At 39.1% G+C, this 144179-nt stretch overlaps 1 protein-coding gene across 3 annotated transcripts; it reads right to left on the bottom strand.

Moving 5' to 3' along the window:
- Nucleotides 1-46912: 46912 nt before the first annotated feature.
- On the bottom strand, nt 46913-118696 carry LOC148029318 (uncharacterized). 3 transcript variants are annotated; one of them, XM_087688095.1, is made up of 6 exons: nt 118443-118694; nt 101294-101370; nt 101095-101202; nt 100783-100884; nt 62312-62358; nt 46913-47203 (listed from the first exon to the last, which is right to left on the bottom strand). In XM_087688095.1, exons 1-5 carry the CDS (start codon nt 118525-118527, stop codon nt 62314-62316), a joined length of 417 nt encoding a protein of 138 aa, XP_087544221.1. In that variant the 5' UTR covers nt 118528-118694; the 3' UTR covers nt 46913-47203; nt 62312-62313. The 3 variants fall into 3 exon arrangements, with proteins under 3 accessions (XP_087544221.1, XP_087544219.1, XP_087544220.1); XM_087688093.1 differs by lacking the exon at nt 62312-62358 and having other exon boundaries at nt 118443-118696; XM_087688094.1 differs by lacking the exon at nt 46913-47203 and having other exon boundaries at nt 62189-62358; nt 118443-118692.
- Nucleotides 118697-144179: the final 25483 nt, after the last annotated feature.

Genomic DNA, 144179 nt, shown 5'->3' with positions numbered 1-144179 from the left:
TCAAAACAAGTGGGCTCAACATCCTCAACGACCTTCACCATATAAGCATATTGGTGAGTTGCATAACCTTCAAAACCAAATCTTGTAATGGGGTATCTAACCTTACTAGACATGCATACCACCAGATCACTTAGTGGAGCCTTTACATTACCATGTGCTCTCTCTATACACCTAGTGTCCTAATTGAAGGATACGAAGTTCATCATCTAAAATCTCTAAACCAATGGAATCTCCATTAAACCCTAAATGACTAACAAATGCATCATTACCATCTAACACTTTTTCTTTCCTTTGTCTTTACCTGCAACACTTGTAGATACACCTAAAGATATGGGGCTACTCCTTAGTCTCCCAAACCAAGGGCTAACTATAGATGTAGTACCAAATAATGTTTCTAGTCCACTAAAGCTCCATAATACCAAAATTGCTAGAACCTCTATTCTACCATCCACCTCTTCCTCTAAAACTCTCCTTGCCTCAAAACTTTCCATGGCCTCTTGAAACCTGTATTTCATCAAGTTGTTGATTTAGCTTGTGTTGCTGGTTATCACTAGCATGTCTCATACCATGGCCTCTTGAAGAGGATATGCCATCCCCTTCCAAACCTTGAGTAAAATACTTGGACATATTCATCACTTCTTTCAAAATATTCACTCTCCATGTTAATCTCTTCAACGAGCATGAGAGAGACCAACTCATCAAAATTTAAAAATAGCTTCTCTACATACACAGAAATGACAAATAATTTTCAAGCCTTCTCATTATTAAAGCTACCAAAGGTAGATAAAACCAAATCATCATCATTGGGCATTGTATCAATAGTTGCTAAGGCATCTACAAATCTTCCTACCTTTAAAACATATACATTTATAAACATATTTCCTTTCTTCAATGTATTCAACTCTTGCTCAAGTTGAATCTTCTATGCCTTTGTATTTATTGAAAATATATTCTTGAAGATTATCCAAGCTACATGTGAAGTTTTTGTATTTGTGATATGCCCCAAAAAAGTACTATCATGATTTCAAATATCCAATATATTATCTTTTTGTCTTTTGCATTTCATTGTTTCCACACCTTTAATTCCTCTACAATTGTAGGATTACTTAGCTCTGGCTCCTTTTCTTCACCTGAACTTGTAAAGGCCTTTTTCAATAAGAAAGTTTGTCACACAAAACTTCAATTATGGGTAATTGTTCTTATCAAGTTTCTCAATGATGGGGTTTCCAGTGCTCTATGCTATTATCACAAAATTGATACAAAATAACAAGCAAGTCTTATGCAACATTTCACAACAAGTACATAGCAACATACCAAGTGACCTTTTTTAATTAATTATTCAATAGTTAGCATATTAAATTTGTGTTTACTTTGAAAAAAAAACCTAAGAACTTATACATTTAAAATATGTGACATGTGCACTCTCTTTCAGTCAATGACACAATCAAAATCACAATATACCCTAAAATTATTGTTCATAATCTTGCAATTCTAACTTGTACACTAAATCTCATAGTAATCTAAGATTTTTACTTTGCCCTACTTCTAGTGCTTTCACATGCACTATCCAAGAGAAAGAGTGGAAGAATGGAATAGCTTTTTACCCATTGCTTACTTGATCCAATCCTTTCTTCTTCTTCTTCACTTCAGCCTTCAAAGCCAGCCTCTCTCGTTGGTACTACTCTAATACTATGTCATGAATCACATGGTGGGGGGACTTGCTTGAGCTACTGCACCAAATGCATACTGTGCACACAAAATAAAGCTCACTCAAGAACACGAGAAGAGATATGGAGAACCAAAAGTTTTCATGTTGGTTTCTTCTTCTTCTTTTGTACACAATACAATACATACAAAGTATAGATAAGATACAATATAAAGAAAAGTGGCCTACTAAGTCAAATAGTGCATAACTGACTATACTAATCAATTAAGTACTATAACTATACTAGTTGTAGATAGGTGCAACAAACCAAATATGATAAGTGATAAGTCAATGGCCATATGAGGATCATAATAACCACCAATGTGCTAAATATAGATGCATGGACCCATCTAAATAGGTGGTCCATCATCAATGTCTACACATCTTGAGGTTGCCATCTCAACATGTCATAATGATAGACTTTGTTGAGCCACTTACATGTGAGGAAGCTATACATAGAGGTGATTTTCATTCTTGGAAGAAAGTTATGTAGTTTGAGTTTGATTTTCTATAGAAGAACTATATATGAGACTTAGTTTTCTTTCTCGATGGGAAATGTGCATTGCCATGTAAGTGGATGTACAAGTTGAAGAGTACTCCTAGTCACCCTAAGCCAACATATAAGGCTAGGTTTGTTGCAAAGAGTTTCAAACAAAAGCATCGTGTTCAATTCAATGAAGTACTTCAATTGGATATGGGACATGCCTCACACATACTTAGTATACACATTATATGTAATCACTCTCAACAACTTCTTTATTTATCTTAAAAGGAGTACATAAACATAGTACTTGAGTGATTCCATATGTAGAATGGTAAGCTTATTGGCTACCCTTCACCTTCTCATATGAAGGTTAGTTAGGCCAATTGTCTGCAGTCATGTCTGCAATTAGATTATCAGAGAGCCAATATGACCAAGTTTCTATATCATCTGTAGTGGACAATTTGAAGTATGCCATGATAGCCACTTGTCCTAACATAGCATTTATAGTGGGAGTTGTGGCACATTACATGGCTACACCTGGTAGGTGATATTGGAACATCATGAAGGGCATCATGAGGTACTTGAAAGGCACTCAAATATGTGTATTGTTATAGTGCCTAGGATACTACAGTTGTGGGTCACACTGACTTTGACTATGCAGGACATGCAAATAGTAGGGAGTCCACCACCTCTAGGTATGCCTTCTTTTTTTTTTGAAGCGTTGTTTCTTAGATATTCAAAATGTAAAAATACATAGCCTGATCTACTATTGACTAGTTAGGGGTCATCTAGTACAGATGATATAGAAACTAGATGGTACTCATAAAGTCGGGAGTATATGACTCTATGAGTACTTTCTAGTTGGCCCCTAATCCAATTTGCCATGCAAAGACTAAGAACATTAAGGTGTGCTATCACTTAATCAAAGAGGTCATAGAGAACAAGTTTGTTAAGCTTGTCAATATCTCAATGAATGATGAGAATCCTGCAAATCTACTCATCACTAAAAGTCTCTCAGTGGAATGTATTGCCTTTCTTAACAAGATGATGGGCATAGGATGAAGAGATCTACTCATCACTAAAAGTCTCTCAGTTGAATGTATTGCCTTCCTTAGCAAGATGATGGGCATAGGATGAAGAGATTTTTTTTCATCTTGTTATACTCTATGTACATGTTGTACTTTTTCTCTTTTTCTTTCACTTCTCATCACTGACTCACATTCACCTTTAAGTGGGAGGTTGTTGGAGATAAACGCCCTTACTATCCAGTTGCCCACATTTACTCATTGTACATTGTACCCACACACCTATACACTATAGCTGGTAGGCACCCATCACTGTCCCTTTATTCTTTATTCTTTTAGTGACAAATAGAATAAGGAAAGGTGGGTCACACATTATGACTATTGGAGCTCCCACATATGGTGCATCTCTCTATTGCTCCATCCACCATAGCTCTTACTTTGCTCTTACTTCAACTTGTAGTTACCTGGCGATCTGGTTGTGGTGTAGGCTACTTAGTCAAGCCTCATCCATGTAGGTTGGTGAAACACAAGCCAAGATAGTTTTTGGTCTAGAAGTCACCTAGCCTACAAGACAAGTAGGTAGGTGCCTAACTACTTCCAACACTAGAAGTCAATGGATACTATGAAACAGAACATTAGTTATGTAGCATTCAACTACCTAGTGAGTGCTGAATAGATATTGCATGATTTTATTGGATAGCAACACCAAATGTTATTCTATTTTTTGAGTTGGTGTTTGCACATACTTTTTTGGATGACCAATAGAAAATAGGCATGTGGTTTCTTATAAGCATGATAGTGTATATACACTTTTTAATCCCCAAACATGAACACGTACATTATACTAACTACCAATAAATCATCATATTCATTTGCTTCAGGAAGTGAAGATGATACTTATGGAGATCATGGCTATCGCATTTTGCAAAAATAATAGAATACAACAAACCAATTAAAAATCATGTATCCAATCACTTGGAAATTTCAATCAATAACATAGTCAAGGCTTACTTGAGACATCTCAAGATGGTGAACTAGATGTTTTATGTATGATTATTCCAATACACTTTTTGCATACATCCTTCTTGTTTAGAGAGACTTGTGCTTTTGTAGCACAATATTGGAAAACTAAATCCTTTACTTCATTGGTGATGATACTTGTTTGACCTTTTCTTTTGCATATATCCCAATGAAGATTTCCATCATCCATGGCTGCCAACCTTTTTCTTGCTCCATAAATATTCATGTGGTGTATATTTAGAGCTCAAGATGGTGCTTGAATACTTAGAGGAGGCCTTTTGGTATCATTTGAAGGTGCACTCATTAGCATTAGCATGCTAGACCTTTCAACAAATAGTTCACTTGAACACCTAGGTTGCTTTACAAGGTACACCACATTCTCAAAACAAGTACCTCATTTTCTTTCATCTCTAATCCATGAATATGCCAACGTGCAAATTTTTTGACTAATGGAAGAAGGAAAAAGTGGCTAAAAATATCCTTCACTACTACTTCATCCATACCAAAAGCCTCTTTGGCAAAGAACCTGCTCACATTTCCAACCATCCTCCTCCTCTCCTCTTCATTGACCTCACAAAAACCTATTGGAGTCATCTCTCTTGTATCTTTTGTTAGTATTCTCTTTGCTTTATATTGTCTTATCCAAGCATGCTCTAACATTTGGTGATTTCCACATCTGTGCTTTGTTGTGAGTAGTGCCTCTTGATCAGCATCAACAAATGAATTTGTGCTAAGCGTGCCCCTTGAATTCATTTGCTATGTGCCAAGATTATCCACTTCATATTGTATTATCCAAGCATGCTCTAACATTTGGCTATTTCCACATCTCTACTCTACTTTAAGTAGTGCCTCTTTATGAACATCAACAGATGCATCTATGACAATAGGTTCCCTTAAATTCATCTACTCTATACCAAGCTGATGCACTCCTAGCAAGGCTCAAGTTGAACTCCCTCTTTTGTTGATTATTAGGCACTAGTGATCATAGAGAGAGATGAATCATTCCCATTGTCTTTCCAAGTAAATACATAGAAGAGAGAGAACTACAAGCAAGATACACAAAGAGAGAGGGTAGCTCAAAGTCATTATTGGGCCACTACTAAATTGTTTTATGAAAAGAATCACTAATAAGTGGACTCATGAAAATTTTTAATTTCCAAGGTATCAAAGCTTTATTCCTTATCCTTATAGCCATTAACCTATCTACAACTAGTATCACCTTTTTCTAGTCATGTCTTGGACAACCTATTTTGGTACCACCTTACTATGCTTTCACCCAATAGGGTCATAAAAAGGATAGGTGACTTGGTTTATTGCCTAGAAATCCCCTCCTCAACTAAGATTCACAATGTGTTTCATGTCAAATAGTTGGACCCCTTCATTGGAATCTCTATGGAGTATATGAAAGAGTTGCATCCCATAGATGAAGAAGGCATCATTCAGTAATCCCTAAGGCAATCATTGGGCAGTTTGAAAATTAGCTAAGATCTAGATCTATCAAAGAATACCTCATTAAATGGCAAGTTCTATCCTTGGAAGAAGCCTCGTGGCCACTAGCATCCATCTGAGAGGAGTTACCCTATCTACAATATGCTAATTTGGCTTAACATTGGCTAGACATGGCCCAATTTTGCCAATAGATGGCCTACAAATGATACTTTTCTTTAGAACAATTTTGACCTTGCATTAATTACAGTAAGGTTCATCCTACCTAAACTAGAAGTAATGGCAAAGAGCTTTGATTTGACATGTGATATGCCCCATTTAGAGCATCCCATAGAAAGCTATTGCAAATTTTGTACAATAGATCTATGGTATCCACAATCTTCAAGAGTCCACTTATTAAGAATTGGTGGCTAAGCTTAGAATTTAACAATATCCATTAATGTACACATCACACACATGACTATACATCCCAACTCCACTTAGATTTGAGATTATCCACACATTTTTGTCTCATTGTAATGCTTAACAGAGTAGTAATCTACATTCCCACTACTATACCACAACAATAAGTCCTCTTTTTATTTTCAAGGAAAAAAATCTTTGTGGTCGGGATGGAAATTTGTAAAAGAGACAAATAGTAGGAGAAACATGAAAAATACTTAGTCACACTTAAGGGGTATAAAAGGTATAAAGAGACTCAGTTAGGGCATCCAAAAAAGTAATGAACTAAGTCTCTTCACCTTCATCATAGCTTCCATGGCTTCCCTTCCTTCTCTCTCTCTTCCTTTCTTCCTCTCTCCTTCTCTAGTATTTTCTTCTCTCTATATTGCAGTCTTCTCTCTCTTCTCATCTCTCTCACTCAGTCCTCTTCCTTTACTGTCACAAGAAAATTGGAAATACTAGAGTAGAACAAGTTACGAAAGGTTTGAATACTAAATATCCTAGTGCGTCATCCTAGATCTAGACCAATGTCATTTTTAATGTCCCCATTACTTACTTTATTTTAATGTGCATATACATTCCAAAGAAAATTGATTTATGTTGCACATTTAAAAAAAAAACTAGCTCTAATTATAAAACTGACTCTCATTATAAAGATAATAATTATTATTAATGAGTTATTATATGCCAGTTCATGTGGAAGAAAGACTTGGGAGACCCTCCCAAGACTAGCTTATTAAAACTATGTTTGTAGTATAGAACAATAAAAAGAACTAGCTTAGTGGATAGTCACTTGGCAGTTAAGTGCACTTGGGAGACGACACTGCCGGGATGGGTGACCTCTCGAGAAGATTTTCTAACAAGCTAGTGGGGGCTTCTCACGCATAGCCAATGGCACCAACAAAGCCTTCATAGCCCGTTGCCAAGTATGCCAAGGCCAAGATGCCAAGGCCTATGCCTTGGTCGCCGCCTTAGTCACTGCCTCAGTCGTAAGCTGTGATGAGTGACGGCCGTCTGAGGATGCGCCACGCAATGCTCGCCCATAGATTCATAAATTTTTATCTTCGCGCTACAAAAATAGAGCTCCCTCTCTAACATCATCAATGATGTCATCAAAAGTGCTAAAAGAAAGTGCTCTCTTTGTCATCGAAAAACACTAAAAAGCAAGTAAGCTGTGATGAGTGCCTGAGGACGCGCCATGGAGTGCTCACCCATAGATTCGTAAATTTTTATTTTCACGCTACAAAAATAGAGCTCCCTCTTTGACGTCATCAATGATATCATAAGATTGAGCTTCCAAAATCAAGGGACTCAAATATCTCTTTCAAATCAACCCATAGAAGTAGAATGCCTTCAATGCCTTGAAATCTCAAAGCATTAGAGTCATGCATGCACTACTACCATAGGTGATTCCCATGAGTCTCTAGGCCATGCCCATGCCTTACTTCAAGAATTGGAAAGCTCATGAGAAGCTTTCATGGCTACCATGAAGAATCCTTTGAAACTTGAGCTAAAGCCTTCAATCTTGAGAAAATATTGATTAAGAGTTGTTGTAGATAGTCCTTGGGGATGAGATATGAAGCTCTCTTGAAGATTTGAAAGCTTGGAGCTATGTGGCAATTAATGCCCTTATGCGATCCATAGTAGGGTTTCTTCAAGAGGAAAGAGAATGCCAAGAAATGAGGAGAAAGGGTTCAATGATGACCATTGCAAGTGCCAATTCTTGGGGGAGACCCTAGAATGAGAGTGGAGTGATAGAGTAGCTAGAATGAAGCAAGAGGATCAACAAAATTTGCACCACAAATTTCAAGGTTGATCCTAGGAATCAAGATGGGCAAGAACTACTACAAGATGATTATGTTGCTACTCTAAATCATTTGTAGAATGCTCATCTGGTGTCTCTTGCACATGGAGAGTCGAGATCAAGGGAGGAGAGTAAGGGTTCTCCCTACATCTCCATGAGAACTTGAAAGGAAGAAGAGAGAGAAGGACTTCTTGAAAAAGTGGTAGTGGTTTTATCCTTCTCTAACTCTTGTAGTGATTTTCTTTACCAAGAACCCCTAAAATTTTCATAAAACTTAGTGATGACTTTCTTAGATAGCTTTTTTACCTCCAATATATCCATAGCTCTTACCCTCCCGAATGTGTCCTTTGAGAAAGTTGCTAGCTACCTATGGGGGTCTATTAACTAGGGTTTCTTGCTTTGAAAAGGGAATTAGATAACAAGAAAAGTAAGAAAGAAAGGACCAATGCTTGTTTCTCTGATACCAATTGTAAAGAAGAGGACTAAGGAAAGAGAATGAAAGAGAGAGAAGATTGCAAAAAGGAGACAGAAAGACTGAAGGAGAGACAAAGACATAAAGAGAGTGAGAGAGAGAGAGAGAGAGAGAGAGAGAGAGAGAGAGAGAGAGAGAGAGAGAGAGAGAGAGAGAGAGAGAGAGAGAGAGAGAGAGAGAGAGAGAGAGAGAGAGAGAGAGAGAGAGAAGGAAGGGAAGCCATGGAAGCTATGAGAAAGGTGACAAGACTTAGTTCATTAATTTTTTGGATATCCTAATTGAGTCCCTTTACATCTTTTATACCCATCAGTGTGACCGAATATTTCATGTGTTTCCTATACTATCCCACTCTTTTACATTGCTATAGAAAAGATACATAAGATATAACCACCCACTTCCCTCAGGGAGTAGTTTTAGTTTTCTAATTATCCTCACACATTTTAGTTAGAAATATAATGCCAACTTCATTAGGGAGTCCATTAAACAATGTTTCTTCATGTAAGTTAAGCACAAACACAAATACAAGAAAAAATAATACTTTTGAAAAATAAATTATATATTTCAAATTTATTATATTTGTTCTTCTAAGCCATGATCTTACAAGCATAGGCTTTACTTCACTTGATTTAAGTAATGGTTTTTTATCTTCGATCTTAGGCTTTGTCAATGAGAAGCCTTTCACATTGGTCTATTTCATTTCCAATCTAAGTAATAAGAATGAGATGTCACTTTTATTTCAAGCATTGAAGGTCTTAGTTTTTGACAAATCCAAAAATAACTAAGTTATCTATTTGTTTCAATTTCATGGTCTTAAATCGAGATTTATTTCCTATTCAAGAATGAATTTCTCATCAAGATATTTCGCTAGAATTTTTTTAAGCAAAGAGTCAGTCTGTTTTTCTTATCCATGCTAGCTTGAGAGAGATTATTAATCTCTCTCTCTCTCTCTCTCTCTCTCTCTCTCTCTCTCTCTCTCTCTCTCTCTCTCTCTCTCTCTCTCTCTCTCCTACTTAAATTTATGAGATAAATTAGGAATAGTATCTAACCATTGCCCATAGTTATTTTAACTTCCTTGAGCTTTTAAACAAATAAAATTTTCCTTTCAAAAGATGGAAGCTAAATTTGATTTTAAAGAAATTTTTTGAATCAATCGTTTCATATCACAATATAAGCATCCAATCATTTAGAAAGTTCTAAGCATGGACTAGGTACCATCACATGAGGAATTTCCTCATACACACCTATGTTTTTTGTCCATATACTTGATTCTTAGGGTGTTCACAAGGATCCTCAGGAATCGAGTAGCTATATCCTATTTTTTTATCGTCTTCTGATTAATATTTTTATTTTTATTATATTAAAAATGCTTTTTCAACATAGAAGGGAGATAGTTGGGTTGGGTTGGTATGACTAGAACATTGCTTATATGTGCTATTTCTCATCAAACTCTAGTAGTCCATTTTGGAGTGATCTTGTGCATGCAAATTCCCTATCATATTCCTCATCTCACTTCTACTCTATATCTTTGCCAGTTCTTTTATTATTTGTGCATGTTTGGGTTAAGGCTTTGATAAGGCAAAAGGATAAGGTCTTAGGAAAATATAGAGTTTGGTTGAGCAAGGAGAAAATCTCATATTATGAGGAGTGAGCTTCTATAGTAAGATAGAGGAGGAGATATAATGCTCCTAGATGCAATATTTGGAGATCTTTTATGTGTTCTTGGGTGGGTTCAGGCTAGAGAGTAGGAGATGCAATAGGGGTAAAGACAATAGTTGGATAGAATAATGGTAGGAATGAGAGGGGGATTGGTATAGATAGTTGGAAAATTAGAGGAACAATTTGGGAGGAGAATATTGGAGCAAAGTGATTTGTGGAGGTGAGGAGATCTGCAAGTATCTTGGTCCTCTAGGAGTTGTGGACATGACACTCATCTCCTTCAATCTCTCTCTCTCTCTCTCCCCTTTCTTGCTCCCCCTATTTATCTCCCTTCTCTCTCTATCTCTCTCTCTTCCTCTGTATCTTCTCTCTGTCTCTCCCTCTCTACCTCTCTCACCCTCCCTCTATCTTTACACACACACATACGTGTGCGGGCACACACACACACACACACACACACTCTCTCTCTCTCTCTCTCTCTCTCTCTCTCTCTCTCTCTCTCTCTCTCTCTCTCTCTCTCTCTCTCTCTCTCTCTCTCTCTCTCTCTCTCTCTCTCTCTCTCTCTCTCTCTCTCTCTCTCTCTCTCTCTCTCTCTCTCTCTCTCTCTCTCTCTCTCTCTAGCCCCCTTCCCCTTCTATCTCTCTCACACTTTGACCAGCGTAATGAAAATTTCAAGTAGCTTCTAAGACTTATGGCTTAAGGATTTATATAGCCTCATTGGTGCTGCTTTATAGGCTCTCTATCAACTCACTTTTAGGCCATCATGTCCATGCTTTACAAGTTGGATTGATCCTTGGTTCCTTCCTTTTGTACATCACACTTTTACTGCAATTTTTGACATCAATGATGAGGCCCTTCATGATGGTGTAGATGATGATGATGCAAATGATAATGGTGGCTGAAACAAAGGGTTTCTAATATTTTCTATTAAATTTTATGACTAAGATCATAATTCTAATGCTATTATAGTTAAATTGTTGTCATAACTAATAGTAATGTGCAAGTCCACTAGGCATAACAATGGCACTAGCGGTAATCATGACTACAATACAAATGATAATCTAATTAGACATGCAAGCAATACATCTAACCCAAATCCAATTCTACCTTGTGCAAGTGCCATCAAAGAATATGTGTAATACAACTACCTTAGAGTTCAATTTGACATAAGTTATCTTTAGAGCTGAAGTCAAAACTTAGGTTAATTATCATCTTGGTAGTTGATTTGGTCATAACTAATGGTAGGCTATAGCTCCACTAGCTATAGAAGTGGTGCTACATGTGCTCCAATTAGACATGACTAAAACATGGATGATGATCTTGTTAGTCTTGCAAGAAAAACATCCAATCCAAATCCAATTCTTCCTTGTGCATGTGCCATCAAAGGATATGTGTAATACAACCATCTAAAGTTGCAAGTTGGGATAAGTGATCTTTAGAGTTGAAGCCAAAACTTATGATAAGCATCATCTTGGTAGTTGAATTGTGGTGTCAAGTGATATCTCACACCCAAAACACATATCCTTTACCCACTTCCAAAAAGTGAAGATTTCATTTAATGAGACTTGAACCATGACCAATAAGGTTGAGAGACAAGTGAATTGGCCAATGGGCCAGCACTCGCGTGGGTCATGCACGTGAGCTCAAGGATTGAATTGTGGTGGATCAAAAATGTGTTAAATGTGATGAGTTATTTTCCTCATTTCATGGATAGGTAGCTAGTTATCAAGGCATGCAATGACCCAAAACAAGTGCAAGTAGATCTTGAACTATATGCCAATATTTTATAGATAGCTAGTCATATTGTAGCTAGTCAATCCCTTTTTTTGACAATTTTTTACATACAAAAAGGTATCCTTTAATGGGGATATTCATATGTTGAATTGAAATAGAAAATAAAGAATCCCATAATCAAATCCTTGTCCTCATTTTTAAAGTCAAATGCATTGGGTCACACAAGTATAGCTAGCGCAGATGTGAAGATATGTGTATGCATAATTGAGCTCACATGTTGAAATCCTTCCATTTGAGTGGTTTTGACCTTGATGTTTTGTTGAGATGCTTGGAATTGGTGTTTTATTTCTCTTAGATGTATGAGCACATCAAATATTTTCTAACATATCATGAGAATGCATTAATATTCTTTTCTTTCAATGTTTCACAAATCTTGCAAGAATATGAATCAACCATCCTAGTCCCTTTATATGCCAACCAATACTATGCCTGATAGGATAACATGTTGTATGTTTTATCATTAATAGTTGTGATGATTGGCCATGTTATTGGTAATCAATTACTTTCATTTTTCTAGCGTATTCTACATGCCTGCATCAAATTATCGTGGAGAAAAGAAACATCACTTTGTTTCTCTAAACCTGCTAACAATATTGACTCTCCATAGGGGTGTTATAAGTACTACCATTGAACAACTAAAATTGCCATCACAAGTACACTTCAACTAGCATTAGCTCAAGTTAAAGTGCAACTACAAATGTACCTCAGTAACACTTTTAGAATCTCTATCTATTCATGTTATATTAGAACTTTGATTTTACTTTAGATTGGTCACAACATTCCTCTATAGTTATTAAAGTATCTTTATTGAATTCCTTTGAACTAGATCTTTGTTTTTTTCTTTTGTTTTGCCACAATATTTATGCAATCCACATTCGCATTCACATGATATCTCAATATAGTTGAGCTATTGTCAATTTATTTCCTTTGTAGCTATTAAATCCCGTTTATTGTTTTCCTTTGAACTAGATGTTTCTTTTTTGCTTTTGTTTTGCCACAATGTTTATGCAATCCACATTCACATTCACATTATGTCTCAATATAAGTAAGCAATTGTCCATTTATTTCTAGGAAACATGGGACAACCTATCCACAAGTGACTTTGAATGAAAGTATAAGTTGTGACTCCTAAGACAACTCGCAATCTTAAGCATTACAAATAATTAAGCCAAGAGTTAGTTAGGTTTATATCGGAGTATATTGGGGATGCATTGAGAGTTGATTTTATTTATACACATAATAAACATAAATTATATAAAAGGATACATTCCAATATATAAACCATATGATACACTCATATGTTTTCTTAAAACCCCTCATAAATTTGCAATGGTTGAAGGTCCCATTTTATAGGATATCAAATCAAGTATCTTTTGTACCGCTCTATTTCACAAGATTAAACTCTAATATTTCTTGTGTAGAAGAAGGTTATCACAAAGGGACAAGGTATGAAAATGTTGCTATCCACTAAATACTCTCGCATACCCTCCACTAATTATCGCCTTGCCCCACATTCGTAGTTTGTTGGGGGTAAAGGCGCTTGTGCCTAGTTGGCCACATTTACTCACTGTACACTATACCTACACACTTGTACACTATAGCTTGCAAGTGCCCATCACTGTCACTTTATTAATTATTCTTTTAGTGATTATTGGAATAAGGGACATATGAAAAGAGCAATGGTAACATTGTCATTCTATTATTACTTGCATTTTCTAAAGTTAGAAATACTTTATAGTTTCTTAATAAAACCACGTGTGGTGATGCCTATAAGTACACTCTTGCTTGTTTGTTCACCAATTTTTGCTTGCCATTTGGAAACCCCCCTCATTGCCAATGTAATGCCTCTGGGGCTTGGCATTGATGCCCAAATGTTATGGTAATTCCTTGATATGCTTATTAGATCGATTTGAGCTGAAATACCTCAATGTTTGTAGGGTTTTCTTGCTGTGATATAGTTTATACAAGTATTTAACTAGAAATGTTGTGCATGTTGAGGTTTGATGCCATTTGAGTATACTATTACAATATCAAGCTCCTATTATTCTCCTGTCAATTTGTATGACCAACATTAGCTGTGTCCAGCTGTATCAGCAAGTGTGGGACATTAAATAAGTCGGTGGTCTTAGACCCAGCGTGAATGGTCCTATGGACCTTAGTACTATTGTATACACCTATGCTATGTGTGTGGTCTATTACATAATGAAAGAAGAAAGAGAGAGCACTTAGCTCTTTACTCTTGTCTCTGTCTCTGAATCTCAACATGGTATCAGAGCACCCATGACAGTGGGCTCTGTGGAAAGCATTTGTGAAGAAGACTGGAAAATTGAAGCTTTACGTTTCTTGAGAAGAAGGGCTAACTGCTCCTGCTCCTGTAGAGGTATGCATCTACTCATTGTGAGTTCTATGATTGATATAAGTACTTGAGTCCTATATGGAGCCTATGGGGAGCTCTATTGAGCATGACTAAAGTGCTCATTACCATCATTATCATCAATATAGGCTGCTGAATACATCAGCAGATCTACGTGAACTGTGCCAGTCCAGAATGTGGACTCAAATGCTTGCAAATCATGATCATGACTGATTGGTAAAGAGATTGTGTGAACCCTTTGAAGGGTGATTGAAGGCTTGGAACCATTCTTGTTTGTTGTGAGCTCATCTGGGAGCTGAAATCACTGATTGCAGGTTTGGGATTTTTCACTATTTGCTGTACATAGGGTATATACAGCATGAATGCATGGTTAACATGAGTCTGGAGCTCTCAAACATGTCCAAAACAACCACTGGAGCATGGGTACATGCAAAAAAGACATATAAACTAGATGTTATGCATTGAAGCTAAAATTTCTTACTGAAAATACACAGATCTGGAAGCCTAAAGTAGGCTGAAAATTTGTCAAAAAGTGTGGGTAGCAAGCATTGGTCCTTCTTGAAGCATTACATGTCTTTGGCTGACTCTTGTGGTGAGAGGAGTGACTTGACATATATGTGTCAAATGTTTTGAGCATTGAGAAGGGAGTTGGATGCAAATGTTTGGAGCTAAAGCAAGTGGCTTGACACGGTTTTGAATGTCAATGAACTGTGGATGAACTGTGAATGTCTTTTTTGCTACTGTGTCTTGATGACGGGACAATCTTGGAAGCTGTCAGGTTCATGGATTGGTTCCCATGTATGGTGGCATATGTCTGTGACACTTTGAGGGGTTTGGTGGAGTGAAATATATTTTCATTGACTATTTTGCTTGGCTGGAATTTACAGCAAGTGTACCTTGCTCTTGTACTTGTAGTTCATGATGTATTCAGTGTCAGATTGATATGTTTTGAACCCCATATGCAAAGATATAACTCTGAACTGCTGTAAGTGATCTTGGGGCACGTACCCTCTGTGTTGAGCTAAAAAAGGAACTGATGTTTACCATCATTTTCAGCCTACAGACTCCTTGTTTGTACATGAACAGGTTTCCCAAATACATGCTGTTTTTGCATTGAATGCAATCCGTACATGCAGGCTGCAATACCTAGGTGATTGCCAAGTGTCAAGAGATGTATGTACCATTGCTTTCAGGCTGAAATGCTGACTCTCTGAGCACATAGAGTGCTGAAAACTGTCATAAACAGTTGCAGGCTGAAATTGAATTGTCATGAAGATTTTGGCTTGCAGGTAGTCAGACAGAGCATACGACATGGCTAATGCAGAGAGGACTGACTACATAACCCAGATAGTGGGGGAAAAGCTTGACAGTAACAATTATGCCATATGGAAGTTCCACATGGAGAACTTCTTAATAGGGAAAGGCTATTGGGAGTTGGTGACTGGAGCGGAAGCTGAACCTGAGCTCCCAGATCGACCTATGGCTGATCAGAGACGATTACACCGAGCTTGGATAGAAAGAGCTCGTAGAGTCTTGCACTGGCTTTCTTTATGTATCTCAGATGCCATGGTAATGCAGATAATGAACTGTAGCTCTCCTAAGAATGCATGGGACATTTTGGTCAAGTACTATGGCACAACCACAAGTGCCAGGAAGATACAGTTGAAGCAGAAGTTCAACAACATGGAGAGAAAGAGCAAATCTATACAAGATTATGTCACGGAGGGTAAGACCATTGCGGATCAGCTGGCATCTGTTGGTTCACAGGTTGAAGATGAAGACATGGTTGCTGTGACTTTGAATGGCTTGGGGCCTGACTATAATTCTTTTGACACTTCTGTGTCTGTGAGGGTTGAAATGCCTGATTTTAATGAGATGGTTGCATTGCTTATACATGAGGAGGTTAAACTTGGCTTGGCTATAGGTTCAAGCAGTTCTAAAAATAAGGATGCAGTTTTTTATTCGAATCAGCGCGGCCATGGCAGCCGAGGTAGAGGCTATGGATCTGGCAGAGGAGGCCAGCAGAATGCATCCTATGGCAATAACAACCAGCAGAGCAGGTATTGAATGCAAGAGGTGGTGGAAACTTTAGAGCAGGGGGAGATCTAGCCCTAGAGGCAAAGGCTCCTGGCAATAGCAGCGTCCATCTGACAATCTGAATAAGGATAAGGATTGTCATTACTGTGAGAAGTATGGGCATATTGCCAAGGACTGCTGGAAGAAGCAGGGCAATCAGAAAGGCAAACAACATGGACATTTTGCTACGTCTAGTCAGGCAGATGATACTTCAGGAGATAGATTGTTTGCCATGTAGTATGTAAAAGACAGAGTTGCTGAAAAAAGCACTGATGATGCAGTTTGGTACGTTGATTCAGGGGCATCGAACCACATGACTCCTCACGGTGATTGGTTCACTGATATGGTGGCTGAAAAACATGGCTATGTCTGTACAGGTGATGACACGCAGCATAGCATTGAGCATAAAGGCAAAGTGCCTCTTGTGGTTCATGATGGCAAAAAGAAAAATTTGCATGATGTATTGCATGTTCCTTCGATTACGAAGAATTTATTGTCTGTCGGTCAGATGACAAAGCAGAACTTGCAGGTTAGATTCAACAAGCATGGTTGCTTTATTGAAGAGTTTGGCAATGGATGCAAGTTGATAGCTCGCGGTCACAGGAATGGCAGAATGTTTACTCTTGATGCTACCTTGCCAGAGCTGAATTCAACTATGTTTGCCCATGGTTCTGGCACTATCAAAGATTTGGAAATTTGGCACAAGAGAGTGGAGCATGTGAATTTGCAAAGGCTGCAAATTATGCAGAAAAAACAGCTAGTTACAGGTTTACCAAAGTTCCAGGCTTGTTACAGGTTTACCAAAGTTCCAGGCTGCCGAGAGCTTGGCATGCTAGGATCAATAACTACTTACACAGGTTGGGATTTACTGTTGGTAGGGCTGATCACAGCCTATTTACAAAGAAGACTAACAGTGGTTTGGTAGTGCTGGTCATATATGTTGATGATTTGATAATCACTGGTGATGATGACTTGGGCATACAGCATGTAATGAAGATGCTGAAATCTGAATTTGATATGAAAGATCTCGGTGAATTGAAGTACTTTTTGGGTATTGATGTAATCAAGGATGAAAATGGTTTATGGCTGATGCAGAAACATTATGCCATGGAAATGCTGAAAAAGTATGGCATGGCTGAATGCAAACCATTGGATACACCCCTTGATCAGAATGTCAAGCTGGACATTAGCACTGGAGCTGAAATTCAGGATGTGACTATGTACAGGAGGCAAATGGTTGGAAGTCTGATCTATTTGACCATCACTAGGCCAGATTTGAGTTATGCAGTTGGGCTCATAAGTCAGTTTATGCAAAAGCCCAGGAAGCCACATTTGGATGCTGTTAGGCGGATTATGAGATATGTTAAGTCCACTGTAGATTATGGGCTATTCTATATGAGAGATAAGCCCTTGAAATTGGTTGGATACATAGATGCGGATTGGGCAGGATGCTCATATGATCGCAGATCTACGAGTGGTTATGCTTTTGGCTTTGGAAGTGGCATGATCAGCTGGAGCAGCAAGAAGCAACCAACGGTTACATTGTCTAGTACTGAGGCAGAGTACAAGGGTGCTGCATTGGCAACATGCGAGATTTCATAGCTGCTCAAGCTTATGGCTGATTTGGATATTCAGGTGGATGCTCCAGTGACCTTATTATGCGACAATCTCAGTAGTGTACTCCTGGCAACGAATCCAGTATACCATGCCAGGACAAAACACATAGAGATACACTACCATTTTATCAGAGAGATGGTTCTTGCAGCGAGAGTAGATCTTATGCATGTGAAGACTAATGAACAGGTTGCAGATATCTTTACCAAGTCTTTGGGTAAAGATAAGTTTAGTAATTTTAGAAAGCTACTTGGAGTTCATCAAGTGATTTGAGCTTGAGGGGGAGTGTTAGAATATCAAGCTCCTATTATTCTCCTGTCAGTTTGTATGGCCGACATTAGCTGTGTCCAGCTGTATCAGCAAGTGTGGGACATTAAATAAGTCGGTGGTCTTAGACCCAGTGTGAATGGTCCTACGGACCTTAGTACTATTGTATACACTTATGTTATGTGTGTGGTCTATTACATAATGAAAGAAGAAAGAGAGAGCACTTAGCTCTTTACTCTTGTCTCTGTCTCTGAATCTCAACATATACAACTTGGATATGTTGAAGTTTAGCATTGATGCTTGGACACAAATATGATTATTGATGTTGAGGTTTGATGCCATTTGAGTATACAACTTGGATGTGCTGATGTTTAGCATCGATGCTTGGACACAAATATGACTGTGGAATGCTTTGGCACTCGGGTTTGAGCTACATTTGATGTCTTGGAGCTTTGGCTATATGCTTTACTTGCTTCAATGATCGTCGCTTACATGTTTGAAGATTGACTAGGTTTTATGCTCTTGATGTATTGGTTGATGTCTTTGGGCACCTAGATATTATGTACTTGATGTATTGAGCCTTGTATTTTTATTTTACACTCTAAATATGCTTCAATGGATACGATCTGAGATATTTGCATTTACTTGGATACTTTGCATTATAGCTTTGGATATTCTATGTAGTTGAGCTCATTTACTAGATAGTTACACTTGGCAGTGTAACTAGATAGTCCACTAGCAATTACACTTGCTAGTGGACTTATTTGATTTTACATGCTTTGGGCATTGGCCCTTATCTATGTTAGTACAATGCTAGTGATGTTACATGCTTCTTGGCTATGTATTGAGATTCATTACTCTTTGCTCAAATGGTTGTGTATTTGATGGATCTTTGCACTTGATCTTGAGATATCTTACGTACATGATATCTATGCCTATGGGATGTATTGGTTACTGATACCTTGAGTTTATGATAAAGTTTAGTACTTGCTATATGCCTATTCATCGCTAGTTTCTTTTATATATCTTGATTGTTACCTACAGATTCCCGACAGTGGGAGCTTGGTATTTTTTTATTATTTGCCTACATTACTCTTGTATCATGTTGTTGCATTTATTACTATGATGTTGTAACTAAAGTTTTCAACATTATTTTGGAGAGAATACCTTTTCCTTTGTCACTCTTTTGATTGCAGTTTTGTTGAAGCTCTAGTCTCATTTTTTCCCACCCTTTTGCCAGTCCTTTTGCATTAGTTTTGGGGATGTTTTGCTGAATTTATAGTAGCTCATACTCTTGACATTTGTAGTCATCTTGGTAGGTTCATTAGCCAATAGTGCTATTTTCAATATTGAAAAGCTTGATGGCAATAATTGCCAAAATTGGAAGATGTAGATATGGCAATTCTTGGTGCATAAGAGGCAGGTTAAACCATTGAAGTTAGAGGGCATAAAGCATGAGATTTATGATACTAATATAGAGGATTGGATAGAATGTGATGAGCTATGCAAATCAACTATCATTCTATCATTATCAAATCATGTGTATTTTAATGACTGATATTGAGGGTGGTGATCTTTATGACAAATAAAGTCCTCCATCTTAGTTATACTAGTTGAAGAAACTTGTGAACCTTCACACAAAGGAGGATATGGCTATGTTTACTCATTTGAATGAGTTTTATTCCATTTTCAACCAGCTTGTATCATGTGGCATTCACTTTGAAGATAATATCAAGTCTTTGTTCTTTCTTGTTATACTGCTTGAGTCATGGGACACCTTTCATACTACAATGAGTGCTCAACCCCCTAAGGATGGTATTAAATGTAGTGATGTAGAGAGTGCTCTATTGACAAAATAAGTAAACAAAAAAAAATTTTGATGCAACCCACACTTCTCATGCATTGACTATTAGAGATAGAAATGCCAATAATGGCACTAATAACTGTGGTAGAGACTCCCAACCCAACAAGGGAAAGTTTCAATCATGTGGGTAATCTTGCAATAAGTCCTATAGACACAAGTCCTCTTTGACATATCATTATTGTGGGAAGTAGGGTCATATTAGCCTACTGCGCTATAAAATGCACAATGATAGGTGCAATGATAAAGGCAAGGGGAAAGTGTAAGATAGGGTCATATTAGGCTACTATGCTATAAAATGCACAATTTTAGGTGCAATGACAAAGGCAACGGGAAAGTGTAAGATAATGCAAAGTCTGGTGATCATAGCATTGTCCCTAGTAAGTAAATCATAAAGATTGAAGAGATAAATGTAGTGCATACTAATATTAATGGTGGCTATATATTAGCTTCTTCAGCTCTTGATACTACTCAATCAATTGATGCTTCCTCTACCTATTCTCAGTATTGGTTTCTTGATTAAAGGGATTATTTCCATATTACCCCATATCAGGATTGGTTTTATATCTATCGTAGCATTACAAGATTTGCGAGATTGGAAAATGATACTACATTGGATATAATTGGTATTGGGGATGTTAGACTACAATTTGCTTCATGTAACTATTTTGTTTTGCATAATATACATCATATACCAACTTTGACCAAAAGCCTACTCTCTGCTTTGCAGAAGACAATTAGACGATGTAGGTTCTCTTTCGGTGATTTTGCATGGAAGATTACCTGTAGTTGCCTTGTTTTGCTTGAGATGCCAAGGCTGGAAGCCTCTATTCTTTGTTTTTATCTAGGTCTATTGACCATGTATTGGTGGATATGATTAATTTATCATATGTATCTTTATAGCATCGTTGCCTTGGGCACATGCCTTTGAAAGAAATGAAAGTCTTGACTCATTTGTAGTATCTTCTACCTCTTAATTACTCGTATTTTGATTCATGTGATCATTATCTTTATGGCAAGTAGACTCACAACTTGCATAAGAAGTCTAGTTCTACGCACATGGGTGAGCCTCTAGCTCTTGTGCATTCATATGAATGTGGTCCCATGCCCTATCTATCATTTGGTAGTGGAAGTCCTTTGTAATATTTATTGATGATTATTCACATAAGATCTAGGCTTATTGTCATGAATTGCATGGTAGAGGGACTTGTTTGAGCTATTGTACCGACCGCACACTATATACACAAGAGGAAGCTCATTCAAGAACATAAGAAGAAAGATGGAGGCCAAAATGTTTTCTTGCTAGTTTTTTTTCTTCTTTATCTCAAAATAGAATGTACATAAAGTATATGTAACATACAATATAAGAAAAAATATCCTACTGAGTCAAATAATGAATAACTAACTATATTAATTGATTGGTGCTATAATTATACCAGTTTTAGGTAGGTATAACAAAACAAATGAAATAAGTAATAAATCAATGGCCATATGAGGGTCATAATGATCACCAACTTTGCTAAATGCAGATTTGGAGACCTATCTAACCAATCGGTTCATCATTAATGCCTACACGTGTTGAACTTGCCATCTCAACACACTCACCCTTAAGCTCAATTGCATCTCTGCTACTCCAAATAAGCTTTAAAATGTTTAAAGCTTCTCTACATCCAATACCTTTTTGAAAATGTTAGCTATTTGATCTTGTATGTTGTGTCAATCTCTCCCACATATACCTTCTCTCTCATAAAATGATAATGCACCTCAATGTGTTTTGTCATGGCATGAAATACTAGGTTCCTAGTTATTTGTATGTTGCTCATGTTGTCACAGTGAATGACAATTGGACCATCACCTTGCATATCCAAATCACCCAATATTTTTTATAGCCATACCACTCGGTGGATTTCAATAGAGCTTCTGCACACATGTGGAGATGAGGGAAGAAATTCAATGGATTTTGATAGATTTTCCATGCATATGGAAAAAAGAGAGGAGAAGCATAATGGATTTCCATAGAGCTTCCATACATGTGTGGAGAAGAGAGCAAAATATAGATGGATTTTGATAGAGTTGCCATACACATGTGGAGAAGAGGAGAGAATCCTAGTAGATTATGATGGAGCTTTTGCACAATCATTGACGAGAGGGAGAGAGCTAAGTGAGAGATCTTATCTCTAACTTCACTTGCATCCACAAAGTAGTGCCTCCTCCAAGAGAGTTGTGTCTTTATATGGTATCCTCCATCCCTTTATATACTAGTTGGGAAGATGGGGAGAGCTTTTAGCGTTTACAACTTACATAATCTATGATCAACATAAAAGCTACCTAATTTGATTATTTTTGAGATTTTTTCCTTAAATTTGAAAGTATCCACATTTTTACAAAATTAGGAGTCCAAAAAAGCAAAAACATGGCCCTTTCAAACTCGTGTGTAGCTCGTGCAATACAGTGGGAAAAACTTAAAATGGCCATAACTTTTGATTCAAAACTAAAAATTTTATCCATTTAAATCTTTGTAATTGCGATGATAAGCTCTATAATTCTATCACTTCATTTAATATTTTTGAGAAGTAAAAATATGAAAAATCAATCTTCATTATTTTTTATCAGTGATCCCTACTAATTAAAAAATCTGCAACAAAACACACATATTTAATTATTTTTATCGTTAAAATTTTCTTAATATCTAAGATATGAAGGTATCAATATTACACACATGAAAAACATATATATAAGAAGCCACTATTAGCTTAAGTTAATACATTTTGATGTGTGGGGTCCTACAAAGACCACAACTATGAGTGGTTGTAAGTATTATGTCTTCTTCAATGGTGATCATACTTAAAATGTATGGGTTTATTTTATACATGAGAAAAGTGAGGTGTTCACTCACTTTAAAAGTTTTAAGGCTTTGGTTGAGAAGGAGATAGGGTTATGTATTAAATACCTAAGGTCTGATTGAGGGGAGAGTACTTCTCCAATGATTTTTTTTATTTTTGTAGAAAAATGATATTCAAAGGCAGTTTACATGTAGGTATACTCTATAGAAAAATGGAGTTATTGAGCAAAAAAACAAGCACATTATAGAGATGGCTTGAGCATTGATGAACTGAAAGAGACTTGCCTCATTACTATTAGGCTAAAGCAGTTGCTACTATTGTATACATTATGTATAGCACATTTAGAGCTATTGTACACACATGGTACATTCATGTTTATGTATGGATTTCAACCTCAATCACTAGTTATGGTGGGATTACTCAATGAGAAGATCCAACATGTCAATGACTTTCTTCAAGATTTTTTCAATATGCTAGAAGTAGCATGCTTGAATGTTAAGCAAGCTCGTGGCCATAATAAGAAATATGCAAATGAATGTAGACATATGATCACTTTTGAAAACATGTTAAAAGCCAATTCTATCCCATTTGAAAGTATTTGGATATATTTCTTATGTAAATATTCCAACTAATTGTATAGTAAATTGGATTCTAAAGTAGAAAAATGTATTCGGATATATTTCTTATGTAAATATTCCAACTAATTGTATAGTAAATTGGATTCTAAAGTAGAAAAATGTATTCGGATATATTTCTTATGTAAATATTCCAACTAATTGTATAGTAAATTGGATTCTAAAGTAGAAAAATGTATCTCTATGGGATATTCTCTTGAGAAAAAGGAATACATATGTTATAAACATGTTACACGTGAGTTGATAAAATTAGTAGTTCGTATAGTAATGTATAGGATATAGTTGGGCCTGAGGAGTTGCATAGTAAATTGGACCCCAAAGTAGTTAGGGCTACTATAAGGGCTGTCATAGTAGGGGCTACATCAAAGGGTTGGATCATGTATCAAATGGATGTTAAAAACGCTTTCTTACATAGGGAACTGCAAGAAGAAGTTTACGTTGAGCAACCACCTTGTGTTGAGGATGACAATTATCCTAATTATGTATGTAAGATTTGTAAGGCCTTGTACTAAAGTAAGCACATAGGGCATGGTGTGGCAAGATTACACAATATCTTGTTAGCATTGGATTTTGCAAAGTGCAGACTGACCACTCACTCTATGTGTCTAAGAGTGATGTGGTGATTGTGGTAAGCACACAGGGCATGGCATGGCAAGATTACACAACATCTTGTTAGCATTGGATTTTGTAGGGTGCAGGCTGATCACTCACTCTATGTGTCTAAGAGTGATGTGGTTGTTGTGATCATTACTATATGTGTATATGACTTGATTATTGTGGTGACAATGATATAGAAATTGATCATGTGAAGCGTCTTCTCAAGGCTGAGTTTGAGATGAAGGATTTGGAAGAGCTACTCTATTCTCTTGGTACATAGATAATCAAAACTGTAGATGGCATATGGTTTTCATAGAGTTAGTACGGATATGCTAAAAAAAGTATGGTATAGATGATTGTAAGCCAATTATGATACCTCTAGATATCAATGCTAAGCTTAATGTATATGAGGGTGATATGATTAAGGATATCATTATCTATAAAAAGATTGTGGGAAGCATTTTTCTTTAACATTCACTAGGGCAAATCTTAACTATGCAATTGGTTTGGAGAGTGAGTTTATGTAGCTTCCACTTGAAGCCACATTTGGATGGAGTGTGGCATATATTGTGCTATGTTAAATCGACACTTGATTGTATGGTATTCTATGCTGTAGATGTACCCTTAGACTTGCATGGTTAAAAATTGTAGATTGAGTAGTAGTATTTTAAAAAGGAGGTCCACCAATGGGTTTATGTTTTTATTTGGGAGTGGTGTTGTTACTTGGAGTAAGAACTAGCCTACAATTGTATTATCTAATATTGAGGCAAAGCACATGGTCATTGTAGTTAAAACATGTGAGATATCTTGATTACACAAGCTACTAGTGATTTGGGGCTATAAGGGGACAAGAATACTATCATCTACTATGATAACCTTAGTAGCATTAAGCTAGCCAAGAACTTTGAAACTTTCCAACATATAAATGTATATATGTTTCTTTCTATGTGGCATGTTCATGTTAAGTAAAGAGAGCCTGAAAGATGGCTATGTCCATCATCATGATAAACTTAGGAATATAAAGAAAACTATAACAAAACCTACCTACTTCATAATCTATGGTAGAGCTAAGTTAAAGAGATCAATGTGGAACATGCAAGGGTATTGATGCTTAAATCACTATACTTAGATTGCACCTCATATGGCCATAATTTCATCATAGAGCTCTTGTGGCTATTATTTTTCTCACTTTATGAAATGCATGTCTTGCTTGAATCTATGTTTATGTGGGAGACATGCTTTGTCTCATTATTGAAACTAAAAGCTTTGTACTCATGACTAGCTAAGACTCTTTCCACTATTTTCATTGAGGAGAGAGGTAAAAATCTAGGAGCCTCTAAAAGGGCAAGGACTTTTGCTAGCCCTAATTGCTTTGTATCACATGGGAAACTTCTACCCATGCATTTGGTTCTTTTTTCCATAGTGATGTTCAATTAAGCATGATCACACCAAATCAACATTGCAAACCAACACATAAAATCATTGTCACAAATAATAGTGCTAATTTCCCTTTTCATTCTAGTACCTGGTGATCCATCCTTTTGTCATTGCAGGTATTTCAACGTTGCATCCCTCTTTTACACAAAACCCACTGATATCTAGAATTATACTGAGAAAAGGGGGTAGTATTGATACCTGCACTTGAGAATGAAGATGCCCACAACATGTGTTGATTTTGACAATGCAACATATTTCTGAACACGTGGATGGTCCTATCCTGGTCTACAATATGTGGCCTAGAGAAGAGGGTGAACCTCTTCCCCTTCTTCACATCAGTGATCATGTGGTTGACAAAGTCCATGTGGACCTATCCTTCCTTAAAAGCGACCTCAAACTTGTCAAGTGAATAAATTAAAGAGGATCAAACTCACAAAAACAAAACATCATACAAGCCCACTACCAAACATAATTCAACCTATGACATGAAAACAGTCTACTACAAAACATTATTCGACCTATAATATTGCAAAATATCTACGATCAAAAATCATCCATGTAAAACCAACATAGCTACTAGCACTACCAAAAATCCCAAATAACATCCAAGAAATACCAAAATCGCTACCAGGTAGTACCAAACTACCAATCTACCTACTAGACCTAGGTAGTTCTAAGTAGTATACACATTGCCAAAAGTTAGAAACTGATAGTATCATCCACTACCAAAGAAAGTCAAAGGCAGGATTAAGAATCACCAAATTAAAGAGCACTAAATGTACCAAAGGGTACTAGAACTACCAAAAAATACCAATAATAGCTAAAGACAATACTTAAAACAGCTAGAGATAGTACTAATTGCACCAAAGGTACCAAAAGGCACTGAATGTACCAAAGTTCACTAAATGCTTCAAATACTAGAAAGCTCAAATTGTACTAAAGAAGACAAAAACCACCAAAAAGTCAAAGATAATACCAAGAAGCACTAAATATACCAAAAAAACACTAAATGTACCAAAAGATATTAATAACAGCTAGACTTAATACCAAAAATAGCTAAAGGTAGTACTAAAATGCACCAAAGGTACCAAAGAGAACTAGGAAAAAACTTAGTACCAAAGTCTACTAAATGCTTCAAATAGGAAGCAAAGGTACTCAAAATAGGAACCAAAGATACCAAAGAGAACTAGAAAATAACTTAGTAACAAATATATCAAAGTCCACCAAATGCTTCAAATACCAAAGAGCTCAAAGGTTGTGAGTTGGGTCTCTATTCTAATGCGTGTTTTCCCTTCGCTATCTTTATATTCCTGGACTCATTATTGCTTTTGGCATTGTAATAATTAACCATTGGTGACTAATGAGAAATTTCTAATCATAGAGCTACTGAATGATGTAATTGCTAATGGTAGATGACTAATAATATTTTATGTCAATGGTCCATTGTCATAGACCTACATGGAACCACCACCAAAGTTGGATATTTCATTGTAGGTTGAATGCAAACCACATGCAATGTGTGCCAACCAAATAGTTGTACTACTAATGAGGCATAATGCAGAGCAAGTGCTCATCTCTTCAAGCTAGAGAGCAAATATTAGGGCGTGGTCTTGTTGTTGAAAGCAAAAGCTTGTACAAATTTTGCAAAAGTTATTTCCCAATTGTTTCTTTAAAGTACAAATGTCTAAAGATATAACTTTGTGCAATGTTCTAGCCTCATGTTATTTACAAATATAGTGACATGATGAGTGCTCTAACCTATATCATTTTTACACACGTATATAGCTAGGAGGACTATGAGAAATGGCTACCTTCTATTTACGACATCCCGAACATGCCAAATGCGATAAAAAATAAGCTTGTGTTCCTAAATTCCACAACTAAAAATTCTGTTATGCTACTTATCATTCTATGCTCTCTTTGTCTTGTATATGGCTTTGGTGCATTTCAAAATCTAACATCCTTGGTGGCCTCGGCTACCTTCACTGCAAAGTTGTCCTCAATGGACAACATATCACACAACGTCTAAGGATTTCCCTCGTATGTTGGTAGGTTAATGTCTTGACTCGTTGCCACAATATTCATACTCTTATGATTCTCCCCATACCCTTCCTCTTCCTTTCTCTTTGCATTGTTTAGCTCTTGCAATGGTACAATGGATAAATATTTCCATTCTTCCATGTATTTCCTATTCTTACATCTCCTCCATTGCCAACTCACATGGATCACGAAAGCATGAGAGTGTCCAAAGACATGCATCACATACGTTTTTTGTTCAATTTCCATCAACTCAATGGATTGTACAAGAGCCCTAAACCTTCTTAAAATCCTAATGGAGAGCTTGCTACACATCATCCTACAAAACCAACCAAAAAACTCTTTGTGTATTACACCTATGTGGTTGTCTATTGTGAACAAATGTTGCATTCAAAAAATCAACCACATCACCTACAAACTTCATAGGTGCTACATTCGGTTTCAACTCCTGTGTGTGAGTTTTCTCTTGATGATAGCCCTAGCACCATTGTGCTCTCCTTTTCCATGTCTTGATGTAGAGAAGTTATGCATCATGTTCAAGCCAATACCTTGCAACAAAGGTACCTTATAACAAAGTAAAATGGTCACCATGCCTTGAATTAAAATACAACACCATCTTGACCACAGTCAATAATATCGCAAGAAATGACCTTGCTATTTTAGCCACTTTTCATGAAGCAAAAAGAAATGCTGTAAAAATAATGTATCATGCGGCTTGTTATCAAATATGTAAAAATGTAGTGCCTTTTCAACATCACCCACCAAGTCTCTCACCTATGTGATGTGCACAAGAATTGTTACTTGGGTTGACCACCAGTGCATGGATTGAATCTTATTCTACATTTCAAATTAGTAATTCTTTATGAAATCAATAACCAATACAACAACATCATTAGAAAACTAAAGCACGCAATCTTTGAGCTATTGTGCCTAGCATTGAAAAATGAAGTTATGCTTAATGAAACTTTTAAGCTAATCTAAAAACAGGTCACAAAAGGCAGTACTTTTCATTCTTTGTAGAACCAAGTGCTTTCTCTTCTTCTCACTTCTAGTGACTTCAAATTGAGCATGAACATCCATGAAAACCTTAATAGACACCTCCTTGCTATCCATTGAAACCTCATCTAGGTAGAATGTCAAATCTATTATACCACAATGGGAACAATCTCCAAACAAGAATATATTTGCATGGTAGTCGCTACTATTAAGAGGCTTCATGCACAATATGGATTCCCATAAAGTATTGATGTGCTAGCATACTAGTTAGCTTGTATAGATTCAAGTGTAGTGACTCATAACATCTCGATGACACCCGATGCAACACCGGTCAAGCAGCAACCATATCCAATGAATCCTAAATACGCTCATGCTCTCAAGGAGGAAAATGATAAGCTATTGAGAGTAGGATTCATTTATGAAATTGAGCACACGGACTGGGTATCACCCATAGTGATTGTAATGAAGAAGAATGGAAAGATCAGAGTGTGCGTCAATTACAAGAAAGTCAACGCTGCCATGAAGAGAGACAATTATCCACTGCCATACACTAAGCATATGCTCGAGAGGGTGGCTAGTAAAGAGGCCTACAATTTCCTAGACGTCTTCTCTAGATACAATCAAGTGCAAGTGCATCCAGATGATAGGCACAAGACCGAATTTGCTATCGAGTGGGGCATCTTTGCCTACGTAGTCATGCCCTTTGGGTTGACAAACACACCAAGCACATTTCAAAGGCTCATGTGTGCCATTTTCAAAGACATGCTTAGGCAAGAGTTAGAGGTATTTGTTGACGATTTATGTGTCCACTCTAATTGGAAGGCACACCTAGGCAAAGCTCCAAGCAATCTTTGAAAGATGTAGATTGTATCGTCTCTCGTTGAACCCCTTGAAGTGCCAATTCTAGGTAAAGCACAGATGCATCCTAGGGCATTGCTACCAACTTCTCGGTTATCATCGACCTTCCACCACCAACCAATTACAAGGGAGTTCAGTGCTTTCTTGGCCATACTAGGTACTATCGACAATTTATGTTAAACTATGCATTAATCACTAGGCCTCTATACAAATTGTTGTTGGTGATATTTGAATGGATTGAGGAATGCCAATGCGCATAGTGAAGGGTTGAAGAAGGCTCTAACCAATGCGCCAATCCTACGATCCCTAAACTGGACTATAACCTTCCACATTCACATTGATGCCTCTAAGATTGCCATGGGAGATGTGTTGTGCCACCTGAGTGGACACAATTTAGACTATCTAGTGAGCTTTTCTAGCAGATAACTCACAGATATTGAGATGAACTACTCCACCATGGAGAGGGAAGGGTTAGCCATGGTGTTTGTTGTAAGGAAATTTCAGCATTACCTTTTGGCCACACCTTTTGTCTTCTTTGTTGACCATCAAGCCTTGCTTTATCTTGTTAACAAACCCTGCACAACGAGAGGCGTTGCTCGATGGTTGCTTCTACTTCTCGATTTCAACTTCTCTATGGTTGTATGCAAAGGGAAGAAGCACTACATGATTGACCATATGTCTCGCATACCCACAGGAGAAGTCGAGGCATCATCGACAACTTGCCGGACGCGCATCTATTTAACCTGTCTAGTGAAAGGGACTTGCTTAGAGCTGACTTAACACCATACTGGGGTAGATGACATAGTCCAAGTTCTTGAGCATGGAATACCTGAAAGACCCATCGAGAAGGCTGACTTAAGTGACTCATCCTTAAATACAACCCTATTAGTTGATAGCGGGACAACTCTATAGGTTAGGGCACGATGGCTTGCCGTGTAGATGTGTATGCAAACATGAGATGCATGATGCACTTGCAGAAGCACATGGTGGAATCGTAGGAGGGCACTTCAACGAAGGCACGATGGCCCGCAAGGTGCTACAATCTCAACCGTTATGGCCTACTCTTTTTCAAGATGCAACACGATTTATAAAGCACTGCAATGAGTGCCAATGGACCAAGGTACCCATCCGCAAAGGACAAAATGGAGCTAAACCCAATCATTGCAAGACAACCATTAGAGAAATGGGGAATTTACTTCATTGGGCTGATTAGTCCCATGGCACAGTACTCACAGGCCAAGTACATCATCGTTGCTATAGACTATCTCAAAAAGTGGGCAGAAGCGTGAGCCACAAGGAAAAACGATACTGCTAAGTTTCTTTGGGAGCAGGTGATCTCACGATTTGGCTGCCCCATCGAACTAGTAAGTGATCAAGGCATGCACTTCATTAATGAAGTGATTGCTCACCTCCTATCGACCTTTCTAATCATCCATCGAAAATCCTCACCCTACTACCCTCAAGTTAACGGCTAGGCTGAGTCTACTAATAAGATCTTAGTAAACGTCGTGACCAAAGTGGTCTCTGCCTCACGCAGTGACTGGGACAACAAACTGATGGCAGCCTTATGAGCCTATCAAACAGCCTATAAAATAGCAATAGGACAAACTCCCTTCAAGTTAACCTATGGGACTAAAGCCATTATACTTGCCCCCCATGCATTGATTTGTGAAAAGGCACACTACAAGAGTTGGTTTAGTAAGCACGTCCAGCAGGGAGAATTCGAATAGCATGACTCGATGTTGTTGTACTCAATAAAAGGTCAAAAACAGAAGATGAAGTTTAGAGGATTAGGGCCTTTTCGGGTCATTACTATTAGTCAAACCTGGCAATGTAGATCTCGAGAACCTAGATGGAGAGGGCATATACTTCTTCAACAGGAGCCGCATAAAGAAGTACTACCCTCCCATGCATCCATTGCACGAGCCTCCCATGCTATGATCCCATGTGAAAGTCCAAGTTGCAACATAATAGAAATTGAGAAGGAAGATGAAGAGGCAGTAGCACCTACTTACATGTGCACAACAATCACCGCCCAATAGATAGATACCTTCGATGCATTAATTGATGAGGGAGCCAATTTTAATATCTTAACTCACGATCATTGGACTCAAATTGGCTGCCCACAACTACAACCTACCAACACCAAACTTAGCCCACCATTCGGGGGCCGATCGTATGCCCTCTTAGGAAAGTGCAAAGTCGCATCCTCTATTGAGACTAAAAGCATATCCATAATCTTTTATGTACTTCCGAACACAAAGGATGCCGATTAGGAGAATTGTTGTTAGGACACTCATTTAAAAAGCAAGCACATTGTAATGTCAACTACGAGTCACAGCATATTCACCTTGCTATCGGCAATGTATGGATAGTCACAGCTTTTAGCAAGGGCAGTGTAGCTCCATCAAAGCTCGTGAGGCCACCGATAGAGAGACCCACCACCAAGTGTAAGGAGGGGGGTTGAGACTCGTCACAACCCACCACGCCACACTGTCAGCACACCACTGAGATCAAAGCTAAGGCCCCTAAACCACAGTTCAAGTGGGTGCCTAAACATCAAGGACTACCGCCTAGGAGCATGCAACCACAACATCGCAAACCTAGAAACTCATGCGCGAAACCTAAGAGGCAACGAAGAAACTATAGACACTGATGAATAGTCAAGACGAGATGGGTCTACAAAGCCAAGGTGGGCAGAACTGCACACTTTGGAGCAACCACAACCACCCGCAACCACAGACACTAAGCTATCCAGTCCAATCAAACCCCAATCCTCCAGTAGGCCTTAAACCTTCTTACGAACAATGATAGATCCTTGCCTTAGCTGCAAATTTAGCTCAAAATATAGGGGATGACTTAGTTGGTTGCCTTTGGTGTTTAGAGGCCACGTTTACCACACTTGCTAAAAGCTATGACCAATTAGACATAAGTCTCTTAGACGAGCCTTTAGCAACGGAGGTACGCACGCTTCCTTGCTCATGGAAAGAGTTAGAATTTGTATTCATTAAGGCTCCCTAGGTAGCTGAGAAACTCATAGACACCAAGATTTCACACAAACAAGCACGTAAGCAGCACCTCATTACATCTTACACTAAGGGTATGATCCTTGCCACCAACCAAGAAATTACGAAGCTAAAATAGTTGGTTGCTAATGCCTCCTCTTTCTTGCGACTATGGTATACTCTCAAGCTTCAATGGGAGCAAGAGGGCTACCAAATCATGACCAATGCTAAGAAAGATGTGCAATCAAGTCCTCAAAATACGACCCAACTTATGTAGCTCCAACCTCCTATAGAGTGTTGACCATCATCTCCAGTTGGCCCCTCGAAGAGCACATCATGACTCACCCCTACTTAGATTGCGTGTTGACCAAGGAGGAGCTACACATTGCTAGCCGCATGGACTCCCATGATTTCCTCACGGATGTCCTCACTTACCTTACCCCACGTAAGCATCCCACCTGTTGACATGGACCATTATGCTCAAATGGAGTACAACTTGAATTTCTACGCTTGGCTCATATGAAGGTGAAACACAGTGAGCATGTGTTGAATGGTCTCCACCCTTCAACCTCTAATCCTAGGCATGATTCTTCTCATCTCTAAGGGGGAGGATGTGAATGGTATGAAGCATAAAGGAACATAAAATGTGAGGAACATAAAAACAAACCCTAAAACCTTATTCAACATTCAAAAATGAAAAACAATGCGTAAAAATCAACTCATGATTGAGTAAAAGTGTCAAAAATTTTTGTGAAATGCATGGTTGTGTTTTTTAAAAAATTGTATTTCTATATTTAAGCATTTCAGTTTCCATAAGCATTTCTTCCATCTCCTACGTGTCTTTTCCCAAAAATGATTTGAAGAATACTGATGGTGAGCTATGGCTTCATGACAGGCACCTACAATGGCAGGACAGGAGAAAACCAACAAGCTACCGTTCTCGGAGGAAAAGCAGGCAAAGTACGGCCTCTCAGGAGACAAGGGCCTAGAACCAATTCAAATTTAGGCACATCCTGAATTTGGAAGACATAGTCATGGAGGAGCTAGCCATCAAGCAAATCATGAAGCAATGCAAGCTACAGAAGTATGTGGAGAAGGTGGGCCAATCCATGGACTACGAGAAGTGCATGGAATTCCTTCGAACTTTCAATAAGAACCGCGGTACGGTCACAATGCGACAAAAGAATGAAACCCGCCTAGTGGAAATCAAGCTGAGTCCCGAATTGGTGCACAGAGCACTGGGCCTGCCCAACAAAGTTGAAAGATGGCAAAAAAGGGACATGTACAGCATGTTGGGAATGGACAAAGTGATGGTCCACACCAATGATGGCATCGGCTTAGCTGACATCCCCAACCTCGAATTCCAACTATAGACCAAAATGGTGCACGTCTTGTTCTCCAATCAAAGGTACAATGCATTGATGAGCAAAATCAACGTGCCAATGCTAGAGAGCATCACTACTGCCAAGTCCTTCGATGAGGTAAACCTGAATGGCTTCGTGTAGAAGATGATAGAAGCATCGATGAAAGCATTGGCCACAAGTGGAAGACCCACAGGGTGAGAATCCCTAGTCTCCAAAGCCAGGAAGAAGTCATCGTCGAAGGCCTCTACCATTGGGTTCGGAGGGGTCTTGACTACCATCATCAAAGAGACCTTGGGGGAAGCGCAAGAAGACAAGGAAGTTGGCGAGACACCTGACAGTCTCGTCCCTACCAAGAGTAGGAGCAATCTAGCAAAAGGACACAGAGTGACAAGCAAGAGAGCAGGAAGAAGGAGAGAACAGACCTGCAAAGAGCCCGAAGAGAGTCCAAAAATGTCGAGGACAGAAGGAAGAGAAAAGAAAAGGAGGAGGTGAAAAGAATAAAAGAGGAATCTAGGAAAGCTAAAGAGGAGAGGAGGAGGAAAGTAGAGCAAGAAGTCGAGGAGTTGAGGAAGGAAGAAGACATAGCCTTGGCCATCCACCTCTCAGTGGAGCAGCCCTCAAGAGAAGAAGAGCTAATTGCCATGATCCCTCACGAAGAATGCCCAAGCACAAGCTCCCAAGCACCCAAAAGCATGCCACCCCCATTAGCAGAGGGCAAGGGCAAGGGTCTACTTAACCCATCCCACCTCTCCTAATGCCACCCCCCAGTCTCTGCACCCACCCAAGCCTCTTCTACCACAGTGAATAACCTTGTGGCATGGGTGTAGTTTCTGGTTAGCAAAGAAATAGTTCAAAGGTGGAAGTGAAGGGACCCCAGTGTGACTGAAACAAAAAAATTGGCAGCTGTGGATGTGGAGTCCAGACAATACCCCAAAGGCAAAAGATAGAAGCATCCACAACAACGACTACTCCTACAGCACTATCATTGTCTACAAACTATGTCGACTATGTTTAGGAACTCCTGTCACAACTGGAGATGGCAAAAAAAGAAAAGAAAATAGCTATTTTTGAGCTCAAGGTTGAAAAGGAGACTATGGTAGCCTCTCAATTAGAAACAACCCGCCAAGTGGCCATGTATCAAAGAGAAATAAATGAGCTAAAGGAGGAGCTCAAGGCCGAGGGAGGAGAAGAAGCTCGCTACAAAAACACAAAACCTCATGAGCCTACAACGCCATTATGACGAGCTAGTACTATTGTATCAAGTCCTACAAAAGGAGAAAAAAAATATCCAAGGCACCACGGAGTAGCTAGTAGCAACAGCAAAAGAGAGAAGCCAAAGGCACCAAAAGCACGTAGAAGATTTGGAAAAGAGGGTAGCCTTGGAGCTAAAAGAGCATAAATACCTAGAAACAAAAATTGGACATGAGAGGAGGCTAAGGGAATTAGCCCAAAGATATAATGAGAGCTTGGAGGAAATGAAGAAAAGAGCAAATGAATAGGTGGACAAGAGTGAAGGAAGGGTGAGAGACTTGGCAAGCCAACTAGCCCTTGCACAAGGTGACAAGGTGTTAGCAGAAAGCAAGGCAGCAGAGGCCGCACAAATAAGTCTAGAATCCCAACATTGTGCCTTCCTCAACAGTCTCTTAGACGCCATGCAATCTGGCAAGGAGGACGCTATTGAATCATTAAAGGAAAAACAGGAAACCGCTCGCGGGGCCTTAAGACATGGACTGCACATCCAAGTACAGGCAGCAGGACCACAGGAGCACAGAAGAGAGGAAATGCAAAGGCCAGCTAAAGAGACAGGGCCAAGCCTAGAAATGGGACAACAAGAGGAGGAGCTAGTCCCACAACATCCTTCCCCACGACCAAGAGAGCAACAGTAGGTGGACACCCCTCTGCTAGAAAAGCCGAGCTCAAAAGAAGAGGAAGAAAATGCTTGAGCATGCTCAAATAAGGCTAAATACTCAAGCGGTAGTAATGCCAGCAATGCCCATCCCACCGAGAGAATATTGCTTCCTAGTAAACTTTAACGTTGAACTCATATTCTAGGAGCAGAGAGAGAATAACTATGAGCCATTCGACTTCGATTTTCAATTCCCCACTACATTGAGCAAGGTATTATCAACCAAGGTGGTGGAAGAGGTGATCGATATCGAAAGGAGGCTAAGAGATAGGCGGACCTTTGAGAGAGAGAGAAATCCTACCCAATGGGGAACAGAGGCTCCAGACTACTAGAAAAACAAAGTCTATGAAGTGCCTAAAACAGTCAAGGGCTATGAATGCCAACCGAAGTGGAGGAGGCACATCTGGGAAGGTAACGCTGACGCCTGGATGTCATTTTGCAACACCCTACTCTTTGAAAGAAATAACCCCATGCTATATCCAAGAAGGGTAGGAGTGGATTACAATCCCAACATCCACGGTCAATATGACTTCCCCAAAGCATACAATGTCAATGCTACCAAGCCTGAGGAAGCCCTCACTTTTATGCTACAAGATCTATACGACTCCGTAGCCCACTTCCTCAACAAATTCACTTCATGCCCAGACCCAGCCTTCCTAACTACATGTAATTACCTTAGATTACTTAGGGTACTATTAAAGCAAGATCCTACATCGCAAGAGTACCACCTACCACCACTCTTTTTTGATCCAAATAGCATAGATAGTTGCGCTATGACTAGACTAATGATGCGGGCAACCCTCCTCCCCTCTTTTTGCTTAGCCCTCTTAGAAGATATGAATGATATCCACTTCACTCATTGTAATCATCCATTTCTTTCCACCACTCCTCTCCAAGCAGGAATGAACCTCAAAGGATACATGCAAAGCTGGAGATTCATTAACAAATCTCTCAAGCCCCTAACTCCTCCCTCTCATGACTCTGATGAACGAAGACTAGATTTTCGTCTATTTGAAAAACAACAAGCAATGAAAGAAAACAAAATAAGAGATCACTAGAAGGAAATCATAAGGGAAGCATCCAAATAATCTCATTACATGTAGGGCACAGTCACTACACCTAGGGGTCATCAAGTTAGGAACATCTGGTGGCTTCGATCAACTGGCTTTGTCTCTAAACCCCTAGCCCATTCTGATTCCCCACATCACGCTTAGGGCACATCAAGGGGGGAAGGGACATACCTAGGGAGGTTACCCTCGCCGATGGTTAGACATGTCTCCCTAAGCCACATGCCCTTAAGCAAAAACTAGGTCCTCAGGTGTGGGACAACACCCAAACCGACCCAACTCTCAGCTCTACTAGCATGAGCATAATGCATCACATAGTAAGGTAGACACACCCCCAAGCACTGCACCTTCTTTTCTTTACAAGTAAGGGTAAAAGAGATGGAGAAGGAAAAGGAGAGGAGGAAAGAGAAAAAGAAGAGAGGGAGAAAGGAAGGAATAGATAGAGAAGGATAGAGGGGAAAGAGAGAAAAGAAAGAGGAGGACATCCCTGATTGAAAGAGGAGCACCACTCCGGTCCGTGAGTATTTCAACACAAATACTTCCTCTCCTAGTGAAGTCTCAATCCTGTAAGGAGCCACCAAATTGTCTAAAGTTCAAGACCGCCATCAGAGCTTGGAGCTAGACTTCTTGCAATGGCTGTAGAGAGGAGATATTTTGGAGCGAGGAGTGCAGGAGCTACCAATGTACTCACAAATTTGGTCGACATGCCATCACACGCAACACAAGACGAGGTTCCTTCCCAAATTAATGCTCATTCGATACACAACTAGAAATGTAACAATAGGAAAACTGAATATTATTAAATTAAAATTATATAATTCAAAGTTAGGATAAATTACATAACATTGCATTGAGCAAATTATCTTAAGTTTCGTATAAACAAACAGTTTCATTAAGAATACTTTTCTTTTTGCATTTATAAATCATGTAAATGTGAGAAAGATGAAAGTTGCATTAAGAATAAAATCTTTTAGCATTTATAAATCATGTAAAAGTTGAAAAGGTGGAAGTTGCATTTAAAATTTTTTCTTTTTGTATTTATAAATCATATAAACATTGAAAAGGTGGAAGTTGAATTAAGAATAATTGTTTTTGCATTTATAAATTACGTGAATGTAAAGGATGGTGAAAATTGTGTCAAGGATATTTCCCTTTGCGCTTATAAAATCCTTAAATAACAAGAAATATTCCCTTAGTACTTATAAACATAGGAAAAATAGCTTTATCTTGGTACTTAAGCAAATTAGAATAAATAAAAATAGATGATCAAGATTATTGATTAGGGGTACTTCTTAAGGGAGAAGAATCCCTCTATAAATTTTTCAAAATCCAATAATTTGTTCCAAAATAGGATCATCTCTAGATTTTTAGTGAAGTCAATGACCAATCCTTGACAAGGATTATGAACGAAAGATCATAAACAAAGACTAATGACAACTAAGGAAATGGCCTAAGAGATAAAGATTAATCAAAGTTTAAAATGAAAAAAAAAATCAAATCCAAAGGGAAATCAGGAAAAACCCAAGAATTAGAAGAGAACTGAGTTTAAAGTGGTTCTCTCCAAGTTAAGATCTAACTCAATTATCTTTTTATTTGTTAATAATAGTGCTTGAAAGAAATTGCTTGTGCTTGTAGCCATGCATACAAGTTTGACTTGATGCACTTAGAAATTGATTGAATAATAAAAAATCCTACTATACTAAATCTACAATGGGATAAAAGAAAAGTACACTAGACCTCTCCCAAGGCTAGTTGTAGATCCCTTTCCAGGGGGGCAAGAGATTGCCACCTCTTGGAGAGTCTTTGGACCGACCTTGATGGTGAGAGGTCACTTCATAAGGAAGTCCTTGGGTAAGAGGAGTTGAGGGTGCCATGGGCGGCTCTAGCAGTAAACTCTTAAGCTCCTACGAATCACCCACAAACTCCTATGTAACTCAAGATGGATTTCTTAAGGTCCTAAGGGTGGAAATCTTGGAGAAATAATGGCCGTTGTGCCATTCTTTCATGGGTGAAAGGTGATAACTTGTATAAGAAATTTTATTACATAAAGAACTTGTCTTTCAAAGGGTTTGTTTTCATTGTTTGTGTGTTGTGATTTTAAATTAGGTAAAAGAACACTATGATTCAAAGGATTAATTAAGGAAGCTGATTTTTTATGTGTATAACTTAAATGTGTTAGATAAGTAGATAATTGTAGTGGGAGCTCACACCACTCATCTACCAAGACCCACGGACCCCTTATTGCTTCAAGCCTTTCAAGCGAGCAAAAATGGCTATCTCTCACCTAGCCAATGCACCTTCGATCTTATGGGGGTGTATTGAGCTTACCTTGATGCCGGAATGAGTAGCCTCCTCCCTCAAGTTAACCGGTAGCAAGATCCCTCGCCCTCACACTCTCACACTCCCTCTCTCAAGCACACACAAGCAAGCAAGAAGGAGAGAAGAGGAGAAGAAGAAGAGACCACTTTTTCCATACACCAAAGAATGAGCTCCTCATTCACTTTTTAGGTTTATATACAAGCCATAAATCCCTTGGGCACCTGTCCCCTTTTTTACATGACTGGGAAACTTGCTAAGGTCCTCTTTCCCTATTCCCTTCTAGTTGCCTTATGCCTTCACCTATGTCCATTTAGACTTTACAACCTGCACAGGAGGGAGCTTGGCGCTCTTATAAAATGAATTACATTGTGCCCTCTGTGCTTTCCTTGCTAAAGCCTTTGGAGGCTCTCCTTCATCCTTGAGAGAGCACCATGCTTGAATCTTCGGTGCTTTCCTTCATCCTTGAGAGCGCCTTGCTAGAATCTTCAGTGCTCTCCAACATTTTTTTTTAGCTTACCTTCTCCTCCACTTTTCTTGCCTCGGCAGAATGAGCTTCTCCATTCACTTTTTCACTTGGGCTTCCTTGGTCTTCATTTGCTTCTTTTTGGCTTCATGGTCCATGTCCTGACATGTTTTGTAATACTACCCCCCCCTAGACGAGTGCCAGTCCCATGGCACTTGCGGGTTTGAGCTAATGAAGATTCGATGATTTGAAAGCCAGTCATGTGAGTCGATGATGATGAGCCTCCAAAGTTGGTGGCTTGCATTGTTTGGAGTCTCTCCTTTTCTCTTCTCCTCCACCTCTTCTCTTTTCCTCTCTCCTCCTCTTCTCTTCTCCTTCACCTCTTCTGTTCTTCTCCTCCTCCTCTCTCTTCACTTCACCTCTTCTATTCTCTCTCTCTCTCTCTCTCTCTCTCTCTCTCTCTCTCTCTCTCTCTCTCTCTCTCTCTCTCTCTCTCTCTCTCTCTCTCTCTCTCTCTCTCTCTCTCTCTCTCTCTCTCTCTCTCTCTCTCTCTCTCTCTCTCTCTCTCTCTCTCTCTCTCTCTCTCTCTCTGTCAATGACTGGCAGGTTCAGTAAGTAGCCTTAGCCTAATTTAAGGCTAAGGACCTAACGTAGAGAGGAAGCAAGCGCTAGAAGCTGGCCTAACGCTGAGCGAGCTTGTTATCAAGTGACTCATAAACAATACAACCGCCGAGCAAAGTACAGCATCACTTGTGACCTCATTGCTCACAAGGCTAGGAGTCATCTAGGGCTCCAAGAGCCAGTCCCTCCAAGATCCATGCAATAGACAAGCAGTTGGACAAGTACCAACCTAAAAACGATCCGGATAGTTTTCTAGAGCAATTCGAGCATGTTTATGAGGCCAATGGTCTCATGGACCTTGCCCGATGCTCTCAAGCATTCGGGCTTTGCTTAGGTGACAAGACTCGTGTAGAGATGAAGCGGACTGGCATATCAGTGCATGGACCCAGCAATCTAGACGTAGCCTAGATAGGGAAAAAAGAGCCGTAGGCGAAGAAAGAAGAGGACGAAGGCCAAGGTCATGCTTAAAACGGAAAGTGCTACAACATTGCCCACAAGAAAGAAAGTCATTGACACAAATGCAATGACATCTGCTCTAAAGACGACAGAGAAGGGGAGTGGCAAGGTAGGGCAGTACCCCAACCCAAAACACCATATCAAAGCCATAGAGAAGCTCAAGGAGTGGGTGAAGGAGGCCCAAGAATACTTGAAAGATGATGAGCCCATCCTAGAGGATGAAATCGGTGAGCTCTCTAGTGTGAGCACACCGGTTTCACCTACAAGGGTAAAATTGAGAGACGTATCGGCACCACAAGTGGTACTACAGAGACAGAGTTTAGAAGCTATGGGTCAGCAAACTAGCCACAGCCAATGGCCAAGTAGAGCTGAATTAGGAGAGATGCATGCAACTAATAACCTCCTCACTACATTAGTGACAACCGCTATGACTTTACCATTGGGAGATCTTGGAGACTTGCAGGAGAGCTTAAATTGGTTGATGGGGCGGTTAATTCCTTATTTGGAACACCCATGTCTCGAGCAAAGGATATATATACTTTTAGGAATTGTTAATGGATATTGGGCATATTGACGATGCCTTGTCTCACTGGTAGTTCGCATAAGTTCATTGGAATTTACGTGTAGTTGATGATTTCTTCATCGTACATTTGATTAGTTGATGGCATGTGTTTAATGATGACGATGGCGGTTGCTCAATTTGTCAATAGATCATCGATTGATTCTTCTTTTTCTATTCATTAAAAAAATTTTACTAAGGTTTTTAAACTTTAAAGTCCACTCCCCCCCATACTAATCCACATGGAAGGGGGTAGGAGAAAGAACATTCCAAGAGCAAACTTGGTGGGATTTTTTGCCTTCGAGTAGAAAGATAATATGGATTAGAACAATTATTTTTATAATAATAAAAACAATAAAATTTATTATCTGAAAGGACTACTTTTCCTTGTATTCATATTTGTGCTTAACTTATGTGAAGGAACATTGTCTAATGGGCTAAATAACAAATCTCACTTTCCATATTGAGCTAAAATATGTTATGATAATAAAAAAACTAAAACTACTCCTTGAGGGAAGTAGGTGGTTAGATTCCAATAGATCTTTCATATGGCAAGATGGTCTCAATTAGGTGAGAAGCTTCCAAAAGAAAATTTGAAACTCTAGATTAGGATATGTTAAGAAGGGCCGAATGTTGAATATCTTAGTGTGTTATCCTAGATCTTGACCATTGCCATTTTAGGGGGGCTAGAGTCGAGACTATACCTTATGGGTGGAGGGTTTGATGTATATCACTCTATCCCTTATTTTCACTCTCTTTGAGCCAAGTGCAACAATGGTTTGCTTTAGTTTGAGGCATAATAGCAAAGGGATCACCTCAAAGCTGACAGTAGATAATGCTAATAGGAGACCATAATAATTATTTAGTCCTTGCTTGAAGTTTATCCTTGTGGATTTGAGGTGGAGCTTCCCCTACAAGAATGTCGGCCCAAGCATTTCTAATTTGTAGAGTTCAATTATTCCAAGGGATTTATGAATAAAAGTTACCTTGATCACTTCATGAGTTTTACCTTTAGCTCTAAAGATCGTTTATGCCCAATAGGGTCTCTCATATATGTATGTGTGTATCACATGGATTCACCATACACCATTTTTCAAATACCTATTTTTGACTTTTTTTTCATATACAAGGGTGCCATACAAAGGGGCTATTTACAAATTGAATAGAAAAAGGTCATGTTTTATACAAGAAAAACTCATAGATGTGGGTAGTTGAAGATAGGCCTTGAATACACATGATATAGATGATATACATATAGTGAATCCCCCCGAGCACTTATGTCAATTTAGAACTCTAGATGGCTCTATTACACATATTCTTTGATGTCACATGCACAATCAAATATTTGATTTGGGTTGGATGTTTTGCTTACAAGTTTAATTGGACTATCATTTATGTTGTAGCCATGTCTTATTGAAGTACACCTAGTGCCATTGCTATGGCTACTGAAGCTATAGCATGTTGTAAATTATGAACACAATTCATTTGCCAAAGTGAACCTAATTTTTGACTTCAACTCTAAAGATCAGTTATGTCTAACTAGAACTCTAGGTGATTGTATCACACATCTTCTTTGATGGCAAGCACAAGGCAGAATTGGATTTGGGGTAGATGTTTTACTCATGATGAAGACCAGTACATATGCCTAAAGACCCTAGTGAAGTAGATCAGAGTGAGAAAATACTTAGTGGAGGAAGATAGAATGAGACAAGAAAATTGGGACTAATTGGATATAGGGGGGCTATCACCTCATTGCCAATTAGATCCTCAACATCAAATTGGTAGCCTTGGTCTAGCTGCTATTCAAGGACAAGGACATGTCACATGGCCCACCTGATCATCACCCTATGTGGAACTAACTATAAAGGATCTGAGTATGAGGTCATATTGTATGTGCTAGATATGAATATGAGGTGTCATAAAGTCTCCCAATGCACATGACCAATAGCTTTCTCAAAGCAAGTAGACTCAACTGATTTCATAACCTTCACCATATAAAGAATATATTATATTTGGGTTGGATGTTTTGCTTGCAATTCTAATTAGATTATCATTCATGTTGTAGCCATGTCTAATTGGAGTATACCTTGTGCCACTTCTATGGCTAATGGATCTACAACCTACTCTTAGTTATGACCAATGAAACTACCAAGATGATGTCTAACTTGAGTTTTTACTTCACCTCTAAAGATCACTTATGTCAAATTAGAACTCCAAGGTTGTTGTATTACACGTGTTCCTTGATGGCACATGCACAAGCTAGAATTGGATTTGGGTTGGATGTGTTGCTTGCTATCTAATGGGATTATCATTTGTATCGTAGCCATGTCTAATTAGAGTAGAACTAGTGCCACCACTATGCCTAATGAAGCTACGACCTATTGTTAGTTATTGACCACAATTCAAGATTATACTTAACCTGACTTCTACCTTCAACTATAAATATCACTTTATGTAAAATTAAAACACTAGATGGTTCTATTACATATATTATTTGATGGCACATGCACAAGGAAAAGTTAAATTTGGGTTGGATGTCTTGCTTACAAGTGTAGTTAGATTATCTATGTTGAGTTATACTTTTTCTCTAAGTGAATATTTTCAAGTGAGCCCAAAAAATCAAGAAGCACCAAAAAAAATATCATTGTTGGGATCTTCATTTTTATGCCTCTATCATCAAATAATAATTGATTGGAGTTCCATTTTGAGTTTTTTTTTTTCTTATTGGTTAGAAGCATAATCGAAGATGTGTGTGTGTGTGTGTGCGTGCGCGTGCGCGTGCGCGTGCGTGCGTGCGTGCGTGCGTGCATGCATGTGTGTGTGTGGGGGGGGGGGGGGGGTGCTGCATCCTCATTTTAGGGGAGTATGCCCTCACTCCCTTGAATGAGGGCATAGCACCATAGGAGAAATAAGGGAATGTCTTAAATGAGCATGTGATGCCATGCCCTCATTTAGAAGAGTTTAACAACTCCCCTAAACAATTTAGGATATTAAAGAAACTCCCTTAAATGAAGATGTGATGCCATGCCCTCATTTATGAGTTTAAAAACTCCCTAAATCATTTAAGGGAGTAAACAAACTCCCTTAAATGAGGGCACGGTGTCACACCGTTATACAAGTGAGATAGAAAACTCCCTAGAATAATAGAGTACCAAGGTTATGTATCCTTGATATACTTCTTTCTCACATCAACAATAAATAATTTGTCTCTATTAGGCAAATCTCACAAATCCAAGTCCAACTTGCATCAAAATATTGGCACAAGTTATTATCTCATCTTGCAAGCTAGTTGCCACAAGAATATGAGCATTTAAGCTATGCTACAAAATGAAAAGGATGCCGCTAAAAAGAAAAACTGTCTCATCTATCTATAGAATGCTACAACCTACAAGACATTGAAACATTAAGATTCTCTAGGCAAAAAGGAATCTTCTAGGTATCTATCTAGTTATCCCTTCTCCAAACCCCGACATGCTATACTCAATGGATAGCTTTTGAAGGGTGGAATCTTAACATGTGCTAACAAGTTGAAAGTTCATGTGCAAAATTATTAGTATAAGTGCCCCTCTAGAAATTCATTCGTTTGCTAGCATGAAAGGAGCTATCTCGAGCATTCTTGTGGAATCAATAACACAAAACATTGTAAAGGTTTTCTCTCATCTCTAAGAACCTCTTGTTGATTGCAGCTTTCCAAGTCGTAGTCTTGTTGTTATCCTCCTACACATATAACATGTGCCTAGATAGAACAAGGAGCCTCTATTTTGCATGGAGTTTCTCAAACTCATTTTTTCATCCCGTGCCATTTAGAATTATTATTCATCTCATACTATAAAGTATCCTTGTCATTATTGATTTACCCATTGACCCATGTCTCCTCTCCACAAATGGTCTAGATACTAAAACAATAAAGCCACCCTTCTCTTGTAAGCATCCCTCTTTCCGAAAAGCTATATTCCATCCCAAAAAATTAACATTATACCTCTTACCTTGGATGAGGGATGAATTTGCATAATGGAATGGGTGGAAAATAAAAAATGCTAAATAATCTAGTCTTGTATAATATATTCTCCCCTCTACCTCAATAGAGCATGGAACCTTAGGCTGCATTATGTAAGCGACAAGCGTACAAGCCTCTTAGTGTGCTCATGAGCTATCCATCTTATCTCTAAACCTCCTCGTGCTAAGGGTTGAATTCCATATCATTCATCTTTGTCTATGTAACCATATTTACTTCATTGATAGTAAATGCTTACTTAGATCAAAACCTTGATGTCATGTTTGGCTCATTTTGCTCATCTAAAAGAGGAACCATATGCTAGAATGGAAGCAATATTATACATCCACACACAAAATGCACATAACATTCTCATAACTACACACACACACACAAGCTTGCGTGTGCGCACACACACACATGCACGTACACGTATAGACTTCATGTGTCTATCTAACATGCACTAACATATACTACATTTACATATTGTTACACGCATAGCTTGCACATGGATACATCATTCTTAATCATGGTAGCATGATTAGAATAAACAATGACAATATTATATAAAATAATGATAATATAATGATCATTGATATTTGTGGCTTGATTTTCTCTGTTTTTTCTCAATTCATTCATCATTATATGTCATTATCCTCATTGTTTGCTTTTCCTACATGGTTCCATAGTGGTGTCTATATCTCACTAATATAGTTCTTTATACAATCATATAGTTTTTTCTATAATACTTCCATCACTAATGTAGCCCTTTCTTTTATTTTGGATTAGGATTAGGGCTATAACATGTATCATGAAAAACCCCCAAGAATCCACCTTCTAGAACATGTAAGATACCGCCTAAGTTCAAAGGACATTGTATTCTACTTAGTAAAATTTATAAAAAAATTATTTACAAATAGAAATTTTTAATTATAATTTTAAAAAACACACAAGTTTAGTAAAGTAAAATGTGTCATTTTATGGCCTCGTAGCATGTAAAGAAATGGTATTTCTTAATACCCTTTGAACCCACATTATATAGATGATTTTTTATAGGTGTATCCCCTGCCGATGAGAAACATGTGTCGATGAGAAACATGTGTAGACTAAAAAGCTACTTCATTTGGTGTTACATGTGACTGTGCATCAATGAAAACATGCAAAAGTATCATAAATATCCTATGAGTATATGCATGTTCTTTTGTACATGAAAGTAAAGGTTGAACAACTCACAAAGACAATATCATGGCTGAACAAAATACACTGGATGATATAACATATAATCTTTTTTTTAAATATTGTATTCCACAAAAATGCATTTTACAACCTTATCATCAAACTTCTTAGATTGTCATAATTGTACAATATAAAGGCCAAGCAACTAAAAATATACAAGTGAGTAACATATGGCTTTTTGTCATGCCAGAGACCACAACACCTTAGTCAAACACCTATTAAGTACATATGTTGTAATATTTTTAAGTCACAAACTATATACCAAAGCTTAACTTTTAATCATACATCATGGCATCTTCATGAGGGATTTGTTCTTTCTCTCAATTAAACCATTTGGCTATGGTGCATGTTATACTGTACATTGATATTTTATCTTATGTGCATCCATATATATATTAAATTTCTTAGATATATACTCACCCCCTCGATTTGAACAAAGAGTTTCTACTTTACAACCTATCAAATTTTCAAGCCATATTAAGAAACTATTTGAAGCACAAAAACACTTTGGACTTAGCCTTCAAGTCATATACCCATGTGTGTTTAAAGTAATCATCGATGAAAGTCATGAAGTATAGGTAGTAGCCAAAAGAGGGTGTTTACATTGGACCATAAACATCCTTGTGTACAAGTTAGAGTTTGCGAGTGAACATCTCTCACTGAACTATCTTTTGGGAAGGAAGCACGATACATTTTACCCAATATGCAGCTCTAACAAATGTCTTTTGTAGGTGCCTCAAGAGTAGGCAATGATGACAGCATATCAAATTTCTGCAAGTGCAACAAACAAGCAAAAATTAGATGTCTCAAGTATACATACAAATGTTTGACATTTGAAATAGATTGCAGATCTAAAATTGCATATACCATGTCTTTCACACACTTACAATAGTTATGGAGCTTGTACTACCCATCACATAGTAAACCACATGAAAAGCATGTAGTAAATTATAAGGGAGAGTATAAGGACTCATACATGTAGAATTAATTATTTTTAAAAATTCTATACAAATGGACAAAATAGCCCTCTATATTGGTAGTAGTGCAAATGGAGGCCAAAATGAACCTATATCAAAAAACAAATGACATCAAGCCCATGCAAGTTCACATAAAATATTTATTGACCTACGAACACTCATCAAATCTCATCCCAATATAAAAATATCGAGTAGAGAGTGTTAATGACTCTATCCAAGAGATCGAAGCTTGTTGATGACTCTATCCAAGAATTTTAAGAGAGCACAACTCAGAGTGTATTGATAGGTATTGATAGCAAACATTTATAAGACTAAGTATACCCTAAAACATATAAGGTCAAGGGAGAAAACCTCCCAAAGAGAGAACAAAGTATGTTGGCATTCGTAAGTATGTTCACATCACTACCTAAGTATGGTAACACAACATAATGCCATTAATACAAAAGGGACATTGAACAAATAACTTACCAAGAGGTTGATATTTTCTTCGAATTGGTTCATTATGCCCAAGTTCTTCTTTAGCCTGAGGATTAACATCATCATGAAATAGAGTGGAAAATACTTGAACCTTGTATCCATAGAGAGCCTCAAAATGAGACATCCCGATTCTCATGTGATAGGTATTGTTGGAACAAAATTCAGCAAGGTGAAGCCAATGGTCCCAACACGATTTTGTATCCTGACAATAATGCCTCAAATAAATTTTAAGCTATGTATTCACTCTCTCTATTTGACCATCGGTTTGAGAATGGTATGCGGTGCTAAGAGTTAGGACAATGCCCATAGAGCTAAATAAACTCTTCAAAAAGCTACCCATAAATTCTAAATCCCAATCGCAGACAATCTTCATTGGCATTCCATGCAATTTAATGGTTGCAACAATCCATTGGGTAGAAGAAAAGAATCTTTGTTTTGTTGGCAGAATAGGCATTGGGAAACAAATTCTTTTAGATCTTTCCATAACCCTTTCCAATAAAAGCTCTTATGAACCTTGTCAAAACTCTTGAAAAGGGCCCAAATGCCCCACCATTGGAGAGGAATGCATGCATCTCTAAGAGCATTTTTGGCTTAAATTTGGATAAAGCAATTAAGTATGCCCAACCTTTGAACCACAAGGGACCAATGTGCCACTTTTAATTTGGAAATTCAGCATCATTAGCTTGCTATAATTTTTGTATAATCATCGAAGCATGCTGATCCAACAAGTACACTTCTTGGATATCATTGATCAAATCCTTATATATAGCGGAGATGGTTGATACCAAACAAGCCCACATGTAGAAATTTTCAAAATCAATGCTTTAAAGTGTGAAAATGGGATGCGAAAGGAAGTGCTTCAAAATTTGATGATCATTTTTAACCTTGAAGTGGCTACCATAAATGTAAAGCTGACATTTCTTGATAGCATGGAGTATTACTAACATTCCTTGTTCATAAACATAAAGACTTCTTGCATTCTCATCAAGTTTTCTACTCTCATATGCAATCACTCCATGATCACTTACATTTGTGCAATTGTGAACTCTTAAGTGAAATCTAGGTAAACCAATATACATACTGAAACAAGCAGTATTTTCAACTCATCAAAGCTCTTCTCCACTATAGCATCCCAAAAGAATCTCTTTCTCTAACCAATCGATAAAGGGTGCTGCCACATGCACATAATTCTTGATTAACCGATGGTAGAAAGATAAGAGTCCAAGAAATCCCCTCAAGGAAGTTGTGTTGGTTTGAGTAGGCCAATCCTCCACACATTGAACCTTCTTTGTATCCATGGTAATACCTTGCTCACGTACAATATGACCTAGATACTCCAACTCTTTTGCCATGAAGGTACAGTTGAACTCCTTTGCAAATAACTCATGATGCCTTAAGAGCTCAAACACTTCTCTTACATACTGCAAATGGTCTTCTTTATTCTTACTATAGATCAAAATATCATTAAAAAATGCGACCGTTTTGTAGAGAAAATGTTGAATTATTTTGTTCATTAAGGATTGGAAAGTGATGGGAGTATTGGATAACCCAAAAGGTATCGCTAAGAAATGATAAAGACCTCTCTCTGTGTGAAAGATTGTTTTTATTCATCCACTTCCTTTATTCAAATTTGATGATAGCCCAAAGGAAGATCAATCTTTGTAAACACATTGGCATCTTTAAGCTCATCCAAGAGGTCATCTATGCGAGGGATGGGGTATAAGTTCTTAATTATGCTCTTATTGCGATCTCTATAATCAATACACGTGCAAAACGATCCTTCCTTCTTCTTAACTAAAAGCACAAATGAAGCGAAAGGGGACTGACTTAGATTAGTAAACCTCATTTTCAACAACTCTTTCATCCTTTTTTCACATTTTTCTCCCTTTCATACTTTAACAATCTATATGGTGGCTTATTGGTAGGTTTAGTGTTGGGAGCTAAATCAATAGGATGATCCACTTCACACTTCAGTGGTAGAGAGTAAGGAGGCTAAAAAACATCTCTATATTCTTCCAATATTTTGCAAAGCCAAGAATCCATCTCCTTGAAAGAGTTAGGAGACTATTTTTCATCCACTTTCAACAAGAAAAGTGTAAAAATATATGACTTAACATGAATCTCCTTCCGAATCTTCTTGGGCTACTTAGCTCCACTCTTATATTTTCAAACCCATGTAATACTACTTGCTATCCTTTTCACCAAATTTCCATTTTATTTGGAATTCACAAAACTATGAGTGCTCCTCATATCTACAAGAATGTGAGTAATTCTTCCATTTATAAATCCCTAGAGTCAAAGTGTATTATCTTGTTTGCATCACATCCATGCATCATGTGAAATGGAGCACAACTTTGGAGAATATTGATCAATCCAAAAATAATATATATAATAGCCACCATGGTCAAAAGGGAACCCATGCATGGGAACATTGAACTCTCCATTGTTGTCCACCTCATTTGGACCCGCTTATTCACAAATAGGATCATCCTCTAATTGAAATGCAATGATACCATGTGTCTCTTCATCCAAATCTTCTTCGATTATTGTACTTACCCTAGCGTTCTATAAAGAAAGGGAAATATAAGTACCCAAGGAAAATAGGGAAAAATATCGGCATGTATATAAGATGTATGGGGTTTCATTTTTGCACCATCAATTAATATGAATACCCTTTCATCTTCACCTTCAACTTTCATGGCTTCCTCTCCCTTTTCTCTCTTCTTGGCATTCTCTCTCTCCTTCCTATCTCTCTCTCTTCTCCTAGTATTTCTCTCTCCTCTTCTTCCTATCTTTCTCTCTCTTCTCCTCATTCTCTCTCTCCTCTTAGCTTCCTTCATAACAATTGGTATCATAGCCTTAGTCTTTGATTCCTTCTTCTTTTTCTTTCCTCACATCCACTTACATTTTAGGGGCAACAAAGGGGGGGGGGGGGATTGAACCCTAGTCATACATGTACAACAAGGACAAGAGCTGTAAGGAGCAGTGATGGAGTACTAGAAGTTGTTGGCATCCTTTCTTGGATATCTAATAGGAGCCATGGCCAAGTTGGAGGTACTCAAGTCAAATTTAGCAGCTCATTTTCAACTTTGAGATAAAATTTTTAGGGTTCTTGGTTGAAGGAGGCTCACACAACTTGGAGAGAGTTTTGACTACATTTACTTTTCAAAAGAGAGATTTTATTCTTCATTTTTTAGGAGCTCCCATGGATTCTGGGCAAAAAACCTCCATCTCTCTTCTTTGTCTTCACTTCTCCTGGATCAAGAACCCTACATGAGCCTCCCTCAACCATCTTGGAGCATTTTAAGGACCATTATCAAGTGCTACAAGTCAATAGGAGTTTGAGACAACACAACATTGTCAATCTATTTGCATTGTCTTCATTTTCCTTGCTGTCCTAAAGAGGTGCTACCGCAAAAGGAGACAAGAGACCTAAATTCAATGTGTCTTGAGGAAATAAGATCATGCTAAAAGTAGCCTGCAAGGGTAGAGAAGAAGCTAGAACTCACCTTGTTTGGGACATTTGGAAAGGGGCGGCCTGCATCAGTCTACATCATACAAATGAGGGGGCAGCATGGATCAACAGCAAGAGAAGCAATGCTACCACTCCTTGAAACCTATTAGAATTTCATAGACATGGCACTTGTCTAGAGCCCTTCTAGAAGCTTAGGTTTCAATATTGCACTTTAATTGCAAGTCTGTGATTGTTGTACAAAGACCTAGTCTCAAATTTGAGAGAGAAAATAGTACTCCTCTCGAATACCTATGAGCGGTTGGTGAAGTCCCAACCAAGTTACACCTCTCCTCCTCAAGCCGAATCATTGAGCCAAGTAAGCCTGCAAGGCATACGGAAATTAAGGCCGGCTCAATGAGCTTGAATGCAGCTCTATCATGAGCAAGAGCTGCTTCTTCAATAGTGACGAAAGTGCAGGAGCCAAGATTCAAGCCATTTGCAATCGCAACTATGCATTAAACTCCCCAATCTCCCCTAGTGTTGTGCATGTTGGAGAGGGTAGACCCTTACTAAATCAGGTGTGCTTCTACAATGAAGCCCGATGCTAATTTGTTGGAAGCAGAGTTTCTTACTTTGTCTTCCAATTATCCCTTTAGGGTCTAGTAATCAACAACAGGGTCTGGCAACAAGATCTGTGGTCCAATCACAGGGGAGGACTACCAATTGGGATTAAGTCTGTTTGCTTAGGCTACGCTTGACCAACTCAAATTTTGGATCTGTCAAGTGACTATTCTGGGCCTTATGGGGAAGATGTGATATTTGTTGCTCATGATTGGCACACTACTAACCTCCTCTCCAACTTCACTCCCTTCTGGATCATGCACTATGCTCTTACTATGCTTTGAGTTTGCAATGATGTTAGTGGTTATATGAGCGTAACTTGGTCAATCTCCCCTATTTATGGACTCAACACTATAGAAAGAGGATGGGACCATTTTTGAAACAAGAGAGCAGCTCTGGAGGAGTGTGCATAAGTGCTATTTGATGTTGCTGCTACAGGAGGTGTGTGGCATGGCTCTAAGCTGATGCAATGCAAGATCGTAAAACACTTTCTATCCCATTGCAGGGGAGGTTGTCTATTGATCTACTATTATCTTATGCCTACAATGGTCGAGCTATGGCAAGATTCAGGCTTCAGTCATCATGAATTCTTGGATGAGATCTACTCCTTAAGGGTGAAGTCAGCAATCATTGGAAATGTGGCTACATTGGTTTGGAACTTGCAGTAGCTTTGATCATGGATAAGATTAGCATCAGTAGAAGCAGCAGCTAGCAGTAGTGACCTCTTTACCTATGTATGTATAGCTCTTGAATCTCAACTTTGAACATTGAATCTGCTTTCTGAGGGAACTTTCTCTTGTCCTTGAAGCAACATCTTCCATAGATGAAGGATTGGCATCCTTACTATCTAAGGGAGATTACTAATGCAAATTATCTGATTTGGAACTAAGGATTAATATGCATGATCATAGTTGCCAGAAACGGCATTTCTGGTGCCCAGAAACGGGACGGCCATTTTTTATCGTTTTCGTTTCTAGGAAACGGCGTTTCTGCCCCAGATAGGGGACAGGCAGGGTAAAACCCCCAAAACAGGCTGTGTTTCTTAGTTGCCTACATATTTCATCTCTCCCCTACTCGTTTTGGACTCTCCTACTACTGCACTTGCTCGAACTGAAGCAATCGTGCCTGAACTGCTGCACGTCAGTCCGTGGTCACTCTGTAACGCTGAAAGCTCTCTTCTGGAAAGGTAACCTTCGGCTATGAACATTCAGCTTGTTTTTCTGTATATTTCAAACCTGAATGTCTGCAATTTTCAACCAAGATATATGAAATTTTTTGTCCTGCCAGTTATGTGTGCACTATTTCAGCCTTGTGTGTCATTTGTTTGTGAACATTCAGCCTGTTTCATGCAGATCTCAAACCTGAATGTCTGCAATAATTAATTTTCAGCCAAGATATATGAATTTTTTTGTCCTGCCAGTTGTGTGCACACTATTTCAACCTTGTGTCATTTATTTTTGAGCATTCAGTCTGTTTCATGCAGATTTCAAACCTGAATGTCTGTAATAATCAATTTTCAGCCAAGATATATGAAATTTTTTGTCTTGCCAGTTGTGTGCACACATTTCAACCTTGTTATTTTTTTGTGAACAGTCGGCATGTTTTCATGGCACATGTAGATTTCACAACTGAATTTTTGAAATTTTCAGCCAAGATATAAGAAAAATTTTGTCTTACCAGCCATATGCACATTATTTCAGCCTTATGTGTTATTTGTTTGATGTTTGGAAAGCTTGCAACCAAGAAAATACCATGGCTCGTGATCCTAATTGGCACCATGTTACTCTCATAACCTCATATAAGGGGTCAAGTGGATCTAAAAAGTGGAAATGTATTTATTGTGGCATGGTGAAAACAGGGAGTGTCACTAGGGACAAAGACCATCTTGCTCATGTGCCAAGAAGAGACACAGCTCCATGTGCAAATGTGCCAAGAGATGTGAAGCTTTCTCTTGATTTATGGAGGAGGCAATGGCTTGGTCTTCCGACAGTTGGACAGCTCAACAACAAGAGGGTAGCACAAGCGTGGTTGGACCGTCAAAGAGTAGGGATGCATCAAATCCTATTGCAAGTGCATCCGCTTCAGCCTCGGTCTCTGATTCACGTGCGACGAGGACTCCTTTGCCTCAGCCTAATGTTTCAGGTGCTCCTAGAGGTTCATTACAAAGGGCTAGCATACATAATGTTATGCAAAAGCAAGCCATAGCTGAGGCAACTCGAGAGTTGATGAGATTGTTCATCAGATGTGCTATTCCCTTCCATGTGGCTAAAACAAAGTAATGGAGGCGAACCATAAAAGCCATCAGCCGCATTGGATGTGAATGGAAGGGCCCATCCTCAGAGACACTATGCACACGGGAGCTCAAGAAGGAAAATGCATGCATTGAGGTTCAATTAGAGCCATTGAAAGATACATGGAAGAAGTATGGGTACACCGTTTTGTGTGATGGATAGTCTAACACCCGTAGGAGAAATGTGTATAATGTCATGGTCTCATGCTGTAAGGGCACTATGTTTATGGAGGCCATTGATGCCTCTTTACCAGGCCTTGTAGTGGCAGGTGCATTTATATGGCAACATTTGCGGGACATATATACCATGCTCTACCAGGAGATAATAGCCCCAAGCCGTACCACGCGCAGCAGGACTACTTCACAACGTCAGAGAGCCATAGATGGAGCTAGCACTTCAGCTGCTCTAGCAGATTCTCTAGTAGATTCAAGGGCTTTTGATAGTTCTGGCTCATCAACTGCTGTGGATAGCAATGAGCCAAAGGAGGATCAGGATGACATCACCTCTATTGACTTAGATGATGTTGCTACAGATGCTTGAGCCTTGAGCCTTGATTTTATCGTTGATGTTGAGCATTGTTGACAGTTGACAATTGTCAGTTGCTTATGTTTTTTTCCATGGCTAGCTAGTGGCCATTGTTTGAACTTTGAAGTTATCAGTTCTTTGAGATCTCATAGATCTATTATCTTACTTTGATATTTGACTCTTGAGACATGTCACGACTCACATGATACATCATATGATCATTGCTATAGCTTGTAGTCTTGACTCTTGATCTTTAAATTAGCTTTTGTTGATGTTCGATGTATCTAGATTCTAGAATCTATCTTGCCTTCTTTTGAAATTTGAATGATGAATGATGAATCTTGATGTATCATGTATCTACTTAGTACTATGATTTGTCACCGATGACTACTCGTATTATCATAAGTGACGAGTGATGAGTCTCGTGAATGATGAACTTGACTTTTAACTTTTAAGTTCTGATCATGATTCTTAGATGACAGATGTTATGATGCTAGTATGTTACACTTTTGTTTCAAAATATTGTAAGTTATTTTGGGTGATTTAAGATTTCTTCAATCTTGTGATTTGCAACTTGTGAAATTGATAACTATGTGAAATTGCTGCGCAATGTGATTTGTGAAATTTAAATCATGGGTCTTGGAAGTTGGATTATTGTGCTAAAAGCTAAGATTGTTCAGTCACCAGTGACTCTAGTATCTAGTATAATTAGTATGTGTATATATATGTACATTTAATCATAATTTATTGGTTTCTCCGAAACGCTGTTTCCACCAAAATTTCAAATGGCCAAATCTCCGAAACTCTGAAACTCTGTTTCTTCCAGTTTTCGAAACTCCCATTTTCGAAATGCATGGAAACTATGTGCATGATGTGGATCTAACCTAGTAGATCATGAACCTGCAAACCATACATCCACTGGGAATACATAAGGAGTACCCAAGGAGCTTAGTTTTTGATGTTCAAAATGATTCCATCAAGCCTCTGCACAATTGACTTGAGAGGGTACGGCAAAATCTGAGTTAACAATAAGAAGCAAGAACATGTAGACATTTAAGCAAGCTGTCATGAAGTAATCAAGCAAGCTTTCATGAATTAAGGTAACAATAAGAACCAGAAACATGCAACCTTTGAAGCACGTTATCATGAGTATTTGAGAGGTCCATTGAGTAGTGTACAATAGTGAGCAACTGCTCGATAAACCCAATCATGGCTTCTGGATCTAGCTCATTTTCTCACTCTTCACATCCCAAAATGAATACATTGAATGCTACTCTATGGCGGTGTAAGTTCTTCGAGTTCAGAAACACAACCGACTAATTGAGCAACACATTCAATTAATGTCTAAGATGGACCGAGTGATCTCAACCATCTCAGTCACCAACACTCAAGCCAAGGCAACCAATGACAAACTTGAAACCCTTACAACTCAAGTTACTCAAATGGTTACACTTAAAAGGATGGATCAGTGTGATTATGAGCAGCAACATGGGCATTCTCATGGAAAAATTGAGTACCATGACCATTGGCATGGTTCCAATGAGTAAAAGCAACAACATGTGCTTAGTTATGGTCAACATTCATATGATGATTATGCATATTATGAGCAGTAGCACGCATCTGAGAACGATGCATATTCTTATGCATTGCATTATGGTCATGAGCATGGACAACCATTTCAACAACCTTATATACATGGGCAGCATCATGCAAAGGTGTATGAGTATATACTTGGAAAGCAGCATCACTATCAGCAATGGAGTGATCAATATCATTAGCCACTTAATCATTACTATGAGCAGCATGAGCATCCTTATGAGCAACATGATGCTTCTCTCAAACAATGCCATGATGAGAGCATCTCACTGCAACTTCATGAAATGGAGACCCTTCATTCCAAGGCTCTTAACTTTGAACGCCCAATAGTAGCCAAGAATGTAGGGATCATGGACGTGCAACACCTAGGGGTTGATGTAGTGAATGCATGATGATTGCAACCTCTTCTACTTGATCCCTACATCGCACAATGGTTCCTAATGAGTTTATGGAAGAACTAGTGCATGCTACCGTGAGGGTCATCAAGGATCTTGTGTCACAATCATTGCTTGAGGATAACACCATGGATCACTTCTATGATACAATGGATGTATTGGATTACAATTATCCTTTTGACCTTGGTGGTTGTGCAAAGATCCACACTTGTATGGATGACCCTTATTCTTATGATGCTTACCATGCATGTTATCCATTTGATCCCAAGAAAATATAGTATTTTGTCAATCCCACGGTTTAGCCCTGTAATAAGTCTTGATTTTGGTTTTTAAGGATAAAATTATTTTAGGTAGGGATGAAATGTAAATAAGGAAAAATATAAGTGCCCGAGAAAAGTATTCTACCAAGTGAAGCCTAATAGTGGATTTGGCTAATGCATTAAGCTCTAACCAATAATCTTCAAATATGTTTGCTAGTTTTGTATCTATACCTCTAATGGGCCTTATTTGCTTGTTCTAAATAAGGACATCTTGGATCTACTACTTCCACAAGTTAAAGGTAGCACCATCAAACTTCCCAATGTTATCTAGTTCCCTATACATTGCAAATGATTAAGCCATTTGTATAAAACAATAACTAACTATCAAGTGGTAACAACTAGAATCAACAAACTGCACCACGAAATTGAAAAACTTTATATAATACCTGCTCAACATAATCAGAGCTGAGAGAGAAAATAAACCACTTTTCAATAATAATGCATATATCACTATCCAAACATTGTGAAAATCATTGCATATAGTTAGAACATAGTATTACAACATCAATGCCTCCTCATTGATGTAACTATATAACAACATCTAGCTGTTAAGAAGTACATATACAATATGATAATATGCATATCCCCAGAATCACTACATCATATACATCAAAGTCTCTTCTCAGGTGACATTAGTTGTTTACAATAACAACCAACAACAAACTTCAAAACCGTGAAATTTGCAATTTGCAACATGCGTCAAACAACTTGCATCTTGAAACTACTTGTTTCTAACAATTTATCATTGGTTACCAATGTTTATTAACATGTATACAACATCTCTACAATGGACATTATAAGCCTTGACCCCTTTTGTAGTTTCTAGATAACTTGTACAAGATTGCATAAAAAAGATGGAACAAGCTATGCAACACTTACAAATCAAAAACGAAGTCCGAAATAGTTAAATAGAAAAACATAACAGATTGAGCCATTAGAAACTCTCCACAAGAATTTATCGACCTCTTTATGCACATCAAATCTCGCCTAATCAAAGATTGTGATGATTTTTGTTAGCGGCACTAGTTGGAAACTCATGCCTGCTCTAATACTAGTTCTTAGAGCTACAAGGAAAATGGAGATTACAAAGAGATGGAGAGAGAGAGATATATATATATACACACACACACACAAAGAGAAAGAGAAGAGAAGATGCTGTGTTTGTGGTTCCTCAAATAGCTCCCTTGTGAGCAGCACCTTATTGTCTTATCATTTAAATAATAAAGAATGAGTGTATACACTATAGTTAGGGTTAGTGAATAAGATAGCTGGCCAGCCAAACATATTAGCTTTTACCCCAAAAAAAGGACTCTCATGGCCATTATCTATGGTAAAGTTAATAAAAATAACACAACCAACAAGTATTTTTCCCTTACCTGTTTACTTCATCTCTGTCTCAATGAAGAAGCCTAGTGTTGATACTACTCTTCTTAGATGTAAGGTCTTCAAGTAACAAAAGTGAAACTTCTACGACTATGTTTATTAAATATAGATCTATCATTCCACAATGATTTCTCCAACTTCACTCATCTTGAAGAGTATTAACCACAATGCATTATATGCTTGGAAACATGTGCCCATTCCCCAAGCTTCAAAGGTGGGGAATGCCATATATCCACCCTAAAGCTCTATCTCAGAAATATATCCCATGTGCAAAATATTATTAGTCATTATGGATTTTTTTTAAGGAAGTTGTAGTACAATGTGGTAAGATGAAAAAGTCAACCATGATGACATAGTAGTTCTTGAGATTTTATGACATAGTACTTGAAATATTTTGTATATATAATAGGGTAGATATTTGAGATAAACTATTTGTATCCACAAGTGGTTCACCTATTGTAACCACCTTCATTTTTATCTCCTTGTATATACACATTCTCTATCAACACAATACATAGAACTCTCTCTCTCTCTCTCTCTCTCTCTCTCTCTCTCTCTCTCTCTCTCTCTCTCTCTCTCTCTCTCTCTCTCTCTCTCTCTCTCTCTCTCTCTCTCTCTCTCTCTCATATTGACCACAAAGCCAAGAAGCTAGGGGTCCTTCGTTAGCCATTATCCTTAACAGTTGCAAAGTAAGAAGGGATTATGTCCCATCTTCCGGATACAAAGAGTGGTGCATGTTGTGGCTTTCCGAAGTTCTTATGGCATTCATGTTTCAAGTGGTTTACACTTCCAATGAGCAATTTTTGGTCAAGCACAATGAGTTACTCTCCTCACTGTTTCTACTTTATCCTTAACAACTTGAGTGCACTCACTACTTTTCGGGACCATTTTTCCATGTTAATTTAGAGGACTATAATTTATTATTGTCTTAAAAGATTATCACACTTTTTGCTTTTCTTTATTGGTCCTTTAGTTTCTCTCTAGGAGATTTTCCTTTAGCTTCACAACCTCATGAAGAATTTTCTAGTTCTTTTGTAATTCAAGGGTTTACTATGATCACTTCAAAAATCATAGTGTATTGGATTCCATCCACATGAGCTTTCAAGATAGCATTCTCCAATCAAAAAATCTTCCCCACTAGGATTGTTGAGGAATTGGATAGCCAATCTATTGTTGTACCTCAATGGCACACACCATTTGATAACTTGAAGAATTACAATATAATCCAAAGATATTGAAAAAAATGTGGTGTAATGCATTGGCCATGCTTGTTAAGCAAAGCACAAGGGCCCCATATTATAAAAGGACACTATTTGTATCCCATGTCATACACATTCCTAATGTTGCCAAATTATTTTGTATGGTTGTGGTAATGTGATTAAATCCCTTTTTGGTATTCAAAAAATCAAGGCTTTTGCTTTTTCTTATCACATTAATTACCTTGCATATTTGTTGCCAACTTCCAAAGAAACAACTTGATTGTGTTCTTACTAGTCCTAGGTACTCCAAAGTCATGCTTGAGTATTTGGAATCATTCATAATTGAGGAAAAACTTTCTTAAGCATTGAATCTCTTGAAAATAAGTGAGTAAGGTTGGTCTAAATTTGATCACGTGTATGCTTTGACATCATACTCCAAGAACATTTCATGCATTTAAGATTTCTTCAAGATAATCCTTTTGTGTCTACGTAAGACAAGAGGCTAGAGACAAATTGAAGTTTAAAAGAAGATTCAAGTTTGGGTTGGCACTAGACAAGTGTTCCAAGTCACATAAGGTGAAAACATGTATATCAAATAAAATTGAGGTCTTCATTGAGTTCAAGCTCTTCTCAAGTAATGCCTATCTATTTTACTCTTCCCAAGCTTAAATAATGAGAAAAAAGGATTAGTATAAGGAAAGAGGAGAAGAAACACACCTCAATAAATCCTTCTTACCCTAGCTAACTCTCACTCAAGCTCTAAGACATGACATAATAAGAAAGATCTATTCAACATTTTACAAAAATCAAAGGTTTGGCAAATGCAAAAATTATAGACATGTCAAAATCAATGCATATTTATAGGCCCAAACCCCATGCATATGACTTAAAGGGTCTTTTGCACCCATTAACCTCCCCAACAAGAGCTTGTGATGATTGGGATGGGATATTCTAATTTTATATTTTTGTTGAGTTAGCTAACCCCTCATAGTTGTGTAGTATGAAAGAAACGTGCATATTGTGTGAAATATGCACATAGACAAATATTACAAGATATTTTGAGACACTAATTGTTTAATTATTATTCCCAACTACCTTCATTATTGCCTAGAGTACAAGGACATGGCAATACATCATCATAAATGTGCTATATTAGAAGGAAACTATCAAGTTGCGAGAAATATAAGGGATGGTATACATGTTCAAGCATTATGGATTTCAAATGACTCACACAACATAGAACATAAGGGCTATTCTTCTCATGAACCTAAATTTAACTTTTAGAAAGCCTATATAAACAACATTGTCATACCTACAAACCTTTGGGATGCAAATACCTTGCAATGCAAAACAAATAGTACGAGCAACAAACCAATAACGATACCTTGCTTTATCCTTCGCACACAACATAAAAAAGCATATGCTTGAGACACCCCTTTCATCCTTTTAATACCACTTACGAAATAGCCCCGCACTGCAATCTCTCGTTCATCTCATTACCATCATATACATCACAATGATCATGGTGAGTCTTTGTAGGTGCGTTTGGATGAGACAAGCACTGTGATATTAAACATGCATTGGTATTTGATTTGACAGATAGCTTAGGTTATATGAATTAGAGAGAACGCATATGTTTAATGCAAGTGGTAAACTTATAGAGGCTTAGTAAAGATAGTACCAATGTTTGACACAAGTGTAGCTCCATTGGATGTTGATGAGAGTCCTAGAGAGACAATTCCAATATTGTTTGATCTAGGGAATGAATTTGTATAACTACCTTACTGTGTATCCAAAATGTTTAATCATGTGCCAAACTACATGTGATGTATACATGCTCATGTTTTTCTTGGGACCAAGTAAGCACATGCCATTTGTTTCATGGTGGCCCATAATGGGCCTTTCAATCGGCCACCTTAGGAGCATGATCTCTTTTTCATTAACTTGTTTTGAATGCTTTTACCCATCACTTTTTCTATCATAAATATCAATTAACAAATTCTTTGAGTAGGTATGATTTGTAGCAAACCAAGTCCAAAGGACCTCTAGATGGACCTAAGAGTTTCTATAAAAGGGAGAGAGCCTTTAGGATAGTGGGTGTTGGGTGTATTCTATCTAAATTAGACCTACAAATATTGGAGGTAGGTATTCTTCCATGGAGTAGGCTATGGACATAGGGCTTGTGCTAGAGCTAGGCAACACCCCTCACACGATGGGCTATTCCTCTTCCATGGTGAAGGCCAATATTAGTACAAGGAAAAAAGCTAAAATGTTCACATACATGCATGTGTATACAAAAAGGAATATGTACATACATAAGCACACACAGATGCGCGCATATATGGACATATGCATGCATCTATGCATCCTTATAAATTCCCAATGTGGTATAGGAATGATTCCTCGAAAAGGCATTCATCCAATTGACGATATCTACCCTATTAGGACACTTTTCATAGATCATAAGTCCACCATGATAGATTATAAAGAACTACTTACTCAAAGCTTGCTTCATATATATCACAAGTCAACTTATTAATGAAAAGAATATAAAGAGATGGATAATGAATTTACGTGTAAGCATAGCATCAAAGTGGTAATCCTCAGCATATAAATGTAAAAAAGATGGGACTCTACATACATCTATTTTGGTACAAGTGACACCAATAAGCTCCATATCGTCAAGACCTAAACACCACATTTACCAAGGTAAGAACTTTAACAAACAAATGTTTAGATATACATTTCTTTATCGTGCTTCATGATATTGTTTAAGAGCTTCCAAAAACCTACGATTCCCAAGTGGTGAGTAAATGTAAAGGGACATAGACTCAAGTTAACCTATTCAAAAAATATCACATCACCTATATTAATACTTAAACCACCTATGTATGGTTTCAAGACTATAATCAATTTAAGTTAGCAAAAGGATTAAGTTGTTGTCACTTGAGAAACGACTATAATCTCAAGTAATGGTTGTACTTCAATCTGATCCATAACATAACAAAGCACATCCTCAAAACTATGGATATAAATGTGTGTGTGCGTGTGTGTGTGTGTGTGTGTGTGTGTGTGTGTGTGTGTGTGTGTGTGTGTGTGTGTGTGTGTGTGTGTGTGTGTGTGTGTGTGTGCACGCCCGCGCACGTGCACTCTTTAGCCATTTCATTTGGCACTATTATCCATTTTTGCAAAAACTAAAACTAAAGACCCTTTAAGTCTCGACACATGGGGTAGCATCTGTGTTTATTTTCTTGTGGTGTTGGTTGCTTTGAGTTTTCATAGTCTAGAAACTTTGGTCATGAGTTAGACTAGGTTTATTTGCTATCATTTTGTTTGTTAATTACACACTTGATGTTTCATTGGTCAAGAATATGTCTCTTGTCAAGAAATGTTGAGCTTTCTTCACAGCTAATTTTCTTTGCCTTTGACTTGCACGTCACTAGACATTGGATTCATGTGCACATCCTAAGCACATCTATCAATTCACTATACATGGGGCTCATCTCCCTAGAGTTCATTTAGTTCCATGCCAAGGCTTTGGGAATACACACATTTGTACCATCATTGAGCACTTGCAAAACATGAGAACCCCTACAACTATATGTGATTTGATACACATGCATACTCAAGAGAGAATTTGTCATCGTGCACGCACACCTTTTTTGCACACCTTATGGGATATTTTGCCACTCATTAGGAATTCTCGGTGTGGAGGGTCGTAAAGGATGTTAGCATTTGTGAGACTAAGTTTCCCTTACGATCATCATCACATGACCATTTCTTCATAAGATCATTTGTGAGTTCTGGGAGGGCAGAGAGAACATTCATTCTTCTTCCAATGAGAGGCAAGAGTGAGAGTGTGAAGGATTCTAATTCTAATCAAGAACCTTGGTATATTGTATCCTTGCATTGAAGCATTGCTCTATCCTTGTTCTCTATGTTGTAGTTGACTTTGGTGGCATGTTTCGTTGAAATTCTCCTTGAGTTTGTTTGATTTGCTAGAATCATCATCCCTACTAGGACTCTTTGTCTTTCGACTATAGGTTGTGGATTGTGTTTGCATAAGTCACCACTCACTTGTGAATACTTCTTGCATGGGACGTGAAATTTGAATGCTTTGCTTAGCATTTGATTAAGTGGTTCGTCGAATGTGTAAATGCGAACTGTACATGTGATATTAAAGTTACTTATATCACAATGATGGGCCGAGGACCCAGAGAAAATGAGTGCTTATAAACACTCACGAATACTTGGTTTGATTATTGGTTGGTATAGTTAATTTTTTGAGCAGCAATTAATAATAAATTAACTTTCACAATTAATATTTTTAACTTTAATTTAATTAAACTAAAAATTGCTGAAAAATACATTCAAAAGGCTACTAATTGGCAAAATGTACCCATGCGATTCAGGAAAATGCTATTAGAGGCTGTGGAATCTCATTCCAACATCGTAGAGGTTGGGAGAGAAGGAGAGAGCTACTGCTGCAAACTACCAACCATTGGTGATCAACCCAACAATTGGAGACTCAAAGAGTTGATGCTAATTGATCGGGAGGCCATTGGAGGCAAGTGACAATCCTCATAGGCTATCAACAAGCAAGTGACTGCAATTTTGGGCCCACAAGGGCAAATGATTGCATGTGGGGCTATATTATGTCAGAAAATGCACTAGCTATGGAGGACAAAGAAACGAGATAGTGACAGTGAGTGAGCTGAAGCAAGAGAATAGAGTGTCATTGCTGAACTTAAAAGATAGAGTGAAGATACAACCTAAGTTAGGTCAATGGTTGACCTAACTATCCCTCACTAACTAACTAGAGTTAGGCTAACTCACTATAGTAGAACCTTTGGGCATAGCTAGAGTGGGGGAAGATTGGTTCGATCATGCTGAAAAGCATTGCCCTAGGGTTACAGCATATATGGATGGAATATTAGTGGAGCACGCTATCATGGACACTGGATCCTCCGTCAATATCATAAGTTCAGACTTGATGGAGAGGTTAGGTCAAGATCCAAAAAGACGGCTCCACACTTCTTAGGATGGCTAAAGATAATCTAAGACAACCAAAAGGTTGCATTACTAAGGTCCACGTTACATGATCATGCCATGCTGATTTTGGGTACACTAAATCCCCAAATATCTTAGATACCAAATGCATGTTTCAATTTATCCTTGAAATCTACAATTTTATCCTCTTTAGGTCCACTGAGCAACATATCATCCACGTAATGAATGATAGTCAGCAAGTCCCTCCCCCCTTTAATTCAAATATATGAAGGGATAGCAATTGGACTATTGTTGAACCCTTTGTTACAATATGCATCAATTTTAGAGTACCATGCACGAGATGCCTGTTTGAGACCATAAATAGCCTTATGCAACTTGTAAACCATGTGCTCTTTTCCCTTAATCACAAACCCTAAAGGTTCTAACACATAAATATCCTCATGAAAATCTCCATTCAAAAATGCAGTCTTCATGTCCAACTAATGTACTTCCCAGTCATAATTTACAACCATAGCAATCACACAGCTCATTGTACTCATCTCTGAAGTAGGAGCAAAGGTTTTCTGCACATAGCCTTTTGATACCAACAATACTTTGTATCTGTCAATAGTGCTATCAGCCATGAGTTTGAGTTTAAAAACCCATTTCGTGTCAATGGCCTTCTTATCAAGTGGTAAATCCACAAGATCCCATGCACTGTTAGTGGCAATAGAGTCTAACTCATCTTGCATGGCCTACATCCAATGTACATCTTACTAAGCTTCATCCAAGGGAGTATGCTCATCATCATCTAGCAGTGAGCTTATAAACGCATGCTCATCACAATCATCTACTTTTGTACAATCAACCAAATGGGTTCCCCCCCCCCCCCCCCCCGCATCATGTGTAGCATTCCTAGAAGCCCTTCTAGGGCAGTCAGGTAAGGGAGCATCCATCCTACTCTCCTAGAGAGTGTTGCTATTACAGCTATCTTGGGACTGTTTTGGCTCCATTTAAAACAGCCCTTTTATATTGTACTGCATCTTCTACTGCATGAGGCAAACCATCATCATAATCCTGCTATTCAAAGCATGTGGTGCAGCAATAGCTTGTTGTATTATGCCTATCTATCCATTTACACTAGGCACAAACTCCAAAGAAATTGGCAAAAGACCCTCAAAGACATCATCAATCTCATGGGTGGCTCGCATCTAAAACTGGTCATTTAAAAATGTAGCATATTCAGCAAATATGACAACTCTACTGACAAAAACTTTCTTCATGCTTGCATCATAAAAGCAATATCCCTTGATCTCCGAATTATGTTCAATAAATATGCATTTTACAACCTCGTCATTGAGCTTTCCACGAAGCTTCTTGGAAGCATGTGCATATACTATGCATCCAAAGACCTGAAAGTAGTTAACTTTGTTTTTCTTGTCATCCCAAGCTTCAAACAGTGTGATCATCTTCAATGCCATAGTGGGTGCACAATTTAGAACATGATTCACACATTGAAGATCTTCTATCCAAAACTTAAAAGACAGCCTCTTACTTTTCAGCATACAACTAGTCATCTCCATAAGTATCCGATTTTTCCTTTCAACAACTCCATTTTGTTGAGGTGTCATCCTAACAATGGCTTGATGTGTAATGCAATGGTCAAGCAAATATGTCTCAAATGCACGAGACATGTACTCCCTGCCTCTATCCATGCGAAGTGTTTGTACTTTCAAGCCAGTTTCAGCCTCAATCTTTGCAATAAGATGTTTGAAATGCATAAACACATCAAATTTTGCTTTTAGCCCATATACCCATGTATACCAAGAGTAGTCATCAATAAAGGCGGCAAAATAAAGATGATCCCCAAGTGTATGTGGCCTCATGGGACCAAAAACATCAGAGTAAATAAGCTGCATTTTCCAAACAACACGTGTTGCACCATCTTTATTGAAAGCAAACCTATACATTTTGCCCAAACTACATCCCTCACATGTATGAGGTGGGGTCTCCACTAGAGATGATGCATCTACCATCTAACACCTCTGAAGGGTCGTCAACTTACCAAAACTCACATGTCCACATGCCATAGCTTTGCATTCTACATTGCACGCAAAAGAGTGGTAATTGGTAGAGCATCATGAGACTATCTATCATATGTATCCAACAAGAAGAGACCCCTTATATAGGGTGTCGGATAGCGTGAGTGCATAATCCATCTCTCTGTCTTTAATAATGCATTTGTCATCCTCAAAGATGATATGAAATCCATTCTTATTAAAAGCAAATATAGACAATAAATTCTTTACAATGCCAAGCACAAATAAAACATCCAAAAACACGAAATCGAAACCATCTACAATACTATTATTCACACATGTAACACACTTCCCAATAGGGGCTAAATGCAAAGAGGTAAACAAAATACTTCCTACAAGTAATATGAAAATAGTGGGATTACGGAGGAGAAAAAGGAAAAGAGTAAGGACATCTCTGACAAGTCATCATCTTCCTCAAACTCAAACTCCAACTATAGCCAAGTGGTGAAGGCTACCCTAGCCTCTTTAGCATTCTATCCCTAGCAGTGCTAGTGTCCCTCATGACTCTCCAATGACAAAGAGGAAGTATGAGAGAGTAGTAGTGATGGGCTATCCACGCCTCATCCATGTGAGTTGTGGTGAACTTAGATTGCAGATTTCCACAATGAAGTCTAGTTGATTCAAATTCTAGAGCTGGTTTGCCTTTCAAGTTCATGATGATACGTTTAGCAAAGAGCGGTCTTTGCTCGTAGGTTGGTCTCACATGAGGGGACACTTTCACAATTTGACCGAAGGCGAGAATAATCCTCATGAGATGCTTTCTACGGAGCAAGTTCATGATAGGCATCGAGATTCAGCTATTTCTACTTTTGTGATCAACGCTTGAATCAAAAAAATGCACTATAAATTTATTAACTCTTAATTACAGCCCCAAAGCTCAATGTTACCCAACTTTCACTGATAAAAACACAATCCTAGAGAGTGTCTATGCTCCATATACCAAAACCTAATTTGGGAGGGCCCATCCATCTCTAAATATATAGACTTCCCACCACTCAATCTTAATTAATCTTGTTTTGCAAATTGTTGGTGCTTGTCTCTACTATCCACATCCCATTCATGGAGGATATCTCAATTCGAGCCACTATTCATTGTTGCCCATCATTAAGCGCTTACTACCCATCCTCTTCCACCTACTTGCAACGATTTCTAGCTTGTTGCCATTGCTTGGACTGCTGCATTTACTGTTGATCTTGTTGTTCCACCCTGTGTTTGGACCTACAAAGCTACCGGCAACTATTGATGCCATCAGCCTGTTAGTGTTTTGCTGCTGCTAACAGTCACGTGTGCTGCCACATGTCATTACTCTTGTGTTTTGCCATCTACAGCCATCACTAGCCTCTCACATCATCGCTACAGGCTGTGAGATGATTTGCTAGATAAAACTGAGATTTTTCTGGGGCAATTTGTTCATAAATAAAGTGACTTGATTGTCAACTGACTTGCATATGCCAATCACAGCGAATTCAGTGAGGAGACACTGATGCTCAGCCAACTTGATACTCAAAACATCTCTCTCAATGATTTTCAACCCTTGGAGTTCATGATCAAGCTCGATACGTCTGACACGATTGTGAGCCACATAGTGGTCAACTAGATGTGCCCAACACTCAAATGTGAGGTCAAAGTGTTGAAGTTGTAAGTGAAATGCGGACATAATATCTTGCATCAACTCGACAATAGCTATGGCATTTCTGCTTTTCCAAGAGCAAACTAACTCGTATGAGAACCAACGGAGACTTGGCTTGGGTTCCTGTCCCAAAACAAGTTTCCACAAGCCTTAGGCATCTAAGACATACCACATCAAATTAGATCAAGTTGTAAAGTTAGACCCATTGAAACAAGTCTTATCCATAAATGCATGCTTGATTGATACAAATGCATGGATAGCTATGTGATCTAGGGGATAAGTGAATAGCATGGGAGAGAATTTATGTGACTAGGTGTTGCATGTCGCATCAAAGTATCTTGCATGGTAACTCTAGATGTGTTCCCCAAAGAAGGTGATTGTCATATTTGTGATCCATATACCCAAAGGTTATAGGTTGGGCCACTTAGTAGTAACGTGTTGGCAAATTGTGTGACTACTTGAAACCAGCCTTCCTCCTCGGAGAGAGTGGTAATAACCTGCTTAATCAATCTTTACTATAAGTAAGCAAAACATATAAACTCAAATGCACAATTTACCACTTAAATATTGGACAATGGGCAACCTGTTGGCCCCAAAACTTGCATCCCTTGTGGTATTTCTTTAACTTGAATTGCAACTGGATAAAGTACACTTCAGATTCTTTTGAGAGCCTTCATTATCCAATAGTCCCTTACGATCACAAATGACAAGCAAGCCTTCAAACCAATTTGCCCCTTGGTTTGCTTAATGATTGGCATTCACCCTGCTCCTTTAGAAACAAATTCACCCCAAATTCAATATTAGCTAGCAAGTCTCTTGAATCTCCCCAATACCCTTTAATTTCAGCTCTGCCGAAATTCAAGTAATATGCCCTTATTTTGAGCACACTTCTCAAGGTGGCTGTAAAACCCTAATTTCTGTTGTAAATTAGGGTTTACATAAGAGATTAGTCAAAATCTCCACCTCTAGTAGCTCAAATGGCTGGAATTTGCTGAGGAAACTTGAGAAATAACTGGAGGATGAGAGAAAATGTTGTAGAGAGAGAGAGAGAGATTTCAAAGTTTCACCGTGAAAAGAGGCTGGAATCTAATGCTACCCTTTTCCAAACAGCCGTGGAAGCTATTGCCCATAGTTAGGGGCCTTCCAAAATGTTGTTGTCCCCTCCCGAACGCTGTCACTTGCCTTTGGGGGCCTTGGGCTACTATCACCTGGTCCTGGGACTGGTTTTGGTGGCTGCAAATGGCCCTGTCACCTGATCAGTTGGCGACTTGCTCCCTATGCTCTCCTTTAGTTGGCGCACTTTAGAATGACTCTCTCCCAACACTTACATGGGCAAGTTTTGCCAAGTGATAGCCTTACTAATCTATTTTTAAACAATTTTCAATCAGATCAAATTAATTTTCAGAATATTAATTCTAAAATTTAATTAAATAATTATTTCTTGCTCAGAAAAGTAATTCCACCAACCAACAATTAAATTGGCTAGGCCAAAATCTTTGCACATCACGTTCACGAGCACTTCACATTGCACTCACAGGTCATCTCTTGATTTCCTTCAATTACTTCTATGCCATGGGTTGGACAAATGCACGCATTGCACCATTGTCGAGCACTAGCAAGCATGATGCCTGCTACAACTATGTATAGTAAATCCTAAATGCACGTGTACTTGAGATAGCACCTTCTATTATGCACGCACTATTGTTTGCATGCATGAGAGTTAGGATTTTCATCACTAAATTAGGAACTTCAGGCTGAGACGAAAGGTGGTTGGGTGAGTTTGAGGGTCGTAAAGGACTTCTCTAATTGTGAGATGGGTTTTCACCTCTGTCAAAATCATGAGGACCATTATTTTCCTCGGGGGTTTTACCACACACACACACACACACACACACACACACACACACACACACACATATATATATATGACACGTGCGTTCAAGGCCTCATTATTACATCTCCACCTTGCCTACACAACCAGTGTCTAGGGAGCCATCATTTGATGATGATGGTAACCTCATCAGTGAGGATGAGTATGAGAGTGTCTCATCATCCAATGCCAAGGATTCATCTTTAAACTCTCTTGATGAGCACTCAGGTGGTTTTGATGATGATGATGATAGTAATACCTTATCATAGTCTATAGATTCATACGTCTCTCTCTTTTTTGTATCTACTATCATTGTATCCACATGCCACTGTGATCGATTATCATAAGGATGAGTATGATAGTGTCTCACCATCCAATGCCAAGGATTCATCTTTAAACTCTCTTGATGAGCACTCAGATGGTTTTGATGATGATGATGATGATAGTAATACCTTATCATAGTCTATAGATTCATAGGTCTCTCTCTTTTTTGTATCTACTATCATTGTATCCACATGCCACTATGATCCATTATCCATGTATGTACTAGACTCTAGTTGTATCGTATGCTGCGCGCAGCGCATGTGACTGCAAGGGCCACCCTCATGAATTCGTCTTATTTTGTAATGAAATGGATATTTCCACTTTACACACATGTTCTATCATTTAATGATTTATGGTTTTTTTTAATCAAGTTTTTTTTGTACTAATATCATACCATAACTTATTAAATTATAAGGTACCATTTAGTACCATATTTTATCATAGTGTACCGTATAGTACCTTTCATACCCGATAACTATGATCAAATGCTAAGCAAAGCATCAAAATTTTGACATCCTGCAAACAAATCACCCCCTTGAAATCCTTGTGATCATGCTCAACTACACTGCACTCGAATTTTCCAAAAGGCATCATAGTCAAAACAACATTGGCCATTGTTATTTAACCATGCTGTTGAAAATTTCCAACCATAAGACTTATCTGCCAAAATCCATAGAATGCATCTCTCAACAACATATCTCAACTATTTTGGCCAAACAACCATTAAAAAGCATAAATCATGGTTGAACTATCAATGGCATTCATAAAACGCAATGATATCCACAAAACTAGTTGAATACCAATGATAACTAATGATCATACACATTGATGCATACTAATGCAAATGTATAGTTTTAGAGCTGCACGTGAAAAACATATCGTATGTATACTAAATTGCAGTGACTAATACACTAAATAGTGACCTTATAGCAGATATACTGCCAGTATAGTATCTCGAATGCATACTAAATACATCCAAGATCCACTATATACGAGAGTTTTCCATCACTGGAGGAGTGGAGGTGCTATTTTTCCCTTGAGCACTAGGCAATGCAATGAATCCTGTTTCTACTATACTTGACTAAGCCCGGATCCAAGGTCGGCTCTAACTAAAAAACGTCGAGATAAAGCTGCAACAATTAAGGATGGTCTGATAAGTCATCCTCTTCCATTCACTTAGCATCCATTGGTTAATAATTGTGAAACTTCACCAAATACCTTTTGAAAACTTTACCTTTGATCTCTCTCTCTTTATGTGTGAAAATCTGCTCGTGTACCAATATCTCATACAACTCCTCAACCTTTGGCTGAATTTCAATAGATATATCCTCAAGCACATCACTATAAAAAGGTCTCAACAAGCTCACATGAAAGGTATTGTGCATCTGTCAATGGGGAGGCAATTTCAGCCTATAAGCAATATTGCTAATTTTTTTCGACACCTAAAAGGACCCACAATATCTCGTACTAAGCTTTGGATACAATCGCTCTCTACCTTCCATCTTTTTCAGCCATGCCTTTTCAAAATGCAACAACACATAGTTACCCTCTGCAAACTACAAAACACATCCATGGAGATCAGTTGATTTCTTTTGCTTCTCTTGAAACTTCTCAAGAGCATAGTTAACCTTTGCATATATTGCATCCATGTTTTCTACATACCGATCAACCTCAAAGATCTTGTCTTTTGTGTGCAAAATAGGGGGCACTTTATTGCTACCTTCCACAATCTCAAATGGAGCTTTGCCAATGGAGCTATACACTATATTATTATATGCAAACTCTATCAAAGGCAAATACTACTCCCACTATGACTTATGCTAAGATATATAGCATCCCAAGAGATTAAGCACCACAGAACTTGCCTCTTTTGACTGACTATCTATTTGCAGATGGTAAGAACAAAGAAAATTTCAATATGGTACCCATATTTTCAAACAACCCCTTCCAAAACAAACTGGCCATCTGAGATTCTCGATCACTGATAATCGACTCTGGTATACCATGATACTTAAAACATGCTACAAAAATAAGTGTGCCATATGATCAACCTTCATCTTCTTCCTCACAAGAATGATCAAAACAGCTTCTATGTCATTCCTACTCACATCGCACTAAACAACAAATGACTTCCTTAGATTAGACAACAAAGCACAAGATCTGAAGTCACTTGTTCCTTTTGCTTCTAAAATGTTGAAATTTCTACTGTTATCCACTTAAAAGGCACACACTTCTTCTACAAAGTATACAGTGGAGATGCAATTTCAGCAAAACTGCACATATACTTCCTATAATAGGAATATAGATCCAAGAAGCTACGAATCTCGTACACATTCTTCAAACGTAGCCATGAGTAAATTACCTCGACCTTGGCAAGGTCCATACGAACACCATCAACGTGATACATATGTCCCAAAAAGTGAATCTCATGTAAGAAAATTTCACTCTTTTTGTTATTTATAACCAACCTATGCTTATGCAACTCATTGAACACAATGTCCAAATGCTTTCTATGCTTTGCCTCATTCTTTGAGCAGACAATCACATCACTAAAGAAAGTGTCCACAAATCCCCTTTGTGGCCTAGAGATACAGCCCATCATCCGATTAAATATAACAAGAGTTTTCATAAATCCAAAAGGCGTGACAAGAAACTCATATAACCCAAAAGATATCATGAAAGCTGCCTTATGAACATCTTCTAGTCTAACACGAATCTGATGATACCCACTTTCCAAATCTATACGATTGAATATGGGTACCACCTGCAATCTATCCATAGCATCATCAATCCAAGGGTTTAGAAACAGATTATTTATCATGGAGATAAAGTTGTTTTGTGCCTCATTATCAAAGAAGATTAATGCATACTGATTTTTTATTTCACCCCATGCTTTGTATAACTCAAGTAGCATCATCATTGGACTAAACATCTAGCACCAAACCAATACATATTTTAGGCTTCTTTCTCTTTGAATCTCCCTAATTTTCTAATTTTCCAGCTTGCTACCTATTGGGCCAGTCCTTAGTCATTTGACCTTCTTGTTCACAAACAAATCATTTATTTACAGTCCTTAATTCCAAACATTGTACAATTGTTTTCCAGCCCACTCCTTGTTGTTTTGACCTCTTTTTAGCTTGATTTTCAGATCTGCCCCTTTTCTCAGCCTTTGAAAACTTCTTATTTGACTTCTCACCACTGACTTCAAAATCCGAATCTTTCCCTTCCACCAAAGCATCAACTATAGTAGCTATTTCTCTGAGATGAGATATGCTAGACACTGGATTTAATGCTAAAATCCCTCATTCATTTTGGCAACCCAAATACACACTTTTTCACTTGCTCATAAAGAGGAACCGGATGATAAAAAGTCACTCATAAGGCATCCCAAAAAAAAATTTATATTGTTTCAAATTCTTACATTATATTGCATCAAGCTTATTCCAAGTTGTCATAATGTTCACCTCAAATGTACTAGTCAACCAATTCGAAGCAAACATTTGCTTGAATTGTACCCATGTTCACAGTGCTCTACCTTGCATTAAGAGCATGGACAACCACTGCAATGCATTCCCCCATCAAGAAAGTAGTTATCTTCTAAATCTTTGAGGATTCGGTGAAGTTGCTTCTTGCATAGACTGCATTAAAGTATTGAATAAAAGTCAAAGCTTGCAACCTATCTTGTGCCCCACCGAAGGACTCAAACTTCATCCCTTCACCTTTATCATAGTATTTTGCTACCGCTTTGGAAATCAAGTTATCATACACTCGCTGCAACAAAAAGCATACATTTGCTATATTTGTATCATGACCAGCACCATATGAAGCATTTGCATGACCAGCAATCATTCCTTGAGCCCCAAGAAGTACACATGCATTACCATGCATGCCACTTTGTGTCCTAGACATCATATCAATCCTTCCATACATGGCGTTATGCATATTATCAGCCATACCCAGATACATTGGGACTTGCATGCTATGTATTCGTTGTTGCATACCATGAGGAGTTGTGCCATACATACCTAAATGCGGTCCCTGATCCACCATAGCATAAAAAATGGTGCCAATACCAAAGTATCCTAGCTGCCCCATACTTGCATGCATATGTAACTGTCCATTGGATTGGCACTGCCAAGATGGCCTTGCATTTGTGTATCCAATCCCATTGGTACCATTTGTTTTTTGTTCATTAACAATCTTAGGTGCATCTTTAGACTGCAGTGGCTATCCCTTGGGAGTTTCTTGCTAGCTAAATGCCTTTAAAGATGACTTTTGCTTCTTGTCCTTGATATTCTTTTTAGGAGAATTCAAAAATCTCTCAGTTTGAGGATCTTTGGCTAGTTAAACAACGATGTCAACAATTGCTTTCAACTGAGTCTTAAACTAATCATCATATTCTTCACCTCCTTGTTGGGCATTAGCATCTTGTAGCCTAGAAGGACCCACTTCTTGATTAACAACCGCATTTTCTCCCTGTTGTCCATGTTGTAAGTCTGTTCCAAGATAAGGCATTGCATTTTCCCCTTCATTATGTGAATTTTCAAAATGAGAAGTATCATCACTGTTTGATTCCGTCTCACTCTAAAAAGATATGTTTGTTGTAATTGATCAACAAAACAGAATTTCAGCAAGAAATTGAAATTTCTAACATTCAATCAGGTGCCTTATGCCCACCAAGTTAAGGGATTTGATGGTGTCCTGGCAACGGAACCATGAAACCAACCTTCCTCCTCAGAGAGGGTGGTAATAACCTAATTAATCAATATTTACCACAAGTGAGAAAAACACATAAATTGAAATGAATAATTTACCACTTAACTCTTGAACAATGGGCAACCTCTTGGCCCCAAAATTGGCGCCCCTTGTGGTATTTCTTTAACTTGAATTGCAATTGGATGGGGTACACTTAGGATTCCTTCCATCTCCTTTGTTATCTAGTAGCCGCTTCCTATCACAAATGATCAGCAAGCCTTCAAACCAATTTGCCTTCACAGTGCTCCTTCATGGTTTGCTTGGGGATTGGCCTTCACAGTGCTCGTGTCAAAGTATTTTAAAAGCATCTTCTTCAACCTCAAAGAGAATTGATGGCCAAGAAACTAGTGATTCATAACAAAGCTAACCATTTGAGCTTTTTGCTCTATGATAAGTACAATCCATGATAGGTTGTCAATATCCTTCAGTAGGTTATTCAAGCAATGAACCATACAATAAGAAATTGTGATATGCAAATAGTATCCCTTGATGATAGAACCTACTGCCTTGTTTGCAGACTCTCTATCTACAATAAATCCAACAACATACTCTAGGCCAATAAGCTCAATAATTGTAAAGCACTCTGTTGCAGGTACATCTACCGACTTTCTTGTCTCTAATGCATGATGTGAAGATATAAAATACATCTCTCCACAAGAATAAGTGACCATGCCATGAATGGATCACCTTCATGTATCACTCCAACCATCAACAATCAATGAAACTCCACTTTTAGCCCACACACTCTTTCTAGTCACTGCTTCTTGCTCAATGAGACGCTTCTCCTTGTCGAGCAAAGTGGTGCATAAGGTCTCTGATGATGAAGGCACATACAAGGGGCCATACTCTCCAATCTTCTTACACATCAATTTAAAATACTCTGATCTGACTGCATGAAATTGAATGTGGTCATGATAGAAAAAGCGAGCCACTGATGTATCCACCTCTTCCTTTTTCTTTGGATCCCAACTAGCATCAAGCATGCTCTATTTACGTGCAACATGTGGCAATGTTGATGCCATGGCCGATGCAAAACCTGCAATAGGTGTGGACATATCTGATGGGGGGGAGGGGGGGTTGTCACAAAAGTTGTAAGGTTAATTACAACACGTCATGGTCTAGACGTAAAATAAGCAGGAGAACTTAGAAGAGAAAAGGAAGAAGGAGAGATGAAAGAAGGAAAATTGGGAGAAGTGAGAAAGAGAGAAGAGGAGAAGAATGGAAAAGAGAAGTGAAAGAAAAAGGAACAGAGTGTAGTTGGGTTGTTGGCAACTAAAGCCTAGTAAGCAACATGACGTTGTGGAGTCGTGGACCTACAGGGGCGGGCGGGTGTGAAGAAATGCTCTAAACGCAAAAGCACAAAACCAATCGTATGACAAAGCTCAGACTGATAAACTCAGAACACAGGGTTAGGGTAACTTAGAGACAGTGAACACAATAAATAATAAAGTGAATGAATAATGAATATACAGTGTTCATGCAACAAACACACTATGCAATGAATACTGAACCTTGAACTCTCGTATCTCTGGGACCAACGCAGAATTATGAGTTGTAGAGTGTGTCATACTCTCGAACAGATCTCGAATCACAACAAAGGCAGCCTTCGAGTATTGAACACCAGCAAACGCAACCAAGCTTGGATTTGATGCAGATAGTAGTGCAAGAGAGAGAAATACTAAAAATGCAAGTACCTAAGAAGAGAGAGAATCTGCACAACAATTGTTTAGATACAACCGCAGCAGACATAGGTGAGAGAATGTCAGGGTAACAACCAGATGTTGTGAAGGTATGGTCGGGAGCTAAGATGAGAGTGCAGTGAGTTGAGAGCAGTAGAGTGAGAGAGAGAGTGAGCACGACACAATGGGGATTCGGTACAATGACTAGTGTTCCACATTTTAGGTTTTGAATATATATAAAGTACAAAGTGTAAGGGTGCGTTCACACCCGAACACACTAAAAGGCACGTAAATCCTTTATTCCCAACAACCTTCCACCTAAAGGCAACGTGCCTGAAGGTAGAGAAAAGAATCAGCTTAGTGAATGTATGTACAAAGTTGAAAGACACATATACTATCCAACCCCCATCATCTGGCGGCAATGAGTAAACCGCTCGGCTGGGAGACCTTTCATGAGAAGTAGGATTATCATCTGTATGTACCTTAACAAGCTCAATGCCTTTGCTATCAAGTGCATCCCTAATGAAGTGATACTTCACCTATATGTGCTTTGTCTTTGCATGAAAGAAAAGATTCCGTGCTAGTATGATAGCACTTTGACTATCACAGTAGAAGATAGGAACCTCTGTAATCCCAAGCTCTCTCACTAGATGTGAAAGCCATAAAGCCTCTTTGCATGCCTCTGTGGCAGCCACATATTCTACCTCTATAGTAGACAACGCAACACACTTTTGCAGTCTAGATATCCAAGAGATTACTCCTCCTGTGAACATAAATACATATCCTGAAGTAGACTTTCTCCAATCAGGATGGCCAGCATAGTCTGTAACAGATGACTCAGAAGAAGACTATGAAGCCAGAAGAAAACAGTCCGAATGGGTGAGCACGAGTGATTCCTTTCACCTCCCAGCCTTGCCTAGTATATTGCTGGCCAGACCATCGTGATCCGATTACCAGCCGTCAAACCTTGGCGAGTCCTACTATTCTTCGACTCTCTTTATTTCTAGGCTCCCCTTAACCCCGTTCGGGCGCCCAAGAGCCCGAACGGTCATCCTCGTGCGTGTTCCCCTTGATTTACCTTAATGTCACATTAAGTGTCACTTTAATGTCAAATTCAATGTTTGTGACCTTAATGTCACATTAAATATCACTTTAATGTCACATTAATGTCACATTTCCTTCCCCTTAAGAATCGGTTTCGTCCTCGAAAACTATACTTTGAAGGTCTAACTGTAAATCGGGAAACCTTTTCTTTAAAGTACTTACTCGCTCCCATGTTGAGCTTTCTTCTGAACAATCTTTCCACTTAACCAAACATTCTTGATAAATAGTATTCCTTGTTCGTCTATTACGAACATTTAATATTCTTTCTGGTTCATGTGGATTAGATTGGTCATTGAATAGCTCCTCAATGTCATCATTTAAGATTAGATTATCCAAATCACCCAACTTCTTCCTTAATTTACTTACATGAAAAACTCGATGTATTTTACTACCAGCAGGTAGTTGGAGCTTGTAAGCCAATTCTCCCACCTTTTTAAGTATTATGAAAGGACCACAATACCTTGGTGAAAGCTTTGGACATTGTCCCTTTTTCATAGTTTTAGTTTGTTCAGGCACCTTAATATAGACCAATTCTCCTTCTTCAAAGGAGATGTCTCTTCGGTGAGGATCTGCATATGCTCTAGCTCGATTTTGAGCCTTTTTAATATTTTCTTGAGCAAACTTTAACATACTATTCATATCCTCCAAAAAATCTTTAGCTGCATGAACCTTTTCCTTATGCAGTCCTACTGCAAAAGAAGCTCTGGGCTGAAACCATACATTAACATAAATGACTATATCCAGTGGAAGAGAGCTTGGCACTGTTATATGCAAACTCTGCTATCGGTAAATACTCTTCCCAATTAGTTTGTCTTTTACTTACATATGCCTTAAGCATATCTTCAAGAATTTGGTTAACCCTTTCAGTTTGCCCATCTGTTTGCGGATGATCCACCGTACTCATGCTAAGTTTAGTATCCAATTTCCTAAATACCGCACGCCAAAATTGGCTATCAAATTTTCTATCCCGATCAAAACTATATTTGCCGGAAGGCCATACAATCGGTATATGTTCTCTACGAACAATCTAGCCAATTCTGGTGTTTTAACATCAGTTGAAGTTGGAATGAACCTAGCCATTTTAGTTAACCTATCCACAATCACCCACACAGAGTCGTGCCCCCTCTGTGTTCTGGGTAAAGCAACAATAAAGTCCATGGAGATACTCTCCCATTTTCCCGAAGGAATCTCTAGTGGATGGAGAAGTCCTCTCATTTTCAATCTTTCAGCTTTATTAACCTGGCATTTATTACATTTGACCACATAGTCAAGGACGTCCTTATTCATTCCAGGCCAATAGAACTGCCTTTTAATAAGACTATAAGTCTTATTAACTCCTGGATGTCCCGCGCTAGGGGTATCATGACACTCAAAGAGTATCTGGCGCCTTATTTCTGTATCTTTCGGGACACACACTCTACCCTTGTAGAGTAAATAACCATTATCAATGGTAAAATTCTTCCACTTGAATCGAGTTTGAGCAACCCCTGATGCTCCATTTCCTTGTTGAACATCCTCAGATATTCCTTCCTCAGTAGAAGCACTTTCATTTGGATCCCCATTTTTTATTGCTTCCCATATGTTGGAATATGCCGGATCAACTTGGCATTTCCCTTTTAAAGATTCAAGCAAGTTGGAAGTGAACTGAGTAAAACTCAATTCATTAATGATGGGCATTCTGCTAAGTGCATTAGCTACTATATTATACTTTCCTTTTCTATATCTTATCTCATAGTCGAACACTTGGAGGAGTTCGGCCCATCTGGCTTTACGCCCATGTAAATCCGGTTGATCATTAAGCCACTTAATGCTTTCATGATCCGATAAAATCAAAAGTTTGGCACCGTACACATAGTGCCTCCATTTCTTCATTGCATGTACTATTGCATACAGCTCCCTCTCATAAACAGAATAATTCTGTTTTGCACGGTCTAATTTCTTGCTTTCAAAAGCAACTGGTCGACCTTCTTGTAATAAGACCGCGCCTATCGCCTTATCACTGGCATCAGCTTCAACCACAAATGGTTTATTGGGATCCACAATTAATAATACTGGAGCTGTAGCAATAGCTACCTTAAGTTTTTGAAAACTTTCATTTTGGTCTATTCCCCAATTAAAACTTTGTCCTTTCCTTTTAAGTTGGTCTGTCATTGGAACAGCTATTTTGGCATAATCTCGAATGAATCTACGATAAAATCCAGATAAACCTAGGAAGATCCGCAGCTCTTCCAGGTTCCTTGGAGGTGGCCATTCAATAATTGCCCTTACTTTTTCTGGATCCATGTTGATTCCCTCTTTCGAGATAATATGCCCCAAATATTTGACCTCTTGTGCAAAGAATTCACATTTAGTTTTCTTCGCATAAAGGGAATGTGTTCTTAACAGTTGGAATACTAATTGTAAGTGTTCCAAATGTTCTTCTCTTGATTTACTAAAGATCAAGATATCATCCAAGAAGACTACTACAAAATGTCCTAGATAGGGCCGTAAAACACTATTCATCAGCTTCATAAAGGTAGCTGGTGCATTAGTGAGGCCAAAAGGCATCACCAAAAAATCATAATGCCCGTATCTAGTACGAAATGCTGTCTTGGAAACATCTTGTGCCTTAATTCTTACTTGGTGATAACCTGATCTTAAATCTATCTTTGTGAAGAATTTTGCCCCTTGTAATTGATCAAAAAGATCTTCCATTCTGGGCATAGGAAATTTATTCTTCGCTGTTATTTTCTTAAGTGCTCTATAGTCAACACAAAGTCGCATAGAACCATCTTTTTTCTTTACCAATAAAATTGGTAAAGCCCAAGGTGAATTACTGGGTTGAATAAACCCTTTATCAAGGTAATCCTTAATTTGTCTTTCAACTTCTTGGTGCTGTGTTTCACTTAACCTATACGGTGGTTTAGAAATAGGGTGTGTATCCTTATTCATGTCAATTGGGTGATTTATATCACCCCTATCTGGTGGAAGGCCACTTGGTAAATCAGAAGGAAACACATCTTTAAAATTATCTAACAAACTACTTAATTCATTATTAACATTCAACTCACAAACATAAGAAAATTGTTGCTTTATATTACAGAAAGTAAAAGTATTCTGTACAGGAAGAGACCATAACATATATACCTCACAAACTTCCTTCTTTATAAGCTTCTGAACTTCAGTAGAACACAGCAAAGGATTATCAGCTACTTCATGTTCACCTTGAATGACAAAAGTCTTACCATCCCTTTCAAATTCCAGTGTATTATGATGGTAACTACGTTTTAAGGATGGTTCCAATCCCCATAGCCACTCCCTCCCTAGAGCAATATCAGCTCTTTCCATGTTCATAATTTGGAAATCAAGTTTATCTTTATATCCTTGAATCTCAATTTCCAAATTGGATACCATTGTATCCCATATTTTATTGTCTTGGCCTTGCATCATACGAACAACATATTGATGCCCACTCTTTTGTTGGGGAAGTTTCAATTTTTTGACAAGTGCATAATTAATAAAATTATGTGTGGCAGAGTCATCAATCATGACTCTAACCCTCTTTCCAGCTATCAATCCATGTACTCTAAGTAAATCATGTGGCCCAAAAGTAGGCTGCCACATAGAAGTTGACATACAACACTTGTGTTGTACATCCATGTGCAAGACCTCCAAAGATTTCTACTTTTCATGCCCCTTTAATTCTAAGGTCTGCACTACATGGATTTGTTTTTCTTTTCCCTTGCCCTTGTCCTTATCCTTTGCTTTGTCTTCCCCCTTTTTCTTTTGAGGGCAATTCCAAGCAGCATGGTTAGGGGATAGGCAATTGAAACACAACTTTTCTTTTTTGGCCTTATCAAAGTCATCAGGACTTAACTTTGGCCTCACATATGGTTTCTTTTCAAAAGGTTGTTTTTTACCCTTAAAGAATGGCATTTTCCTTTTAAATTTGCTCACAAATTTTGAGGTTTCCAATTCCTTAGACTTGGGCTCCGTATCAGTGAGACTAGTGAGTGTACCTGGACGCACATTATCTTCATTGATTAATGCAAATTTAATTGCCTCTTCCAACGTCTTAGGTGAACTCCTTTTTACTTCCTTTTTACAGGCTTTATCTAGTCCCCTAATGAATCCTCTTGTTTTTTGACATTCATCTATTCCTTCCAATTTGAGGATTATCTCACGATATTCCTCCAGATATGTCAGCAGGGGTCTTCCCTTTTGTCTGACATAATCCCAATCTTCCCAATTTCTTTCCATTTCATTTTCAAGAAGGAATTCTTTCAAAAAGACGGATTCAATTTGAGCCCAAGTTTCAGGTATTTTATTTGCCTCCTTTAAAGTTCGCCACCACTTATATGCTTTGGGCCCCAAAGTTAAACTAGCCTCCAGTGCTTGGAGATGTGGTGGGGTATTTTTAAGTTTATGTAAATCTTCCCATTTTTGGAGGAAATTAAAGATTGTATCTTTATTTCTATCTTTTTCTTCCCCGTGAAACTGAGGTGGTTTCATATCCTTTAGAACTGGATTATCCCTCAATTTATGGTGGGGTTCCTTAGGATCTCGCATAGTCACATCTAAATCTTTCGATGAAGATGGGACATCCGAGGTTTCTATCTTATTTTTATCTCTTTCTAACAATAAAGTTATTTGAGATTTTATTTCAGTGAGTGTTTGGGTTAAAAATTCCATTTGAACCCCCTGAGCTTGCACACGAGCAGTAAGATCATCAAATTGCTCTCGTGTAGCAAAAAATTCTTCCCACTGTTCTTCTTGCATTTCTGGTTCATGGGGATCTACCATAGGGTGGTCCCCAGAACTAGAACCTTCCATTACTCTCTCTTTCCCTTTTTCTGCCATTAATACACTGGAATTGGAAAGCAAAGATAAGAAATTTGCATACAAAATAAAGTACTTCCCTGGTTTTAATAGCAGGGCAGCTGCTGCTGGATTTATTAGTAAGCCCGAAGAGTGAGGAATAATCCTTATCTTCCCGGACTAGACCAGTCACGCTGAAAATGAAGTTCTTCAGCAAAAAACGGGACGATCACTTGGGCCACAAATATGTCTTTTATATGTGTGACAAATCTGGCTGATTTCAGTCCGTCGGTGGCGATTCAAATGCTGGCTCAGTTGGGAGGAAACAATATTACTGCAAAATTGCTCCTTGAAGACAGCTGTGTGAGATATATAGCCTAAATGCTATCTGGTACTTATCATCACGACTACAGCAGTCGTCTTTATGTTTCGCCTCACAGCTTCTTCATGTTTCGCCTCACAGCTGATGCAACTGACGCCTTTTGCACATTTCGCCTTTCGTTGACCACAAACGGATCCCATTTCGCCTCACACCGGGTCGTTTTTCCTCACGCCTGCGCCGGGTCGTTTTTTCTCACACCTGGTCGTTTCGCCACACGCCGGGTCGTTTTGCAAAGTGTCGCTTACGTGACGTGGCACACCACAAGTGACTACTTCGAAAGAAACTTCGATGACTAACGAATGGCGGGCAACCCTCAGTCAACTGGTAACCTGGAGGGCGACGCGTGACCTGACGGATGACGGACGTCCTAGCGAGTAACAGACGACCTGGCGGATGACGGATCATGTCCGTTGATCCATAGGCTCTAATACCAATAACAGATGACTCAGAAGAAGACTATGAAGCCAGAAGAAAACAGTCCGAATGGGTGAGCACGAGTGATTCCTTTCACCTCCCAGCCTTGCCTAGTATATTGCTGGCCAGACCATCGTGATCCGATTGCCAGCCGTCAAACCTTGGTGAGTCCTACTATTCTTGGACTCTCTTTATTTCTAGGCTTCCCTTAACCCCGTTCGGGCGCCCAAGAGCCCGAACGGTCATCCTCGTACGTGTTCCCCTTGATTTACCTTAATGTCACATTAAATGTCACTTTAATGTCACATTCAATGTTTGTGACCTTAATGTCACATTAAATATCACTTTAATGTCACATTAATGCACAGTCTGCATCCGTGAAACTAACAACAAATGACTTATGCTTACCAAAGCAGATACACAAATACTCTTCACTACTTCCCAATGCTTTTTCCCAAGATATGCCATGTATTTACTAACTACTCCCACCGCAAATGCAATATCAGGACGTGTAGCAACCATAGCATACATCAAGCTACCAACAGCTGAAGCATAAGGTATCTTGGCCATTTCAACCTTACCATCATCTAATGTAGGGCTGTCGTCTACACTAAGTTTCACGTATGGAGGCAATAATACATTAATAGCTTTCTCCCCCTCCATATTGAAACGTTGCAGAACTTTGATAATATACTCCAGCTATGACAGATAAAGAAGACGATTTGATTTGTCTCAGAGTATACACATGCCAAGAATGTGATTTGCCTCACCGAGATCTTTCGTATCAAAGCTATTGTGCAAACTTTGCTTCAAGGAGTCCAAGGCATGAACATCCTTGCCTGCAATTAGCATGTCATCCACATACAATACCAAGAGAATAAGGCTGTCATCTGCTATCTTCTTATTATATAAGCAGTGATCAACTTGAGAATGATGAAATCCCTGAGAATGCATAAATGTATCAAATTTGTGATACCATTCGCGTGGTGCCTGCTTCAACCCATACAAACTTTTGTTGAGTTTACATGCCATGTGCTCTTTTCCCTTTGCAACAAAACCGTCAGGCTGCTGCATATAGATTTCCTCATGCAGATCACCATGTAAGAAGGCAGTTTTTGCATCCATCTATATGAGTTCCATATCCTCAAATGCAACCAAGCACAAGATGCTTCGCAAAGTAGTCATTTTGACTACAAGAGAAAAGATTGCATCAAAATCAATTCCATGTTCTTGCTTGTACCCTTTAGCAACCAAGCGTGCCTTGTGCTTGGGCAAAAAACCAGAAGTGACCTTCATTTTGTAAACTCATTTGCAAGGTAGCACTTTTTGTCCTTTTGGCAAGTGTACCAAATCCCAAGTGCCATTCTTCATGAGAGATTTCATTTTTGATAGCATTGCTTTTTGCCATTTCTTACTATCTTGTCTGTCCGTTGCTTCCTGGAAGCATGACGATTCACCACAATCTATTAACATGACATAATCAGCCACATAGTTTACTCCAGGGACAGATCTACTTGGCTGTTTTTGCGGTCGACCTACGGACCCAACGGTCAATATTTGCTGGTTGTTCAGCCTGAAAATCTGCATTAACAGCTTGCTATTCTACAGCTATAGCTTGCTGTATAACTGATTTAGGTTGTTCGAGGTGCACGTGTTCTTGCTGAATTTGTGGGACATTATGGGCAAGATCCTACTGATCATTTACAGCATCATTCCCTGCATTTTCAAGGACATTTTCAGCAAGTATTTGCTGCTATCTGATGGGCATTCTTTGCTGTCTGATTGGTACATCCTCCCGGAATACAACCCTTCTGACTTCCTCTGTTCTTTCGGGCTGTTTGTGCATGCGATCTTCCCGGAAGATGATATCATTGTTGCATACTACTTTTCTTTTCTCGGGATCCTATAATCTATACCCCATTTCACCTTCATCACCATATCCTAGGAAAATACATTTACAAGACTTTGGCTGAAGTTTGTTGCGTTCTTCCTTGCGTATGTGCACAAATGCCTCACAGCCAAACGCTTTCAAGTGTACATATGAAGGTGGCTTGCCCGACCACGCTTCTTGGGGAACTCCCCCCCCCCCCCCAAAGACCTGTTTGGTGACCGATTAATCAAGTGTACGGCTGTCATAACAGCCTCTGCCCAAAAACCATGGGGTAAAGCAGCATGTGATAGCATTTTACAGACCTTGTCTTTAATGGTCTGATTCATACACTCTGCAATACCATTTTGGGGCGGATTATGAGGAGCAGTAAGCTCCCTCTTAATCCCTTTGCTGTCACAAAAGTCTTGAAAGGCTTTGGACACATATTCCCCACCATTGCTAGAGCGAAGGCATTTTAATGTCTTGCTGGTCTGATCTTCAGCAAGTGCCACGAATTTTTTAAATTTATCCAAGGCCTCGTCTTTGCGATGGATTGGATAAACCCAAACTTTGCATATGGCATCATCAACAAAGGTAATAAAATACTTCTTCCCCCCTAAAGATAACCCTGGTATTTGACATACATCTAAATGTACTAACTCTAAGGGTGAAGACTTTAGAGAAAGAGATTTTTTGTGTGACATTTGAGCATGTTTACCATAGATGCAATGATCACACTGTTCAAAATCAGCATACCTCAAACACGGAAAATAACCCAAACGAGAGAGCACTTTCATTCCAAATTGACTCATGTGTCCCAACCGGCTATGCCACAAAGAAACACTTGGCTAGTCAGTTATGGCGACAACATGGTTACGCACACTAAATACATGCAAAGGATACAGAGTATCATTTTTGGACTCCTTGGCAACAATGCAAGAGCCCTTACATATTTTCCGTTTGCTATCCCCAAAGGTGGTGTGATACCCTTCATCATCTAGTTGCCCTGTGCTGATCAAGCTCTTCTTGAGCTGAGGTACATGTCTTACATTATGCAAAACAAACATGGAGCCATGCAGAAATTCCAGTTTCACACTGCTAAAACCTGCAATTTTACATGCATAGTTATCCCCCAAGTGGACAACACCACGTATAGCACCATTGTAGTCAGAGAACCACTCATGATGTGGTGTGACATGAAAGGACGCACCTAAATCAAGTATCAAGTGTGAATGTCATCCTTAGAATCTGCAATCGATGCATGTGCATCCAAAGAAGAAGCTAGAAGTACATCACTATCACTTTCATTATCATGAGTGACTACATCAACCTCTTCTATTTTCACATTGCTCTTTTTGGCATGCTGGTTGTCCTTATTTTCAACCTTGTTGGCTTCATTGTTTTTGTTTTTACCCTTCTCTTTCTTCAGCTAAAAGCAATCCCTTTTGTAGTGCCCCTTTTTGCCACAATGATGGCACTCCACATTCTTTCCATGAGATTTGTTGCGTGCTCGGTTTTCAAAATTGCTCTTATGCTGAAATCTGCCTCTAGTGCGTAATGCATTTGAAGACTTGTTTGCTGAGTTGTTCTACCTATTGACTTCTTCCATCAGCAAAGAACTCTCCGCATCAGAGTATAACAGCTGAGCATTCGAATTACTCAAAGCTGTCCTGAAAGTATCCCAACTTTCAAGTAGAGTGCACAACAAGAAGGTAGCTTTGAACTCTTCATCGATATGAAAATCCAAAGCAATCAGCTGACTGAAAATTGAGTTAAACTCATTCAAATGTACAGACATGGCTGTACCCTCTTTCATGCAAAAGTCCATCAGTTTTTTCGGCCAATAAACCTTGTTGGCTGCACTTTTCTGAGCATACAATTCTTCAAGCCTTTGCCACATCGCATATGCTGAATTCAGCTTCTCAATATGTTGAAGAGCAAGTTGTCTGACACTGAGAGCTCAATGGTAGAGCAAGCAAGTTCGTCCAAGTCATCCCACTCATCTTGTTCCATGTTTGCTGGTTTGATTCCCTTTGTTTTGATGGGCTTTACATGTTTCTTCTACACCAAGATAGTATAGCATTGTTCCTGCCAGCTTGCAAAATTATGGGCACCCTCAAGCTTCTTAATGTGCAAAAGATTACTGATGTCACTGTTTCCAGTCATAATTTGCAGCCCCAAATTGACTAACCAGTCACCAAAGGCAAGCCCAAATATGACACAAGTGACCACAATGCATAAGAGTACCAACCAGCAATGAAAATCCCAAGATTGCAGAAATTTTCAGATCTGCAAATGAATTTTCAGAATTAAAAAATGTCGTTTGCTGCACTCTTCAAGCAGTTTCTAGCACAATTAGAGACCAAGCCAACAATTACATGTGAAATCCCCAAAATTTCACTGTAATTTTTGCTCCAAAAGCATTTCCAGCACAAATTTAACAATTTGGGTCAAAAGCCCCATATTTTAAGAGGATAATCTGTTCAAAATTGCATCAATTCAAGTGCCCAAGTGCATATACCAAGCAATTCTTGCACAAATTGATGAAATCCTACAAAAGCCCCAAATTTTTCGGGTTCGGTGTGCACAAAATTCACTAAAATTGGAGAAATTTCACCGAGATGTGAAAAAGCCCCAAAAATTCACGGGCAATTGTGCATTGATTTCCCAATTTCTGAGTCAGATTGTCCACTTCTGCATTAAAGTCCCCAAATCCGGGAAAAGCCCCAATTTTCTTGGGCAAAATTTGACTTTGTGCCTTTGCATGTGAACGCCCGATGAAGGAGAAAAGAAAAAATGATATTTCTGAGAAAAAAAAATACATTGACCTCTGCCCGTCGTCGCTTGGCACCGCGTGGACTAGTAGGCGCATACTAGATTCTTGACGATTGGTCCTGGTCGCCTCACATCTGCCGCCAGGTTCGTGAGCTCCTCGACCCCCTGCTGCACGTCAATTGTTGCTCTCCCGTCTGTCTGGCTGCACCTCAGCTGCCAAACTTCCCTATCAACCTGTCATATGCCTGCCGCGTGACCTACGACACTGCAACTCCTCCTTATCACCTGCGACACCTGAGGCTCCTACTAGTATGCACCTCCTGCTTGCCTGTCACGCGGCCTGACGCCCATCACTGGCTTCAGGAAGCATGCACAACCTATGAGCTCTAATACCAATTTGTTGTGAAGGTATGGTCGCGAGCTAAGATGAGAGTGCAGCGAGTTGAGAGCAGTAGAGTGAGAGAGAGAGTGAGCACGACACAATGGGTATTCGGTACAATGACTAGTGTTCCACATTTTAGGTTTTGAATATATACAAAGTACAAAGTGTAAGGGTGCGTTCACACCCAAACACACTAAAAGGCACGGTGACCCCCCAATACCATAAACTGCAAACGCAGCATTTAGAGGAGAGAGAATATCATGGCGACAACAACCAAGTGTAGGCAACATCACCCAACTGTAGGCAATAGCTCCTCAAACCTAGTGACAACCACAAACATGCGAGGAAGGCTAGAATCACGCACCAGGTAGTAGAAGGTAGCAATGGAAACTCTGACTGCGATGTCTTCTATGAACACGGTGTGGGCAGCAAATATATGGCTCCTAAAACTTGCAAAAACGAGATTGAGGGAGAGTGGTGAGCTACATGCATATTTATAGAAAGTTTGGGGCACCCAAATTAGAGTTTTGCATATGGAACACAATAACTCTTTAGAATCACGTTTCTTTTTTAAATAAGAGGTTTTTTTCATTAATTAAGCGTGTTTTGGGTCTGTTTAAGTCAAGCTAATGTATTTTCAGCTCAACACCCTCTCTCAGGCGCAAAATTGAGCCATGAGAAATAAGCCCTTAATGTATATTTTCTTTTATCCCAAGACATCCCACCCCAAAGCAGCCAAGGCATCAAGCAAAGGGTACACATCGGATGCCTAGTGACCTACCGAGACTACAAAGGTGATGGTTATCTTACCAAAGGAGCCCAAGTGATCACCCCAGAGAGGCCAGGATATCGGAGCAAGGATGCTCGTCGACTGCCCAAAGGCCTACCAAGTCTTGCAAAGGTGGATGCAATCAACAATTGACTTTTTTATTATCATTTTTTCTAGGGCGTTTGGTGCGATTTGATCAAAAGATGTAGCATTAAGTGATGGTTTTAAATCAATTTTCATCCCATTGAGTCACTGTGGCACAAAGTACGAGAAAATAAGGATGGATAGCCCCACTACCTCCATACAACAAGCAAAATAATCCCACACACTACTAGGATAAGTATCTAGGGATACCTAAGTGTATGTGAGTGTGTCAATCATATGGAGAATATGTGGAGAGAAAGACAAGACAGATAAGCAAGCAAGAGAAGCAAAGCCAACATACAAGCATAGGGAAAGATTGCCTTCAAAGACTGCCATGTGCAATGCCATGATTATGGTGGATCTAGAGTCGACCACTCCAAGGGTGACCGAAAATAGATAAATGTGCACAGATGCATGTTTACATGAACAAAATATCGATACATGGTGTAATGCAAAGGAGGAAGCAAAGATTCATGCTCATGCAGAATGTGATGCACCGGTGTCACTTGGACAGTGCCCTCACAAGGAAATTGTTCACTCGCCCAAGCGTCCTTTTACAATCATGTCATCTTGATAGTACAGATGAAGTTACAAATATCCAAAATATATAATATATAATAAATAAATATCTAGAAGTGAAAATATGTAAACATCATCACTGTCACTATCAAGAGAAGAAAACCGCCCTCTCTCAAACTAAGAAGTAAGAGGAAAGCACCCTCTCCCTGTCAATCTGAAGAAATAGAGAAGGGTGTACCCAAGCCAATCCATGGTAGAAAATACTGTAGAATTGGCCGGTTGACCCCCTTGGTCAAAATATTTGTAAAATTTTCGCTTGATAGCACAAACTCTAGGCAAATAACACCTAGCTCAACCTGCTCTCTAGTGAAATGGTAAAGAACCGCCATGTGTTGTGCCCGAGGGGCAACGATAGGATTGTCCGCAACGACAATGGCACTCTGATTGTCGTTGTAGACAACTGTAGGCGACTTGTAAGGAAATTGAAGTGCAACCAGCAAGTTCCTTAGATAGATGGCCTCCGTAGTACTATTGAAGAGAGTCTGATACTCTACCTCGGCCGTGGAAGCTACCACTATCTCCTACTTACAACTGGCCCAAGAGATGGTGTCGTACCCAAGCTGTAGAGATAGCTGCCATGAGAACACACTGAGTGTCAGAATCTCCCGCCTGGTCACAATTAGTATACTCCTACAAGCATAAACCATGACCATAAGTTAGTCCAAAATTATAGCTATACCTTAAATATCTTAATATACGAAGATAAGCAAGCCAATGAGACATTCTAGATACATTAAAATAATGACTAAGCAAACTAACTCAGAATGCAAGATCTGGCCTAGTATGAATCAACCAGAGTGATTTTCCTACAACAAAACAATAGATATGAGCATCAAAAGACCGAGAGCCAAAGAATATGAAGTCTTTTTAGGGACCGTCGCATTCGAGTATCGATTGAGGATGTACACTGAAATATTAATAGCCTTGACCCAAAGGTACTTAGGGAGCTCTACTGTAAATAGCGAAGAGCGTGTCATATTCAAGACAGTCCGATTTCTACACTCTACGACTCCATTTTGTGTAGGTAAGTTCGTAGAGATGAGCTAATATGCAATGTCCTGCTCCTGTAGAAACTCAGAAAACTCTTGGGAGATAAACTCCCACCAGAATCACTCCTCATAATACCCACACGACAACCAATCTGGTTTTGAACCAATAGCATCCAAGCACTAAAATAAGTAAAAGCATCGGACTTGTGCTTGAGGAAGTATACCCACATATATTTAAAAAAATCATTCACTATCAAAAAGAACTACAGTGCGCCATTTAGCGCAGCAATAGATGTGGGACCACAAAGATCTACATGAATGAGCCTAAGGGGTTCCATAGCACAAGTGATAGACTGCTAAGGAAAGGATCTACGATACCGCTTACCTAGCTAACATGTTTTACAAACCTCGAGAGAGAGTTTTAGGAATGGAAGGCCTTCAACCATCCCCTAATACGACAGCTCATAAAAAGAGTCATAGTCAAGATATCCTAAGCAAAAATACCAAAGTTGCTCAAAGTTTGTAAGCTCCCGTGTAGTGGCTAAAGCCTGAAAGCGATGGAACTCCAAATCATCAGCAATCGGCTCGGTAAGAAAGTGTCTCATGTGGTAAGGCCATTAGGTTGTGCTATGCCTCCAGCAATAGTTAAACTAGTTTGAGAGTCTAGGACCTTGACTGTGGTTGCTTTGAAAAAAAACTGCTCGCCCCAACTCGCAAAAGCTATTGAATAGACAACAAGCTCACCCTGAGCTAGGGGACATGATAGATATCATCAAGCGAAGTAAGATTTGGACCAAGGTCAATGGGAAAACTGACGCAACCCTGGGCCTGAATCTTGGCCAAGGAGTTGTTTCTTACGTGGACACTCCCAGCTGCAAGGGCTTGGGAAATCAAAATGTCCGTTGTAGGAGTCATGTGATGGGTAGCTCCACTGTCCACAAGCCAAACAAATACTGACGTGCTCAGCTATGACGAGTAGGCCTTTGCGAGCACCTCATCAAGAGGCAACTCGTAGATATGAACGAGAATCACATCCGATGTCTCTAAGGAGACAATGTGGGCCTCTACAAACCAATCAAACAAACCCTCGGGAGTTGAGTAGTTCGCCGATGGTGGCAGTGTGGGTTTGGTCTCTCCACTGCCCCTGCCGCATTGCACTTTGTGATATTTACAAATAGATTTTCATGTTTGTTTTGGCTCTCCTCTCCATGGTTTAATGTAATTTCATGAGTTGTCATAACCAATCTTGTACTTATTTTATGAGTTATCAGTATTCTGGTTGCCAAGCTGCCCTGCCACCAATTTTTTTCATTTGTAACCATCGCTAATTTACTACATGCATCACTATCTGCATTGCTATTTACGTCGCAAAGCATCGCTTTTTGCATCGCAATTAGCGATGCAAATGCCACCACCTTGCTTTCCTTGTTGGGCATTACCCAACTAGGGTGCGAGGGTCTGATTCTTTGATATGGGCTGGGTGCCTCTTGCGTTAGATCAACACTCATTATCATAATGGCAAACCTTTTGACAATGTTGACAATACCTATTCTTTTCACGTACATTCTGCCATCCAGGTTTAAATGTAGATTGAGTGTTTTCTTGGGATTCACTAGCCCTATTTTGATTTTGATTTTGAGTTGAGGTTTGTGTGTCTTTGCCCTGTTGCTCCCTTTGAGAAGATACAACTAGAGCCTCCTCTATCGAAGACATATTATGAAAGTGATCGAACAACCGTACGTAACGTAGCCATTAACAGTCAAAGTCATAAAAAGTGGATATTTGAGGCTATGAAATCACGTAACCATTAAGAAACATGGTAACCTAATCATCAGAGAACTTAGGAGCCCAAGTGGTTGAGAACTCAACAAGGAGATGCCGATACTCAGTCAACTTGACTTTAAAGTCATTCTTGTCTGTGATTTTGAAATTTTGGAGCTCATGATCCAAATTGATGCGAAAGTTCCTATCTTGAGCCGCATGGCAGTTAGTCAAGTGTACCCAATGCTTGGATACTAAGTCGAAATACTTAAGCGCAGAGTGAAACAACAAGCCCTGCATAAGCTCGACAATAGCGGAGGTGTTACGAGCATTCCATGAGCGGACGATCTCAAATGAAATAAGAGCGAGATCAAGTAGCGGTTCCAACCCCTGCACTAAATCCCATAAGTATTGTGGATGTTCTTATGATGATGCTTCCTCTCTCTCTCTTTCTCTATATGTGAGGTCACTTTCTTTGAATCTGAGTTTTCCGCGACGGTAATGGGAACAGGAATGTCAATTTTCAAAAGGGGGAGATGGGAACAGGAATGCTGGACTTGCAAAAGGGGCAAAATGGCAACGGAAACACCACATCATTGAGGAGAGACAAGGGGTACATGTTATCCTAGTGTAGAAGATTTAAATTTTAAGAGTTATATGTTGCAACAGTTAGTTAATAAATATTTAAGATCTTAAAGTTATAAGTTGAAAGATGTTAATTTATCAGTATTTAGAAATAATGATTCATGAGTAATGTGATCTCTCATATGAATAATGAGAGGGGGAGAGTTTAATATGTGTGTGTGTGGGGAGAGAGAGAGAGAGAGAGAGAGAGAGAGAGAGAGCTTTGGAGGCCAAAATTGACCTATAGGACAAATTAGATAGCTCATTACATTCCACTTTGGGTATCGGTTCCATGAAGGCACATAAAATGAAAATGAAAATGAAAATTGGATGGTATAGACTCTAAGCTCTTATGATTAATAAGAGCTTTAATTACAACATCAGGTTCCATTACAAATATAGAGGGTAGCTAAATTCCATTGCAAGATATATTTACTTTTGTGGAAGTGGGATATGGAACTCCTGATGACTACTTTCCTAATACTGTTGATTGATTTTAGAGGTGAAGTGGGGTCAACTCATCCTCTATCCACACTTTTGTTCCTTGTAGAGACTTAGCCTGCTCATCACCGTTATCTTCTCTATCATATCCATGTAGTTGACTTTTGCTTGTGTGACTTTTGGGATAGTCCTAATGGAGCTCTCCCGAATCTATGAAGGGGACCACCTTGCTTAACCATGCTCATAGGACATATATTTCTAGGATGAAATCTTGTTCCAACTTTGGAGCAAGATTCTCCCTATTGCGCTCACGGAGAGATCACCAATCCTTATTACTTTCAATTTTTCGTTCTCCTTGATTATTGGCGTAACCTTTGCACAAAAGTATGTTGAATCAGATGAGTTTACTTTTTGTATTTGGTTGGTTAATTCTGCTCGCAACGGTGACTCTGTTATGGACTCCTCCTTTGCTTTTTGTTATTCTTTCTTCATGCCTTGTAGCCGTTCTCCTGCAATTCCTTAATGTATTCTTCCTTGTTGATCATTTCTTGCTTCATTGTTGCCAGTTCTCCTTGAACTTTTTTCAACTCCTATAATGGGTAGGACTCCCATGATGAAGGCTTTGTTGTTGGGAGGGGGACCAAAGGTGTCTAGAGGCTAATTATTGTAGTAAAGGTCTTTGTTTTCTCCATTTGGACTATTGAGGCCCAAAGGGGAAGTTGTTTGAATAGTCCCCAAGGGGTTCTACATCCCCCTTGGGTCTGCCTTCTTACAATGACCCTATAGGAGGTGAAGGTGTTGCATGGCGAGGTGTATACAGTGAGGGTGGGGTGGGTCAAGACAATAGGAAAAAGGTGGGATAGTTAGGGTGGGGCAAGACAATCAAGGTGAAGGTGGGATAGTCAAGGTGAGGGAGGGGCAAGTGCAGTGAGGGCGGGGTGGGTCTAAACAGGGGCAAGGGTGGGTTGGACAGTTAGGGTGGGACAGGGGTGGGGGCGGGTCAAAGAGGGTGGAGTGCTGGGAGAGGGCAATAGTGCAAGAGGCAGGGGTGGGCGCGAGACTACTGGGTGGGATAGATTGTAGAGGGCAAGGTGGGGAAAAGGGTGGGGAATGTTGGGGGGGGGGGGGGGGGGGGGGGGGGACGGGGGGACACAGAGAGAGAGTGTATGTGTGTGTGTGTGTGTGTGTGTGCGCGTGCGTGTGCATGTGTCGATTCACTCCACCAATTCATCATGACACTTCATTGTTTTTGGCTAACCTCAACCATTATGCTTGAAACATGTGCCTTGCTTGGAGAAGGGTTGTGGTGGACCCATCAGTTTGAAACAATGCCTTGAAGCCTTTTAATGTAAAGGTCGTGATTGGAATTTGAAAAAAAGAACGTGTAATATATATTAACTAAAACATGAGATATTTACATCAGCTAAATGAAATATTTACATCAACCAAACATTGGCTATGGTTCATATCCAAGATATGTTCCTACATTTTCTTAGCTAAGGCCTTAAAGGTAGCTGTATAAAGATTGTTTCTTCCTACCTAACTCTCTTAAAGCTAGCATAATATTCTACTTGCAAACAACACTGTCTAAGCCACTAAACTTGCTACATCTGCCAAAGGCTTTGTTGTTTCTAAGCTGCAAGATATACTTAATAACCACTACTCTAAAAACATTCCATGGTTCCAACGAACCCTTATTGAGTTTGCCCAAATCACCAAATAAAACAATCCTGGCACTGATTTCTCCATGAAAGCCTGCTTCTTCAACCCATCTTCTCACATTTCTCCAAAGTTGGCGACCCTCCAAGAAACCTTGTGGTTGGAAATTTTGAAGTGCCTAAGCATGGACTAAATGAATGTTTACCTCTAATTTCACTCTCCAATCTTTAATTTCAACCCATTTACAAAATACATTATCTTCAACATAACTGGGGCTATCTCACCTTCTAACAATGTTAAACTCCATCGATTCCACAATCTTTCAAACTCCCTAGCAAAATCCTCAACACACTGATCATCTTTTTTAACACAAGTTTCTATTTTTGCACATATCTCACATTGACTTTCTCTTTTTTTAAACCTAGATAGAAATGCATTTTTAATGGTCTCATAGTCCAAATTTTGTCTCCTAAATTTCAAGCTTCTCTCAAAGTCAAGCAACCAATTTCGTGCTTGAAAAAAAAGACTAAATTATGTTTAGAAAAAGCATCCATTCTTGCCTGTAGGCATGAGAATAGTGGCTGATGCTAGATTCACATAGGGCTTGGCAGCATGATCGCCCTAAAGAGTCTATGTGCACAAATTCATCGCCAAGAGTTGAGGACAAGAGTATGTCTTTTTGAGATGCCAGTCACACTAACCATGGAGCATGGTTATCTATTTTCGGTGGACTTGTTCTCATGATGCATGAATAGGATTGAGACACTAACTAAATAGGTGCTAGGAACAAATCATTTGTATTACTTTATTGTATGCAAGTAGAGCTAGTTGTTGTTCACATCATAGAGACAGGAAATAGTTAGAACGATCCCTTGGGATGCCAAATGCCATTCTTGCTTGAAATGTGTCAAGAATCGCATCCCCATTGGGCGGGATGTTCATTGTTCCATTTCTAACAAGAAACTGCATTCCATGATGTGTTTCCTATCAGGAACGTGGACAAGGAACGCCATGTGACACTCCACTTACTGGAGTTGCGTGCCTCTTCCTGCTCTTGCCTATCGCTCGAATCTCGCTTGCTGTCCGATTGCTCCCGCTCTCGTCTGCACGCACTCGTTGTTGAGCTAAAAGTGCATTAGCTCGACTTAAACAGCCCCAAAACACGCTCTTGCCTATCGCTTGAATCTCGCTTGTTGTCCGATTGCTCCCGCTCTCATTTGCATGTACCCGTTGTTGAGCTAAAAGTGCATTAGCTCGACTTAAACAGCCCCAAAATATGCTTAATTAATGAAGAAAACATCTTATTTAAAAAGAAATGCGATCCTAGAGATACTATGTTCCACATGCAAAACCCTAATTTGGGTGCCCATACTTTCTAGAAATATGCATGTAAGCCACCACTCTCCCTCAATCTCGTTTTTGCAGGTTTTCAGGAGCCATATCTCTACTGCCCACACCCCGTTCGTGGAGGACATCGTGGTCAGAGCTTCCAACAGCCACCTGCTACTATCTAGCGACTGATTCTAGCCTTCCTCGCATGTTTGCAGTTGTTGCCAGGTTCCAAGAGCTATCGTCTATAGTTGGGTGTTGTCACCTACACTTGCTTGTTGTTGCCATCAGCTGGCAGCTATCGCCATGATCTCTCTCCTTTGAATGTTACGTTTGTAGTTTCTGGCGGCCGCATTGACACTCTTTTATCTATGTTTGCACCTAGCAGCTATCGTGCAGATTTTCTCTCTCCTTTGGTACCTGCGTTTTTAATATTTCTCTCTCTCGTATTGCCATCTGCATCAGATCTAGCCTTCTTTGGTTGCATTTGTTGGTGTTCAACACTTGGAGGCTGCCTTTGCTGCGATTTGGGATCCATTCGGAGTATGAGACACTCTACAACTCAAAACCTCTGCCTTGATCCTAGAGATTCTAGAGATACGAGAGTTTAAGGTTTAGTATTCAATGCATAGTGTGTTTGCGGCATGAGCATTGTATATTCATTATTCATTCACTTTATTATTTATTGTATTCATTGTCTCTGAGCTACCCTAACTCTAATCGTAATTGTGTTCCAATTTGTGCTTCGTCGTACGATTGGTTTTGTGTTTTTTGCATCTAGAATATTTCTTCACATGGTATCAGAGCTAGATACTCTCTGAGAAACCATGGCCTTTGATCGAAAGGCTCATTTGCGAAAGCAAGAACAATAGAAGGGTCAAATTACTTCGAATACATATACAATGCCGCTTCAATCTCCATAGCCAAACATGGACAAAAACGATCAAAAGTGGGCCTCCCAGCTTGCTACTACCCAATCTAACATGGGCAAAGAATCATCGAACTACCATTGAGTATGATTTCATCCTTATGCATAGGGCTCAGCAGGAGATTGAAGGTAAGCTTGAGTTTTCTCCTTTAGATTAGGTACACACAACTAATAATCTTCCCGCATCTTCGGAATCTCCACTACGGACCTGCTATCCACAAATGGAACTTGGCTCAGATCACACATCACTTCCACAATACTTTTTTTCTCCAATGCTAAGTACAAACCCTATTATTTTAGATTCTATGCCAATTGATTTTGTATTTTTTGTTGTATTGGGAGATGCTTATTAAGAAAGGACACTGCAAAACAAGCTTTGGTTTGTGAGTAATGAGGAAGACAAGTATTTCTTCATGAACTCAAAACTAGGTAAGAAGCTAAAAGAAGAACTTGTAAGTATTCCTACTCTAATGCATTTAATGGACAAAAGGAATGCACAATGTTTCCCACAACAACATCCATCACAAATCCATTTGGGCTCCCACTTATCGATCCCTCATCTTCCATTGTACCTTCCTTTCTGCTTCCATTAAGTGCACCACATTATCCACCACTACACACCACATTGGGGGATTCTGCACATTTAGGCATAGCCTTTAGAATCTCTACATATCCGTTTCTGGGTGGTATACCTATGACGGAGACTTGACCTCCCATACATACTTTTGGACTATCCCTCTAAGAGTGCATCCCAGAGATTCACGAGTGGACCATCCAATCATTTTGTAGTGCCCTAGCCAACATTTGGATAGGCTATCGTGTCTTAATGCCTCCACCTATATCAATTGTTGAGCTAAAATATGAATTACTTGCTGATTAGCCTCTTAAACAGCCCCAAAACACTAAAAATGCTCTTTTAGAGTAAAACCCTAAAACAGGGAGCGGTTCGAGAGAGTTCACTGGAAACCCTAAAATAGGGAGCGGTTCGAGAAAGTTTAGTGGAAACCCTAATTTTTGGGGCGCCCTTCCACATCTATAAATAGACAGGCTGCCCCCATTCAGCCATCATCCTTGTTTGCAGGTTACACCAGCCCACACACCCTCTGCTACTGTTGGCGCCCAGTTTTCAGCCGGCAGCCCACCTCCATCTACTGTCCAGTCATCATCGACTGCAGCCACATCATCTTCAGCCTGTCCATTGCTGTAGGCGACAGCTCTCAGCTGCTGGTGACTGCTCCAAACTGTCCCAGACTGCTGTTCAGCCTGCTGTCCATCATCTCCAGGGTTAGCCAGCCTGCATTCTCAGCATTGCAGGCCCTGACACTCTCAAACACTGTTTCAGCCTACTGTTTACAGCAGACTGTGCACAGTTTCCAGCCCCCGATCGGTGGTACACTGCTGCGTTTACCAATTTCCCGCCTCCAGACTGCTGCGTTTTGGTGACCTGCCTGCTGCCATTCACTATTCAGCACTCCTACACTCCGACTGGTGGTCACAGACTTGGGATCAGTCTTCGGTGGACGTCACACTCCGACATTACTCTGCCCTTGAGCACACTGTACACTCTTACATTCATTTACAGTATTTATTCACTTCAGAGTTGTGTTCTCTCTCTCCCTTTTTCTGTTTGTGTTTGAATTTTTGTGTTTGAGTTTTGAGTTTTGCGTTTTGCGTTTAGGGTTTGAGTTTTGCCCTCTTGTGTCTGTGTCTGTGTCTTTGTGTTTCTGTCGTGGTCGTACACTCTGTGTGTCCTCAGTGCAAACCCTAGCAGTCTTCTTAACATCAACGGTATCATATGGACCTATCTTCGTTTTGGTATCTTCGCAACAATCAGCACTCATTGGACATCAACAGCCTATTTCTGCCTATCCATCTTTATCCCCTCCTACTTCTTATCCACCACCATCATCTTATCCTATCTATCCATCTCCCAGATACCTCATGGTTCTAGTTCCTCGTCCACCAAGTATGCATTAAATGACAAGACTCGTTTCAATGGGTCAAACTACGCCACTTGGTCAAATTTAATGAGGTGTGTCTTAGACTCTCAAAACCTATTGAATAAAACAATGTAATGGCTGCAAGAAATCATAAGCATGAGGATGTTATACAAGTGATTCCTTTGCAGCGGTGTTCAACAGCTTGTAATCCGCAGAGTCTCCACTTCCCATTCTAATTGGGAATGATCAAAATATCCCAGTTTTCCACGAGGTAAATGAACTCAGTCACTAGAAACTCCTATTCTTTTAGGAATATCACTTGCACTAGCTTTCTCAGCCTTTAAGCAACTGTTTTAGCTCCACATTTGCAGGGGGGCACCCCCATCTACAAGTGCAGAATGTGGATGATAGTGGCCAGGTCAAACAAAATGAGTAAAGTTGGTCAGTACCCCGAAAAGGATCCTAAAGTCTAAGAACTAGCACCCTACAGGCACCTTGTTGAGTAGCATTTAAGCTCTAAATAATAATTGTATAAATATAGCCCTAACAGGGTGAGAGAAGCATGGAGGCATGGAGGTGGAAGATGGGGAGTATGGCTGCTGAGAGGAGGGCAGGAGAACAAGGAGGTAACAGGAAGGGCAGGGAAGGAGATAGCAGTGGGAACATGCAAGCACAGGTTCAGGAAGCTCAGTTCCCAATCATGATTCTTGAAACACTAAACTTAAAAGCTGGTGTACGTACACATTTAAAGTCAACTAGTAAAAAGGAAGCCCTACCTCAAAAGAAATAAACTGAAGATTCAAGCATTGACATGTTTCTTCTTGGTCAAAATGAAATTCTAGTTGCAAGTCTAATTAAAAAGACTTAGTGTGGGCACACCTGAGACATGATAGATTTCCCAGTGTATCCTTCAATCACAATGCCAGCTGTAAGCCCTACCATTGCCCAACCACCATTGATCGCTTCTATTTCCCGTCGTCTCTGTTGAAAACTCCATGTTAAATGACACATCCTTTACAAGTAATATCAATCAGGTGAGGTCTTGTTTACTCACTATGCTGGATTGATACATTCATTCAGCATAAAGTGATAAAGCAGACAAGTTGTGGGTATAAGGTGTACATCATTCAATATCACTTGAATACAAAAGCATCTGAACTTCTTCCCTGAAGAATATAGAAGCTTGACTACCTTAAATTTAGCTTTGGCCTCTCGCTGACGCATTTGTTCAGCAGCAAGACGCTTTGCTTCAGTGGGATCTACCATCGCAACATCCTTTGATCCTGATCTTGCACCTTTCTGCAAGCAGGCATGTTAGATACAAAGGGCCCCCAGCCCTGGTAAAGATTTAATAATCAATGGTTAACAAAAGATCTAAATTACCATGTACCTGTGCAAAAACTTGAATTCTCTGCCTCCCCAATTGTTTGACAGTAGTTGGTAGCAAGATAGGAAAGCCTCTCTTTCCTGAATAGCAGGTGATCAATTGTCATTTTGTGGTTACTCTTGGGAAAAAAATCCCCAAGGCAATCTCAAAACGAAAGCATGTTGTATATTCTCGACCTTTTATTTTAAAATAAAAATCCTTGTATCTAAATACCAAATACAGACTTCAAAAGGTACTGCTACAACACCACTCAAACTCAATTAGACTAGAGCAATAAGATGAGATTAGAACGGGAACAGAGAAGCCTGCGGTATTCCCTCAGCTACTCATTCAAAAATGCTGCAAGCACACAAGGTGAGGATGTTAGAATAAATACTTTGAAGGTTTAAATTATCCTGCAGGGAGATGCTAGCAGGGGGACCCACATCTATTGGCCTTTGCTATAGAGCATGCGGCCATCATTCTCACAGGTCATGGCTGCAAGTCACTTTACAGTCACTGCTCTACATCAGCATAGAATGCCACTTTAAGGCAGACAGACTTGGACATAAACAGTTGTGACAAGCCTCTTTCCGGCTCAGAGGGTGCTTGACTATGTTTTCAGTCAAGCAGGTAAGCAAAAGGAACCATGAGCTTATTTAATATACATGTGCAGCAGCTCTGTTTCACATAGGCAGAGATGGCTTATGGACTTGGAAGTTGGCTCCTTTCGTAAACATTGATGTGATTTTTGGTATGCTCTAGATGTTTCAACCTTGTTGGGTCATTGGGTCATGACCAAAAACTCATAGTGCAATTCATTAACTAGAATGCTGGCCTCAGACAATGCACACAATGTTAGAATTGGTCAATTACAGGCAGTGCCCAATGTTTTAGTGTGTGGTGTGGACATAACTAAGTTAATCAATTGTCTCACTACTTCTAGAGTTAGTTTAACTCCAGTTGAGTTAGGAATAGGTCTAACCTACTTAAGACCTATTGTACGTTCATTCTATCATTCTAGTACTTGCATCTTTGGAGTGTTGAACTGTTGCCAACTCTTGCTCATTGTCTTGTGTTCACTCTCTCTTCCTCCACTTTCAACACTTGAGATCAGAGCTAGACACGTGGGTTCCGTCTTGCCACTGCTCAACAGGTGGCACCTACGAGAAGTCCACTTTGCTGACAAAGGAAGAGGAGCTACTGCTGTTTTTAGCCAGCACACAGTCCTGTACACAGTCTTGCACACAGCCCTGCACATGCAGCCTCCCTTAGCCCTGCTTGTGATATTCTCAGCCCTGCCCACCATTTTTTGCAGATTGGGGGGGAAGGGGGGGTGGGGGGTGGGGATGCAAAAACCCCCAATTTTTGAATTTAGAAGTTTTCAAAAATTTGCGCAATTTCCGGTCCATCTTGCCCATCTCTACCATTTTCAGTTGTACAAAAATACTCAAAGACCCTAAAAGAGCAAAACCCCTAATTTTAGAATTTGGGGCTTTTTGAAAATTTACACAATTTCTCATCCATCTTGCTTGTCGCATCCCCAATTTCAAAGAAATTCTCAATTTCTCACAGTCAATGCCAAGAAATTTAGGGTTTTCAACCAACATGCCCAATTTTTGAAATTTCTTGAAATTTCCACGATAAATTTGGGGCTTTTGTGATCTTTGATTTGGCATACATCCCAAGGTGCATGAAGTTGATGGTTGCAATCAATCCACATCCCAAGGCGACATTTCATCAAATTGTAAGACTATAAGTATAAAATTTCTTCAAGGAAATTTGGGGCTTTTACATTTCACACGTCTGCAGGCAGCAAACAAGTGCGAATACAGCATTTATTTACTGATTGATACAGATTGAACCCGGAAATTTGTGCAAATTTGGGGATTCACAACATTAAATTGCTGAAACTAACTTTTTTTAGCACACATTTCAAGGTACAGCAATGTATTGCTATTCTGAGCAGTATTGGCACACTTTAGGAAGCATTTCAGGCAGATTTTGCTTTGAGATAGTTCTGGGATAGTTTTGTGATTGCATTATCAATCCCATGTTGGTATTCCAGTACTCGTGTGAGTACATTTTGCACTTCAGCTTGGAAGTATTTGGTTGCAATTTGTGCATTTGATTGAAGCAACGGGTCAATAAGGTCACTGTGATCATACCAACATTTTGGGTGTCCTTACTCAAGCAGACAAATTGGATGGCACCAATTACACCTTGTGGAGTTTCATGGTGCACAATCTATTGGTTGCTAAGGGTCTTTGGGATTTTGTGACCAGTGATTCAGCTAGACCAAGAGGGTTTTCTCCTCAAATGCCTCAAAGAGGGACTAGAGAACAGTAAGCTAGCCCTAGTATTGCCTACATTCCTCCTACAGAAGAACAAAGGAAATGGGACTCCAAAGATACACACGCCTTGTCTTTCATTGCTCTATCAGTTAAGAGAGCAATAATACCTCATACTCAGTCGGTCTTATAAGATCTCGAAGGTAGCATGGGATATCCTTGAATAAATGTTTGCAACTAGAAATGAGACCATAATCTCTTACTTGAGAAGAGAATTGGCGAATGCACACATGGATCAGGGTAATGGCACGACAAATCACCTTACCTACATTCAAGATTTGAGAGAGCAGCTGCTAAATATTAATGAGGTAATACCCAATGAAGAGATGGTTAAACATCACACTAAACTCTCTTCCAAAGTCTTAGCTCAATTTCCATACTTCACTGAATTTGTCCTTGAGGGGGGCACAACATCCCCTCACATTCGTGGACTTAGCTGGCCTCTTGTTGCAAGAGGAGTAGACTCGAAAGAACATGGCTATGAGATCAGGTGATGTAGCTATGCTTTCAAACTATTAAAACAAAGGCAAAGGCAAGCAACAAGTGAAAAATCAGCCCAAGGCTGATATGGCACAACCATTTGGCAAGGCTGCCCAAGACTTGGACAAAGGAAAAAGAAGGGTAAATGCCACTACTGCAAGAAGCCCTGCCATTACATAGATGAATGCACAAAAAGGCTAGCAAAGGAGAAAAACGACTCTGGCTTGGATGTCCATAAAACATCAACCACTCCGTCTTTGGATGGTGATGCTACAGTCAACTTGGTTGAGAGGGATTATGCATTTCTCACTTGCAGTTATGACACATCTATGGCTAATTCAACATTTAATTTTGCTGAAACACGGCATACATGATATTTTGATAGTGGAGCATCCAGGCACAGCACTTCTTGAAAGTGTTGTTCACATCCATGCAATCAAACCCTGCGGGGAAGAGAGTTCCTTATGTGAATAGCTCTGGCTATGATGTTTGTGGCATTAGTACAATTGTGATCACTACTACATTTTAGCTCATGGATGTATTAGTTGTGCCTACAATTACTAAAAACCTTCTTTTGGTTTCAGCTTTTCATAGGAAAGACTTTCAGGTCCTCTTGCAAGATAACAAATGCATTGTCAAAGATACAGAGCTTGCTTACACTCTTCATTTTTGTACAAAGCTCTCTTTTTGTTAGATACTTATGGGAAGAGATCTCATCATGCTCTAACAATCAATACATTTACTCCTACCATGCAAAATGCGGAGCTATGGTATGCTCGATATGGGTGCGTGGGTTTTGGTAGTCTCATGACTCTTCAGAGCTATCAAACGGTTAATCCTTTGCCTACTTTGGATACTCCACCTCCCCATGCTTGTCAGGGTAGCATTCTTGGCAAAATGCATAGGTTTGCCTTTAAGAAGGATAGTGCAGCGTGTACTATCCGAAAATTACAGCTTATACACCATGATGTATCTGGTCCCATGTGGACTCATGCTCTTGGGGGTCATCTTTATTTCATCACATTTATCAATAACTACTCTAGGTACACTTGGCTCTATGGTTTGAAGGCCAAATCGAATACATTTATTTACTCTCTTCACCATCATGTATAGACAGCTTTAAGCTTGGCTCCATAGGAGTATATATAGGTTTGCAATCTTGCATATTAACCCTATGTAACAGCTTATCCACATACTATGACTGTGGCATGATGATACCATGCTGATTTTGGGTGAACTGAATCCCCAAATAATAGTGTAGACAGACCATGTCTGACATAGCAAATGCATGTTTTAATTCAACCTTAAAATTTGCAAATTTTCTCTATGTAGATTCAATGAGCAACATGTCATCTACATAAAGAATGATAATCAACAAGTCCAAATATGCATCAATTTCTTAGTACCATACATGAGAAGCCTATTTAAGACATAAACAGCTTTACGTAGCTTGTATACCATATGCTCTTTCCCTTTAATTACAAACCTTGGAGGTCGTGACACATAAACATCCTCATGAAAATCCCCATTCAAGAATGTTGTCTTTATGTCCAACTAATGCTTTCCAACCATAATTTGCACCCATCGCAATCACACATCTCACCGTACTCATACGAGATGTAAGAGCAAAAGTTTCTTCATAATCTATGCCCTTCTTCTGCACATAGTCTTTTGCTACCAACCATGCTTGGTACCTGTCAATTGTACCATCAACCTTACATTTGAGTTTAAAAACCCACGTAGTGCCAATGGCCTTCTTGCCAAGTGGTAAATCCATAAGATCCCATGTAGAGTTAGTGGCAATGGAGTCTAAGTCCTCCTGCATGGCTTGCATCCAATGTACATCTTGCTAAGCTTCATCCAACAAGATAGGCTCGTCATCATCCAACAGTGAGACTAGGGTGACTTCTTTTGGTACTAGGCAACCTCCATTGTAGGCCCACGTTAAGGTAGATTTGCATTTATTGCAGGGACTCAATTTTCGGGTACTTTTGGTCCTTTACCAACCCTTGGATTGGCTGTGTTTCTAGGTTGAAGCCTTGTTTTCCTCTGCATTTATTGCTCCCTCTCTCTGCCCAGTATCATGTGTTCCCTTCAACATCAAATACTCCCTGTCTACTTTGCCCCAATCAGTCTTTTTTTGTATCGTGGGCTGAGCCCCGATAATCCCAAGGATACCTCTTATTGGCCTTCTTTATTCTAGTGGCAACATCTTCTTTTATTTTCTTGCAGGTATTTCTTGAAGGACAGAGACTTATATGCTATGGGGGATTGTGTGGTTTGGGATCATTCTAACAAACCATCATCTTATCTCTCTTTCCCGTTATAATCTTCCGAGGCTTCTAGTCCCTGATTAGCATTGATGATATCTTTTTGATTTGATGGCTGCTTTTTCCACTGTTTTTGTCCTTCATTTGGGGCTGAATACTCCTCATCATCAACTACTCTCTTCTTATCATTCTTTTGGAATGATTTGTTGCCATTGTGCTCCATTTCCCATGTCTCAGCATGGTCAATGAATTCCCTAAGACTAGAACAATGATAATGATTAAGAGCAGTACGAAGTTTAAAATGCAAACCTCCTTGAAACTTCCTAAGCTTTTCCGAACTACTGATCTTCTTGAAATGTTGGACCTTCAAAAGTAGCTCCCAAAATCTCTTGGTATAGTCATCAAGTGACTCATTTTTCCTTTGCCAAAGCCGATCCCATTCCATTTTTACATCTCTTTTGAAATGAATAGGAAGAAATTGGCTTTGTATCATGCGAACAAAGGACTGCCATGATTTTGGGGCAGCATGATCATATTCCAACCCCGTCCACCAGGTATGGGCTAAGTCGGTCAAATGTAAAGCTGCAAACTTAATCTTTTCTTTTTCTTTATACTTGTCACGACAATACAAAATTTGAAATTGACGAATAAACTTCAGAAGAAGATCAGGATTTCGGGAACCATCATACATACTGAACTTGATCTTTTTTTCAAGTTGAGATAGTGACATAGTCTTCTTCTTCTTCTTATGCTTTCGTCCATGCCCGGATCTTGAGGTTGAAGATGATGAAGTGCTTGATGGGGATGAAGATGGAGACGAGGGTGAAGAATGTTGACGCCTTTGACGATGATGAGGTCTTCCACGAGAAGGGTGTGACTCTTCGTCACTAGAAGAGGGTCCATTAGAGTAGATGCCAGATGACTTTGAAGAAGAGGATGAGCTTCGACGCGATCTCTTTCTTTGTCTTGAAGTAGAATGGGACTGGCCCTTAGAAGTAGTTGGACTTCTTGATCGGCTCCTTTCATTGGTATGGCTTTGTCTCCTTGAAGCAGATGGACTTCTTTCCTTGAATTCTTTGGGATTCTCAACTTTTTCTAGTTTGAGAAGTTGCTCACGAATTTGCTGATTCTCCTCTCTAAGACTTTGAATGGCTTGAAGGATAGCACTCGACTGATCCATTGAGACTCTAAGAAAAATATGCTCAAGCACTCAATGCAAGGGCTGAAAACAAACAAACTTATAATTGTAAGCACTACCAGTGTTGGGGTGAGGACCGAGCCAAAGCTCTGATACCACTGTAAACGCCCCGAACAACGTAGTATGCTTAACAATTATGATATTCGATTATTTCTTGTTGCTAAAAAGGAAGAAAGAGCTCGAGAAAGAGGTGCTGTAATGAATTTACAGGCTTGCTGTCCTGTAAAACAGCAGTGATAGAAGAGGGAACATGGAGGAATTTGATAATGGAGAAGTGGGGGATGATGATGGGGATGGATGGGGCCAGTTTCTTGCTATCTATGGGTGCTATACATGAGTTTACAACAAAGAAAAATTATGCTGAATGAAGAAAAACGAGCTCTTATTTATAGGAGAGGGAATAGCTAGTACAAAAGGGGAAAGTGGAGTAGCACAAGACAAGTGTCCAGCCACATGTCATGAGATGTAACAAGTGGTGGGACACTTGGAAACTTGTGTGACAAGTGTCTTGACACTTGTCTCTTCTCTATGGCCTTCCTTTTTGGGCTGAATACTGTCAAGAATAGAAACAACCAAATTTAGTAAGCACAGTCAGAGTACAGAATTTACTATTTTAAAAATGACATCCCTATTTTTTTAGGACTAGCATTTTTAGGCTAATTCGAGGCTCCTAAAATTTAGGGATCTCCCAAAATTTAGGGACCTCCCAATATGGGTGTCATATGAAAGCTTTTTCCGTGTACATCGCAAAAACGGTATGAGAATCTTCATGTGACTTTCCTATGCAAAGAAATGTGCATTTCAAGCTTTCAGTCCACATATGTACATTGTACAAGCATTTCATGATCATGCCATCTTGTTGATTGTAACTGTCTGTTCTGGCGGATCTAGCCCACACTTCAAGGCATCAATCCTTTTTGTGTGCGAGTCTAACCCTGATATGCGTGAGTTCTGGTCACAGGCGCCCAATCGGGCCATATAGGTGGAAGTGTGAACTATCTTTTCTCTAACCCACCACGTGGGTCCACCATAACCTGTGACCACTCATCAATGGCCAGCTCCAATGCACTTTTCTTTATATCTAATTAGTGCAAAGGAAACAAATTTAATAAATCATTATATAGACAAATTAATGAAAAAGGATACAAATTCTGTTTCTATAGAGTTGTGACATAAGCGATCCATAAAAGTCTAAGAACCCGTTAGTATTCTAAACGCAATTTCACCCTGACATTTCATGCCGTCTCCAAACATAAACATTGGCTATCATAGAATAAGACAACCTATTTGTGGTATGCAAGATCAAGACCTATCTTCCGCGTGGAATGCAAGATAGATGGCAAGTCCTCTATGCTTCGATGTAGTTGCATCCTATGAATGGAAACTAACATTTCATGTATTTATTTTAATCACGGAAGTAAACCATAAATTATAGTTAACAAATCATGCACTAAACTAAGTGAAAGTCTATCATTTTATGTGATCATTTCATGTGGCGGGATGAAATCAATAGTTCTTCCCTAGACCAAGAAGAACTTAGTGCCGCGAGACGGGGTCTGGAGTTATGCTAATTCCCGCATTGACTATACCCAGTGCTCCATTAATGGCCGCAATTCCAATGGCTCCAATTTCACCATGAATTCCATCTGTACTTGTCTCTTGAGCAACTATGGTAGCTCCCGCGGTCTTCACTCCTTCGCGACGCTTGGGAGCCATGGTAAGTAGCTAGCCAAAAATTGCGGATATGATATCAAGAGGGTAAGGTGATGATGATAGTTAAGAGGGAGGATAACAAAATCTAACTCTATCCCTGTCCCTTATCTCTCTCTTTCTCACTATCAATTCACTCTCCCTATCTCTCACCTTCTCCCTTTATTTCTGTCTATTTGTTTTTCTTAACCTTTCTCTCTCAGCCTATATTCTCTCTATTTATCTCCCCTAGACTCTCCTCCTCTTCTCTCTCACCCTTCTTCTTCTCCTTCTCTTCCTTCTCCTTCTTCTTCTACCCTTCTCTCTTCTCTCCCTCTTCTCTCTCTTCCTCCCTTCTTCTTTTCTTCTCTTCTTCTCTCTCTCCCTCTCTCTTCTCTCTCTTCTCCTTCTTCCTCTCCCTCCTCTTCTCCTTCTTCTTCTCTTCTCTCCCTTCTCTCCCTCTTCTCTCTTTCCTCCCTCTTCTCTTCCCCTTCTTTTCTTCACCTTCCCTTCTTCTCTCCCTCTTCTCTCTCCTCCTCTTCTCCTTCTTCTTCTCCTCTTCTCTCTCTCCCTCTTCTTCCTCTCCTTTCTCTCCTCCTTCACCTTCTCACTGGTCACGGCGGGGGTTTCGTTGCAGTCGACGAAGGGGGGGGGGGGGGGGGGGGGGGGGGAGGGGGAGACGTCACGGGGGGGGGGCAGGGGGTGGCGCCTGCTCACGACTGAGGGGAGGGGAGCTTGCCCTCTCTGCGGAATCCGGACCACCAAGGGGGCGCAGCTGCTGCGGCCGCTGTGTCAAACGGGGGAGGGGACGCACTACTACGTCAATCCGAGGGGGGGGCCGCTCTGTAGGTGGCGGGTGCTGGAGGGGGGGGCGCCGCCTAACAGTCCAAAGGAGGGGTATGCTTCTCCTTTTTCCTCGACAAGCCCCCATTGGGGCTTTATAGAGGTGGTGTGGGGGAGAGGCAACGTCCTCCCGCCACCTGGGGGGCTGCATGCCCCCCTCTCCTTACCACTTCCACTCTCTCTCTCTCTCTCCGCCATGCAGTCGGCAGGGGGGGGGGAGGGGGGGTAAAAAAATTTGTCCTGGGGGGGGATTCCTATGGGGAGCGCGGGGACCTTACAACTGTCTCATCTTCTGAGCAGCCTTGGCTCTTTGATAGTGGTGCATTGAGTCCTATGACTCCTCAAGGTGATTTGTTATAGGATCTCCGTTTGTCAGAGGGTATTGTCACTGCTGGTGACAATTCTTTGGTGCCTATTAGTGGTGTTGGCACCTTGTCTCTATTGTCTAATCCTCCATGGAGCTCCGTTTCTAAGGCCCTATCTATTCTAGACTTGGGCTTCTCTGTTCTCAATTCATGGTCTTTCTAGTCTCGGGATCCATGTTGTCTAAACCGAGCACGCCATCTTTGTTGAGGATTCTTCTTCTACACGAGACACTTTTGTGACAGGTTGGCCGAAGAGTGAGTTATCTATGCTTCATTCTCCTTCCATTGGGCATGGCCCTCCAAGGCAACTTTCTATAGCCGCACCTGTTCTCAATTGTGCACCACTTTTCCCATAGGTTCCATCCCATCCCCCACCATCTCCTCTGGTGGTTCTCTCGTATCTCCCATCCCTTTTAGAGGGGGATGATATTGGAGATGCGGCTGTGGATTTCTTGGCCCTTTGTGTTTTAGAGGGGACTTCCTAGGATCGTGAGGAGTTGCTTCAGGGTTTCCAGTCTACTTTGGGTTTTTCTTTTATGCGGCTACCTCTTTTCTTCGTCATCGAGCCACCATTCCCTATCGCTTGGCCCTTGGTCCTTGGTGTTTCTATGCATCTATGGCGCCACTATCGTCTCATAGTTGGGTTAGAGGCTTGGTTACCCATTGTAAGTGCAGGGAAGAACGTGAGAATGACAATACTTTGAACTTAACCAACTCCATCAATTATTACCATGAAAAATTAGAGAGAGAGAGAGAGAGGAGTCGACACCACGTTGAGAGGAGAATGGGCCCCTCCTCTTCAGGAATTTATTGAAACAAAACCATGGGAACCAAGTGCATGAACCATATACAAAAGGGTTGATTTATTGTAATTCTGAAAACTAGGGTTTTGAAACCCTAATTTCTGCAAACTCTAGGCAGTAAGTTGATTCTCTTCTTTAGTGCTTCAATTAGATCAAGCTAAGTAGAAAGTGTTTCTTGGATGAGAGAGAGATAGGAGAGTATAAAGCATGTGATGGAAATTTCAGCACAAGAGCTTCTTTCAAATGAAGAGAGAGTCCTCCAATATATAGGTATGGGGCTTGGATACTCAAAAGTGGAAAGTAGAGGCTACAAATGTCAAGTATTTACTCAAAATGACAAGTGTAGGAACACTTGTCAGCAAGTTTACCTTCCACAAGTTTTCCAAGTTTACAGTTCATCACATAGCGCATTCTAAGCCGCATAGTTGGCAAGAGGCTCTTCAGTACCCCCATGGTGAGAGGCCATGGAGAATGAGCTAGAGAGTATTAACCAAAATGAGACTTGGACTTTGATAAATCATCCGAGTCACAAGAAAGTCATCAAGACAAAGTGGATATTTAGAACCAAGGTAAAGGCAAAAGAAACTTTAGACAAGTACAAGGTTCACCTTGTCGTGCAAGGATTTCGACAAAAGCAAAGCATTGATTATGAAGAAACCTTTGCTCCTACTACGCAATTGACATCATTCCGTTAGTTCATTGCACTAGTTGCTCACCACGGTTAGCCAATCTATCAAATGAATATCAAAAGTGCATTTCCTAACGATTATCTAGAGGAGGAAAAGTATGTGGAGCAGCCACCCGGATTTTCTTCTACTAACCGGAAAGATAAGGTCTTTCACTTGCGGAAAGCTCTTTATGGACTAAAACAAGCACCATGGTCTTGGTTCTAGAGGATGCTAAGTTTCTTTGAACTCAAGGATACCATTTTACCCCTTATGACCCACACTTATATGTTCGTATCACCTCCGAGGGGGTTAGCTATATCCTGCTATACATAGACGATCTACTCATCATCACTGGTTCAAATTTTGCTATCATATCAAAAATAAAGACTATGCTCTCTACTATGTTTGAGATGAGTGGCTTTTTTCTTTTGATGGTGATAGGGTGTTGTTAACAGTTTCTTACTTTAGACATTATGCATATTGAACTTTGTATCTTCATCCACATCATCAAGATAACCATGATTGTAAAAGGGCGCTTGGTCGAGTGAACAATTCCCCTACGAGGGCACTATCCAAGTGGCATCATTGCATCGCATTTTGCATGAGCCTCCAAGATGTCAAACAATAGCAAACATAGCAAGGGATAATGTTGAATCACGCACAAAGGAGAGAGAAAACTGCAAAATGCAGATTGTTGACGATGGTGACAGTTAAGGCGATAGCTGAATGGATCAAACACAACAATCTAAGGGTGGAAAAGTGCAAGGCAGTAATAGTTTTGGCCAAACACAGCCAACAAATGATCGTCGAGGTGTGAATGCAGCCTTAAAAACTGCCACCATCTACAACCGTAGCCTCTAGAGGGCTGGTGACAGCAAAAAGGAGCAGCAATAGGTGGTGCAGACTATGCAGTGAAGGCTGGAAACCGGTACCCGATGGATATAGACAATGTTGGGCAGCCCAAGATGTCCTCTGCAAAAGGGGTGTGGGCAGCGACGCTAGAGCGTCTGAAGACTTGTAAAAACGAGATTGGCTCAATGGGAGGGCAAGCTGTCTATTTATAGAAAGTTTGAGACCTCGCAATTTAGGGTTTACATGTGGGACACTGAAACTCTCTTGAACCGCTCCCGATTTAAAAGAATGGTTAAAATTCATTAATTAGCTTGAGTTTTCGGGCTGCTTAATCAAAGCTAATGGTAATTTAGTTCAATAACATTGGGATCAAACTAGCAATTTTCTCTCTCCTTTGGCAAACTCTCAGCAGTCTACAACAGACTGGAGGTAAAAGGCACTACATTTGCTATCGAAAACCCTAATTTCTATAATAAATAGGGTTTCTCAACCACCTCAAGAAGCATGCCCATTAATTGGAAGCAGGGATTAGAGTAGGTACTCGATTTGAAGAAATTACAGCAGACCTGAAGGGGATTGCACATCCACATTGAGATTGGCCTGCATGTAGGTATTCTCAATTCTACTTGTGCCCAGTTTGTGTCAAAATCAAGAGGCAAATTGAATTCTGATATTGTTGGTCATTTGTGACGGCCAAGAACTCCAAATTTGTAGAGATATCAGCCTACATCTCAATATACTATACATTTGTGCAATACAAGTTAAGGAAAACCGTAAGGGGCACAAGTCTTGGGGCCAATCAGATATCAGCTTTCCAAGTTCTAAGTGGTAAAGTATTTATTTCAGATTTGTGCATTCAATGCTTTATGCAATTGCTGTTAAATCAGGTTAATTACAACCCTATCCAAGAAGGAAGGCTTGTTTCACAACCCAATCATGTTTTAATGGGTTGAGAGAGAGAGAGAGAGAGAGAGAGAGGCATTTAGCAAGGTACGTATTGCCATCTCTCTCTCTCTCTCTCTCTCTCTCTCTCTCTCTCTCTCAGTCACGGGTAATTGTATAAACTACAAAGAATGTACAAGAGTCACATATGACTACTAAGTATCACAAACATAACAACATGGTACGGGTAGAATAGGACCTTGGAATGCCAGAACAAATTCCCTAATGATCAAGGACGAGAAATGTGTTCCACTGGGCTAGAACGTTCCATGTCAGCCATTCCACAACTTTCCACACTTGGAACGTTCCAAGCCTCCCATTCCATGTTGGGAACAACCATTCCAAACATTCCATGTCAGTCATTCCACAACGTTCTAGGCTTGGAGCGTTCCAAGCCTTCCATTACATTACATGTTGGGAATGGCCACTCCAACTTTTCTCTTTCCTTTTTTAATATAGAGGGAGACTTTGTTTATTTGTTTACTCTCTTTTCCTTTTTTTTAGTTTGGCGGGGGGGATGGATGATGATGATGTAGGGTGTTTTTTGGTGGGTGGAATATGATGTATGATGTATCTTTTTTATGTACTAGAGTCTAGTATGATGTATCTTTTGATAATTTATTGAGTACTCATTGCTCAATACATTAGTCTAGCCTTAGTATTCAATTGAAGTTATAACTTCTAAGTCTTGAGTCTTGACTCTCGGCTTTATTTTTGTATGTACTATTGGCCTTGCCACTTGGGGCTTGCTCTTTCATGATGCTTTGATATTTTCCTCAACCTTCAAATGTTTATAAATTATGGCTCTTGGGTCTTTTAAAGTTTCAGCTTTAATCATTAGAGTTTTAACTTTTTTTGGTTGTGTGCAGTATGTACTCTAGTCTTATTTGTAGCATCAATTGACCTTAATATACCTAGCACCATTCATGTGATAGGATGTTTAAAGTGTGCTTTTAGAGTGTCTTTGAATACTTGTGAAGAAGTTTAATACAAAATTAATTTAAAAATACTAAATTTTATCTATCTTTAAATTCCCCATTCCCCTCATTCTCAAAATGGGGCCTCCTTGTTCCGATCACATTCCCTGTTCTCGTTACCATTTCCCATTCCCCATTCAATGTGGCTATGATCACAAAGTGACTAAAGAGATGGCAACGTACCAAGGAGCCGGATCATCCTTGGTAAGAAGGCCCGCATGATTGATGGTGCTACATTGCCACTCCGAAGAAGATCTCATGAGCAATCAATATGGCTAAAAGACGCCAAAATGGGAATAAAAAATGAGAACATTATGGAAAGTCCAATTATGCCAACATCCCCAAAAGCATAAATTTGTGGTTTCCAAAAACCCATCCCAAGGATGCATATAGCTTCAAACACTAAACGCCAAAATAAAAAGGAGAGACCATATAAGTTGAGCAATCATGCAAGCCAGAAATCTATGATGAGAGGTCTCCTCACTTGTACAAAAACAGCAAGAACCACTGGAATGGTGTGTCTCAAGAGGGTCACAACAAGTGAAAGACCACGCACCAACATTCTGCAAATTGAAGCTTTGCATTTAAAAGACATTGTATTGAGCCATCCCACCATCACACTAAATTCCCACCAAGCTTTGCCCTTGCGGAGACCCCATAAAGAATTGCCCTTATCCATTAACCATGCATGACCCTTGATAAGCAAATGATATATTTGATTTGCAAATGCTCACTCTAAGTTCAATTGATTGTTAATTTTCCCATCATGCCAAGAGTGTCCCAAGTCAAGGGTAGGAAAGGGTTGCCAAACAAGCAATGAATCCAAAATTGTTGCCTAAAGACCTTGGTACCCTCTAGGCACATGAAAGTTCCTTCTTGCGGAATGGAATGACCACAAAGTAGTGCTTGAGGGCTCCAGCATATCAACAATAGAGACTAGGCTAAGTCTAGCCATCTTGTTCAACTAGAGGCGAGCTTCTTGTTTCACATCCCAAGAAACAATTCTAGAAGTAGCCAAAATTTCAATTGGTAAAGGAATTGGCTGATAGTCAATTTTCTAGGGGACACCGAGAGGAAAAAGCTAATACCATAGTCCCCTACATGTGTGGCCACAACGTCAATGAGATGTTCAAACTACAATAGCACAACAAAAGAAATCTGGCTAAAAAGAGAAGAGAGAAGACAATGGCTAGAGGATGTGAATGCGACAACTAAATCGGCAAAGGAGTCAAAAGAGCTAACTACTCGCAATAGAGAGGAGTGTAAGGCTAACCCTATAAATAGGGAGTAAAAGCTGAACAGAACAATTTTGTTAGCAATCACGTGTGTCATGCACAGTCATCTCCTACTTGTAAGCCTCAATCTAAGTCAGATAGGCAACTCTGTCACTCAGTCTATCATGTGTTTTGATGGAGGAGGCAGCCCTTTCTAGAGCATGCATTTCATTTTCAATAGGATTTAGGGGTGCTCACACAGGCTAGTCATTTTCCAGCTTGGTGCATCTCATTTTGAGTGAATCTGGACTAGATTTAGACTAGTCACAATGGGGCAACCAGCATTTATGATGGCGATCAGCATTTTCCTAATTATTTAATCCATGTTGATCAGTCAGCCAGCATTTTTGGCTCCTACTAGAGCATGAAAGCCAGACTTGGCACTTTTTGGCTATTTATAACTGTCCTCCACACTTGGCTGGTCATTCACAGGTTTTCGTTTCCAAGTTTCAGCACACTTCGACGTGTATGAGAAAATAGAAGCAGAAAATGCAGCCATTTTGACCTCATCTAAAGGTGTAAGAGGCAAATCCAAGGCTTTAAGGCTATGCTAGGCAAGCTTTAAGCAGTCAAAATGCAGCTATTCTAGGACAAAAACAGATTTCTAAGACAGCATGCAGAAAATGCGCCAGTTTTGACCTCATCCGAAGGTATTGGAGGCAAATACAGAGCAAAAGGCTGAAGACTTTAAGGCTCAGCTGAGCAAGTTGTAAGTAGTCAAAATACTGTTGTCTGAGGACAAGAACAGCTGTCTGAGGCTATGTAACTTGACAAGTGGGTACAGCCAAAAAAGCATCAATTTGCAAAAAGTGTGCTACTTGAAAATGGTAAATTCTGGCTCCTGGGCTATCCCTGTTGTTGGAAGGGCAGGCAACTTAGAGAATCAACAAATCAACCTGTGTAGAGTCGGATAGACACCAAAAGAGTGGTAGGGCTGTGAAATGTGAAAGTCTGGCCAAATCTAGTGCCAAAACTGCAAACCTAGCTCGCTTTCCATGTGGCCAAGGATCACAAACTGATTAAGAAGTTAGAATGGGTGTATGGCAGGCACACACATTACAGATTGAGAAAGTACCATGTCAGAGGAGAACTATAAAAGACTCTAACCATCTGTAGAAACAATCTATCTCCATCAAATTCCTCCACAAAAGAGGGGGAGTGGCTCTCCAAGTGGCCTTGCATGGGAAAGGCTATGACACACTTGAGTATATTGTAGCCCCCTCATAATGAAAAGGATATCACTATGTCATCCAAAGCACAGGCAGCAAGGCTAGTGAGTTTGAAACATAAAGTGCCTAGAGCCATAACATCATAGAAGGAGTAGAATAATGTGTATGCCACATACTAGAATTGTGTAGTTGGCACTAAGAGTGATCCAACCTACCTCTACCACAAATGTCTTACAGTAAATCCCTATGGTAGGCATAATAGTAGGAGGACCACCATTGCACAGCCAAGGGTTTGGCCTTAGAGTAGCCAAAACCAACTCTTCTTTTTTGCAAACTAATCCAAGGACTCTATCACATCCTTGGACATCCAAATGGGCACCAATATTGGTCACAGTGGACATTAAGCCTAGATTGCTGATCACATGATAATTTGCACAATAGGGCCTTGAGTCCCACAAATAGGACTTGGCTGCCCTAACCCTAAAGTGCCCGTGGTTCTTCACACCAATTCACTTTAGCGACTGATGTAAACAACACTACTAATGCTCATCCGGATGTCTAAGGACGAAACAAACTCGATCTTCTCCTCCTCCTTCCAATTCTTACCGTCACCTACAGATGCTCATGCAAATCCCTTAGTGGGATCCAATTTACTCATGAGGTCTCTTCTATCTTCCGAGCTCTCTTTGCATTGAGAGCTACTTCTTGCATTATATCAGGGTGTCTAATTCATCCGAATAGATGTTGCTGTGATATGATCCCAATCTACTTGCAATGGAGACAATGTATCTGCATGATTACAATATTTAAGCGTAGGCTGTAGTTGTTGGTTAAAGAAGGACCAGAAAATGCGCTGGGCTTTTCTATTTCTCCGAAATGCACAATGATTTGTCATAAATCACATGTTGAATGGCCTGCTATAGCAATGCAGGCATAATTTATAGGAGCCATTTCTCCTGCAAAGACCCAATATATGCGTTTTCAACATTTGAAAATGAACCGCCGCATTGACCAACAGAGGACTCAAATCAGAACATTCTGATGCTATCATCTCTTAGGTTACCAAATTTGTTTAGTTACTCTGATGGTAGCTTATTGCTAGGATTAATTCTGCATATTCTCGGTTTCCCGTTTCGTTGTTTGGCCGTGCTGTGAGTTTCTATGAATGGTGTAATATCAAAGGATGGGATAGTTTACTGAGAATGAAAACGATTCCAAGCGATACCAGGGGGAAATGGAAATGGAGGACCACTGCAATTAAGGAATTTCTTGTAGGAGTAACTTTTGCTCACCTCTGAACGAACCCAAGCAGATACCATTCTTGCAAGAGACCAGCGATGGCGAGCAAGCATGAGCAGCAGAAGCAGCAGCCACCATATTCAGCTCCTTCGCTTTGGGTTAGTGGATAAGCCCGTTAGGTGTCATGGGCCCTGCACTAAGCATAGCGTGGTGATGCTTTGCTGCTGCGAGACCGGAATTCATCTATAATTGTGCTTGAGAGTGTAAACGTTTGGATGGCTCCCTCTACTCATCTCTAACCTCTTCTTTAGGTGCGAGATAGAATTGAGTTTAACATTTGATAAGGTAAAAGGAACTTATCTTACACCTCTATTGGTAAAGGCCTACCTATGGGATAACTTTGACATGGTAAAGGAACTTATATTACACCTCAATTGGTAAAGGCCTACCTATGGGTTAACTTTGACATGGTAAAGGAACCAATAAGCAAACTCATGCACCCTTAAGAGGCAACTCCACTTTGATGTATTTTCCTATGATTGAGGTGTAAAGCAATCAAAGCATAGGTGAATTTGAATAGCACAGTAATAAACAAGGAACCCTAAAAGGCAAGAGAAAGCAAACAAACTAAGAGGCTTTTAAAGTAGTTAATGTAAACATTTTCTAAGACACATGAAGCAAGAGGAAATGTGACTAAGTGAAGGACAATCACAATGGAGGAGGAGCTCTAAGACATGCAATTCCTACACTTTGAACACAACACACGCAGAGATGGCCTTCTTCCCTCAAAAACATCCACTTATTCATGCATAATACAAAAAGTTGCCCTTCACTTGCCTTTCCCAACAAGAAAATAAATGATTACACCATCAATCGAACACAAAACAATAGAAGTTATGCATGGGGAGACATAGGAACAAGCACATATTTGCACCTTCCTTCCTACCAGTTTTAATGTGCACAATGAGAGAGCACCATATATGATTACCTTTCTTGTGCATACACAAGATGAAACCATTTATAGATTTCTTCAAGTTCAGAGTGAGAGCAGATACAAGAGGATCATGCAAATCTATTGCATCCACATTCAATGCCAATTAGGTGTGGAAGGAATTCTTTGAATCCACATGCATGTGTCTATTCTCAATATCATTTTTTACATAGGTGTGCAAGATAAGGTTTTACATTGGATAAGAATCTCATATCAATATGTCTCATCTACATTTGTGAATGTATGTGTGTTTATAAAGACAAGTCCATGTATGGTTACATTTGCATATGTGATTTTATGATTGGGGTGAGTATATTTTGTGTGAAGGGCTACATGCATGTGAGCATGGAATGAGCATTACATGTGTGCCTACATATGGTTACGCATGCACGCAGTGTTATTTTTGCTTCTAATGTGTGTGTATAAGTATGTGCTATTATGCATGTAATTATTGTGTGAATCGAGGCTTCATTATCCACATCCATTCAAGCCACGTGAGAAAAAAAAACTAGTCTTCACATGGAAAAGAGGAGCGATGAGCTAGAACGAAAGGAGAGGTCGATGCACTGTAGAGAGTGTGAGGGATAGTGGAAGAGGCCAAATTGCATTGTAAACAGGAGCTCAAGGGGTTTTATGTGCCTTGGAGGAGGGAGTGGGCAAGTGAAAGAGGCAATGTGTGTGCGGTGCAAGGTGAACATCTAGGGTTAACAAGGATGCAACCATGTTCATTACTTCATTACTATCACCTAAGGTTTACAATCATCAATGTGGCAAACCATCAACACAATTGTGAGTTCATGCATATGTTGGTATGTTGCATTCCAAAGGAGATCATGACCCTCAAAGAAGAGAAGCAGGGCATACAAAGAGGCTACTACCACAAGAGATGCACAATCAAGTTGTTATACAATATGGAAGGCCATCTTGATATGGCAAAAAAACACACTACCATCAATGACTCGCAAATAGAAAATGAGTACTAGTTAATATACATTTGTCATCATTAGGAGAGTACTTACTATGCGCAAAGATTGTGGTTGTTGGTATATTGTCACATAGCTTAGAGTGAATCCTACACCATAATGAAAAAGAAATATAGTTGCGTTATGTTTTGTTTTATTGGTTGTCATCATGGGCTATTAGTGCGTTCTGGAGTGACATGATCATATTTCCAATGTCTCTTGTCATTATCATGTATTCCAAGTACCCTTGAGATTCACCATGTATTTCTCTTAGGGACTCTAGCCCTAGACTTATAGGCATTTCTATTGACCTCTTGTGTATAGCTCCCAACATATTGATCATGCCCCTCATTGATGCATATGCTGAGATGTTATTGTGATGACCATGGAATATTTAAGAGCTGATGTTAATTAAAATAGATTTATAGGGTATTTATACTATTCATTTGGAATTTATACTTAGATTATTGATTTTAGATAATACATGTTGCCCATGCCATTGTGATTATATGGATCCTAGAAGATTTTGATGAACTAGAGGAGGGAACTATAGCATAATCACAAGAACTACCACTAGTGTGATTGACATGACATCTAAAGCCCAAGAGTGATTTGATAAGACGCTACAGGTCCTTCATGCTTCCACTTAGCACAAACTAGAGTACCCACTCAAGTTGTAGGGAGTAGAAGCACAAAGAGAAGATCTAGATGAGCCCATCAAGTCCTGTCATGAGAAGCAAAAGAAGAAAGTGATCATCATTTTTTGTTTTGATGTCTATTAGAATGCCAAATTCAAAAAGCCCTTACTACCTAACACAGTGCTGAAGCTCATATGCTTAAAGGTGTCCCACCAAGGCATTCAAGTTATCATTCCATATGAGGCTTGGTATGGTAAAAAGCCATCTTTCAATCACTCATGCATTTTTGGTTGCTTGGTTTATGCATTAGCATTCATGCAACAATGAAAAAATTGAATGATAACGCTATGAAATGCATATTTGTTGGTTACAATATTGAAAGCAAAGGTTACAAGTTATGTCATTGATAAACTAAGAATAGTGTGGTCAATAGTGATGTTGTCTTTGTGGAAGATGTTATGTAGCATTTCCTTTCATGTACCAATGAGATAGGTTCACATATCATAAGCTATATGCACCATTTTATTTCCTCTTTTTAGTGATGGATAGTCAAATATAGCACCAAATAAGACAAGTTTTTAGTCTTTGTAGGTTTTTATGAATCTACAAATTGTCCTATTTTTTATGCAGATGTGAATGATGCACTTCTTGATGAGAGAGTATAAATTGAGCAGTGCAAGATTATGACAAAATGGCTAGGGCAAACATTGCATGATAGTAAATTGGATGCACTTTTGACTAGTCATACTCATTCTGGCTCTCTCGTAACACCTCTTATGCATCAAATTAATATCCATGGGTTGTTTTCAATCTATGTGATGAGGATGAGCTTGCTTCTTTTTTATCAACATAAAATTTGAAAAATTATATGGTCGATATGCAAATTGATTGTGATGTTATTGTCAACAATAGTACTTGATTCTTCTATGACTTGCCTCCCGACAAAAAGGCCATTAGTACTACTACATGGATTTACAAGTCCAACCTTGTAAGCTTGATGGTAGTATTGATTTCTATAAGGCTAGACTTTTGGCACTTTAAGCAAAGGCTTATACTCAATAGAAGGGCTTTGAATTGTATGAAACATTTGTTTCCACTTGTCATATGACAACAATTCATAGCATGTGTGCATTAGTAGCTCATAATAGTGTAAGAGGTTGGAAAGGTCTAGGCCTAAATCCACTAGGAATTAAAGAAAAGAGAAGATAGATGGAAGAAAGAAATACTGGAACAAGAACCCTTGAATGCACTATAGAACACAAGAAATAGATAAACCCCACAAGAAACTATATTACTCTTCTATACAACTGCAATAGATACCTTCAAGCTGAATGCACTATGCCTAAGATGATAGCTTAGGCAAACTTTATTTGAGACAATAGCTCAACACCACTCTTTACACCCGAAAAAAATTACAATTGCAAGTACATGTTGGGGGCTAAAGGCCGCCTTTGCCTATTTGCCTGCCTTTACTTGTAGGGGTTAAAGGCTGCTTGTGCCTAGCTGCCTAAATTTACTTATATTTCTTGTCTACACACCTATACACTACAAGTGACAACCTCCAAGCATTATCACTTTATTCTTTATTCTTTACATGATAATAGAATAAGGAAAAGTAGGTCAAATGTTGTGAGTGTTGGATTTTCCACACATCGTCTTGCTCTCTCTTGCTTAAACCTCCATAGCTCTGATATGCTTTTGATACCCAAATGTTGGTTTGATACATGGGTAAGCTTCTTGGATCGATTAGAGCTCAACCACCTCAACTATTGAAGGATTTTATGTTGTAGCAAAGTTTGGATAGCAAGCATTCATAATGAGTAACTATATATCGAAGGATTTTGTGTTGTAGCAAAGTCTGGATAGCAAGCATTCATAATGAGTATCTATATATTGAATGTCTACATGCTATTCGGGTGTGCCACATGGTTATGTTGATGCTAGCATTGATCATTGTGCTCATATATTCTTATGGTAAGCTTGAAGACATATTGAGGGTACATGCTCTAAAATGTATACATGATCCATTTTGGGCATCTACTATCACTATAGAGTTTTATGAGTGTAGACTAATTTGCCTTTGATTTGAACACCTTGTACCACTTACTGTCTATAGGTTGTAATGATTTAGACATACTTGGAATGCACATTGGTATGCATCTATGTACTTTTCACCTTGGATGTTTTGATAGTCTTTGGTACTCAATGGTTTATGCTTGGGCTTTACATTGTTAGTTGCATTTACATCCAGGTTGCTATTCGAATTTTCCTAGTAGCGGGATCTTACTCTTTTGCATGTTTGTCTACATTTACATGTTGATTTACTATAGTTTTATGGACATTGATGCTAAAAATAAGTTTTGAGCAGTTTCTTTGAGAGTTGACACTTGTATTCTGCATTCTAGTACTTATTGCTTATGGACAACTGTGTATTGGCTATCTTCCCCCTATTGCACACTTTTTGGCTTAGCTTTGGAGGTGATTTGTTATTGCTATAGCAGCTTAGATTCTCTTTGTTTGGCAAACATAATGGCAAGTGCTTCAAATGTTTATGATGACAATTCTATCTTGAACATAGAGAAGTTGGATCACACTAACTTTCAGTATTGGAAGGCTTAAAAATTTGGTAGGTATTGGTCCAAAAGAAGCAAGTCAAGGCATTGAAATTAGAGGAAATAAAGCCAAAACTTTATGATGCAGATGATTGTAAGAGACGGTGAATACAGGAATAAAATAATGGAGCAAAATACCTGCTACACTAGCGAGTATATAAGATGTAAGGGACAACATTTTTTCTCATCAAAGTATAATAACAAGTCTCCTTCATCTTCTCTCTCTCTCTCCAGCTTTCATGGCTTCCTTCCTTTTCTGTATTTCTCTCTCTTCTTCGAGTCTTTCTCTCTCATCCTCACTCTCTTTCTCTCTCTTCTGCTTCTCTTTTGCAATCTTCTCTCTCCTCTTTCTCTCTCCCCAATCCTCTCCGTGACAATTGGTTTTAGAGCCATAGGTTCCTGATCCAGTTGGCCAACATTCCATTCAGTTATCCTTTTTCAATCACACAGATCTAAGAGCCACAAGTACACAGGTACAAACATGACATTGAGTAGTAGTGGAGTTACCAAGGGTCTCTGGACCACAAGGACTACAGGTCAAGAGCATTAATGGTGGCATGGACCAAGTTTGGAGGTTGAAAGACTAGAATTAGCAGCTTGTGGGTCATTTTTGGCCAATTTTGAAGGTGTTTTCCTAAAAAACAGTGGTAAATGGAGTAGAAGAGGGTATAGTCTTGGTTACTTTTTAGGAAGAGTCTTCTATCTCTTCATTCTCAAGCTATGTATTTGTAGACATGAGAATGCATATGCACTCAATGGCAGTGAATATAATGCTTGGAATGTATGAGAGATGCTTATGCATGGGAGATTATGCTAAGAGATGCTTATGACATGCTCAGTTTTGGAATAAGGTTGAAAACAATGAATTTGGATGATTGGGCAATGCATTATGCCATGTGGGATGACCCTTCAGTCATGCATTGACAAGTTGATCCCTTGCAACCCCTTTCTTGACCCCCACAGGGTGCTGTAAGCAATTTACTTGCATTTATTGAAGTATACCTACTCCCATGAACTAAGGTGCATGTCTTGCAAAGTGCCCACATGTCTTACTAAGGGCCTTGATCAGTTTGGGATCTCTATTTGGACTTTACAAGATACTTACAGGTCAAAACAGGTCTCCTATAGGTATAGATAGGGTGTTGGATTGCATAGTAAAGCAGTACTTTTCTTATTACAGAATTTTTTATATAAAACATGGGAGCGCTTGTATATGCTCGATTTGAAGATGGCATCTTTGGCTTTGATTTGAACCAAAAAGTAGGTCAATCAAAGCTTCCTAGCTCAAGTTACGGGCAAAACAGTGATGACAGGTGGTCTAACGGGACTGCACCTAACCATGGCAGGGAATAAGGGAAAAACCAAGGCGAATGACGATGTTTAGCAACAACAAATCAAGGATGCACGAGAACCAAGGGATTGAGAACAAACCTGAACAGATTACGAGGAGTATCCTCATGACATTGGAAGCCTCAAAACTCTTAATGACACTTTATGCAGGCATGAGACAAGGCATAATCAAAGACATGAGGCTATTTTGGAAAGACAGGAGGCTGTACTTGCAGGCATAGCAGCAAACACACAAAATCATGCTGAGATGATGAAGGAAATGCGTTAAATGAGAGCCACCATGGACACACTTAATGCTAAATTCTCTAAGTGGTTGGAGAGTCAACTGAAAGGAAAAGAACAATCAGATCGGTCACATGTACATGCTGAAAGAACCACCTTCCATCAGTTAATGCAAATTCTTAGGGCAATTTAGAAAGAATGGGCATTCCCAATAGTAGCTTTGAGCTTGGCGAGCCTTCAGAGGCAAGAGGACCCATTGGGAATGCATCACGGGAAAATTCTCAGCTTCCATCAGCCCCCATGCCTTAAGCAAGGTTTCAGCTGTCTTTTGGCAAGAATCACTCTCATAATAGTACCATTTTTTGCACTCAAAATGATCAATTTCAGTTGGGACAATTTGGACAAGCTACTCCTCATGAACAAGAGCTGAGAGATAAGATTATCTTCTCCAAATTTAATGGCCAATCCTCTTCCCCAGTTGAATTGGAAGAATGGCTTTCAAAGCTTGAAGACTACTTTGATATTTTGCCGAGAAATGATGACCAAAAGATCCACTTTGCCACGATCCACTTGGAAGGATTTACTCATACGTGATGGTGGTATATTAAGAGGGAAAATCAGCAAGTTGATAACTTGGGATGCATTTAAAGCACTTATGGTTCAAGTTTTTGTCTCTCTCGTAGAGAAAGAGAAGCTTACTCGGCAATGGTACAGCTTAGAGCAATGTGGCTTGACAGTTCAGGACTACACAAATCAATTTCTTAATCTCACGATGTATTTTGAGTCCATAAGTGATGATGCAAAGCCGCATAAGTATATATATGGCTTGGATCCTCATGTATCGGACAACGGATGTTTTAGTGCAGTCACCTTACGATTTGTTCAAGGCTATTGAATTGGCTAAGAGATACTCCCGTAAGTATCGTAGGGATACTTTAGTTCAGCCACAGTATGGAGAGTAAAGAGGCTTGTCTCAGCCATCTTTTAGGCAACCTAGAGGGCCTACACAATCCAATTTTGGACAGCAAAGAGCTATTGTAAAGTAGGGCTAGTTATGGTGGTGGAACTATGCCATTTAGCACCCCTAGAGTTCCCACATATCCCACCTTCAATGCCTCAAGGCAAACCAATAATTTTAAGGTAGTAAACAATGGCAAGGTTGAGAATAAACAAGGGGATAGCAAGAACAAGAATGTCTCAACCTTCGGTGGTCAATGATCCATTCCCATGGATTTATACAAAGAAAGAAAAGAAAAAGGACATTGTTTCAAGTGTGTGGAAAAGTATACAGCTGAACATGCTTCCAAATGTGCTTATAGAAATGCAAAGGCAAGAGTCCAAAGTATGTTGGTCTTTGAAGACTTGGAGGATGACCATGAGGATGCAAGTGCCTTTGTAATCGCTACTGGAAAATGATGAGGCTGATGAAGTACATATTTAGCTCACTGAAAATTGTGGGCAGAATGTAGACTTAATTGCAATTGACATGGGGCCAATAGACATTGTGTTGGGTTGTATTTGGTTGAAGACGTTGGGCACCATTTTTATGGATCTCTCTTTGTTGTATATTCAATTTTTTAGTGTTGTGGATAGCTTGTTCACTTGCAAGGAATCCAAAGCAGCAATGAATTTCAGCTCATTACAGCCAAACAACTTAAGAAAGAGTTCAAGAAATGCTCTCAAAATTTTATATTGCAGTTAAATAAGGAAAATATAGATCAGTCCAGCAATGTGCAAGATAATTCAGCTTTAAAGGCTCTTCTTGACGAGTACAATGATTTGTTTCAGCTACCTATAGTACTACCTCCCAAGAGAGCGATTGACCATCCAATTGATTTGGAACCACACTCAAAGCCGGTGAATAAGCCTCCTTACAGGTTGTCCAAATGTGAAAGAGAAGAAGTGGCCAAGCATGTCAAGGATTTATTAGATATGGGTTTCATCTCCCTATGCATCACCTGTCTTGCTGGTCAAAAAGAAAAATGGCTCATTTAGAATGTGCATAGACTATAGAGATTTGAATAAGATCACCATGAAGAACAGATACCCTATCCCCAGGGTCGATGACTTGTTAGATGAGCTAAAATGAGCTAAATATTTCACAAAGATTGATTTGAGATCCGATACCATCAAATACACGTGCGTGAAGGGGATGAGATTAAGATAGCATTCAGGACTGATCATAGGCTTTATCACTTCTTGGTCATGCTCTTTGGTTTGAAAAATGCACGCACCACTTTTCACAGCCTAATGAATAAAATACTTCAGCCATTTTTACTCAGATTTGTGTTGGTATTTTTTATGACATTCTCATATACAATCGTTCATTGGAAGCTCATCTATTGCACATGAGGCAGGTATTTGATGTACTTAGACAGCAGAGACTCTTTGCTAAGGAGTCAAAATGTTCCTTCATGTAGACTGAGTAGTGTGTTTGGGCCACATTGTTAGTGAGGCAGGCATTAGAGATGATCCAAAGAAAGTGCAATGTGTCAGAGATTGGCCTACACATGCAAATAACACCTCTTTGAGAGGATTATTGGGTCTCTCTTCATTCTACCATAGACTTATTCAACATTATGCCACTATTGCAGCTCCTCTCACGGATAGGTTGTAAGATGCATTGTAGATAGAAGCTTTAATCAACTAAAAGGTTTGCTTAGTTCACCTTGATTTCTCCAATGAATTTACCATTCAGTGTGATGCCAGTGGGCGAGGTATTGGTGCAGTATTGGTGCAAGAACATGGGGTAATAGCTTTTGAAAGCCAAAAACTTGCTGAAAATGAGATGGTAGTGAGTGTTTATGAAATGCTGGCTATTCTTCATGCCATAAAGAAATGGCACCATTACTTGTATGGCAGTAGGTTTAGAGTCAAGAGTGACCATAGGGTCCCAAATATTTCTTATCTCAATTCAACCTTACTCCTAAGCAATGTAGATGGGTGGCCACCTTGCAAAATTATGACTTTGACATTACCCATACTCGTGAGAAAGACAATGTAGTGGTGGCTTATTCCTTGTCTAGAATGTGGGCATGTAAAGTCTCTGCCATCATGGAATTACATAGTGATTGGATACATAAGCTTCAGAGGCTTACCTATTGGATGCTAATTTCAGCAATATATTTTAGAAATTATAGTAAGGTCAATGTGCAGAAAACTCTCCATTTCAGAGCTGAAAAATGGGCTTTTATGGCTTAATGGCAAGATTGCTATCCCTCACACTTCTCCATTCAAGCAGAAGATCATGCAGGAAAAGCATTTAGCACCTATAGCTGGTCATTTGGGAGTGTTCAAAACCTACGACAAAATTGCCAATAGTTTTCATTGGAAGGGCCTTTGGAGAGATGTTAAAGAATTTGTCTTGAGCTACGTGCCTTGTCAGCAAAACAAGGATAGCACATTAAAGCTGGGTGGGTTGCTACAACCATTGCCTATTCCCGAGGGCAAGTGGACTCATATAACCATGGATTTTATTACATGTCTGCTTCTCACCAAGAAAGGGTGGAATAACATGTATGTGGTGGTGGATAGGCTCACAAAGGCAGCTCATTTTATCCCCACTAAAGCCCAATTTACTGCATCACAAGTAGCCAGCCAGTTTATGGAACATGTGTTCAAAATGCATAGTTTACCATAGGTCACTGTGCATGATTGGGATACAAAATTTATGAGTAATTTTTGGCAAACGGTATTTAGTTCCATGGGCACTAAGTTGGCTCCCTCTACAGCTTATCACCTCCAAACTGATGGTCAAACAGAGAGGGTCAACAAATGGCTAGAAACTTATTCGAGACACTTTTTTCATGATGTCCAATATGCTTGGGATGCATGGTTACATTTGGATGAGTTTGCCTATAATAACTCCACCCATGCTAGCATTGGAGTTTCACCTTTCGAGGCTTTATATGGGTATAAGGTCCCTCTCCCCATGGGAATCTTCAATGACAAGATCAATCCTCAAAGTAAGGAAGAATTGGATAGGATGCAGGCCCTACTTCAGCAATGTAAGCTGAACTTAAAGAGAGCTCAAGATCAAATGAAGCTTTATGCTAATAAGAAAATACGGGACATTGAGTTACAAGAAGGGGATTTGGTTTTGCTGAAAGTACCTAAGTCTAGGTATGCCACTCTTAAGGATGGCTCCAACAACAAGATAGCTCGCAGGTTCTATGGGCCCTATCGGATTATCAAGCAGGTGGGTGACTTGGCTTATCAGTTGGAATTGCCCCGTTCCACTAAGATTCACAATGTTTTTCATGTGAGATAACTTAAACATTTCATTGGATTATCAGTGGATTATTTAGAAGAGCTCCCTCCTATGGATGAAGAGGGTATCATCCAATACATTCCAGAGGCAATCATAGGTCAAAGGAAAAAGAAGTTGCGCTCAAGATCAATCATGGAATAATTGATCACATGGCAATGATTGCCCCTTGAAGAGGCCTCTTGGCAACCAGCTTCAATCATGGAAGAGTTCCCTCATCTTATGGATGCTAACTTGGCTGAAAATGTAGTCAACAGGTAGCCTGTTGTCCCAGTTTGGACAGCTCTTTGTTTTCAACCAGATTTGATTCTGAATTATGGATAGCATTTAATGCATACATGAATTGAAAGTACTTGAAGTAAGCTTCGTTTCTATGTGTCAAACACCCCAATCAGAGTTACCTATCAAAAGTTATTGCAGATTTACTACAGCAGGGCCTTGTAGTAGACAGCATGTTGTCCACTGTCTGCAGAACCCAATTCCTCACTGAATATGGGCCAAAATTGGATTTTTCTTATTCCCCAATCATGCGCATACATCATATTGTATACATGACCAACATACATACATAATCCCCACACAATTTATTGAATAACCCCTTGTAATCATGCAGTAGAGTAGTACTTTGGACTGCCTTGCCCTATTTTGTAATAAGTGCCCATTTTGTTTTTTAGGGCCAAAACCTTTGGGTGGGGATGGAATGTAAGAGATGCGGAATACGGGAATAAAATAATGGAGGAAAATACTTGCTACATTGGCGGGTATATAAGATGTACGAGACTTGAAATTTTTTCTTATCAAATTATAATAACAAGTCTCCTTCATCTTCTCTCTCTCTCTCTCTAGCTTTCATGGCTTCCTTCCTTCCTTTTTTGTCTTTCTCTCTCTTCTTCTAGTATTACTCTCTCCTTGTCACTCTCTTTCTCTCTCTTTTGCTTCTCTTCTTCTCTCTCTTTTGCAATCTTCTCTCTCCTCTTTCTCTCTCCCCAATCCTCTCCTTGACAATGATAGGGAAGAGCTTAAAAAACAATGTAAGTCTACCATTATTTTGTCTTTGTCAAAGCATGTATGATTTAGTGCTATTGAGATGGAGGGTGGTGCTTAAGGGACATTTATATCTTCTCACTTAAATGAGTTTCATTTTATTTTCAATCAACTTACTTCATAGGATCTTAAGTTTGAGGAGAATGTTAAGTCTCTTTTCTTGCTTGTCACACTGCCTAAGTCTTAGGATATATTTTGCATAGCTATAAGTGCAAACCCTTCTGATGATGACCTTAGGCTCAAGGATGTAGAGGGTGCTTTTCTTATAGAAGAAGTGGGTGGAAAGAATGTTGATGCATCCCATACTTCTCATACACTTATAGTGAGAGGCAAACATGCTGGTAATAGGAATAAGTCTCATGGGCAATGACATAATAAGTCCCGTAGTTATAAGTCCTCTCTTATTTGTCATTATTATGGATAGCATGGTCACATAAGGCCGCAATGCCATATGATATGTAATGATAGACACAAAAAGGGAAAAGGAAAAGCATAGGATAATACCAAATCTTCTAATAATTGCAACATTGTTCCTAAGTCCAATGTTAAGATAGAAGAGATAAATACCTTAGCGCATAGCTCAGATGGTTATATCGTAGGTGCGAAAAGGAAAAAGAAAAAGTGACAATAATGCTAAATCTATCGATGATTGTAGCATTGTTCCAAAGTCCAATATTAAGATAGAAGAGATAAATAATGTAGAGTACAGCTTAAATGATTATATACCTGCTGCTTCATCACTTGATGCTACTCAGTTACTTGATGTTTCGTTTGCTTATTCTCAGTGTTGCCTTCTTGATTTGAGGCTTCTTTCCATGTTACCTTGCATTATCATTGGTTTTATACCTACCACACTATTATAGGTTTAGTCATGTATCATCATTAGTTTTATGCATACCGCACTAGGTGATGATCATGTATGTGACATTGTTGGTATAGGTGATGTGAGATTGCAAATTGGTAGTACTGATGCTCCATTTGTATTCATGATATATGAAATGTCTCAGTTTTGATTAAAAGCCTTATCTCTACTTGACAATTAGATGACGATAGGTACCATGTCTCTTTTGGTGATTCTACAAGGAAGATTATATCTCGCAACCTCATTTTTGCTAGAGTGCCAAGGTTGGTAGCTTCTTGCTTATGTTTGGATTTGTTGATCATGTTTTGGCTTTGATAGATCTTCCATATGTATCTCTTTGGCATCACTATATATTGGACATATGTCCCTTAAAGAAATGAAAATACTCACTTGTTTGCAGTATTCACTACCTCTTTATTCATGTTTGGACTCTCATGATCATTGTTTATATGGCAAGTAGACTCGTAACTCGCATAAAAATTCTAGTTTTACATGTGTGAAAGAGCCATTGGCTCTTTGCATTTAGATATTTGTGGTCCTATGCCCTATTAGTCATTAGGTGGTGCCAAGTTTTTTGTCATGTTTATTGATGGTTATTCAGGCCTATCCTATTAAGCAAAAGTCAAAGGTAGTAGCTACATTTTAGCTCTTTCTTACTATGGTTGAGAACTAGTATGGGGATAGGTTGAAATACCTATGATCTGCCAGTGGGGGTGAATATGTCTCTAAGGTATTTGAGAAGTTTTGTGATGAGAGGAATGTTAAGCATCAATTGACTGCCTCATACATCCCATCCTAGAATGGTGTTGTAGAATGCATGAATTGGACTATTTAGGAAGAGTCCGCAGTATGCTTAGTCAGGTAAGCTTACCACAGTACTTTTGGGCTAAGGCAATGGCAAGTTAAATTGAAATTTACTTTCAATCTTGTTGTGTAACGAGGGGAATCATGATTATTGGCTCATTGCTATTGCATTTTTTATCTTTTATGTTGATAATAGCATTGAGAATTGATTCTTTTTAATACATACATGTGGGATGGTGTTATGGTAGCCACTCCCTATAAAAATTTGTCATACTAATTCATCTAGCATGCTCTGTAGTTAGTGTCATGGCATCTCAATATTGTCTCTTTGGGATACAAAGAACCCCTTCCACCTCCCACCATCTTCATACATGGCAAACTTTGCTACATTAATTCTTTCAACTTTCATCACACTATTGTCAACATTGATATGGTTGCAATCAAATAGAACCCAAACTCAAAGAGGTTGTTGGGTGAAGCTCTATCATAAAGCCTTGACCAACCCTAGCAATGCCATTTCCAAAATCAAAGCTCTTGTATAGAATCTTGATAAAATGGTTAAGGAAGATGAATGAGATATTAACTTATGGATGGAATCCTCAAAAGAGATCATCAAGAACCTCTTCTCCTCTGTCAGCGTAATGTTTTAAGATGAGAATGCAAAACTAAAACACATTGTTAAGGTTGCCACTCCTTCCCCCAGTAGCTTAATTAGAATAAAAGCATCAGTACTTTCTAAATACTCAAAGGCTAATGTTGAATTTTGGAACACCAATTAGGAAACCCCTATGTGGGTCAAGGGACATGAACAAGGCTCATACATCAATGCCTTCATTCCTCCTCACCTACTACTGGAAATTTATCTCTAAGCATGTGGGCCTCAACCATGGTCTTATGGAATGTCCACTCTCATAAATCGAATCCCTATCAAAATGTGGCCATAATTATTAGGGGAGGATGACATTTCTAAGGTAGTCTAGGAATCCTCTACTCTAGCACAAGAGGTAGTGTAATTATTTTCATGCACTACTATATCCTCAATGAGCCTCTTAGTATGTCTATTTGAACACAACTATTGTAGCTCCCCCTGTGGCACTTGTATTTCCACCAAGTCAACCAAACCAAGTGATAATAAATGTGATGCTAAGTTTTGGTATGGGGTTTTCAACTACTTGCATCCCTTCATCAAGTGTTGCCGTGAGATTGCCGAGAAATAATTCTATTCTTTGGTTTGATCATGCCTTATTCTATGTCATACGTAACATTGATTCTATTTTCCAAGTTAAAACTTTGCAAGGTTCCATGATTTTCTTCTTCAAGTGGATTGCTATTGAGGCACATGATGCAATTATGGCTTCAATAGTCTTCTTTGCATGCTTGATGGAAATGGTTTTGACTGTGGTAAAGAATCTAATGATTAGTCATAATGCACAAGGTATACTTGGGAGCATGAGAGGGAATGGAGTTTGCCTCATTTTACTGGTGGCAATAAAGGCTCTAGCAATGCTAATACTCGCTACTCACAATGCGGCTCTCAAGTTTTTACAGGTAGTAGTCATTGTCCACAAGGTTACTATTGCCCCAAGAATTTTGGGAATAGAATTGTCTCTATCTTAGGATAGGCATGCAACAACACATACAATGACTCTAATAGTCTAAAATGAAAGGGAGTTCTTCTAGAAGACTATAACTCTATAGTTAAGAAATTTCTCTTTGTTTAATGCTATAGGTGGTAGGCCTTTAGCCACATGGAAGAAAAGTAATCATATCATAAAGGTCTCTTGCTAAGGTATTACACATCACTTTTTGTAATGGCCTCCTAAATGAAATTAGGCCTAAGTCCTGCTTCCAAGATTTCTTCTTTTTGTTAAATCATCCTCTTCCTCTTACAAATTTTGATGACATCATGATAGGTTGGAAGCTCCCTCCATCTGAAGGCTTGCCTTTATAAGACCTCTACTACATTTGCCAACACCACACCTTTTTGTAACTACCATATTATGATGGATCTTACATTGCTCTAGATTCTAGCATGTTGGCACCACTAATATTTGCATAATTACTAATAATCATGTGGTTGGACTTATTCAAAAGGGTCTTAATAATATTTCTTCTAGGAGGTATGATCTTAATGAGGCTATAGCAACGATGAGGGATGGATTTAGCCCTTTTTTGGAGCTCCTCGATCTTGACAAATAGCAATATATTGACAAATTTGAAGCATATATCTCGAATAAATTCCACATGGTCATGGATGTGAATAACTTTCTTGAAGCATGTGAACAAGAAAACATGTGTTTATTTTAGCTAACTAATAACTTTCTTCATATCAAGGATTGAAAAGTCCCCTAATAATTCTTCCTTCTTTTGCAGAAATGTCATTACTTCATTTGCAAAGGAAAGATTTAGTTGGGATGATTTTGAAGATTACTCCTTCAATCATAATAACACAAGTACATGACATACTAAAATCGGTCAACATCCCTCTTATACTAAAGAATGTGAATTTTCCATTTGTTATAGGGATATTTAAAGATCATAAGAAGGAGTTTAGATGGCTTATAAATGCATTTAGCTTCATATACTCCACATATATTACTATCGTTATGAACATCCTTACATATTGTAATGAGGCCTTGAAGTAAATTCATGCAAAGCTCAACCAAAAAGTTGCCCTTGTTTTGAGTTGCATAATTAGTCCTTTTGGATTTCAAAATCAATGCAAAAACCCACCAATATCTTTAGTGTATGTTCGGTTATATCAAGAAATGTTATGAAAATTGCCCATATGAAGGAGCACATGACCTCATTTCTTCATTCACAACATCATACACATGGCTTTCCAATAAAAATGTGCAAAATCGATGTTGTTTAAGTATAGAAAAGGAAAATGTTCATAGGACATGAAGTCCTAAGTAACCTCGTTCTCTAAAGAGTGTTGTATACATCTTAATACATAGATCATCCACAACACTTATATCTCTATTACATGCATAATAAAGAGACAAAAAATAGGCATCCCATGGGATTCACATGCTCATCCCTATGGTGCAATTTATATCTACCATACTTTGAGTATCAATTTTGTTACAATATCATTGAGAGCAATAGATATGACATTCTAAAACACTTTGCTCATGCTTTCAAATACTATGATGACCTTCTTCTTAATTAATGTGCCTAATCCCATAGTATTCCCACAAAATGACCTCAAATCCATTTTTACTGTATATAAGGGTATCCCGTTGGAATTCAATCTCATGGATAACAAGTTCTTCTACTTTGATATAAGGAACTTTATTTCTCTTGTTACACATTTTCTCAACATGGAAATATCATGTATTGATGGATATACAATTATCAAGTCCTATTATCAAAGGAAAGCATTACATTTTGTATGTAACACTAGTTAAAAGATTCTCTAATAATGGCTTTATTGTTTCAAGTCTATGGAAGCTTATCTTGAGTGCACTAGAAAAGGAGTACCTCTTACTTAAACTCAACTTGCAGGAAGTGATCTCTATGTTATGTGCCCAGGGACCACATCATGAATGGTGCGTGGTCGCAAGGTATCACCCACCTTGACATTATCCCCTAAGCACGGGATGAGTGAAGGGTCTCATAGTACACATGTTGAGAATGTAATTGAGTTTAGAATGATGTCCTTCTTACTTTCACCAGTGTTGTGAATCTAATTTTCACTTGGGCACAATGGTGCCCATGAATTATCCCTTTCTTGGTTTAGGCAATAACCCCTTTTTTTCCCATGAGATGGTACATAACATTGATTCCCATCTATTATTTGTAGATACTTCAGTATTTAGGAGTCTATGGATAAACCTTGTTAAATTCTACTCCCTTTAAGAATGGTGTAACTCAATACCTAGCATAATTTGAGAGCGAATCCAATGATGAAGAACCTTAGTGATACAACATTGTTATGTCTCAACCCTCAAATATATGTGCCAGTATAGATGTCCATACAAGCAGTCGTACTTATTTAGAAAATCACAAGTGCATACAATGCCATAAACCTTTGAGGTAAGTACTCTCCAAACCCTTCAATTCTTTCTTTTTTCTCAGTTCCATGGGTATGTTTTTGAAAGATTTGAGTATACATATGAAATGTAGATATAAATAAGTGAAGATCTATGTGTTTTCTTAAAGCTTTTGTTTGGAGAGAGAGAGAGAGAGAGAGATGACATAATTTTTTTTAAACATAGATATATAGTGTCATTGTTGAGGTAGCTAGGAGAGCACTTCATGTGAGCAATTAGTTGTCAATGATCATATCTAGCTATTTAAATTAATTATTTTTAAACAATTACTTTAATGTGAAAGGAATATTGTTTACTAGTTTTATAAATTAAATCATGAATAAAGATGCCTATGCATGCATTGCCCATGCATTACTACACTAATAGTACTTGCACACCTATACATTGTAGGTGGTGGGTTCCCATCACTATCACTTCATTCTTTATTCTTTCAATGGCATTTGAATAAGGGAAGGCCGATCACACATTGTGATTATTAGAGTTCCCACATCTTGAGTCTCTCTCTCTTACTCTCTTGCTCCATCTACCATAGATCAATCCTCCATTACTTCCACTTGCATGCTCTCACTCAAGATTCTCCCTTGAACTAGTATCAGAGCATTGGTTTGGGGAGATTTTCCTTTAGTCTACTTTAGCTGCCCGAGAAAAAACCTTCACTCGAAGGTTCCATGATAGTTTAATTAGCCCTCTTCTTCCCGAGGTGGTATGAATCTTACTCCCACTTGTTCCCACCCATTGAAGCTTGCTCAAGGGTTAGAGACAAATTGTTTATCATTGCCCAGGGCTCAATACTAAGCAACAACCACAATCGATACCAGTAGCCTACCAACATGATTTGCACATATTCATAGCTAATTGCCCTTGGCACTCCTATAGACATTGGTACCCCATATGGCTCCTCCAACACTTGAACAAGCTTTGGAAACTCTATTGGCATTGTTTGGGACCTATTGGAGCATCCTTTGCAAGTGTATACCTCAGCCATTGAACTATCAAAAGACACAAATTCTTATTGATTACATCGTCTGAATCAACGGATACGTTTCGTATTGCTATATAAACATATATGCTTGGTGATGGGCTAAAATTATAGGATGTAGAGGGTACACTCTTGAATGAAGAGGTTAACAAAAATAATGTTGATGTTTCCCATAGTTCTCATGCTTTGACAATTAGAGACAATAAGAGTAGTCATGACCATTGTGGAAGAGATGCTCAACAGTCTTGTTCTCAGTCATGTGGATGGTCTCGCAGTAAGTCCTAGGGTGGCTGTAAGTCCGTATTGACTTGTCATTATTATGGGAAGCAAATATATATTTTTCATAGTGCAATAAAATATGTGATGACAAGTGCAAGGAAAAGGGAAAGTGCAAAGTGTAAGAAAAGAATGATGATTGCAACATTGTTCTTACCAAGTTGAGCATCAAGATTGAAGAGATTAATGCTGTGCAAATTGATTTTGATAATGTTTACACACTTGCAGCTTCTTCTCTTGATGTTTTGCAATTGATTGATGCCTCATCCACCTATGCTCAATATTGGCTAATTGATTCAGGGGCTTCATTTCATGTTACCCCTCATTGAGAGTGGTTTCACTCCATAACAATATCTATTAGATTAGGTAATGACTTGGCATTAGATATTATTGGTATTGGAGATGTCTAGCTATAGTTTCCTTTTTCAGCAATATGTTTACTTGGTATGATGTACACCATGTTCCGACTTTGACTAAAAGCCTACTTTTTTTTGCTAAACAATTGGATGATGTAAGTTATGTTGTCTCTTTTAGTGATTCCTCATGGAATATTACCCATGGGAATGTTGTCTTGGCACGAGCTTCCAAGTTTGGTACTCTTTATCCCTTAATTATATTTAGGTCTATCATACATGTTTTAACAATGGTTACAATACCCCACGTATTATTATGGCATCGTCAACGCTTGGGTACATGTCAAAAAGGAATGAAAATGCTTACCTATTTGCAGTGTACTATAAGTGTTTTAATTATTGTGACCATTATTTTTATGGTAGGTAGACTCATAATTCACAAAAGAAGTTTGGCATTATGCACATGGGTGAGCCTTCAGCTCTTGTTCATTTTTATGTTTATGGAACTATGTCCTACAAGTCATTAGGTGATGCGAAGTATTTTGTTACTTTCATTGATGATTACTCACATAAGATTTAGGCATATACCATCCATCAAGAAGAAGTCAAAAGTCTTGGCTATGTTTCAGCATTGGCTTGGTTTTGCTGAGAACCAATCTGGGTATATGTTGAAATGCCTACAATTTGACAATGGAGGTAAGTATGTATCTAAAGCCTTTAAGTAGCTTTGTGTGATGAATGGGGCATTAAGCATCAATTTATTGCCCCATGCATCCCATCCTAGAATGGTCTGAATGAGTGTATAAATAAGACGATTTAGGAGCAAGTCTATAGAATGCTTAGCCAAACAAGCTTACTGCAACACTTTTGGGCTGAGGCAATTACTATTGCCATACATTTGATTAATCAATTGTCATGCACTACTCTTAACTATCAGGTTACCAAGGAGGTATAGTTTGGAAAATCTCCATCATATGCTCATTTGTGTGTCTTTAGTTGTAAGGCTTTCTACCATGTTCTCAAGAATAAGCACAATAAGCTGGATTCTACGTCCACGAAATGCATCTTTATTGGTTATGGGGATGCACATGAGATAGGCTATCACTTATGGGATGTGTAGGCTTAGAAGTTCATCCATAGCCATGATATTATTTTCAATGCAAAGAAAATGCATAAGCAACCTAAGTAGGTTGCTGAGGGACACATGGTGATATTCAAGAGGAGACTCCTCTTACTGTACACTCAGCTAGATAGCTTGCAGCAGTTGATGCTCCAATGGCCCAGGACCCTAATGTTAGATAGGACATATAAGTCCCACTGCCGGTGGTCTACAAGAGATAAATGTTAACTTGATTAGTTTGCATCCTCCATGGATTATGTTATGGCGACTAATGTTGGTGAGTCTCCTACATATAATGTGGCCATGCACAGAGGTGATAGTCACTCTTGGGAGAGGGCCATGCAATCAAAATATGACTCACTGTAGAAAAATCATACATGGGATTTGGTTCCTTTGCCTAGTGGAGAGTGTGCTTTGTCATGTAAGTGGGTGTACAAGTTGAAGAGTACCCCTAGATGCCTTACGTCAACCTATAAGACTAAATTTATTGGTAAGGGTTTTAAGCGAGCATATGATATTGATTTCGATGAAGTCTTCTCTCATGTAGTCAAGATGACTACTCTATGCTTGGTTTTAGCTTTGGTTGCACAACTAGATCTAGACCTCTATTAGATGAATATCAAGAAAGCTTTCTTACATGGGGACTTGCATGATGAGATTTATATACAATAGCTGAATGGCCTTAAGCAGGTACCTAGGTAATGGTACCACAAGTTTGACAGAAAGAAGGCTTGTGATGGTAGCTTCGTGATTTGGGTACTCTATGTGGATGATGTATTGATTGCTAGGAGCACTCATGATGAGTTGGATTCCTTGAAAGGTAAGCTCAAGAAGAGCTTTGAGATGAAAGTCGTGGGACACGTCTCATATATTATTGGAATACGCATCACATGCAATCGTTCTAAGGGGCTCCTTTACTTATTGTCAATACATCTAGAAGGTCCTTAAGCAATTTCATATGCAAGATATTAAGCCTATTGACTACTCTTTTTCTTCTCACATGAAGGTTAATCAAGCCAAATGAGTAGAAGGCCGAGATGGCCAATATCTCTTATGCATTTGTAAAAGTGGACAATTTGATGTATGTCATGATAGCCACTCATCCAGACATGATACTTGTAGTGGGAGTTGTGGCACACTATATAGCTACATCTGGTAGGCAGCACTGGAATGTTGTGAAGAGTATCATGAGGTACCTTAAAGACAATGTAGTTATGTGCATTTGTTATGTTGGTTAGGATACAAGAGTCGTGGGGTATATTGACTCTGATTATATAGGACATGCAGATAATAGAAAGTTAATCTCTAGCAATGCTTCACCTTTGCTAGAGGTGCTATTTTTTATATGTCCAAGGTGCAAAAATGCATGACCCTATGTACTACAGAGGTAGGGTGTATTGCAAACACTAAGGCTTACAACAAGGAGGCTCGCTAGTTAGGCCATCTTGTCAGACCTTAGTATTATTAATGTGGTCCCTACATTGGATTTGAATTTTAGGAGTGCTAGTCACTTGGCCAAGAATTCGGTCTTCCATGCCAAGACAAAGCACATTGAGGTGTGCTACCACTTTATTAGAGATGTCATTGAGGACAAGTCCATTGAGCTTCAACTAACCAAAATCCTATTGATCAGCTCACTAAAAGTCTCTCATCAGAGTATTTTGCTTTCTTTAGGAAGCTCATGGGTGTTAGATGAGATTACATATTTCCTTATTTTTTTGTAATTAATGTACATTTGTACCTTGTCACTTTTTTTATCATTCTCTCCTCTCACTAGGGGCACATTCACCTTCAATTGGGAGGTTGTTGGGGGTAAAAACGCATATGCCTACACCACCCGTGCATTACTACACTAACAATACTTGCATACATGTATACTACAAGTGGCAAGCACCCATCATTATCACTTTATTCTTTATTCTTTTAGTCATATTTGAATAAGGGAGATCGATTACGCATTGTGACTATTGAAGATCCCAGTAACATTACTTTGATTACCTTCAAGGCTATCCTTGGATCTGAATGATAAAATATCCAAGCTAAAAGCTAGAATTTGCGAGATGAGAAATACTTGATAGATGTCGAGAAAGTTAGATGTATTGAGAGGGATGTAAAGAGATTTGAGACTCTTGAAAAACTTAATTTCATTGAAGTCTTTTAGTTTTTAGAAACAAAAGACCCACAAGCTCTTATTTGTGTCGACGGTTAAACGAACAATCAAAATCAATATGTATATTCATGACTCACTAAAGTTGTGGACCCTAAGCACATTGGAATGCGACCTCAGAACTCTTTTCTACCCAATTTAAAAGTATCAAGTTGCCTTGACTATCCATTCCCTTACAATCATATATATAAAGAGAATTCCTTATTGTGTAGCATAGTAAATCTATCACCACTATTTTGCATGCATATGAGGCTCTCAAGGTATAGTGATGATATGTCTTGTAAACAAAAATAATTTCTTATGTTAGAAATAAAATATGAGGCTCAAGTATTGACCAACAACCTTGAAAAATATTAAGGTGATGAAAATTCCTATGATAAGTTATAAACCTTCTAAAGATTGTTTTGTTGTCAAAACAAATGAAAAGAAAATCACTATAACATATAAAACTTGTAAATAATAAGGAAAGAGCACTCTCTTATATATTTCAAAATCATGTGGTGCAGAAGGAATTTTGTACGATATTTCCCCTAGTCTACAATGAGGCTTGTAAACAGAAATTCTAACATTGGAATTTGTATGATATTTCCCTTAGTCTACTATGAGGCTTCTAACAAGAAATTTTGTACAATTCACAAAAATTGTGGGCCCTAAGCACATTGGAATGCAACCTCATAACTCTTTTGTACCCAATATGAAGATATCAAGTCACATTGTCTGTTCATTCCTTTATAATCATACATATAAAGAGAATTCCTCCTTGTAAAAATATTGTGGAGCATAGTACATCTATCACCACTATTTTGCATGCATATCTTTAGAAAAAATAGTAAATCATTAAGGCCTTGTAAACAAAAAAAATTATTGTGTTAGAAATAAAATATGAGGCTCAAGGTATTGATCAACAACCTTGCAAAATAAGGTGATAAAATTTCCTATAATAAGTTATAAACCTTCTAAAGATTGTTTTGTTGTCAAAACAAATGAAAAGAAAATCACTATAACATACAAAACTTGTAAATAACAAGGAAAGAGCACTCTCTTATATATTTAAAAATCATATGTAGGAGGAATTTTGTATGATATTTCCCCTAGTCTACTAGGCACGATCATAGTGTAGCCTAACTACCCTTATGAGAGTACCTTTTTCGGATGATAGATTAGATCTTTGTCTCGCCTTGCTACCAATTCTTTAACACCTACTAATGGATGCAATATGTAGAATGGTACATGACACCTTCTAACTATTACATGTGTATTAACCATATTAGTAACCTAGAGTATGAGCTATGAAGGATTCATTGGGTTGAAAGGTTCAATATTGTCTGACTCTTTACCTTTTACCTTGGTCCCCATGGCCCTATCAAGTATTATGAGAGTGCGGCCATAACTCAAGCCCACTAGGTTTATAGGAGGATTACCTAAGTCATTCAACCCAACTCATTGTATTTGATCACAAGCTTCTAGATTTCAAGTTGAGGGATTCCCTAATCTCCCCCATAGAGTACTTAGCCCTAGATGTTGTGTGTGAGCCACCCAAATGTTACATTGTTTCCTTAGAAAATTTTCATAATTGATCTTGTATGAGACAAGTGACTTCAAAGTAAAGCCCTTGTATATGAATAATGGAATAATATAGTTTATTTCACCTGTCATTTGAATTAACTTACCTCATTATATAGATTCAAAATGAGCCATGGCATGATTTTTTAGCCTTTTGCATTACGAATCAATTTGCCTTGCACTATTCCCCAGGACATTATGTGGATAGGCAATGGTGTCAATACGATGTCTACTACTTTCTTTGATACCAAAAGGCCAACATACCTCAAGACAAATCTAAAGAGAATTCGATGGATGGAAGGGCCAAGTTCGTCAAGATGTTTCTATTTGAGGAACCTAAGATCAATGCCATAATATATGCAAATAATCAGAATATCTATCAAGAATGGTATATTTATGAGATTAATTGATATCATCCCTCTTGATAGGATTGCACATCTAGGCAACTTTAAATGAAAAAATTATATCATCAAAGGGCTTCCAAAACATCCCAATCATTATTGCCTTCTCAAAGCCCATGAGAAGCACCATCTATATAAAGAAATATGCATTGCCAACTTCCATGACTAAGTTCTTAATCAGTGTGTTAATGAGCGCTTCCTAAAGCTATAATCATGGTACATATTATATCCAATAAAACTTAAGTTTTTTATGGGGTGAATAATCATGTCTAAAATTTATCAAACTTTTCAAGTACCCCCATCCATAGTCACTTTGTCTGATCAACAAGAACAGAAGTCTTCGTTGAAGCATGTAAAGGCTCCTAAATTCAACAGCAAGGAATCCAAAATAGAAACCAATGTTGAAACCTAAATAGAACAAATGGAGGACTACTTCTCTGTTGTTATGATGAGCATATCCAATCAAGCTATGATCACCCAACTCTGTCTTATTAGACAAGACCATCTCTAGTGGAAACAATAGTGCCATGACAAGGCCACCATAGAGATATCCCAAATTTTAGAGCAAATTAATGTGATAGTCCAAGGAAGGTATTTATCCCCATCTTATCGAATTTGGAAGATGGACGAGTTCTTCAGTTTAAGGTAGCCATATGCCCCCAATATGAGAATGACATAGCAAGTAGGTTGATTTCGAAAAGGCATGAATCCATTGCTTTATGAGTAGCTTAAAGCCATGAAATCCTCTAACCTTGAGGATGCATTACTGAGAGCTTGGCCCTTGTTGGTAGAATCATTCCCAAGTTGCAATTTTTGAGCAATCCCACACCTTCCAAACTGAGGATTTCTCTATCCAAAGAGAGCTTGAGTCAACCTTTAAATGAATCCTTGGAATTAAGGTTGTCTCAATCTTGTCAACAATGCCCTAAATTGCCCACCCAACAACAACAACCCTAATCCTCTCAATGCCAATCAAGGGGCCCAACCCCATTGTTTTAGATGTAACCAACTAGGTCACTTTTAAGCCCAATGCCCCACCAAGGCAAACAATGTCAATGTAAATCATCCTTGAAACCCCCTAGCAAAAGAATAATTTCAACAATCATGGGCAAGTGGTCAAT

This window comes from Lygodium microphyllum, chromosome 11 (genome assembly GCF_053477565.2).
Source record: "Lygodium microphyllum isolate KBCC chromosome 11, Lygodium_microphyllum_v1.1.10, whole genome shotgun sequence".
Taxonomy (NCBI): Eukaryota; Viridiplantae; Streptophyta; class Polypodiopsida; order Schizaeales; family Lygodiaceae; genus Lygodium; species Lygodium microphyllum.
The sequence above is the reverse complement of the archived record's forward strand: the minus strand, read 5'-3'. Positions and strand labels throughout refer to the sequence as shown.

Bases quoted from the DNA above. Each gene is read 5' to 3' on its own strand.
- LOC148029318 (XM_087688093.1), bottom strand. From the start codon at position 118,527: ATGGTGGCTGCTGCTTCTGCTGCTCATGCTTGCTCGCCATCGCTGGTC. The intron at 101,371-118,442 runs GTGAGCAAAAGT...CCTGCTATTCAG, and splicing joins CTGCTTGGGTTCGTTCAGAG to GAAAGAGAGGCTTTCCTATC. The intron at 47,204-100,782 runs GTGTGCCCACAC...TTGCACTTGCAG, and splicing joins GGAAATCTATCATGTCTCAG to AAATTTGATATGCTGTCATC.